Source organism: Amaranthus tricolor, chromosome 15 (genome assembly GCF_026212465.1).
Source record: "Amaranthus tricolor cultivar Red isolate AtriRed21 chromosome 15, ASM2621246v1, whole genome shotgun sequence".
Lineage (NCBI taxonomy): Eukaryota > Viridiplantae > Streptophyta > Magnoliopsida > Caryophyllales > Amaranthaceae > Amaranthus > Amaranthus tricolor.
In genome coordinates, this window is record NC_080061.1 from 7246944 (window position 1) to 7361759 (window position 114816).

Here is a 114816-nt window from a genome sequence, read left to right on the forward strand (position 1 = left end):
AATAATTTGTGATGAGGTATAAATTAACTCATCAAAGCTTTTGTGTAATTTTATAGAATATGTTATTAATTATTATTTGTTTTTCAAAAAAAGTCAGCATAAACTTGAATATCTTACTATCTCGAATTAACACTTTGTCTATTTTGCAATTTTCTGTGTAAAACTTCTAACAATCTGTTATAATATTATCTACTATTGAGATCGTAAATGTGAAAGATTTTGCTTACAATTTCGTCAAGTTAGAGAAATTTGTTGGAATAAATTTTCGCAGGGGGCAAAAGAAGAAGATAATTTTCTCAATATGTTCGCATGTATTCTATGTAAAATAACATATTTAGATTTTTTAAATAAATAATGATAAATTAGTCATTTTACATCTATTTCAATTCTCACCCACCTATTACAAGCCCCACCTTGGTATTGTTTTCTTGGGAATCAAGGTTCTAATCCCATTCTCACTCCAACATTTATTCCCATAGCTACTTACCAAATATGAGAAGTATAATATTTGGGATAAAAATTCTCATTCCCACATACCGAACACCCCAAAAAAGGAAGAGATGAATCTCAATCAATCGTCTACGCATCTCCATATAGAGGCTAATCCAAATGCACCCACGGTAAACATGATTGAACATGGTAAGGAATACAACCTAAAAGAAAGAGTGATGCAAGTATTGGAAAATCGAAAGAAATGTGGTGTCCTAGGCTCTCATGTAGCTCTTGGTCTTCTGAAAAGCTTTTTCTTTGTTCATCGTTCTTTGCTTTGTTTGGCGACTATGCCGAAAACTAAATAAAATACCAAATTAAATTCAGAAAAATATAAAACTTACAAAGTTTCATGTTTATATACACATGTAGAACAACTTCATTATCATGAAATCAATATTGATTTGTCTCTAATTCCGGTCTCGCCTTTTCCGGTATGGTTTAGTCAAATTTGAATCATTTGAATAACACTCTGTTCAGTTCAAGTAAAATCCAGGATTCAGCAAGAAAAAAGCTTCACAAACTACATTACTTTGGAGAAATTCTATTAAAATGTACAAGTATCCAAAACCTGGAACTCTTGACAGACATAATTTACAGAACAGAAGCAAAATACTATTTTAGCTAATTCATGTGCAGTGCTAAACTCGATTATATTTGTCACCTTCTAAAATCTAGACCATGCTCAGCGTTTATGCAGAAAAGCCCGATTCCATGGCTTGTATGATCAACCTCGAATCAAATCTGAAATTTCTAAAGCTTTTACCAGGGCCTGTTTCAGCAACACGATTGTCACTGGGACCTGTGTCTGCAACAATGGGGTTGGATACAAGTTTAGTATGTTGGTTGTCAACCAAGGCTGAGCTGCTTCCCGAAGAGCTATTTTTCGACTTCCAAACACTAAAACCTGAGCAACATACATGAAGTTGTATCAACAAAGTTAGATAAATATTAATAAAATTGTACAGAAGTGAGTATCAACAAGAACAAATCACATAAAAGCTATCGGTTTGTTTTTTTAGAAAACCTTTACAACACAGTCGATGTGATCCAATGCGGCCTTGTTTTAGACTATGCATAGTGGACAAACAAGGGAGCATCACCGTTTGGGACAATCAAGGTTTTTGAGTTTACTGTGACCGAAATATAGGCGGTATTGACCGCAAAATCATTCACATTGACTCCGATATCCCTTTTGTGACCTTTATTGCGACCGTGTTTTTTCTCTATGGTCCAAAGATACGGCCTGCCAAGCACGCTGTATCCGGCTAAAGAGAAGGTAGAAAAATTAATGGATTGGTCAACAGCACGGCACAGCTCGCCACATTAGTCCGCAGACCCATGCGTTGCCAAGGGCCTGTCATGACAAGGCACGGCAAGGCTCATGCCTTCTCACACCCACTTAGACACGACCTGCAGCGGCTGGCACGACCCATGCTCGTGTTTAGATGAAGGGTTGACCCTTGGTAGCACACGTCATGTGAAACTTCATGTAAATAAGAAGTGTACATGATTTAATGAACCACTTTACTTTGGTCATTATAATCTAAAACCAAGAACTATAAAACTTTGGGCCATCGAAATAATGAATCAAAAATAAGTAACAGGTAACAGCTTTCGAAATAAGATGAAGAAAATAAGCCAAACCTAAGCTTGTGGTCATGCAAAAGAGAAGACAAAATGAGAAGACCACTCATAAAGATATAAACTCCCATGTAGCCCTTATATCCCCGCAACCTTGCGGTTTCATGATGTGATGCAATGCCTAATTGTAGTAGCCCTGCAGTTATTTATGTTGGCATGCAAGACAACAAAATCCAACACAAGCCAGCAAGAAGCATGGCACTGCATAAGGCCCTCTGATGGGGTTGTACTTTGCCCTTGTGCATAGACCATAATTAAATGGGAGCAAATGCACCTTTCAACAAGTGGGGGAAGATCAAAGGAAAACCATACTGAAAAGTGAAATTGGTGGATCCTTCCACTGCATGTATTCTTGATGTCCCCACTTTTTCTCTATAAATATCCCACACGCATATATAAGTTTCTCCTGTATTTTTTTCTAATGATAAGCCTCCAAGAATACTAACTTACTACTAAATGTTAGGGCGCTAATATGTAATCTGGGGGGGGGGGGGGGGGGGAAGAGGTGACCTAAAAGGGGGGTACATTTAAAATTTCTAATTAAAAAATGGGTACAATTTGCTGAAAAAAGTTGCTCTTTATTATCCGATTTTCAGTTTAGTAGTCTAATTCACACAAAATTATGCACGCGCACACACATTTTTGACATCCGAACTATAAAACCCTTCTCCACATCCGTTTTCTACAAATTGATCCATCAATTAGTTCCCCACATATTATAAATTTTGTACACCCAGATCCAAATAAACCCATCTAGGCTTCTAATATCCTTCTTCCAAGAGCTAGTCTAACAACCAATTTGTTACATACATACTCCTTCCGTTTCCATTTTAATTACTCCAAATGATATCTTGCTGTTTTTCAGGGTTAGGTTAGGTATTGGCTTGGAATATCAATTCAATAACAAATCAAAAAAGTTTCCCTTTACATTTTGACAATATTTTCTTATTAGGTTCAAATAGATTTATTTTTAGTTGGAGATAGATATGGTAATAAACATATTTGGGTTGGAAAGGATTAATTTAGGTTCAAATAATGTAAAATTTTCCTAATAAAGAAATGTAGCAACCAATTTAGGACAAACCAAAAAAGGAATATGAAGCAGCCAATTTGGGATGAACCAAAAAGGAATATCAAGCAACAAATTTGAGAGAGTATAAGTTATAACGCAAACATCCAGATTTTCTCAATCCGTTCTACGCATCCTTCAACCATATGCTGGTCCAAAAATTACTTGCCTACCTAATCCAGCTACCTATATGCATTTAAGATCCCTGTTGTCTCCTATGCATATGGATGATTAAAATAGCAATAAAAACCTAGAAAAAGAACCTCTGTGAAAAGCATCAGATTTTGATGCAACATGAGGTGCATGCTTTGAAATCCATGACTTCAACGACCTGAAAAGTATATAAATCCACTAGAATAAAAAAGCATACATGATAAACAGAGTGAACAAGGAAAGATAAGTTAAATAACTCACTTCAAAAACGGAGTAACCATATAAAGCTTAAGGCCAGTTACACTACGTGATATGACTTCATCACTTGCAGGTTGGAGATCATCCAGTCGGTGCCAAGCTATTTCCTGGAAACAGAAAATATGACAATAGTCAGAGGATTTCTGAATACTAAAATACATCAAAATTCATGAAACTAAAGTAATCCTTGTGTAAGACAATTGCGTATTTACAGGACATATCCTTAACAAATAAACTTAATATACAAGGGTGACTTCAAAGGATATAGGGAGGCTTATGCCAGCTAAGTAGGAGTACGTCACAGCCTAAAAATTTCTAATTATAGCCAACGAGAAAACAACACACTGTTCCCATTAATAACTACTACCATGCTACGGAAAAACAGATCCTATATAAGCTAAAAGAATGAGGCCAAGGTATTATAGACTACCAAAAATGTCTACTAACTATTAATATATGTAATATAGTATGAAAGGAAACATCCAAACAAAACATGTTCATGGGCAAAGGCTTATCAAATAGGATTGGATGGTAAGCTACTAAGCTCCTAGATGCAGGACCCTGTAACTACCATTAGCTTTCAGGCGATTAAAAGAGGAAAGGCCTAAGCTATATTGTCACCAGCTCACCATCAATATTGATCAAATACTTAAACCCAAAGAGACACGCGGAAAAAAAGAGGTATCACGTCAGCAACAACAGTAAACTATTTTCAGAGTTTAGTTGACTGCAAAGCAAGCATTTCCTGATTGAAATATCTACCATAATGTGTGAATACATGCATATTAGTGAATAATTTCTTTGAAGGTCACTATTCCACCTTGTGACAAATCTACTCCTGTGAACGTGAAATTTTCCCCTATTGATTGTTTCCACAAAAGTGAAAAATGAGGATACTTGAAAAAAGAGGACATCAATGAAATATGATTCTTATCTTTCAAGGGAAATTCTACATAGTAGCATCAAACTTTTATGAAACGCGAGTGGTAGCATTTTTGTAAGATTTTTCCATATGGTAGCATCCAATTATGCACTATTAAACTAACGTAGCATTATCAGTTAAATTCTTGCCTATTTCCGTTTATTCACCATTTTGACGTTTTATTCACCGTTTTGGTTATTACCATATTATATAGCATTTATTACGAAATTTATACATTATTTATTCTTACTAAGTCAACACTTGAAAGGACCCAAACTTTTCGTTTTCTTGCCTTCAAATTTATCATTTGCATTTTAAAAAAATTGTAAGTAAAATAATTTCTTTAATTGGTATAGCAACTATACATCTTTTAAATTGTAAGAATATTCTTTGTAAAATAATAAGCAATTTCACAATTAAAAAATATTTTAAAGCATTTCAAATATCTAAATTGGTTGATTGTTCAAGGTTTTTACTCTATATAAGTACAACAAACTCAATATTAAGGCTCTGACATTGTTGTTGTTGTATTTCAATTATTTTTTCATTCATATATAAATTAATTTATCACTTTTGTAGAAAAATCAAGTATAGAATGTTAATATATGCTTTTTTGATTATAAGTTTATATTTTATATTCATAGAACACCATGAGTTTGCTTTCACCACTACATAAAAGTGGTTTAGGGCAAACTATAAAGGCAACAACCAACACTTAGTAAGGGTAGAATTGTCAAAATGGTGAATTAAATGGAAATAGGCATGAATTTAAATGATAATGCTATGTCAGTTAGATGGTGCATAAACTGGATGCTACCATGTGGAAAAATCTTATAAAAATGCTACTACTCGTGTTTCATGAAAATCTGATGCTACCATGTAGAATTTCCCTTCAATAAAATATAACAATTCTTGATTGCCAATCTTTCAAAGGAAAAGTTTTAACTAAATCTTACAGTTAAATATGAAAGTTTCCAATATTCTAATGCTTCACAAAATTTCAGATGCAGATCACTTTCCACTATTAAAAAGCTAATATGCGGGTCATTAATACTTTAAACCAAAATAGAAACTTTGAGGTTGTATATATATACCCACTTACTATTGGTCTAACCTTATGATCTCATTATACTTTGATTTGTTTTGGTGATTATTATTTATTTTTACTATCAATCATTATTGTATTTTATTGTTTCATGTTCACCTTTTCATTCTGTTCGAGTTTGAGTCCTTATTAATCTGATTTGGCTATCCCTATAATGTTCCCTTAATATGCTTACATACTAGTCTCGTGACAATTTTGGTGTAAATGCATGAGGCTTTTCTTTTATTTGAATCTGAGGTGAATATTTGATATTCAAGTATGGTGGCAGCATGCTAACTGTTGCTTGGCTTCTACTGAATATTATAGTGAAGTTGACTTTTAAGTTGCTTATGTCTATTACCTGATCTTATGCAAGTTGGCGAATGTAGACTCTAGTTGACTTTGTAGGACTCATCTGCCTGCTTTATTTAATTATCATGCTAATTATGTTAAGTTACTATTTAAAATATTCTAGTTTAATATGGAGTTCTACAGAGTAAAGAAATAGTATTTGCACATGGCTTTTTGCGGTCTAGAGAAGGCATCTGACAAAGTAGCAAAGGGAGCACTTTGGAAGATGATGACAAAGAAAGGTATGCCATGTATATATATCAACATAGTCCCATGTAAATATTTTCAATTTCTAAAATGAATTATATATAAACACAAATAGAGAGAGAACGAGATTATCATTTAGAATTGGAATTTCCTATATTTACCCTGGAATGTGTGAAAGTTCAAGTTTACGATATCGAATTTCCCTTTATTCTCTAACTGTTCCAGATTGATTAAAATATTTTATTTTAAAAACACAACTTTCAAGTATCAATACCACTAATGACCTACCAATCAAGGCAAAGAACAGGGACAAGTATCCCCATAAAAGAAATCAAATCCTCAATCAAAATGATAAATAAATGAAATAGGGTTATGGGGGAGATAACCAAGTGCAAAAAAGGTAGGCATACCATTTTCAGGAGGGGGCAAGAGGGGTATTATGCTTCAAAATGCATGAAAAAAAATTAAATCCAATATAAAGGGAAAAAGAAGCCCATACACTAATCTCCTTTTTGGTAAGTGGAGCAAAAGAAGCACCGTCACTAACACCAGCAATAATATAGAGGCGCACCCGCTGCTTCCCAAACATCAATTCAATGTACGCATCTTTAGCAAGAAGTTTAGACACGTCGAATCCTGTTTCCTCCAAAACCTTTAGCCATGACAGAGAAAATGCACCACTAAATCACAATATTCACTTCACTCGCAGCATATTAAAACAGAAGAAAAAGAATAGCATACTCATCTCCACTTTTCCCATCAAAAAAGAAAAAACCCAACTTTCCCCTACAATATCAATAATACTGATTCCTCTTCTGATTTCCTTTTCTTTCTTTTCCCCACATTTCATAGAGCAAATGCAAGGCAAATATGAAACAATTAAATGAAAGCACCATATGAACAACATTCCATCACATAGTCATTTTCCCCAGTTCATGTAGAACAAGTGAAAATCCCAAACCTAAAAGACTTTTTCCTTGTTCATTATTGAAAAGTAAAAGATAGATAGAACCAAAGTGTCATATCTTCATAATGATTTAAAAAGTACCAAAACAAAATAAACTCTTGTAACGGACAATTTCCCAATTTTATTGTTTTAAATCCTAGTGATGCAACAAGGGTGTCATAAGCAATATTGGCAAGGCAAACAAATTAGCACAACACTTGGGCATTATGATGATTATCTTAGATGTATTAGAGCACTTGAAATTGATGAGCAGGCACACAGCTTTTCAGTGGCCAAGGTCAGCCATAGGCCACTGTAGCTCACATATTACTAATAGGTGTTATCCACACCTTATATATTTTGTTGAGATTCCCATAGTATTCCCCCTTCAAGGTTTCAACCCCCTAAAAAGCCAATAAAGTAGGGGGCTTATTCACAAGTTACCTATAAGGCTTTGAAAAATTCATGAGCAATCCCATATGGTTTGAAAAATGCATGAGGTACCCTGAAGAAAACTTTACCAAATAACCCTAATAGTAATAACTAATAACAGGTGTGGTCCTTTATAACTACAAGTCCCAAATGTTACATCTTGTTTACACTTGAGCCGTACAAACTCTCACGCCTATAAAACCTATGCTCTCATTCTCTTTTCCATTACTTAATCCACTCGTTACCTCTACTTGATAGCTACATAAGATCCAATACTCAGGTTGATATACTATTATAAAGGCTACATCAAACTGACACCAAATTTTTGTGACCCTATATGATCTCTTCTTTCTTCATGGGTGGAAATTTGGTTTAAGATCATGACTAGTGAGTTCAAGAGTTGTGTGAAAATTCTTCAAACCTCAAAGGTAGCTAGTGTACATGCAAAATTTTACAAGTGCCTTACGATTTGGAAAATATTGCATAATGGTAGCACATAAAAATCCCTAAAGTATAACTTATATCAACTACTTTCTAGAGAAAACAGAGCACTATCACTAAGAACTACAAAAAATATAAGTCCAAACTAACTCTTTTGGACAATTCTTGTCCAATGAAAAAGGAAAAGAAGGAAAGCAAAAAAGAAAAGTGTACCTCTCTGATGGCACACGTATGATCATCTTCATCCTTGTTCTTTTTTCCCCTTGGAAAACTCCAGCTGCTTCCTTTCCACCCTTTAACTAGTATGCACTACACAACCATTAATTACCTTGTCAGACTTGCATAAACCAATACAATATTTTATTACCCCAATGCCATTAAATTAAATGGCTCCCACAATCCCACCTATGGGAAGTTTGGGGGTTTGGATGTACGTAATCTTACCCTTGTTAGTGCTAACAAATAGGTTATTTAAGATTGACCCTTGGTAACAAACATCATATGCAACTTTACATAAGAAGTGCACATAATGTTATGAGCCATTATAGTATAGTCCATTACAATCCAAAACCAAAGAACTATAAATCTTTGACCCTATCAAAATAAGAGACGTAACTTGCGTAAACCAATAAATTATAAAAAATTCAATATCATCCCTGTGCATAAAAAAATATAGTGTTACAAAAATACAAGGCAAAATCGCAAAAGACAACAAATAAGCATGTTTTGACATTACTTATTGTTTTCAGTTTTAGCACATTGTTTATAGATTTTTGTCCAACCCTACCTTAAAAGTAGATTGGATTGATGCAGGAAAATCTTGTTTAAACATGTCATTTACACTGGTTTTCCATGAGCATGCTTACTCAGTGGCAAGCTCAGAAATATTTAACAAGTTTCCAGTGGAAATTATGTTTCTATTATTTGTAGAAATTTACACTGGTTCAAACATTTCATTTACACTGATTTTGCTTAGAAATTTGAACTTCTAAGGGAATTTGCACTTCCTATGCTTGGGCAAATTATGTAAACCAAACAACTACTAAAAAAAGAAATTCCTAGGAATTAGAAATCCAAGAGAATTACTTGCAACCAACATCCTCTAAAATCACTTGAACTGTCAAAAACTACCTTAACAGAAAAAAGTTGGCAAAAAGTACCTTAAAAGACAAATGCCTCCTTTAGAACACTACTTTTAGGCTAATTATGGGTCCAGTTGGACAAATAACTATCTCATGTAGAAATTAGGTAACACTTTCACTAATAACATCATCTTCCTCCTCTCATAATCTCTAAGCCATGGGAGTCCATAGTTTATAATAGCATCAGAACCACCCTAGGTCTCTAACGATGGTGAGCCAGGAGCTCACCAGAGTTTGAAGCATACCACTCTCGATTAAATTGAAATGAAGGATGGAAAAAGCCACTAAAAGGATAAAAAAAAGTTTTTCATAGATACCAACACCCCATCCAGCCTTCTTTTAGTTTTACAAAGCTTTACAGCTGTATTAAGGTAGAATAAATACTACAAATACCTTTTGGCTTTTCACCAATAAGCAGCTATTATCATCCTCCCTTGCGCCAAACAAATGCCAGAATATTAAAAGGATAAACAAAGGAGCACAAATATGGCATCCTTCAGCACATGGTAAAAGTAATTAATTTGAGTGAATGGCATGTGAAGGGTATTACCCTTTCATACGTTTGGTCCAAAATGATTGCGCCAGTGACAGGAACCTGAAACTTGTATGAAGTGAAGTCCTTGAATATATCATCGATGTGAGGAACATAGGGTTTCAAAACCTCACAGTTGTTAAACACTGGAAAGATTTAAGGAACAGACAACAGCAAAACTCAAAATAATGCAAGCGCCCACCACCGAGAAAAAATAAATAAAAAAAATTTAAAAAAAGAATCTAAACATTATTTTGAAAATAATATACAACATTACTATTGAAGTTTTCTCCATTACTTTAATCAGAGAAATGACAAAGACTACAACAAGCATCATAAGAAATAATGGAATATCATGATATTCATGCATGTACAAATCCTGAATTACGCCAATAGAAAGTCAGCAAATGACATTAACAAGAACATCGACATTAATACACCGAGCACCTACTCCATACTATTTAAGGATACTTAGAGTGGTGAATTCCTTCAAAGTCAATGATTTCAAAGATGGGTTCTTCTCAACTGTATTATCCTCATAGAACCAATGTGCATACTCAACCAAAAACAAGATTCTTTCAAATGTTTGTCGATCTTCCTTAGGAACATTTAGGACAAAGCGACTGCACAAGATAAAGATAATATGAAATGAAAAATAAGGCATTAGGGAAGCATAAAACTGCAATTAATTTCTATTTGAGGCTAAATTATCATCACACAGTCAGCATATGTATAAAAGGCAAACTACAAAACAAGCCTGAAATGTTCAATTTCACATGCACAGAAAAACCAAGATATTGTATTACACAAAGAAAAATGAGAAAAGTAGCACCCATATTATTGGAGAAGGTAAAAATAGTCTCTGAGGTGTCCCAAATAGAAGACTTAAACTCATATATGAGTAATCATATAAACCATAATTCTATCCAATTTCAGTAACCGTCTCCAGGGACCTGAGATGTTGAATCCTCACCCACATAATGCATTTCCTTATAACTTATGGCACATAGAAAACTTTAATACTTTCTTAAAAAAATTTGACACCTTATTTGCAATAATTAGCCACCAATATGACAAAATTACTAAATAACTAGAAGAAATACCTCAACAGACCACAGATAATGTTGCTCACCCCTCAAAATCTCACGTAAGTGATAGGTATAATAACAGCACCAAAGCCATAATCATGAAACAAAACAAATTAGCGTGAAAGATCGTTACAAACAAAGATTATACTTCATTTGACTCAATCAAATACTAAATATACAGCTAAGAAAATCAATTAAAATGATCATTCACACATAGTCTCTTCAATTCATTCATATCTATTGTCATATGTACTTGAGAAGCCATTTCTTAGCGTCATTGTTCACTCCTATTATCCAGGTGATATTCCCCTACCTCTTCTTCTTATAAACTCTACAAAAACTAACCTTCTGATTTTCTATCTTGTGCATGTTCAATCTTTTTTGCACATGACAAAGCCAAAGTAAAAGGTTTTCGATATTCTATACAAATGGCCAAGCCAAAGTAAATGGTTTTCTATCATCTTGTTTTAATACTTGTTTATCCAAAACTATCTATGGTATCTTCATGTTGAATTATACTTTGTCCATCCCACTAATACCTTTCTATTTTGGAACAGTTTACTAGCACCTTCCCCTTACTATTTTTAGCTACAATTTTTTACCATTTTAACCTTATAAATTTTAAAAATTACCCTACTTATTCTTACTTACCTAATAGCTCAGCCACATTAATTACTTAATCTTTAAAATTAAACATAATAACTATATCCCTTTTTTAAACCTTACTCCGTAAAATTAAACCCCTAAAACAACCCCAATTAAAGCCCTAGATCCACCCACCCTTTACCTACTTATTAATTAAATAACCTTCCCAATCTATTCTTCCTTCATCTTGTTCTTCGTTATTAATAAATCTATCCATCCCGACCCTTTCATTCTTCGTTCTTTGTTGTGTATCACTCGTTCTTTGCTCTGTTTTTTGCTTTGTCTCACTCGTATCAAACCCTAAATCTGATCCATAATGTTCAACCAAGAATTGCCCTAAAACTTCAGTTGATGAAAACAGAAATTTTGTTGTTTCTGATGAAGAAAATAAGGTGAAAAAATGAGTGGTTTGACTACTTTGCAAGCCTTGATGTAATTTTTAAGTGGCCTATTTTCTTATGTGTTCTACAGATGTGGTATTTGGTACTTTTTGCCAAAATGTCTGACTAATGATGATGTTAAATCTAAGGTGTATTGAATGAATTTTAATAGTTATGGTCTATAATTTAAAAAATGAGACCTTTTTTCAATTATTGATAGCTAGAACTAATTTGATGCATGTTTGGTTTCCAATTATTTTGAAGTCAATGAAAGGGATGAAATACATAGTGTCATGGCGAAAACTTAGTGTTCGTTTTAGGAAATGTTGTAATTTTGGTTTTTTCAGGCAAAAATTTTGTAATGAGGAAATAAAATTTAGGTGAAACCTAATTTGTTATTTAAAAGGGAGTTATTAAAGTTTAATTTAACTCGTTCAATTAATCTTCTAATAGAAAGCATATGGGTCACTTTTTAGTGGTCCCCATAATTTTCTTATAAATCATGCTTTTCTAAACCAGAAGAATGAGTTGGGATGGAGAGAGTATCTTTTAAGGTATGTCCACATATCTATCTAAGAATACACATCTCAGCTACCCTTATCTTTCTAAAATGATCTCTTTTGAAAGGCCAGAATTTTTCCTAACCCTATGGTATTGTTAGTCAAATAGCACTCTTGTATTTTTCCCTTAATTTAGTGGCACACTTATACTCATTTGAGATTTATGTGCTGAGATTGTCATGAAATAATACAAAACGGGCGTAATTAGTAAGTGAATCACTCATTAATTCTCAGAATTGGGTTTAATGGCGAAGAAGGAAAGAAAAAAAAAAGTGCTTGATTAATTACAATATGACCAATTCATCTTTAATGGCACAGAAGGGAAGAAAGATGTTTAAAAGTTTGTATGAGAACTTGAAGAAATAGTTATCGGGAATTGGGGAGACGTAATGAAAAACCAGAAAAAAAAAATTATTGTGTGCACTACTACAGATTGTACAATAATACAACCAAAAATATCAACGGTGTTCATAAAAAAAAAAATTCAATGAAATATGTATAGGCTCTCTTATAATTCGACCTCCCCTATTGGATCGCCTGTGAATGATCCACCACTATCATCATCATACACACTACATTAGAACATGAATATGTTACCTGACAAACACAAACGGTTCACAGATGAGTGTTGACAACAATAGGATGTTAGGTCAGGTAGACAAGGTTTGTGGGACAGTTTTCGAGCAACTATTAAGCTCCCAAGAGACTTCTCTTATTCTTCTTCAGCAACCCTCTCCATAAGGGATTACATGAGGTATTTATAAGATTTACATAAATGCATTTGACAAAATATACCGCTTAACAACAAAATGTAACTGCCTAACAAACTGTGTTATTATTTTGGAAAACAGCATAACTAACTCTTGTTAGCTAGCCTAACAAACATAACTAACTCTTATTTTCTTGAATAAATTTGTTACAGCTATTGTAGGTTGCCAACATGTCTCTGGTAGTAATGATTCATGACAGAGTCCTACAAAGTACATCACAATGTCCTCCCAGAATTGAGGCCGTATTGATAGCATGCAATTCCCGATGTCCTCACATTTTGACAAGTATGCCTTTCCTCATGCCCACTGCATAAGACCACTCACATGCAACCTATAAATTGGCAAGTCCAGTGAGGTGAATCACAATGTTTTTGCCGCAGAATTACTAACTAGAGCTAATGAAGATAGTTTGGAAATGACCATCCTCACCTTGTACATAAATAAACCTCCCTCCACTATGTACATTGTTGCTTTCAACAATCTTTTATAAGCTAAGATAAGAGAGAATCCACATCAACATGTCTTTGCAAGTCCTCCAAATTTACAATAAAAGTTGTCCTCAGAACTTCAACTTATTCAAAATTTATTGAGACACATCAATTGTGTTGTTTAAAATCCTCACTTTGTACTTGGTTTTGATGCCAAAATTTCTGATGAGTGAGCACAACAAAATATTGTGGTGATCTTGCTTGAGAACTTCCCCAAGCCCCCAACAAACCGTATGCATAAGCATCTTTTCGCAAGCTACATTGTTCATTAGATTCCTATCACGGTGGTGAAAATTAACACATCCTTAAGCCTCTCTGTAATTATATAGCACATAATATCAATAGAAATTATCCTCATCAAAGTTCAGTCAATGCGGTTGCTATTTGAACCATAGTATGAAAACAGGGTCGCGTCATATCGTATTAGTCGTGTTGCAAAGGTTTTCAAAATCATTTAACCAGTATTACTCACACTTTTAAGGTGTAAGAAAGGATTTTAAAGCAATTAAAGAGTATATCAAGATTTCGATTAATATTTGGCAGAACAATGACTACATCACTCCCATTATAGCACCACCATGTCGTTACCACAATCGTGACCGTTACCACATTTTTACAATAAGATTTGAGCGTAGTTTAACACAAAACGCCTAAATTAACAAGAAATCCCAAAAATCCACGTAACTCCTTTGTGGCTTGCACTTATTGCCAGTTTAGAATTGTCTCGGCTTTAACATCATACACCACTTACATAATGTATTCTAGGTAAGACACTATTGCCTTACCAATTTCACATACCTTACATCGAGAAAATGCCTTTTATGTTCCTCCTCACCCTTACATACTACGGTTCCAAATTGAATATGGTCTTCACCAGACAAATGTAATGCTCTATCTAGTAAACGTAAGTGTATATCATGATTCTTATGCCTATCAATAACTACATGCATTACGCGGTGGATGTGAAGAAGTAGACCATTGTCTCGACAATACCGAGTCAAGCTAGTATTTGCATTGAATATGTTCAGTCATAGTTACCTGGAACGCAATAGATTTAGAACGAGGGACGACTATGGGTACGCTTTTTAATTTTAAAATTTAAAAATTGAACTTAAAGGAGTTAAAAGATATTAAAAAAAAAAGTAAAAATGACAATATCTAAAATACAAGAATTTGTATTTTAAAATACTCTATTTAAGTGTTTAGTGTACTATTTAATACTTGGAATGAATGAATGACAAAGTAAGAAAAATATGAACAAGAAAAATGAAGGAAAAAAAGGAAAAGAAAATGGAAAAGATATAAAAACAAAAGGGTACAAGTAAGCAAGTGACAGATTATAATGAGTTTTTATGAAGGAAAATAATAGGCCAGGCCCACTAAAGAATATGTTTCAAACCCCAACTATATATAAGTAATATCACAGCACAAAAGAACCTACAAAACCCTACATGGTGATGGCTCCCTTGAATTTCAACGGCTACCTTAAGAAACATACCATGGCAGCACATGCACCTACTGACCTACATATCAAGAACTTCAAAGCATCACCTTTTTAGTTCATCTCTTTTTTTTCATTTATTCTATGTTCTCTTCATGAAAGCTACCAATGGTGGTGAAGGGTCACTCAATTTGACGATTTGGGACATGACCCATGGTGATTCGGTACGTTGTCAACCCACAATCTGGATCGGACGTTCCCGATCGAAAAAAAGTCCTATGTTCCAGGATCTGGGTAATATTGGTTTCATCGTGTGGCTGAGGAGTTTGATTCCCCTATAGTTCCGGCATGTTTAGACATCACCTTTGTTTTTACAAATGGGATGAGTGTGCTACCCCTCCATTCGTTCAGCATCTTAACTTTCTTGAGGATAAAATTGAAATAACTCCACACCTCAATAGGTATATTATCGAAAGTCGGGACCTATTGTCTTTCTTCTCCCTATTTTTTTTAATGCTTGTCTCACCTCGTCTCTTGTAATGTCCTTAATTTGCCCAGCTTTATGTTGTCCTTAAGGGTTTCAACCTTCGTTATTCCCCTATCCTCGTTGAAAAGTTAGGAGAAACAGTCCCACCACCTTGTTTTGATGTCCTTATGCTTCAACAAAATTTTCCCGTCTACATCCTTAATATATACTTCACTGACTTGAGGTCTCACCTCTTCCAAGCTCAGGCCTTTGCGATCTAAAATAAATAAGCTTCACCCTCTTTTGCGTCTAACTTCTTATAGAAATCGTCAAAAACTAAGTTCTTTGTCTCTGAATCTGCTTTCTTTGTTGCTCGTCTGGACATTTTGTAACTCTCCCTCTTGTTAACCTGGTCTACTTCATATGTGCAGTTCATACGCTCCTTAAAACTCTTAAGCTTTTCCTTAATTTTGACCTGCACTTCATCATGCCACCACCACGTAACGTTATGTGCTTTTGGCTTTCCCTTCGACTCCCTAAGGGTCTCTCTCGCAAACAAATAAGATTTTTTGCGTCAAATAAACCTACATTGGGTTAGCATCTTCTGACTGCCTAACAAACACCATCGAGGAAATCCTCTGTGTGAACGTTAAGTGCACTTCATCTCTTAGGTTACCCCATAAAATATGTTTCCTCAAAAGCTCTCCTCCTTTCAACAACTCTTTTCTGCATTCTTATAGCCAACACTAGTAGATGGTGGAGAAAATCTAGCTTTGCTCCCGGAACAACCTTACAGTCCACGTACATGGCACGATCCCCTCTAACACATAATCAATTTGTGTTGCACGGCCACCGCTTCAATATGTAATCAAGTGTTCGGCTTTCTTCCTAAAGTTAGAGTTTGTAATCACCTGCTTGTGAGTTAAAGCAAACTCAAGCAGGCGTTCACCCCTCTTGTTTCTTACCCCCATAGCCATATTCGTTGTACACCGTATCATACCGCCTGGTACCTATGTGACCATTGAAATCTCCTCCTAAAATAACTTTTTCATCATTCGAAATCGCCTCTAACAGATCATCTAAGTTGCCCCAAAATTAAAGTAACTACAACCTATTATTTCAAATTAAACAAATAGTAGTTACGTACAATCTCTTATGTTCGTAATAAAAGAACACAGCTCTGCGCAATTTAGGATTACTAAACAATTTTCTATGAAACACACACTGACACACACAATTGAAATCATAATAACACAAGTTTTGAACACTTAATTTGATTCAAAATAAAACAATAGGGATTATTAATTAGTATGATTAGCGTAAAGTCAATTCAATATAATGGTATAAGTCGAAGTAGGAATCATAGTGTAGAATCACGAGAAAGAAGAAGAAAGTGGGAGAAGATGAAACCTGCAGAGATCATCAAGAAGTTCTTGAGGAGGAAGAGCATTCTTCAATGGAGCGCTTGAAGATCTATGAAGCCCTGACATTAATCCGGGCTCAAAGAGAGTGGAGAATAAACGACAATGGAGGGTGCTCACACAAAAAGCTTGTATGCCGGGTTGTTACCTTTTCTTTTTTTATTTTGAAGCAACAAATTAACCGATTCTCAATCATTATTAATTTAACTTTTTCCAAAATAATGCAAACCATAAAAGTATTTCTCAATATATCTTAAAAGGGAAAAATATTTCCCTAAATACTATCCACGATAGGTGGGAAATTTTTTTTTCCTTTTTTTTTATAAAAACACTTCCTCAAACAGCGGTTTACTTAGGAATTCAAACAAAACCGTTAGATGAAATAGCGTTTTGCAATACATGGAAAAAAAATTATATCAGGTAAACCACTACTTGAAATGGAGGTTATGTTCGTGTACAAAACCTGCTGTTGCTGCTGCTGATGTTTTGTTATTTTACTTCCTCATTCGACTGTTTTTGTCTTAAAAAAAATAAAAAAAAAACATTTTCTACACTCCTCGATTGCTTCATATACACAATTCCTCTCACTCAACTAAATCAATCAATTACATTGACATCTTCTCCTTCATTACTTGTTCATTATCATCCGCATTTAAGGTATGAATATAATCCTAAATTCTTTCAATTTGCAAATTGATTTTTTTTGTTCATAATTGTTCTCATTTGAACATATATTGATTGTTTGTAACATTGTTTTGATTTCATGATTTAAGCTTACATTTTACACATTTGTAGTTGAATTTTATGATTTTTGTTGTATGTATATAAAGTGTTCGATGAAATGCTACAATGAAAGTTATTACGTTGTAGGGTTAGTTTATGGATTTAGTATATATTCATGGTGTTGTTAGTTTTATATTTGAATTGACCCTTCTAATAAGTGTTATAATACTTTAACATTACACATTCTTGTATACACATTTATACTTCACTTACTTAAAATCAACAATAAAGTGTATGTGATATCACATGAAAAACATGCTTGTGTGTGCAGAATATGGATCATTATCCTGTTATAGTGTATTAGAGTGGGGAAGTAAGTTATACGGGATCCGATGTTGTGTATAATGGAGGATTGAATGCATTGATGTTTATCCATCGTCAAAATACTACGTTTGAGGTGTTTCATAGCAAAGTGTATGACGTAATTGGTTGTGATCGCAACTCTTTTATATTAAAAATGGAGATGAAATATCTGGTGACTGGGAAAAATGTGTTAGTTCCGGTTATGAATGATGAAAGCATAAGTGCACTTGCTTATGCGACGTCCCAAGCCCTTGGAACGGCAATGGAGGTGTATGTTGAATTGATTCCAAAACTGGGTAATGCGAGGGAAGCCATGTGTAGCATGGAACTTCCAGAATCAGGTCCTAGTATACGCCATGATACATTCACAAACTTAACAAACCCAAATTACGTTAATAAGCATTTAGATGAGTTTACTTCTCCAACTCATTCACGTGCCATTGGTTGTGGTGCAATGAACACCTTCTCCACGACTCACTTGGTTAGGCGTAATGCTAACGAGGTTGACTCTTTAGATTAGGAGGATAAGCATATTGATTCTGATTCAGAGGAGGAGGATGTAAACAGAGAAGCTCTAGATGCAGCAATTAGAGATGGTGCTCCATCGCAAGACTGGCTTAGAATTGACGAGGTTGATCAAAGACTGACTGATGCATGGATGACCTAGAATAATGACAACTCCATAACTGAAAATGGTGACTTTAGGATAGGGCAAGAGTTTAACTCGTTAGACCACCTTAAGAAGAATGTTAAAGCATGGGCAATATCTAACAATAGAAACTTTCGTGTAATTGAGTCGGAGCCTTCAAGGTATGTTATAAAATGTATTAATACGGAGGAGAAAGGTTGTAAATGGAGGATGCGAGCTGTCATGACCGCCACTAGATCATTTAAGATTGTGCGATATAAGGGTCATAAACAAGATTTCTCAAGACATTACAGTGATGACCATCCCCTCCTTACTTTTGATTTTGTTGCTGATCTCATCGTGGATATGATAAGAGTTGATCCAGCTTTCAAGGTGAAGTCAATTGTTAATTTTGTTCACGATAAATATGGATTCGTTATAACATACAAGAGAGCTTGGTTGCCCACAAATAAGGCTATAACCAAAGTCTTTAGGGATTGGGATAAGTCTTTTGAGGAGCTTCCAAGGTACCTGCAGGCGTTAATACAATCTAATGGAGGAACAGTGGTGCATTGGGAAGTCCAACCAACAATGGATCCTATCGGAGTTATTTTTCAGAGGATTTTTTGGGCTTTCGGACCATCAACTAAGGGTTTTCCCTACTGTCGACCCCTTATCTCCATCAACATTCGGTGCTATGTCGCCATTTGTTCCTCCAGCTTCCATGACCACTCCTCCACATCCATCACCTCCGCATACGAACATTACATATCAGCGTGCTAGTCAAAGATGAGCTCCTGCTCTTAATGTCATTGCAGAGGCTGACGAGTCTACACAATCCTCATCCACCGGTGCACACAGCAAAAGGAGTCAGGGATTGTAGTTTAATACACTTTGTATCACTTTATACGGCTTGAACTTCTTGTATCACTTTTAATGATTGTAATATATCTCCGCATATATTTTCATAATTAATGTTTACAAATCAATCTGATTCTTAGTTGATTATCATGGAATAGATGGTATTGAATTACTTTAATGCAAGTTGTACTAACTATTTATGGGAATTGAAAGAACAAAATAAAACGTTGCAAGGGCTCATAGCAAACCGCCACATCAGATGGCAGTTTAACCACACGAGACCGCTACTTCATGTGGCGGTTTACCCAGAGAAAACCACTACTTCATTTGGTGGTTTAGTTTTGCAGATTTAAAAAAAAAAGCCATGCCACGTGGACGGTATATTGGGAAATGATTTTTCCTTTCATGCAAACTGGAAAATACTTTTACAATTAAAAATATTTAGGGAAAAGGTTCGTAACAATCATACACTTTAATAAAACAGACAGTAAAATTTCACGTGTCATTCTCATAATGATTGTCATATGGAATAATTTTTTACCTAAATTAACATTAACTTATTCCTTAATACTTTCTCCGTTCCATTATACTTGCTATATTTGACTTCTTCGCAATTAATGTGTTATTTTGTTCATTTATACATTAAATTATACACATCTAAAAATTATAAAAAGTTAATATTATGAAAGCATGCAATTAAACGATTCAAACAAGATCCAACTTGACTATACTTTTACTTTCATATTAGCCACAATATATAAAATAAGCTTGAACGATGAACAGTGCTCATACCCAAAACGTAGCAAGTATTTCAGAACGAAAAAAGAATATATAAGTAGTAGTATATCACAATTAGATATGTTATCTTAAATTTTCTTGGAATATAATAATTTTGATTTAAAAGATTTGTAAGATTTCCAATTAAATTTTCTTATCATATATATTTATTTTTTTATGTTGAAGTATTTACTAATTAATTGAGTTTATTCATTCAAATTTTAATTTCTAAAATATTTAATCAAGAAAAAAAAAGATACATAATTATCAAAAATTATTTTGCAAATGTCAAATAATCATTATAATAGCGTTGTTGAAAGATTACCTATATTTGCTTGAAAAAAGTATGAGAACTTTAATTAATGATTTTTTTTATTAAAAACACTATATATTCTAAAATTGTCTATCTATTTTAGAAGAAATATATTATAATTTTATACTGAAAATATGTAATTGCATCGCTATATAAAATTTATATTTTTATATTAACAACTTCGTGCATTGCATTAGTGTTTATACTAGTTTGTATTAATCATTTTGTTACCAAACAAAAAATTAAACCATTTTCCTAAATGCAATAATATTATTATTATATTTTTTTAATATTCAAATTAATCGTATTAATATAAAAAAAACCAATAATATTTGTGTATTTGACAAAACCTATTATTTTTTTATTTAGCAACAACATTATTAAGCTATATAATTAATCATACGAGATTAGAAGAATAAATAATAAGACAAATTCTTTGTTGAAGACGTCTCTGTGATACCTCAGATTTAACTTGAAAACATATTGATAGACTATTCATATCAACAAAGTGCATCTTTTTTCATGGAAGCTCATTTGCTTAGAACTCTACAGTTAAGCGTGCATGGTGGGGAGCAATCTTAGGATGGGTGACCTCTAGGAAGTTTTCCTAGGTGCGCACAAGTGAGGTCAAAGTGCGATGAAAAGACTTGTGTTGGTCTGTGAGCCAGTCTACAGTCTCCATGAGTAGTCACCGGTGGTCCGAGGGGCCGGGGTGTTACAAATGGTATCAGAACAACTCTATGACTGTGGCTGATTATGTGTTCAGTGCACCTAGCGGGGGAAAAAGATTCAGAAACTACGATCCAACGAGGGCGTTGTATTCCTAAGAGGGGGGTGAGTGTGATACCCCATATTTAGATTGAAAGACTACTCATATCAACAAGGTGCAACTTCTTTTCATGGGAGCCTATTTGCTAAGAACTCTACGATTAAGTGTACTTGGTGGGGAGCAATATTAGGATGGGTGACCTCTTAGAAGTTTTCCAAGGTGCGCACGAGTGATGCAAAATGCGCTGGAAAGACTTGTGTTGGTATGTGGGCATAATCTACAGTCTCCAAGAGTATGCAGATCAACGACGTCGACCTCTTGAATTTCAAGTTGGAGATAAAGTCTTTCTTCGAGTCTCACCAACTAGAGGTGTGATGAGGTTTGGGAAGAAGGGTAAGCTCAGTCCAAGATTCATTGGACCTTACGAGATCCTTGAACGCGTAGGCAAGGTAGCGTATCGACTTGCGTTACCTGCGTCTATTGATCGTGTGCATGATGTGTTTCACGTATCCCAGCTGAGACAGTACATCAGGGATGATTCACACGTTCTTCAGCCCGAACAGTTGACCTTGGATGATACCTTACAGTATGAGGAGACTCCCATTCAGATCCTAGATAGGAAGACGCGTGATACACGTCGGGGTAGTGTAGCGCTTGTGAAGGTGCTATGGTCTAATCACGTTACCGAAGAAGCCACATGGGAGGCAGAAGATGCCATGAGATGCGATTATCCCTGGTTATTTGCTCAGGTATTTCTATGTTTATCGCCTTATAGCTATTGCATCTCCTTAGTCTTAGAAAGTTAAGTTCGAGGACGAACTTCATTCTAAGTTGGGTAGAATCATAAGATTTCAGAATAATACTAAGTTTTAACTATGCTAGGCCTTTAAGTTTGATGGGTTCACATAGTTAGTACAGTGATATAGATTCTTTCAGTGCATAGAGTATGAGTAATTGGGTAACATAGCCTTATGATATGTATGATAGCTGGATATTTGAGTATGTGCTTGAGACTTAGTTTAACTTCGAGGACGAAGTTCATTTCAAGTTGGGTAGAATGTAACATTTGGGAATTAATATTTTAAGACGAGTGAGTTTAAGAGAATTATTTATGCGAGAACGATCTTAAATACACATGACATAAAATATTCTTAATTAAATTTTTCTCTTCTTTTCCTTTCTTTTAATTTGTTTATATATATATATATATATATATATATATATATATATATATATATATATATATATATATATATATATATATATAAACCCAAAAACCTCTTTCTTTTTCCTTACTCGTATGAACTCAAGGAATCAGGCACCATTTCTTCTCCTTCTCTCACGTCAACAACCCAGAAGCCAAGAACAGCTCCCCTTCCACGACATTCCTCTTTGAAACCTTCAAATCCGTATTTCTCTAAATTTCTTTGAAGAAAATGTCAATGGCTGCGAGGGCATGACCCGTTCTTCTTCCCTCTGAGCTTCGAAGGACCTGCATGCGAAATCAGTGAGTTCTTCTTCTTTCCTTCGTGATTTTCAAGGTAGATTATCTATACTTCTACATTCTTGATTGTTTTGTGTAAATTATGGCTAATTGATCTTTCTTGCTCATTTTCCTCTGAATTCGAACCACAATGAGTGTAGAATCATCTGAAAATTTCCCTCCTTGATCTGGATTCTGCCGAATTAGGGGAAATTCGAGTGAGTTTGGGCAGGTTGTGTAGACATTAAATTCAAGCCAAAAACAAGCATTGAATCTGTTCTTTCTCGTTTCTTCTTATTGCTAACAGAAGGTAATCCTTCTTGATCTCTTTCTTTTTCTTTTTCTTTAATAATCATGCTCTTATTCATATAGAGGTTAGTTTCATTGGCATACTTTTACTTGCTTAATCCTTAACCATGTAATAAGCCCTAAATATTGATGAATCTTGGAGTTTATATAAATTAATTAGATAAGTTCTTAAATTGAGAAATTTATGGGAAACCTCAAGTATAATTATATGTGTGTGTTTACTTTAAACTAAATGAATCTACTGATGATTGATATGTGATTATAAGAGATTGTGATTGAGGAGTTTTGGGGAAGAATTCTAAAATCAAATGTAATTTGCGTTTTATGATGTATAAATGGTAGATTGAGGAATATTGAAACAATTTGTTGGACTTATTAGTTGAATGGATAAACTAGCTGAATCTTTCTTTTGGATAGTTTGTTAAACTTGTTTAGTTTCTTGGTTTTGAGTTTAGATGAACATGAAAGTGTTTGAATTGGAATACAAGCTAGACTAAAGTAAGGTTAAGTATTTTGATGATATTGAGGGTTGGAGTTAGGACTTGCACAATCTCTGAAATGAGAAATATTAGAATAGAAGATGGAAGTAAGATGCATTCTTAGGATGAGATGCAATGAGCTATATGAGCCTAGTTGTAGTATCGTATGTTTTGTTGTGATGCTATATCTGTTATGCTTTAGGAGGCGACATTATCAAGGAGCCCTTCTAGTGATCGCGGAGTACCAGACTTAGCTTCTTGAAGCATTCTTTTGGTGAGTAGTAGCAGTCCCTTAAAGGTTCTGGCCAGACTACATTCTTGAAAATAAACTTTTTACTAAAGCTCTTTTGAAATTGGAAATTGTTGAGACAAATGCTGTTATGAATGCTTATGTTGATATATGATATGGTCAATAGATCGGGCTTGCGAGCTGGTCATTGACGGAGTTGTGGAACATTGTTCCCTGCTCCATGTTTTGAAGCGAGTTGTCATTCAGATATTGACTAGCTTCACCCGAGAGTGACATAGCCTTAGAGCTATGGATGTTCCTTTCAACTAGACTCCCTGTGCGCACATAGATCTAGGAAACTGATGTTGTTTTTAAACCTATGATTTGATTCACTGTGTTTTGTCGTTTTGGATTGTTACTTCTCATTTAGTTTAATTTGACCTTCTGTTGTTTCCATCTTTTAGTTTGATTACAGATCGAAACCAGTCGGGAACGATGGGTTAGCGGTGTTGGATAGCGTTCCAAGGATGTATATTGAGCTGAGCACGTAGGAATTTGTAGATTTGTATTAGGATTTTGGATAAATGTATATTATATTTGGTTGTGTTGGTTATATTCGACTTGTAGAGAATTGTATGATTATCTTGTGTTTTAGCTAGATGTTTGTTTGAGATTTAGTTGAGTTGGTCACGTTAAAGAGCTTGTGACCCCTTTGCTCAAGTTTTGGAAGTATGATTTCAGTTTCTTGGGAAATAATCCCCGTGATGACCCTGTTTACTCAGTCAACGGTAAGTCGGGTTGTTATAACAGTCTCATAGTGAGACGGTCTCATATAAGATGCGCTATATTAAAAATTAGGTTAAGGGTATATTTGGCAAATGGCCATTAGGTGGAGTTTGAATTTTTGGCTAATTTGACTAGTTAAAAATATCGGTTGAAAAGCTATCAGTTGTTTAATTCGGCAGTTGCGAATATGTTCAATAAAAATTTTATATCAGTTAGCTTAAAGGTTATTTATCAAATATTTTCTGCTCGACAAGTATTGAGCTAATCATTTAAGTATTGCTCATAAATGTTTTAAGCATTTAATAAATCTGCAAGCTAGTTTGTAGCACGTAGAAAGGTCAACTAGTTGAAAACATTGCAAGTGCTATACACTCTACAGGAATGACGCTCAAGAGGATTTGGGAACTAAGCTCCCCAATCAAGTGTCCGTTCACTTATTAGTCTCGAAAATTGGCGGATATTAATACTTCAAATTTTGAGAAGTATCAACTTTCAATGCTATTTTGGAATATTCTTTATTAAAAAGCCTTAATGCATGATATTTTAAACTAAAGTGACTTGAATCAGATAAGTATATTCAATTTATACTAATGTGTGTACTGTTTTGTCATTTTATGGCTAGTTACTTGGTGAGTGATAGTGACTGTTTGTAGATATGATGATTGATAAGTTCATTTTAAGATCGTGTCTTGTATTTGTGTTCATAGTATAATGCAAGTTCCTTTGTAATGTTGTGATTAACTATAGATTGTATTATGTTATAAACATTATTAATTTGAGACTTTCTAAAATTTAGGTTGTAATAAGACTAAAATTTTATCCTATTATTGGGTTTACTATGCTTTAAATGCTTTCTTGGGACAAATTTAGCACTAAATATTCCGCTGATATATGCTAAGCTTTCTCCTTAAGTAGGCCTTATAATATTCAAAGTATTTTATTATACTCCCTCCTATTCATCACAAGTGTCTCATTTGCTTTATGCACTTTATCCAATCCTTAATATCTCTAATTGTACATAATTAAACATTATGTAAAGTTAATATCAATAATTATTGCATTAAGACGAATCAAACAAGATCCCACTTGACTATATTTTAACTTATAGATTAATAAAAAAATAAAAATTAAGAGTAAGTGATGAACAGTGCCCAAAAAGCAAATGGGACAGTTGTGGAGAATAGGAGGGAATATAATATATTTGGATAACATTTTGCATTTCAACATTATAAGCGCCATTGGATGCGTTTTTATTTTTAAATTATTCATGATAATAACTGAAGAACCTGCAATATATGTACACGACTGAAATTAATGTGAGGTAATAACAATCTAACATATGAGCATGATAACACAAGGGAGATATTGACACCATATAAACAATAATATGAATCAAGTATAAAACTAAGTGAAAAATTTTCTAAATTCAAAATATATGTATAACAAATAAGACATGATTTAATGTAAAAAATATTCAAATTGACTAATAGTTCCCATTTGAGTTTAAGTTCGTTCACCAGTTAAGTCTGTCAGTAATGACTATGTTAGATAGGAGGTTGGTGATGACGGAGGAGGGATGAGTGACAGGCTGGTAAGTGTGGTGGTGCCCTGGAGTTTTTTTAAATTCTTTCTCATGTTTTTTAGTTTTAAAAATTATATAAAAAAAAATAAAAAATAGCTTGGTTAGCAGATTGTAGGCCACTTGGATCTTTAAAAGAAAATGGGGGTGTAAATATTGAATTTTTTCAAAAAATAAACAAAATATGAATTTTACAAGAAAATTACCCAAAGATAAAATTATTAAAAGTGACATTTCCTACTTTAAATTATAATTTATGCGTTTTTAAAATTACTATGTAAGATGCAAATATTTTAAAACTTGTCTTGTATGAGATCGTCTTATCATAAGACGAACTAATGTAATTAGTCAATTTCTGTAATTCATTACTTTCAAATTGTAAGTATTCACTTTAATATATTAAATGTACATGAGTCAATCCAATCTATCTATCTATAATCTATAATCTATAATCTATAATCTATAACCTATAACTAATACTAAAACAAAACACAACTGACATCATCACTATTTAAAATTGCTTACGTGTCACAACCTCAACAAAAAAGTTTTCCTCCAACACTCAATAATGATGTCATTGTTTTTATGACTACTTTTTTTTTATCTTTAACTTTATTACTTACATCATTTAATGTATTAGAAAATCATATATATTATTTTTTTTTCCAATTATTTATAAAATCTTTTTTATTTTATTTATTGAATGAGTATTATTTAGTGTATTTGATATTTTGAGATGGTTAAAACATAATATAATTTTATTAGGATTTTTTTTCATTATTTGGTTACTTAAATGCAATGCTTATTTCTAATATGATTCATGTTATGACTAGTTTTATGTAAGTCAATTATATTTTTCATGACAAAAACTATTTTTTTATTTAAACTTTTATAAAATAATTTTACATATTTTTATATTAAATTTCATTTTAAAATGTGTTATTAATAATTGTAATACTTTATATAATTAATGTAATTTATGTTGAAAAGTTTAATAAACCGTCTAGACAATCCCATGTGAGAATTTGTGTTCTTAATAACAGGAGTGCTTGTATTAACAACCCTAATATAGTCCTAACTTCCTAAACAAACAATCCCTGTCCTCCTTCACTCCCCACATTTACGCCAAGGCCATGAAGCGCCTCCTCTCCCGAAGTCGTCAACTCCGGCGGCTATCTTCCTCCGCCGCCGCAGTCGCATCCCCATCTCCTTCCCCTTTTCCATCCTCCGGACCTAACGCCATGGTCTACGACCATCTCGCCGAATCCGTCAAATCCAAGCTCGGACGCCTTGAAAACCCCGACCCCCGATTCCTCACCCACAACTCTCCTCACCCTACCTTAGCAGACCACACTTCCATCCTCACTGCACCCGCTACCAAAATAACTACTCTTCCCAATGGTCTCCGAGTCGCCACCGAGTCTCAACTCGCTTCTCGTACTGCCACTGTTGGGGTTTGGATCGATGCTGGTTCTCGATTCGAAAGTGAGGAGACTAATGGAACTGCTCATTTTTTGGAGCATATGATATTTAAAGGGACTGAGAGAAGATCTGCTAGACAACTAGAAGAGGAGATTGAGAATATGGGTGGTCATTTGAATGCTTATACTTCTCGAGAACAGACGACTTATTTTGCTAAGGTTATGGATTCGCATGTCAATAAGGCTTTGGATATTTTGTCTGATATTTTGCAGAATTCTACCTTTGAGGAATCACGAATTAATCGTGAGCGTGATGTTATTTTGCGTGAAATGGAGGAGGTTAGTCTTTTGGGTTCTTTCTATTAATTCGTTTTTGGGTTTAGCTTTATTTAATATTTTATCGTTTTCTAATTATATTATATTACTCGAGTTTGAATTTGATCATGGATAATCGGTATTTGTTTGACGGAATTGAATATGTATATTTTTTTTGCTACTAGAATTTCATCAGGAACTTGTAAATGCAGTCCGTTTTAGTTTTAGGGCTATGATGAGTGAATAAGACTGATTGCTTTCTGAGTTGATTGTTCAAGGGCCAGTAATTCATTTTTCATAGTTGCATTCTTGATACTTCTTACTTTTTTTGGATTTAATCCTATCGTTTAGTTTCTTTACGCAATGTTTTGGATGGAGGGAAATGGAGAGATTGTATTTCTTCGGTTGGATTCAAAGAAGATAGAGGACGGAACCGGAGGGAAGGGAATTGAGGGTAAAACTCCATGGCATTTGTAAAAGATAAGCTTTCCAACTTTAAAAGATTTGAAAGGTAAAACATCAATCATCCCTGCCCTTTCCCTTCTTTCTAAAATTTAATTCAAAAATAGAGTTTGATTGGAAAGTATTTACAAAGAATCTAAAGTGGCCTTCAAGATTTATAAGCTGCCAAGTTTTGTCATTGTTTTTTCTAAAGCCTTGCACTTTGTTTGAACAACAATATAAGAGGGAAAAGATAGGAAGGGAAGGGGAAGGGGAAGGAAGGGAGGGAACTAAAAGGAAGGAGAGAGAATAATAGGGAAGTATCCCTTGTTTGTTTAGAGGAAAATAAAGGGAGAAAAAGAGAAATAACATTTTTTTAAATCTTTTCACATTTGGAGATATTTAGTTATCAACTAAATAAGAGACTTAATCCCTCTGAATCTGTGCCTTTGAAATTCTCTCCTAAATTATTGGTATCTCAAACAAAGGAAATATATTCCTTTACCTTTCAATTCTCTCACTCCAAACAAAATGTTAATTTTAAAAGATATTGTGGAAGTGAAAAGGTTTGTGCCTTTTCCAGCCACCTAAGGCGACCCTTTGCAATCCCCTACTTGGGCTTCAGATTGGCAATGATGGCCAACGCTCATAGATGAACTTGTTGTCAAACTTAATTTAGGAGTCAATGAAGGTTTTACACCAAAATATTAAGAAATGCATTGTGGTTTATTCGGATTATTAACTATATCCTTTTTTTCTAGTTTTTCTTTTGTAAGAATTTCCAAGAGAAACTACATTATTTTTCAGAAGGAAGATGACAACATGCTCTAGGCTTGAAGTTGGTTTTTTCCTAAATAGTTTTTCTTTTGATTTCTGGTCTTTATTTGATTTGTTTCCATAAAAATAATGGCAGCTTTGGAGTCTGTGCTATCAGTCTCTAATGTGAGAACTTCGTCATGCAATTGTAGTATTGTACATTAAAGCATCAAATAATTGGTGAATATCTTTTTTTCTTGAAATTCAGCTGCAAAGAAGTTAAGTTTTGGTTAGTTGTTTTGAGTTTGGTTTGTGATACATGTGTCTTTTCGGTTGAAATTATCTTCACGTTTCATATAGGTTGAAGGTCAGACTGAGGAAGTGATATTTGATCATTTACATGCTACAGCTTTCCAGTATACTCCTTTGGGTAGGACCATTCTTGGACCTGCTGAGAATATAAAGACGATAACAAAATCTCATCTCCAGAACTATATAGCCACACACTATACAGCTCCAAGGATGGTATGTTGTCCAATACTCTTCAACTAAACCTACTTGTCATCCATGCCCAATAATTAAAATTAAAAGAAAATGTGGTTTGTTTTGTTGCTAAGGGAGGGTTTAAAAATTCCAGGTCATTGCTGCCTCTGGGGCTGTTAAACATGAGGAAATTGTAGAGCAAGTAAAAAAATATTTTACCAAGTTGTCAACTGATCCGACCTCTGCTGCTCAATTAGTTGCAAAGGAAACAGCTACTTTCACTGGTTCAGAGGTGTGAATACTTATAAATTTAAAATCTACTATTCTATGTAGTTTTCTGTTGTATGTAAACTCTTCTCCAACTTACTCAAGGCTTTTGGTGCACATGTGTTGAATTCTGGAATCAGGTTAGAATGATTGACGATGATATTCCATTGGCACAATTTTCTGTTGCCTTTAATGGAGTTTCATACACAGATCCAGATTCAATTGCTTTGATGGTTATGCAATCAATGTTAGGTTCCTGGAATAAACATTCTGGTGGTGGGAAGCATATGGGGTGAGTTTTGTTAATTAACTTGAAAGTCAAGCAAAGATTCTACAATGACTCTTCTCATATTCTTGCAACTTTTAATCAGATCCGAGCTTGCTCAACGGGTTGGGATTAATGAAATTGCTGAAAGCATGATGGCATTTAACACTAACTACAAGGATACTGGTTTATTTGGTGTCTATGCTGTAGCAAAGGTCAGAGCTTCAACTTTTGTTTTGACATTTTTTTTAATATTTGTGTTATGTCTCATCACCTGTGCTCCTTGGTCATCTTGATGTGTGATTTGCTGAAGAATTTTATGCCATATCTTTCCTTATTGGTGATATGTGCACCTTTGTTTTTGTTTGTTTTTAGTAGACATTGAAAAAGCTAATTACAATAAACGTGTGGTACTTTCATTGGACCAGGGTATGTCTTCAAGTGTACATGCACTTGTTTTTTCTTCAACTTTCATGATTTTGGTGCAATATGAAGAGTCGAACTATGGTAACAAAGTTGGAGGATTGAGTCAAGAGGAGTTGAGTTGCAATGAAGAGTGCAATAACATTGAGCATATTATTGATGAAATTGGGGTCTCAAGCAAGATTAATGGATGTTTGTGCCTCGTCTAGCTCTTTAATTTGCTTCTCGTAAACCTTTAGCTTTGTTTAAATTAGGTAGTCATACATTTTGATGTTGAAATCCGACTTGGTCTGAACTATTCGCAAACACTTCATCCTCTAGTGCCTACCAATTCAAGCGATGTGTTTGCAAACTTAGGGTGAACACAATCTGACTTGGTCTGATTTAACACTAAAATCCGACCAAAAACTAGAACTAGTTTGGAAAATTTCTAGACTTGACCAAACCGTTTTAAAACCAATTAGACCGAAGCAGATCATTCCTAAGCGGTTTTGTACGGTTCGGCCACAATTTTAGCTTTAAAATACATATATACCATAATTGATTATGCATTTGTGCTACCATATGTTGATTAAACATTAGTACAACCCTAGGACCTTTATTCTAATGCTTCCTTCATTATGACAATACTTTTGTAAAAGAAACAAAAAGTTGACGATAGGAAAAGTGGAGTATTACTCTCTCCGTCATATTCATTTGGCATTATTTGCTATTTTTGGTAAATTCCATTGATTTTGCATCATTTTTATTTTTGGACAATAGCCCAGCGTTTCCTTTTAATCTTATCCATACATCTTAACTCTCTTTTAGTTTTATCCTCACAATTTAATCTCTCTCTTTATTTTTGATCAAATATCTTCCTTTTCCTTATAAATACTCTATTTTCTCTTTGATGCTATTCAAATGCACAAAGTAGTAATTAACATCACAAAAGATAGTAATCTTAATTATTGTAATACATGAGGATAGTGGAGCAATTTTTCAAGGGGGCATATGAAGCAGACAACCTGTTTGGTCCCCTATTGATGTCTGCTTTGACAATTCAAAAAACTTAATTTTTCGTTACCACACCTAGATTTTTAGACCGTAGCTGGTTTGGTTTAAACTTTTTTCAGCCCTTTTGCCAAAACTAGGTGGAAATGAGCTCATCCTAATAAAGTGTATTTTCTTTCTTTTTAATTTAATGAAAAAAGGCTAAAAAACCAAGGTTGATTTGGGTTATATGTCAATACAAAGTGTATTTTCTTCACGAGAAAAAAAATATGTTTCAAGTACATACAATTATGATATACAACTTCAATAAGGTTTCATAAGTTTAAGTTCTTATCTTAGTTTTAAAAAGTGCAAGGTGTACCAAACAAGGCAACGGTGAAATTATGCTCTTTTAATAGGCAAGGTGCAAAGCTTTAGTACCTATTTAGATAATATGTTACTTTTGTTTAGATTTTATGGTAATAATTTTTACTGAACTTTGCATTTTTTAGATATAATGGTCTATTCTATTATTATAAAAAAACCCAAGCAAATAATTGAATAGGGATGATTAGGGAAGCAAATAATACACTTGTTAGCCGTAGTCAAAAAATTAGGGAAGTGAAGTAACTTCACAATATACCAAAACTCTCTATAAAGAGGAGAAAAGACATTATGACAAGCAAACATTTTTATCTATTAGCCATCTAAGGGATAAGGCTTATACCTCTTTATGTTTTTGAAGAGATTGAAAGGAATTAAGCGAGAAGATGGAGAAAAAGAAACATAGGAAAACATAAAATATAGTTTAGAGAGAGAGACACATATTCGTGATTGCCATCGCCATCGCCGCCACCAGATGTGATGGTATTATACATCACGAAAGATGTCTAGCCAAACTTTGTCGAGTTGGCCACCACCATTATTGCTCAATTTGCATATTAAGAATTCTATCTCATATGGGGTTTTTGTTTTAGAGTTGAAAACAAAGGTATTTATGCAAATATCTAAGGGGTTTTGTGTGAAAAGCATAAAATAGCCATTGTATTGAAGAATTTAGCGTCTTCCCTTTCAAAAAGCGCCAAACCTGCACTCTAGTAAAGCTAGCTTTGTGGGGATTTTGTATATCTCTATGCTTGCTTTATCTTGATATGCCTTATGCCAAACAAGCTTAAGTTTTTGTCGTTGAAGCTAACGTTCTTGTGAAAGCTAATAGCTTTTAATCAAGACTAATACTTTTCTTAATGTAAAAACAATATATATATATATATATATATATATATATATATATATATATATATATATATATATATATATATATATATATATATATATATATATATATATATATATAGCTATGAATCATATATGCTTCCAGTTATGAATCATTTTTCACATCTAATAATCTAATGATGACCCGACCTATGTGTTGCCTGGCTATTTCGGTTCCAAACGATACATGATTTGCTATTGTAGTTCACCTTATGATGTGATAAGTTTTTTTATAAAAAATTTGAATTGGGATGTGGCGAGTATCATAAGTTTCAAACCTATGTAGACAGTTTTGATTAAGAAATGGACATCATTTTGCTCCTTTTAAGGGCATGAGTTTCGAGAAGTCGGTGAAAATTAAGTACTTATACGTCTCCTTTCAAAATACTCATGTCTATTATATACTAGGTTTCATCTCAATCATATTTACAAAATTTCAGTCCCCTAAGGGTGCGTGATGTATGTTTAACGAAAACATTGTTTTGAGTGTTTGAATTGCCATAAAATTTCATCTCGAAATGTGGGCCACTTGCCACGTCACATTTCAAAGAAAACTTGCCACATTGTTATTTGTTCACAATTTTTCTAATTAGACGTTCGTACGATGAGACTATTTCTATCAGACTAACTAAATGTATACTTACAGTCTTAAAGTAATCACTTATAACTTTAAAGTGATCACTTACAATTTTAAAGTGATCACTTATACCTTTAAAGTGATCACTTATAACTTAAAGTGATCACGTAGATTTTTTAAATGATCTAAGTGATCAATTAGAGAAATGGACTTAGACTGATTGTATTGGCTTGTCTTATGGTGAGACAGTGACATGATGTTTGTTCCGACACATAGTTAGGGCCATTCTTGGATGATTGAAATTTTGTACCAAATTTGGAAGATGACACTTGTGGCCTTTTTTTGTGAATGTTTCCTTTTCAAAAATGTTTTGAAATGAGTAAAAAAAGAAGTTGAAGAGAAAGACCCATCATTTAATTTGTAAAGACTAGTTTTCTAGAGATATTTTGGTGTAATTTTATTTTCATTAGGCCAAAAAGGCAAAAATGAATCCTACATTCCTACTAGGCTAGTCAAGTTATTTTTTTTAATATTCTGTTGAAGTAAAATATAATAAGTATAATAATAATAAGGCGTAATATAGATATTAAGGTTGCAAATAACATGGTCATCGCGGATCAGTATCGGACGACATCCATAAAACTTGTCATTATTCCAAAATAATCTGAAGGTTGGATTATTTTTACTTTTAAGAAAAAAGTTCTAATGTGGGATTTTTGTTGCAACTTTTTTTCCTCGTTTCAATGATATGTTTACAACTTTTATTTTCTTATATGGTTCACTATCATATATATGAGTGCACAGTTTTGGGCTTTATTAATGAACATGTCTTTTTGTTTGTATTCACATGTATTTTTAAAATACGCGGTCTTCTACATTGAGCCTGAGCATGTCAAATTTGATACACGTTTGGTTTATTTGCAAACCCACAGAAGAAAAGAGTGTTGTTTTTTTATTGATTTAAATTTCAAGGAAAGCTGTCTATCTTTGCTTTATCTGGACATATCCAAATATATTTTAGTTTGAGCATCAGAGCATTTTTACTACCAAAAGTTTTCATAAGGAGAATCCTATGAGAGAATAGTTATCATCTTCATTTGTAGCAGGTCTATAATATTTATTATAGCCTTTGGATTTAATTCTGGTGGTTGCAATTGTTTCAGCCTGATTGTTTGGATGATTTGGCATGGGCAATTATGCATGAAATTAGCAAGTTGTGTTATCGTGTTTCAGAAGCTGATGTAACTCGTGCTTGTAATCAGGTACACTTCTCCCTTTTTGATTCTTAAATTTGTTTCCATGTTCTTTCCTACTGCCTCTCTTAAGTCTTGAGCATTCTCCTTTGGGGAGGGTAGCCGGTAGCTAAGCTCAGATAATCACTTCCAAGATTGTTCACCATCATTATTTTTCTTGTTGATTATCCATCTTAGCTAAGATAGAAAACAATTCACATAAAATGAGATTTAAGATTTTAAAGTTGAAGACGTATAATCTACCTGTAGACAATTTGTTTATCTTATTTAGTTCTGCTTTCCTCCTCTTTTCTTCCCTAATTTTTATTTGCTTAGGTCGATGTGTATAGTAAGCGACTATTTTGGTTTTGATTGCTCTGGATAATGACTTTAGAACATTCGTCATCAGACACAGACATTATTAGCATGTATCTGCTGATTTGGACAGGCTATGGAAATTGAAATCAAAGTTTATTTAGGTCTCTATATTTTGGTAATTTCTCAATGTTTTTATTGGTATATTGCGGGTTATTGAAATTAAGGCTTCAACATTGTTGTCTTATAGTCGGCCTTTGTTTACTGGATTATGAATTGCATGTTCTTAACTGCTTTTCTCTTGATATTGCAGTTGAAGTCATCACTGCTACTACACGTTGATGGAACAAGCCCAGTTGCTGAAGATATCGGACGCCAGGTATCTATTCTTCTTCCACCCAATTGTACGATTGTTCATGGATTACTACTGAGAATATCTAAAGACTAGAATGTATCTTAAATCTAAAATCAGGGAGAGGATGATGCTTGTTTTGGCTAGTGTAATATGCTTTTTTTCAGCTCTCCTTCGCACTCTAGCTATTTTGAACGTTATTGAACAAGTGTGCTCTCTTGATTTGTTCAATTGACTCTTTAATTGAAAGCTGTATGTTTATGTAGTTAATGCTTGAAAGATGTGGATATTTCACTTTTTTTCTACTTGTTAAAAAAGTGGATTTGTGAGGCATAGCTGGGTGATACAGAGTCTGTTTCCATATGCTGGATTAATGTAGGAGGCTGAGCTTGTTTTCGTACATATTTTAAGAAAATGGTGAGAACATTAAATTGTTTGGATAAGATTAAAAGGGAGAGAAATTAAGAGAAAATGTGTGGACAAAAATCAAAGAAAGTAGTGGGGGCATTATCCAAAACTAAAATGTTGCAAAGTAGAAAGGGTGGCATTAGTTATTAGAAGTGTTAGTTAAGATTATTAATGTGCTCGCAGTCCGTAGCTTAAATCGCTTTTGGCATTTGGAACAAAAATCAGAACAATGGTTTTGTAGGGTAAGGGAAAAGTTCGATGCTATTTTTTGAAGTGGGAGTGTGCCTGATGATATTCTTGTTTTATGGAAGAATGCTGAAAATGTGGGAACTTTGATGTGGGCATGTGCATTTCAATTTGTATCTCACCAGTACATGGAAGTTTTTGGGTGGTGGAATGCTTTGAGATTTTTTGGCTAGCTGTAGCTATAGACTGTCAAGGATTCAACTTGATTGAATAGATGTGTATAATATTGGTGTCGCAGCTGAACGAATGGAGTCATATAGCTCAACATCGTTTGAGTCTGCTGTCATTTGAAGAGTTGCCTGTGGTGCACATAATATGTTATAGACGAAGATAGTTGATGACCGATTTTTCGGTTCAAACCACACTTGAGGATTCAATAGCCTGTTAAGTGTTATATTCTCATAGGATTGGGTATTTTTTTGTTTGATATGTTGTTCTGTTGGTCTTCATCACAGCTGTTAGGGAAAAATTAAATTTATCTGTACATTATGGAGGCACGGCATGGTTATATATGATTAATTTATCAATTTTTCTAGGATAAAGTGATTGTTTTGAAGCTAGGTTATCTTAGAAATGTGAACATTATCTGGTGAATATGACAAAGTAGAACCAATTCCTTGATTCTACATACTTGGCTAGTCCTTAAAATGGATCATCAGAAAAATGTGTTTACACCAATGAGCCTGATGTCTTTGAAGGGTCCCAACCGGTAGATTGAAAGCATAGTAACTCTAGCTGTGAAAGTCTAGTTTCATTCTTTTGAAAAATTGTGGAACCTTATTAGAAAAATGCTTATGCTAAATTTGTAGTGTTTAGGATTTTACATCTTGAAACGTGCGATTAAGTTTTGATGGACTTTTCCAGTTCCTCACAAGGAAGCTGTAATAATGAAAATTGGCCTAGCAAAAAATTTAATCATAGAACGAACATTGTATCAGGTCGAAAGATTTCCTTGTTGAAAGTTGTATTGACCAACGATGTGAAAGAGGTCATACAAAAGTGTTAGATATTATTTACAACGATCATAGTTTCATTAATTTAGATTGATATTTGTTTTCAAATTTTATGTATTTGCTTGTGAATTTTGATGTAGATGTCCTATGGCTCTTTTATCAATGAATTAATCTTAATGTCAAAAACAATTTTAATTTTAGAATGAAAATTTTGAGCTGTATAGCATGAGTGGTTGTGATTGATAGCTCAATTTGGTTGGAAAGCTTTTTGGCTCTGAATTTTTCCTAGGTTGGTCAGGAAGATCCATTCTTGATCTCTTCCCATTCCGCAACTTAATTAAGCTACAATGTGGTCCTGTAAAAATTGCCTTCTTAATCATACTTTTGATCGAGCAAATGACTCGAGTCTCTAGTGCTACAAATACATACCAGTTTACAACTTGAGTTAACGTTTAATCTGGCTATTGGGCTATTCTTCTGATGATTTGCACCACATGCTTTGATACTGCTGTATTGTTTTTGCAGTTACTTACTTATGGCCGGAGGATCCCATTTGCGGAGTTTTTTGCTAGGATTGATGCTGTAGATGCAAACACCGTGAAACGTGTTGCTAATCGCATTATTTATGACAGGGTAACAAAATTTATTGTTGTGAGGCTGAAACATGCTAATTATGCTTGTTATAGTGGTAAGCTTGCTAAGTTGCCCTTTGTTTCCTTGAGTGCAGGATGTTGCTATTGCTGCCATGGGCCCTGTCAAGAAGTTGCCTGATTACAACTGGTTCAGACGCAGGACCTACTGGAACCGTTATTAGGTGGTTAGGCTTACCTTATTTTTTTGGTTTGTTTTCTTCCAAAGGGCGAGGTTCTGCAAGAAAGGTCTTGAAAAGCCGTCGCCATTCAACTCGTTCTGACCATTGCAGTTTTGTAGCGTTACTTCCAGTCGTTTTAAGGTTTTTTGTATCATTGTTTCCTGATTCAAATAAAGTGGTATTTATTTGTAGTGCCCTAGTGAGGTGCTATAATTTTAGCTGAGAAATCCATGAATGCCCATCCAAATTTAAAACTTGTATAATATTATCACTTATTAGATAGAAGTAAGTTTTAATGTTAATTTTGATGAGATTTGCTTCGTTATTTCCATGGTAATTGAGGTGTCATTTATGTTTGTTCTTTACACCTAATAATACCCTTCTCAGGTCGTAGTAGATGAGAACGAATTTTGTCAAGAAAATATCGAATCTTGTCAAGAAAAAAATACTTACAGTCGCACAAGTATGATCAAGCTTTTTATCAACTTAACTTTCTTGTAATTGCCTTGTCATTTTCATTATTTAATATCAACAAGACAACAACCAAATGAGACGTAAAAGGATTTATACCTTGAGTTCTTCTAGTAAACTAAAAATGTAATTTAAAATGTGGTCGTTGTATCTATACTTTAAAAATTAAAGACTTGATAAAAATTTCGTTATAAGAACTTGAATGTTGGAAACCTTCATATAATTAGCTGAATTACTATAAATTATTAGAAAATCCTTGTTAGTAAAACATATTTAAATAATTTTATGCGAATGGTCGAAAATTTTACTTCATAATGTATTTTAAAAAAAATTTCAGGAAAAAAAATTGTTCTGGACCCATATTCGAGTCCGAGTCCAATAAAAAAATTAGGATCTAGATCTGGGTCTTGTTGGATTTGACCCAGATGCCCATTCCTAATTGGACTATTCAATTTATGTATGAAATACATTTTACGGTGAAATCATCTCATACAATAATATATATGTAAATATCATTCGTATCGTATTTTGTATGTGATGCTAAAAATCTTTCGACTTTTTAATATTGTCCAATAATTGCATGCATTTTGAAATACTATACGAGTATTAGATATGATATTCTTTTATGTTCAAAATTGTTTCTTATGGAAAAAAAAAACATTTTCAAGGCTATAACTAAGAATTTGCAACTTAACATATTCATATATTTTCTTTGACTATTTCTTCACTTTTACCTTTACCTAAGTGGATCTTATCCTCAACAATCAAACATAACTAAAGTCCTCTTGGTAGTTGGTATCAAGCCAATCATAGTATAAGACTAGACTTAAGAATAAGCCTTTATCAAATATAAGACGGTCTCATATAAGATAAGCTATATTTTTTTTTGATTTTTTTAATACTTTATCTTTTTAATTTCTCTCTAAATTAAACTCTCTAAACTCAATTTCAACCGCTTATTTGTGTATCAAAGCCATATCAAAGATAAATTCATCATAGAAAATGTTGGGGTTGCTAATTTTTTTATGAAATTTAACATAAATTAATTAATAAAAAATTTAAAATTGCTTCTAGATCATTTACGAGAAATCATATTGAACAAATGTTGAATTTAATGAATTCGAAAAAATATATATAAAGCAGAGCAAATTATAAAATTTTATGAAAAAAGTGATAACATAACAAAAAGTTCTTTTTACTTGTTCATATAAATTGGTCATTCAATAGCTAACGAATTTTTAAATTAAATGTTTTCAAAGGGACACCCCCAAAAATGAATTTGTATACATTATTTATTAAGATTGTTTTACTACAAGACGATTTAATATGAAGCATAAATTTACTTTTAAATTAAATGTTTTTTAAATATAAATAATTTAGGCTAATTTAGACGGTTTCATACAAAACTTGTTATATATTTACTAGGAATCACCGTAAGACAGTCTTATACAAGACTTATTTATTTATCGGTTCAACAAATCATTGTTTGTGGACCATGTTCGCATAACGCCTCTCATGTTATAATCAAAACGCACTTTGCATTTTGTATGCATTTTGCCTCATTTAGGTACTCACACTTTAGTCTATCGGAAAAGTCAGGCTAACTCAAATTTATAAAGTTACACTGATTCTTAAATGAAATAAGTTTTACGGTCAGATCATTTTTATTTGGCTGGTTCAATATATTCTTTCTGTCTTAATTGATCAATTATAACATTAAAGCGATCACTTATAATGTTAAGAAAATCATCTTTTTATAGTTTTAGATTGATTATTTATAATCTTAAAACCATCAATTACGATCTTAAAGTAATCAATTAGAAAATGTGTGAATGTATGAACCAGTCTCATGATGAGACGGTCGCATAAAGGACGATCAGTTAACATCTCCCACACGACACTAACTTTGGACTATTTAATCTTTCAAAACTTTCAAAATTCTTGTAATTTTTTAAATTTGTTTACATTTTTTTTTTGTTGTAGTTCGGCATTCATTTAATTGAGTTCTTTATTCATAACTTGAATTTGATACATGTTTTGCTTTAAGAATAACTAGATAATAGTGCTATGCACAACTTATTATATTTTCTGACATATTTGTATAATAATTTAAGAAATTAAAATTTTAAGAAATAATTTTACATTATAGTTATATTATATATATATATATATATATATATATATATATATATATATATATATATATATATATATATATATATATACTTATATTTATTTTATTTTGAATAAAAGGGCAAATGGTTCGTATTTAGATAATACAATTCAAAATTATGAGTTTTTTTTAGATAACACACCAATTTTTGTTAACAAAAATAGATATTATATTAATTTATATAAAGTATTATAACTATTAATAACACACTTTAAAATCAAATATAAAAACATAAAAATATGTAAAATTATTTCATAAAAGTTAATACGAAATAGATAATTTATTATCATAAAAAGTATAAGTGATTTATATAAAAATAGTCACAACTTAAAATCATATTAAAATTAATCATCGTACTTAAGTGAAGTATTTAGTTTTTAACAACAAACTCTTTATTTCTCATTAATATCTCATTTTCCATGGTCATACATAATTTGTAGGAAATATCAACATAAATTGGATATATATTATCAAAAGGTGATATGGTCCAAAGCCTTGAAATATCATCAAAGACCATAGCATACCATATTGTTGTTGGTCATAATGGACGACCCACCATCAAATACTCCCTCCTACTTAGGAGTCCCATTTGACTTTTTACGGATTTTAAGGAGAGTCAAAAGTGAGATTCTAAGGGTAAGAAAGAGAGCGGTATTATGAGTTTTTAATGTAAGGGAGGAAAATTAGTATGAGTAATAAAGGATATAACTAAAAATAAGATAAAGCTACTAAGGGCATGAAAGTCAAAAATCCATACTAAAAATAAAAATAAGATAATTAAGATGACTTGATCATAAAAAGAAATGAGACATATAAGCTGAATAGAAGGGACTATCATATTCCTACTTCTATTCCATACACTATCAACAAAAATAGTCGTCATTATCCAATTGATTTTTCTCAAATCTAATTCTCATTTGTAATCACCTAAAAATTCCCCCAAATAAAATGGTGAGCCAATTCAACTACCCCATTTCCTCCACAACAACTCTCCCGAAAGATTATCTTGATTCTCAAATGGCCAACTTATTAGTATTTGATTAAAAAAGTCTTATATTTAATAATGGATCGATTTATTAGAGACGGTTTCTCTTATAATAATAAGTATATTTGCCTATATGTTAATAATTTGTATTAGTTGAGGACTTGAGGTATTCAACCCGTATTATAAATATATTTTACAAAGAGACAGAAATAAAAAATTGTAATAAAAAAAATTGAAAAAATTATAAATCCCTATGCTCATGAAGGAGATTTTTTTCCCTGTTATTTAAACCCACTTGATCTTCATTTGATTCTCTCACTTCATAACGAAACAGGAAGCGGCGCTTTGTATTACAGAAATACTTCGCTACTTCCTAGAATTCCCACCTACCCTTCTGTGTTTCTTTGTTTTTGATCCGCCATGGCTTTCGACAAGATCAAGGTTGCCAACCCCATTGTTGAGATGGATGGTATTTTTCTGTTCTATACGATCTATCTATTTTTCATGCTTATTTGTTGCTTTTTTTTCGAAATGAAATCTACGTTTCTGGGTTTTTTTAAATCTTTTAATGGGTTTGATATAGATCTATGAATTAGGGATGATATAGAATCGTACGGAGTTGTGTATTTCGATCGGATCATGCAGTTAACTAACAACGGCATTACATTGGTTTTGGGTTGGATGTATGCAACCGATCAACACTTATTAGCTAACATTATTTGCAATTTCACGTTAATAAATAGAAATTTCACGTAATTATATGAGTCATATTAATCTTTTGGCCCATGAAAATAAGGGATATGAATCTTACAATTCATCGTTAAATAATTTATACATGTTTACATGTTTATATGTTTATACATGTTTATAACGCTTGTTATGTGTGATTGAGTGCGGGGACGAAGCTAGAATTTTGAATTAGTGGCTAAATTGTTAATTAGTGGCTAAATTGTTAATATACTAGCAAAAGATTTATTATATAAAAATTACGAAATGATGTAGATTTAAATGAATTTGAATCAAGCCTTATATTTAACAAATAAAGTTAAAAACTTATCCTTTTGAAGTGTTTTTGACTCTATATATCTACATAATAAGTCTCTGAAAAAAACTAATGAAATTAAGATAGGATAAATATGAACAACGTTAAAAAGGATGAATGTGAAATTATAAAATATAATAGTCTATTGAAAAAATAATAGTAAATCATGGTTTGATCCCTTAGTCTTAGATTACAAATCTGTTACTCCAACCATTAAGCTCTAGTAAATTTTTCTATATTTTTGCACTCTTTAATATATATATATATATATATATATATATATATATATATATATATATATATATATATATATATTATTAGTATGAGGGCTACAGCCAAAAATGCAAAAGATCACATTTTCGTCAAGGGGGCCGGGGATGTTGCTTCGCCTATGATTCAATGCATGATAATTTGGAAGTGTTTGATGTTTCCTAGAATATGTGTACTACTGACTGAGTATTGAGTTGGGACAAGGATTAAGGTTTAAGAGTCTGTTAATTCAAGAAGAGGATATGAATTAGTTTAGTATTTAGATTTAGCTCTAGGACTGACTTCTCCAAGGATGATCAAAATTGTTGTGGGCTTTTCATGTCCTAGGAAGCTGTACTCTTTTTAGTTTTTATCATATAGTTTTCCATTGGAAGAAGCTATTACTGTTTCTCTTTTAGAAATCAAGTTTGAGTTTTCATATTAAATTGACCCATCTTGTTAGATTAACAAAGCTAATGGTCAAAATTTAGCATGTTCTAAAGTTGACGGAGTATATAGCATATCACGGGGCTTAGTGCTTCTAGTGAATAGTTAATACGCAGTAGTCATGTGATGGGGGTTCATGGGTTAGAATCTCATCCGCTGTAAATTATGTAGACTGTTGTAGCTTGTTCCTTATGATTGTTTAAACTTTTTGCAGGTGATGAGATGACTCGTGTTATCTGGCAGATGATCAAGGACAAGGTATTTCAATTTTCACATTTTTCTATAGTCCTTTATGATTCTGGTGTTGATAATTGATTTATTATGGCAGCTGATATTCCCATTTTTGGAGTTGGATATTAAGTACTTTGATCTTGGTCTTCCTCACCGTGACGCTACCGATGACAAAGTTACTGTTGAAAGTGCTGAGGCAACCATGAAGTAGGATATTTTTGGAGATTATTATGTTAAATTTCTAATTATTTTGCAAATTAGAACTAAAGAAACTATGTTATTTCCATGGCAGGTACAATGTGGCAATTAAATGTGCTACTATCACTCCAGGTGACTTGACAATACTTGTGTAGTAGGAGTATTACTTTTATATGAACTGCTCATTTCCCCTTCTAGTACTTGTTGATTAACGGTTTGTTCATTTTAACAGATGAAGCGCGTGTGCAAGAATTTAACTTGAAAAGTATGTGGAGAAGCCCAAATGGAACAATTAGAAATATTTTGAATGGTTAGTCAGTATGCTTTCCAATACTTTATTTTAAAGGAGTGATTTTCTACATGTTTTTTTTAGTTGGATTGTGTTTTAATTTCATCTGATTTTGCTGCAGGCACTGTCTTCAGAGAACCCATTTTATGTAAAAATGTTCCTAGGCTTGTTCCAGGCTGGACCAAGCCAATATGCATCGGAAGACATGCCTTTGGAGATCAGTACAGAGCAACTGATGCTGTTATTAAGGGACCTGGGAAACTCAAACTAGTATTTGGTTGGTCTTTCTTGTTGCTGATTGATTTGTTGTTTCTTATAACCTTAATCTGGAAAGTATATTATGTTTATGTATCTATTCAACTCTTAAAAGTTCGGAAAATGTCTAGATATAGAGTAAATTTGGTCTGTTTCTCTCTTTTACATTTGCCTGAACATATGTGGTGATGGATGCCGAATTCGTTGGTTTAATGTTTTGGGACTATCTTAATGTTTGATTTGTGCAAATTGCTTCAACAAGCATATTTATGATTCACATTGTTTCAATAGTGCCAGAAGGAAAAGATGAGAATACTGAAATGGAGGTTTATAACTTCACTGGAAATGGAGGAGTAGCTTTGGCAATGTACAACACTGATGAGGTTCAACTGTTATCTATTTTTTTTAATGATATAGGCTTCTTATATATTGACATATGTATTTAACCCTTTATAATCTTGCTTACTGATATTGCACTGCAGTCCATTTATTCCTTTGCGGAAGCTTCAATGAACTTGGCTTATGAGAAAAAGTGGCCACTTTACCTTAGCACGAAGAACACCATTCTTAAGAAATACGATGGGAGGTAAGAATAGTAGTTTCTTAATTTACCATAATATTTTTAATTTTGAAGTATCTGTTTTTAAACCTTTACAACCTCACATGCATTTCTTTCTTTTCCCGTTTCAAAGGTTCAAAGACATTTTCCAAGAGGTTTACGAAAGTAATTGGAAGACAAAGTTCGAGGAAGCTGGAATCTGGTATGTGGTGGAACTGGCCCCTTACCATAATGCCAACGTTTGCAGTCTTTCAATGAATTTTGCATAATTTTTGATAATATGCTTGATATGCTAGGTATGAGCATCGTCTCATTGATGATATGGTTGCTTATGCCCTCAAGAGTGAAGGAGGCTATGTGTGGGCTTGCAAGAATTATGATGGGGATGTACAGAGTGATTTCCTTGCCCAAGGTTAGTGTTTTCCGTTGGTGTTCTAGCAATTATTTGGTGACATTAACACTTTAAAGTTTCTGTCAAGATGCTTTGTCGTTTACTGGAATTTGAATTGCTTTTTCTTTGTTTTGATAATGTACTGGCTGGTTGCTAGCTTTTAACCATGAACCTGTTTCAAATTATTTCAGGATTTGGATCTTTAGGATTGATGACCTCTGTATTGGTATGTGTCAAGTCTTCATTATCTTTTTTCGCGATTTAGCTGTCTTGTAAATGTCAATTATTTAGAAGCATTGTTAGAACTACACGTGATAGGGTTTTCACTTGCAAAGCCTTCTCAAATGCATGTTTAGGCTCATGCACCCGAACCCTTGTAATGAAACTTGTGTAGCCCATTGGAGGCAATATTGCCATGTGATTGGTGGTTATATCTCCTTAGGCATACATAGTAATGATGACCTAAAAGCAAGTCATTATTTCTAGTTAGAGGTGCTCATTTGGATTGTCGGGTTGATTTTTGGTCATGTGTTTGGGGTCAATTCAAAATCAAGTCTTGTGTCCACTTGGTTTTTTACATAATTCTAAATTCATTTTGATGTCAGGTCAAAGTCGGGTTCAGTTACAAAATGTTGCGTCGTGGGGTCTATTTCGAGCACATCTATTTATGAGATCATGAGTATTATTTTTGTGCAACAGGGGTGGCATCAACAGACTGATGAATAGCATTTAGAATTGAATATAGATGGCGACAGATAGAAAGAGTGATTATGATGTATGCTAAACTGTAAACTCTCTTTCAGGTATGCCCTGATGGCAAGACTATCGAAGCTGAAGCTGCTCATGGAACAGTAACTCGCCACTTCAGAGTTCACCAGAAGGGTGGTGAAACCAGCACCAACAGCATTGCTTCAATATTTGCTTGGACGCGGGGGCTTGCTCACCGGTATGTAGACAAGCCTTTGTCATATAAGATCACCTTTCTTGTTTGGGTTTATGTGGCGTTGAAAAGCTTTATGACAATGTTCATTGGCCAATAGGGCTAAGTTGGACAACGATGAGAGACTCTTGGAATTCACTCAGAAATTGGAGGCAGCTTGTGTCGACACTGTCGAATCTGGAAAGATGACCAAAGATCTTGCCCTCATCATCCATGGATCCAAGTGAGTGCCTTTCTTAGGATTCTAACATTTCTAGATTTAAGTGCCTGTTACCTGACGTGATTTGACTGAAATCCAGGCTTTCAAGGGACCAATACCTGAACACAGAAGAGTTCATAGATGCTGTTGCTGCAGAGCTTCAAGCAAGACTCTAGACTTGATTGTGAGTTGATTTTTTTTTTCATGCACTTAAATTGACTTATCGTGTTTGATATAATGTGTCACAACTTGCAATCGCTTCTCTAGACTTGATTGTGAGTTGATTTTTTTATTCATGCATTTAAATTGACTTATCGTGTTTGATATAATGTGTCACAACTTGCAATCGCTTCCCTAAACAATTTGTGAACCTCTATATAATCCTGGCTCAACTGATGATTTCTGTTTTTCCCGATAATGTCAATCACGAGTGTAAATTCAATTTCGGTCATGGAGAGCCGTTTTTAATGGTATTAACTGAGATCTTATAGGATGTCAATTGTCAAAGATAATGTCTCTGAAGAAGAATAGATGTTTCATTGTTGTTCTTTACGTTTCTTCAAACGCAAAGGGATAAAAGAATTAAAAATGTAGTTTTTGTTCATTTCATCATGCAGTAATGATGTTAAATGCAATCACACGACTTAAATCTTAGTGTCTGGGCTTAGTGTGCTCTCTTGTAGGATCTTTAGTAAGTTGAGCAATTGTAATGGCTACATTTACTCGTTTACTCTTCCTGCATGGCAGTCCATTACTAAACTTGACCCATGGCCGTGCCGGATATCATAAATTTGGGCTTGTACACAAGGCTCATATAAGAGGATAGTTGACCGGGCACAAACCCGATGAGATTGCATTCTAAAACCAATTGGTATTAGGAGGAGTAGCCCATCAAGTATATATGTCAGTCAACTTCTCTTTAATTCTTCGATGTGAGCTCACATATGGGTTATTTTTCCATGACCTTCTGTGATGTTGGGGTCTCCACCCTGTTCCTTGGTGTTTATAGTGGTTATTACTTTTGGGTCCTTATTTATTACATGGAATGTTTCATAGAAGAAACAAAATTGTGTTATCTGTTTATTTGTTTTCAGGTTGACTATTACATTAATCCTACCACAAAAATAAATTTCTATTATTCTTTTTGCCTAAATGATTTTAGCCTTTTAGATAGTAATGTAGTTATATTAAGAAAACTAGAGACAGTAATGATATATATATTTCCTCAGTTACTTCCCATTCTTGTGGTTTCATGTCGATCTGTATGTTCATCATATGCTCTTTTCAAAATGTTTACCACTTTTCCCACGAGGAACCCGAGTATGATTTCCTCTTTTGCATTAGCCTACCCGGTAACGAATCTATTTTTTGAAAATGTTTCTTCTGCCATCTCTTCTCTTCTTTTCCCGCTCGCATAATGCTATGTTAATCGTAAACAATTACCACTCCATCATACAATTTAAAGTTGTCTTCGTTTTTGGTTTTCGAAAGATGAATGATTCTGCTTTGATCTTTGGTCAATTGATAGCTGCTGCTCTATTACTTGCAGGTGTTGCTCGTTAGTCGTTTCGATTTCATAAAGTGATCAAATATAAGGGATCCAAACAAGCCAGCCTACACAATTTTCCATTTTGAAGCCGTAACCTTTTGGATTTTCTTAGCCGAAAGCTCACATGGTTTCAGTTTAGTGGTCCTCTTTGATCTTGATTCATTGGCCTTGACGAACTTTCTGAAAATTTTTACTTATTTGCTATTTGGCTCTTATTATTGTTGTAGTGACAAGTTATTTGGTCGCTATATTGGAACTCTAGGTTGATTGATTTGCGAATCATAATACTACCCATGAATAATACAAGGATCAAAACATTTTCTGTGAGAATCATACTCAACTCATTACCTTACTTGCAAAAGTATTTTCTTTAATCAAGATAATTAATTAAATTCGAAGAACAATAGAAAATGATTCAACAATACACCAATATTATCATCCAAGATTGATTTGGGATAGCTATTGATGGAGGTCAAACACACTTTATACAATTAGTCTTCCTTCACAAATTGTTATGATAGATTGTCTCTCTGAGAGACGCATTAGATATATGGGTTAAATAGCCCAATTAATACAAATTAAAGAGAAAATTAGAATGTGGGCTTTTTGTTTTGAGGTTGTCTCTTTGGGAGACGGTCTCTCACAAGAGCAGTTGGTCTTTCTTATTCAAAGAAATATAGGTCTTTTCGAGGTTCTAAGTCAAGAAATTATTAATCGTTGGATGTATAGGTCTTTTTAAGGTCTTCTCAAAGTCTTATTATGCCTACAATCATCAAAACACTGCACGCATTAGTAAAAATGTGTTTATAGTTGTGTTTAATATATGTTTGATAAAGAAAAGTATTGGTATGATACGAACTTATCATTGTATTAAGAAAGTTATTTTCGACTATCCCTAGTGTAAATAGATGGGGTTTTTCCAAGGTTAACACACCCATCAAAAGTAATGTACATTCACTACTTAAGATGCAGAGCAAATACCACTTTTGCACAGGTGAATAGAAAAAGAAGAGAGAACAGAATTAAAAATTGTATGATTCTAAATGAATGAAACACAATTTATCTAACAATTCTATTTCAACCATAATAAATTACAGTAAAAAAATATTAATGTATTTTAATTTAATGAAATTAAAACACTCTATGATGAAAAAATAGTTGTTGAAGAAAGTTTTAAATGATCATTTATCTAACATTAACTGCTATCTACGGGTCACAAACAAGTCGAAATCACATTAACAAACGCTAAACTTTTCCTAAGCATGCTAATAGGTCATTAAGCCCTAATCCTAGAGACTATTAGGGTGTGTTTGGTATGCATTTTTTTTTGATCAAGTAAGGAAAAACGATAAGCAAATTCGTTACTTTGCGTTTGTTAAGATAATTCGGTAACCATTTTCGTTCCTTTTGGTAATTGATTCCTCCAATTTGTTTCCACTCTCAAAGCTCTGGTAACACTTTTTGTAAAAAAGTGTTTCCATTACATAATTATACCAAACAACTAACAACAATAACCCTTATCATTTTCCTTACCATCGAATAAAACAATAAAGGCATGGTTAAATAAGCACTAATTGAGATTAAAACTAATTAAGCACAATTAAGAACTAGATTGCCAATTTGTATAACTAATCATAAAAGCCTAAACTAAGCATGAATAACAATTCAAACTAGAATACTACAAGAAAATGGCAAAAGGCAAACATGAAAATCTATGTATGGCAAAGAAAACAAATCTATCATTCTGTGGTGGGTGAAGAATCCTTCTATGTCTAACAATTAAATTAAAAGCATAAAATCCTGAACTACACATGAATAACAATTTAAATCAAATTCTCTCAAATTTTTGCCTAAACTATTAAGCTAAGACTAAGGAAATATGAAGATGGGATTAAGGAGATAATAAGACAAAATTTGAAATAAGACGGATATAAATAGTGCCTAAATTCTCTCAAAACCCTAGTCAAGTAAAGGGCCAAAATTAAACCAAATTCTTCAAAGTTTGGAATATTTGAAACAAATAAGTAAAAAAATATAAAAGTCAAATAATAGCAAATTTTTAAAAATAATTCTCAAAGTAAGCAGTTTTTTTCCAAAGCTGTGGTTGAGGGATGTTCGCTGTTAATAACAGCGAACAAAGACTGGAGGTTAAAAGTAGTCAAAGAGTCTGTTCGCTGTTACTAACAGCGAACAAAGACTTTGACTATTTTTGACCTCCAGTCTTTGGTCGCTGTTACTAATAGCGAACAGATGCGAGCTGAAAACAGCTGATCCTCCTTCCTTCTTCATTTTTCCCCCAATTTAATTAAACCCTAAAAGCACACTCGACCCTTTCTCTCTCTTTTGCCTCCATTAAAACACGTTCAAACCTTCAATTAATCCCTCCCTCTTCCAATCCAACATTAGTAAAGTGGTGTAACATAATTTTGGAGTTGTCTAAGGTATAAATTTCTTTTTTTTTTTTTTTTTTGTTATTGTATACGAAAATTAGGGTTTTATGTAATCTTTTATATTTGTTTCAAATGCAGGGCATTACTTGTTAAATCACTACTTATTTAGTTCAATTTAAGCTGATTAAAGTAATGTATTAGTTATTTTTTACTTATTTGTTCATTTTTTGATTATGGTTCATTAACTTTAGTTTGTTGTTGTGGGAAATATATTTAATGTAATTGGTGATTTTTTTACTTAGTTATTTCATCACAACTTATTTGAATTAATAATTATGTACATAGTTACTTGGTGATTATATTGATTTAGTTTATCTAAATGCAGGTAGTCAATTATGTACGTTGATTTTGTTTTGTATATTGATTATATGTAATTAATATGTTTTGTATATTGAATATATTTATTTTATTTGAAATAGTTAATTAGTTTATGTAAATGTAGTTAAATAGTTATGTAAATGTAGTTAATTTATTATGTATATTCGTGAATGTACTTGGTGATGAAGTTGATTTTGTATGTATCATGTAGATATGACATCATTTCGTGTGACTATTGCATGTTTTTGGAATGGTTCCATTCGTACAAGTGGTAACAAGGTTATGTATGTTGGGGGTAAAAGTAAATTGTTTGCATGCAACTCGAACATAAATTTGAATGAGTTTAAGCTTCTTGTATGTTCTAAGATTGGAATTGACACTACACGAAGTACTATTAATTTAAGTTTTAAACACGACATGAGTGGTCACTTGTTAGCTTTTTCTATTGAGGATGATTATTCTATAGATGCTATATGGGAGCATTCAAAGGCTACATTGATTCCCTCTTAGAGTTGCACGTAGAAGTGGTACCCCTAGGCAATGTGAATGTTACTTCCAGTCCTTCTCCTACGCCTATGCCTATTTTTACCCAAGAAACTCAAAATCCCTTTGTTCCTTCCTCATCTTCTACTCCTTCCGAACCCCCTCAAACTCAAGTCCCAAATGATGCGACTGTTAATTTAGGAGAAAGTATCGAGTTGGTACCTTGGGATGATGGTAATGAGAGTAATGAGCTTGTTGATGATCCTTCTGAGGATGATGTGGATGTGGATGTGGATGAGAATGCCCTAGCTAATGACATGACCCTAGGCAATATTCCTACGATTGTTGCTCCTACACCTTATGCCCTATGTCCACCTCTGGATGAATATGTAGAGGACAACTCTTAGAGGACTTGGGTTTGTGATACCACCTACGAAGATGGGGAGTTTGAAAAGGGTATGATATTTGATAGTAAGGAAGCTTTATTGGAAGCTGTTAGAGTCTATCACATTCGTAGAAATATAGAGTATAGAACAGAGACTTCTAACCAAACTTCTTAATCATTGAAGTGTAAGAGGGGATGTTCTTGGAAACTAAGGGGTAGGCTAAATCCTTATTTAACCACATGGTTAATTTCAAAGTATAATGAAAAGCATGGGAATTGTGTTGGGTAGTGACACTGCGTCAGCTGGACATATTCACTCGATGTCCTCTGTGATTAACAATATGATTAGGAATTGTGTTTCCAAAGACCCTTCGATTAAGGTGTTCGTCGTTCGACAAATGGTGAAAGATCGATTTGGGATAAAGGTCACTTACAAGCTAGCATGGTGTGCTAAGCAATAAGCCCTATTGTCAATCTATTGTACATGGGAGGATTCACATTCTCTTCTTTCACGCTTTTTGAAAGCGTTGCAACAATCAAACCTGGGCACAGTAGGTTAGTGGTTCTTCAAGGAAGACAGTGACACAGGTGTGTATGTATGTCCTAATATTAGAACCTTTCAACGTGTCTTTTGGGCCTTTAGACCTAGCATAGAGGGCTTTAAGTTTTGTAAATATCTTATCGCCATTGACGGTATACACTTGTATGGTAATTACCGTCATACCTTTTGACTGCGATTGCGCTGGATGGTGATAAGGGTATCTTTCCACTTGGATTTGACTTGTTTGAGAAGGAATGCATAGCTGTGTGGTCTTGGTTTGTAGCATGTATTCGGAAGCATGTAACACAGAAGATGGGATTGTGTATTATCTCTAATAGATATGCGGGCATTTTAGCGACCATGGAGGAGACGAAATGGCAACCACCATACGCCTATCATAGGTTATGCTTACGGTATTTGCTTAGTAACTTTAACCGTGCTATGGGTAATGTTCAAATTAACAAGTTATTTGGTAGGACAGTTGAGTAAAGACAACACGCTAAGGTGGTTGAGGGCTTAAGGGCAATTGGGGCTGCGAAACGAGAGGCTCTTTTTTGGATTGATGAAGTAGGTGATATGTCTAAGTGGTCATTGTGTCATGATGTGGGGGTCATAGTTATGGTGTAACTACATGCCGTGGTTCCTCTCCATCACTCGGCGATGGATGACACCACGAGGTTTCATAGCTGCGTCCCAGAATGCTCCTGCCGCGCCAGTGATGACCCAATTCGTAAGTATCCTTTCATGTTTAATTGGTTACAACTACAACCTTCATAATATAATATTAACTTAAATAATATTTTATTGCAAGCACAAGGTGTGGCAACGGTGATCCAATCGAGCCATGAGCAACCCGTACGAGAGATTGCGCAGGGCATGCTCCTTGGCACGCAGTTCCAGCACTTCATACCGAAAGTGGCTGAAGAGGCTTCACCTGCTCCTAGTGAGGTCTAAGTCTCGTCTCCTCCTCAGGACATTCATTTGGAGGAGGTGGATTTGTCCTTCCCCCAACTATGTTCGGGGACCTCGCAGGCTGGGCCATCGCAATACCAATCACCTCCACTCCCCAAGCGACACACGAACGCCCCATACTATCGTAGGAGGTGTAAGAGGCCATCATAGTTGGAGCGGGTGCAGGAGGAGGATGAGGATTAGTGTAAATTTTGTAATACATTGAACATTTGTGTATATTAAACATTTGTAGGATTTTGACATTTTGACATTTGTACATAGTTTGTAATGTATATGTATATGTATATATGTTTATCGTTTTTATCATATTTTAAAAAAATATCAAAGTTGATAAGCCTCATTAGTACATAGTTTTATCCATGCTCGGACTTTTGGCGAACAATCATCCATGTTTGAACTTGTAATGGCTTGTGTTGATGACTTTATTGCAAATAGACGATGCCGATAATTCAACATAGTTTCATTAATAATTATTACAAATACATCATTCATTCATGAAATAAAACCATTACAACTTAAGAACGCTTATTAAACTTTTTCAATATCCTCTCGGTTTCTTCACTCCTACGCGCCTTTTCAATTGCTTCCCTTCTCTAGTTATGTATCCTATTTTTAAGCTCCTCATTCTCTTTATCGAGCTTAATAATAATGTCTTTTTTCCATTTGGTGCCCTTCGGATCAACCCACCTAAAGTAGGTGCATCTCAAACCTTCATCTTCGAATAGTGGACAGACAACATATTGACGTCCAAGATCAAAATTGCTCCAATTGCGACCGTATTCAACTTCATGACCACAATGACAATACTCTTCCATTGAATGATGCTTTAACATATATAACTAAATTTAAATAAAAACATTAACTTGAAATTAATAAATGACTTAATATAAAGATTATATATGAACATATCAAAATAAAAATAATTTACAAGAACATACCTCAACTTAACTTCTAAAGCAATAGATTGGATGAAATAGAACAAGGGTGATGTATTTATAGAGCATATCTCAACGGCTATATTTCAAAGCTACAACGTCTATATTTCAAAACTACAACGGCTATTTTGAACAAAAACAACCAAAAAAAAAAAAAAAAAAAAAAAAAAAAGAAGTCAAGAACCTGTTCGCTGTTACTAACAACGAACAAAGTAGACCTGGTCAAATAAGGTCAAAGCTTTGTTCGCTGTTACTAACAGCGAACAGAGCTTTGACCCTGTTTGACCAGGTTTTAGCTTTGTTCGCTGTTAGTAACAACGAACAGACTCTTTGCCTTTTTTGAATCCTCTGCCTTTGTTCGTTGTTACAGTGCGAACATCCCCAAACCTCAAGTCTAGGAAAAAACTGCTTACTTTGGGAATTATTTTCAAAAGTTTGCTATAATTTGACTTTTTTTACAATTTTTTGCTTATTTGTTTCATATTTTCTAAAGTTTCAAAGTAATATTCTATGTGGGCTCTGTAGGGAAAAAGGCCGAAATAGGAGAAAAGAGGGCATGTTAGAAGTAAACGTAAAAATAAATTCATAGGGGTAGGCGGATAAAATGAAGAAAGGGAGAAAACGATGTTATAGACTTTGTATAGAGCCGCCCGATTGGAAAACCATTCGTCCAAGCAGTCAGGCACTTTAGGCTCTAGGCAAACTCGTGTGTGGGATAGGACTATGGTTATGCTGTTGGGCTAGGCCGGCTTGGCTGCCCGATCAACAATGGCCTAAGGGATTGGGCTAGCGCACAAAACATTATATTCTCCTCGAGGGAACTTGTCGGACTGGGCTATTTAGCTTTTGACTTTTTTATTAGGTTTTCATCATCTTTGTCTTTTTCGCCTTATTGACAAAATTTTTGTGTTGTAACTCGAGAATTTTGTTGTTTTTGTTCAAATCAAAGCTAAGTACTAGAGATTTATTTTGATTTGTATACTTTGTAGTTAAATTTTGTTAAATTGTAATGTTTAAGCTTACACTTTCATTAATGTTTATTGTATATTTAGATCTTTTGTTAAAATTCCTACTATGATAAAAGGTTAGCCACCGACTCGGTTTAAATATATTTAACCATTACCTGCAAATACATCTATTGGTTCGCCTTAAATCGTCCTGACCCGTCCCATTAACCAAGTCTATTTGGAAGTAAAGCCATAAGCTGTTGAGCTCATGACCTATCAAAGCAATAGGGTTGAGATACAAGTCTAATTCTCTAAAATATAATGAATTCTCATGTATCTCTTGAGGAAGAAGTGATAAATGTTTAAGGACTTTTAAGTCGACTTAAGCTAAAAATGAAAAAGTTATTATGGACAACTTTTTCTATTGTGTTTAACTACTTGACGTTTCCAATAAACTGCTAACAATCAACAATGTAATTTGCAAACATCTCCATGAATATCAAACTTATATAGTTGACTTAACAACTAACCTACAAAATGTAATGTTCTCAGTTAGTCAAACAACCCAATTGAACCACGCCACAACCAAACATCTTCCATGGCGCCATAGATTTGAGCTTTACTAAATTAATTTCACCAACAAGCAATTCTAACATGTGAAAACATATATTGTGTCTCTTAAAATTTGCTACTTGATATTTAACACAAATATCAAAGAGCATTTTAATAGTTTGGAAAATAAGACAAAAAATTTAAATTACGTGAATGATAGTTAGATTAAAGAGATGTAAAATGTATGAATGATAATTAAAAGGAAAATGATATATACAACCCTTATGACAACAAATAAGCATTAACTTTATTTACAAATAAGAATTATCTTATAATTTTAATATAAATCACACAAAAAATAATATATAATTAATACTTATTTTTCACTAAATATTTCCATTTTTAGCTTCTTATATACCCTCACCGTCCCATCAAATTTGCTCCAAGGCATTAAAGATAAGCGAGTCAAAAGGTAAAACTTAATTTTAATGGAAAAGTGGAAGATGCGATGAAATATAATTAAATGTGAAGATGAGAATTAACGAAAAAATATAAGTCATGACTATAAATAAAAAAATCGAACATATTTAAAAGGATAAACTAAAATAAAAATTAGACAAATTTGATAGGGCAATGTACAAATTTGGTAGGGCAACAAATTTAAACTATGGGGTGGGATGAGGAGGATTAGGATTTTTTTTTTGGCAAATATAAGTATATTTATATACCAAAAAGGAGAAGTACAAAAAAAGCTTGGCTTGTTATGATTCCAATTTCCAAGCAAAGCATCCCTGCAAAGCAGACTAACCGACTACAACCAACAGAAAGCTACACAAAAGGCAAGCCCACCACAAACAAAATCCTCTCACCTAATAAGTAACTCTCGCATATGATTATAAACTTTTCTTTGAAATCAAAGGAGTATTCGAAGCAAACATAATCTGGTTGCGCTGAAGCAAATACCACTGATCATCTCATTCTAGCAAATCACAATCAGCTTCGCTTTATCTGTATTCTTACGATTAATTTTGTTTATCAATTTTATTTCTTCCTCAAAGGTATCCACTTCCCAAACTTTTTCTAAATAGCTAAACGCACCATCATAGATCTCTCTGCCATCTGGACACTTGAGCATCAGGTGATTCAAAGACTCAGATCCCCCATTACACAAGGCACAATCTGAATGACAATCTGTCATCCATCGGATTAGCCGATCTTTCGTAGCCAAGCAGTTTTGCATAGCAAGCCATACGCACTCGGGGTAGCACGGTTTCGGATCATGATATCCCCTAACTGACCTTAGGTTCACCCGCAATTAGGAACTCATAGGCGGCTCTGATTAAGAACTTGCCCCTTCTCAAAGTCGAATTTCACCCTCTCATTTTAGTCACTAGCTTTCTTTGTTTGAGAATCTTTTTTATTGTAGTTGAAAAAAAATAGAAATTCCCACTTTTCATTTTGGGAGATGTTTCATTTGTTGGTACCGTAAAGAATCTTTCAATTTAAATTATAAATTTTGAACAAAAATAACCTTACTCATTTTCATTTTGATATTTTAATAAAGCTTATATCCCCACATATCTTCTAGTAACTTTATTTCTACATTTTTATATTTCTTATGTTCCATTAACTTTATAAAAATATTTTTTTATTAGTTGTGGTGGTTACTATATTTTTTCCACTTTCTTTTAATATTTTTTAATATTTATGATTTATAATCCCCACCTTTATCACCATTAAATTTGTTATTCAATAAAATAATACCTCCATTATCTAAAAAATTTATTTTTCTCAATTTTCATGAACATTCCTTATAAAAATTTCACAGGGGAGTACTATTTATGTTAGGATTAATAAAAAGGCGTCGGATGAGTATTTTATTGTAGAAAAATTGATATAAATAATCTAACCTTTAAGTCATCTACTAGGAATAATCAGACCTTTGACTTATTGTTAAATAATCCAACCTTTTACGTTTTGTTGCTGCCAGCATACCCTACAACCTTAAACCGGCAATTGCAAATTACCGCTAGCCGCTACCTCTTCTACAACTCTTCTTCTTTATAAAAGAGCCCTTCTTCTTTATAAAACAACCTTCTTCCTCCTTAGAACACATGCATGGAAGTACCCCATTTTTAACCAAAAAATTTAGGTGAGAGAAAATCAATTAAACCCACTTCAAATTTTGTAAAATTCCTTCAAATTCATCAAAAATGAATTCCTTCAAGTACCCCTTTTCTTTCTCTAAAAGCTTTTGAATTTTAGGACATAATAACCCTGCCCATTTGTTTGCCTCTTCTCTCTTCGTCACCAACCTCTTTATTAATATAGTTCTTATTTCCTTGAGCATGTCAATCAAATGCTTCGACCTAGTTCGCATAATATAATTGTTGAAGGTCTCAACCATATTGCTAATTAACAACCACCACACTTACTTTCTTTTTTCAGATATGGTCTACAGAAAACCCTCACATCAAACTTCTTGAATTCCTCTGCTGCCAAGGGATTCACCTCCTCCATGTCCTTGATTGCGTCAAACAAGTCAGGCATGTTGTAAGCCTTAGCACACCTCCAAAAGAGTAATTTTAACTCCTCACCCTTAAATACTTTGTTCCAATTGGCATATAAATGCCTTGCACAATGTCTGTACTCCACTTCAAGTAACTCCAAATTCACTGCCCTCAATTTACTCTATTAAGAAAAACAAAAGTTTAATCAAGAAATAATAGTAGCATTAATACTTAACAAAAGTATAATCAACAAATAACAATAAATTAATACTAACCTGATGCTCATCTGAAATTATAGTTCATCCAGCTCCATCGGTGGCATCTGTAGCATATAACCCTTTTTTCAACTCAGCTATAAACCACTGCCAAGACTCATTGTTCTCACCCTCAACGATAGCCCATGCCAAAGGGAACATTTGCTCGTTTGCATCTCTACCAATAGCTGATAATAACATCCCACCCAAAAAAGTCTTAATGAAGCAACCATTTATGCATAAAACTTTCCTACACCCTTTCAACCACCCATCCTTTAACCCTTTAAATAACACAAAAAACCTTTGAAAAATAGCAGTGGATGAATCTGATATAGTGACCATAGAAAAATAACTCTCTGGACTAGCTCTTCTCAAAGCCTTTAAATAACTCATGACCTTGTTGTAGTGTTGCTTCACGGACCCATGAAGTCTCCTATGAACACAATTTTTAATTTTATAAGCAAAATCTTTGTTAATGATTACTCTGTAATTGTGTTTTACCATATCAATAATCTCAGAAGATGGCACATGTGGTCTAGATTTGAACACATATAGCATTTGCTCAGCAACCCATGAAGACTTCAACTGTCTTACCATCCATATTTCTTTGACAAGTATGCTGTGGAGTAACTAATTTCACAATGTATGCTGCTAACCCTTTATCCCAACTAGCATATAGCTTAAATGGACAACCACTAACACATACAACTCCAAGCCTTTGTTGCCTTTTTTTTGTCACTAACACATATCTTAACATTTCTACCTTAAACAAGTGCATAATTTTTCAATGCATCTCTAAAGGCTAAAGGGTTAGGGAAGCTTAACCCAACAAACCATTTGAATTTCTTAAACTCTGTGTGCTTAGTAACTTGACCCAACTCACCTTTACTGCCCTCATAATCTGACAATGGATCTACAACTTTATTATTTCTAACAGTATTCAGTGCTTGCCCATCAACCTCATTTTCAGATACAAATTCCTCTTCACTGACAATATAGCTCTCACTCTCACTATCATCAAGCTCACTGCTCACATTATATGATTCATCCTCACTATCATCACCTTTACTGTGATCATCATTTTCTTCATCCTCCCTGTCCTCACCTTCTTCTAATGCCCATTTTGAGAGGTTCTGGTTTTGAGAGGTTATATAAGGGTTATGTTTTTCAGAGGTTAAACTAGGGGTATGTTCAATTGTGTGATCTGGATTGTTTGAGGGACCACTTTTTCCCTTTTCCTTTTGTGCCCTCCTAGGTGTTAATTTTTTCTTTTCACCTTCAATTTTACCCCTAAATAAAGAAGCTAACTTTTTACTGACCTCCATGACCAAATCATCATCTTTGTTCACAATGTACACTACAACATCCCTCATTTTTGATCCAATTGATGCCATTTCCATAACGGAAGCATCGTCACTCATCCTACGTAAACCTTCTTCAAATGTAGAGTTGTTAGGCACCAAGTAGTACAAAGCATGACCATACTTAACACCAACATTATTCTCAGCTAAATCCTCCAAATCAAACCAAGAAATAATATCTGGGTCAATATTCAATGTTTTACACTTCCCACCCACATAACTCAAATCTACCCCTTTCTTTTTGAAATTACCCCCATACCAAAACTTCAAGGTGAATGAATCATAACTACTAGCCTAAACATGCAAATAATAATAGGATTAATACAAAATCAACCAAAAACATATGCAATAAAGGAAAAAGACTTACATTAGAGCAGACAAACCCTAATTATGCATTACTTGTGCGAATTATGCCATTTGGGAAAAAAGCTTGAAGAATTGTTGATGAGAATTTCTAATTTTGTTGAAGAACCCTAATCCATTGAATAAAATTGAGAGCAATTGAGTAGATTTTTAGAAATGGGTATGAAATGTTTCTAGAATAAAGTGTCGAAAATGGAGAACTATTTCTTGAAGAACTCTTTAAGCATAATAAGTAAAAAAAAAAAAAAAAAAAAGAAAAAAAAGAGCAATTGAGTAAGGGAAGTGTAAATGTGAATACAAGATTTTCTCATATTAAGGTATTAGAACACTCATTAGAACTTTCAATTCAAATATACAGCTAAAAATACCATGAATATATACTAAAACTATTAAACTAACCCAACAAAGTAATAAACTTTCATTGAAGCATTTCATCAAACACTTTATATGCATACAAACCAAATCATAAAATTCAACTACAAATGTGTAAAACGTAAGCTTAAATCATGAAATCAAGAGAATGTAACAAACAATCAATGTATTTATAACTTCAAATGACAACAATAATCAACAAAATATTCAATTTGCAAATTGAAATAAATTAGGGTTTACATTAATACCATAAATGATGATGAAAATGAACAAGTAAAGAAGGAGAAGATGAGAATGTAGTTGATTAATTTAGTTGAATGAGAGGAATTGTGAATATGAAGTAAATGAGGATTGAAGAATTTTTTTTTAAATAACAACCGGCAGCCACTTGAAAACGAAGCAAATGAAATGAAGTGAAAAGAACAGAAACTGGCGTTTTGTACAGGTATAAAACCGCCACTTCAAGTGGCGGTTTGCTTCAAATTAATTTTTTTTTAAAAATAAACTAAAATTCATCTAAATAGCCATTTCACCTAGCGATTTTGTTCAGATTCCTAAACAAAACCGCCATTTCATATGGCGGTTATATTAAAAAAGAATAATTAAAAACTCATCCTACATGGACGGTATTGTGGGAAATACTTTCTCATAATACCTAAAATGGGGATTAATTTTTTTAGGGCAATATTATGGTAAAAATTTTAATTATTTAAAAATAAGTCAAAAATTAGATTATTCACTACAAATGACTTAAAAGTTGAATTATTTATATCAATTTTTTCTTTATTGTAAGTTTGTAATAGTTATCTTACATTGATGAAAAAGAAAGGTAGGGTTGAGCCGTGTGCTCGTCTGATATGATCAATTTCATGGTCTCGTGGAGGTGGTGTTTTAATGGCGGACTGCAGTTGTAATAGGCAAGTAGTGTACATCGCTAAATTGCAGTAGTACATTAACATATCAATGCATCGGTTAACTTCTTTCAAGTTTCCCGCCAAGCCATCCAAATTGTTTTCTTTCTTCCTCGTAACCACCACAGCCACAGCTACCGGCGTTGCTGCTCTCACCTTTTCCGACGATGTCAATTCCTTTTCTTCTGAGATTTGTTCTCCATTCAGCTCACTTCGGCGCTCTTCTCACACCATCTTTACGGTCCCTTCCTCTCTCTCTTTTGTACTCTTTTCTGCAGTTTTCTACTTAAAATTTGGTCGGATTGGCTTAATCTTTAGTTTATGCTTTTCGTTGTTTTTGCAGATTGCTTTAACTGTTTTTGACTACAAGTATACCTTGCATGGGCTAGTAAAGGGTTCGGATGTATATCGGAATAGAATTTCTGAGGTATATCACTGAATTTCTGCTTTTTTTGCAATATCTGATTCATTTTGGGTTCAGTTCTGTTTAGATTATTTATTATTTTGTTTTCATGTCAGAGAATTGCTTCATACTGGCTAAATTGGATTTGTATTGATTGTGAAGATGATAGAGAGATTGCCTTGAGCAAATTGTGAGGTCCTATTAATACTCAATTAGTACAGACGGTGGAAGGTTTTTTGACTCTAGGCAGTTAGTTCATTCTCCCATAACCTAAATTGTCTCTGACCCTAGAGATGGTTATAAGGGTTCACCGACTCTTATTGAGAGATTATGTGTCCTCGTATTGGTGCTAGGGTTCTGTCCATTAGTGCATGACATATTTGATCTCAATGTTATCATATTGGTCTTTGAAACTCTGAAATGTCTCAGGAACAAAATTGAGAAGCTTGTCTTTTTCAATTGGTCATGAAAATAGTTCTCAAATTTTATAGAGCCTTCTTTTGAAGCAAATGATGTGAATTAACAGAGTTTATTCGAAACCTGTGAGAACTACAATTTTTTATAACTTAGAAGGTAAATGTGTGAGAAGTGTAATAGGTTTGTTAGTAATTTGTCATTCATACAAAAACAATGAGGCACATCAGTATATCAAGAGATTTTACAACAGTTATGTGTACTGCAGGTATTGGGATTCAGGTTAACTGTGATTGATGGTGTTATACAGCCTAATTGAGCTATATCTAGGGAGCCATTCATGTAGTCTAGGTGTGGAACACATGCTTGTGTTGATAATGTTGTAGGAATCTTGGAACTTCTATCTAAGAGTGTATTTGGATAAAGAAAGTAGGAAATGAAAGGAGAGAAAGGAAAGGGAGGCAAGGGAAGGAAAGAGAGAGGAGGAAAGAGAGATGGGTTTTCTTGTTAAATCTATTAGTCGTAGGAAATAATTGTTTCTCACATAACGTAAATGATGTCATCCCACCAATTTTCCTCACTTTATTTTTCTGTCCTTATTTTTTATCCAAATGGAGGAAAAACCATCCTCTATGTTCCTCCCTTGCCCTTCCCATATATCTTTTAACTCAAACCAAACTATAATAGATAAATGTATGAAATGGCCAATTGTGGGTTTACTCCTATACATTGAATAAACAATTAGCAAAGCTAATACGCCTGAAATAAGTCTGAATGAATGCTCCAATCATTTCATCAAATCTGGCACTATATTAGCGTTATTATAATTCTAGTCTAAGAATCCACTAAATGGCATTATCATATTTATTAAACCTTTCACCACACTAGGTTTCTAGCTAATTTGTTAATACAATATATCCTAATAATATTTAGTACTAAGTATGATTAGTTTGAACATTGTGATAGTCCCCATCAGAGTGTATTTTTTTGATTTTGGGTGAGAAAGAATCAAGTCCTATCAAATTCTGGTCTTGTGTTTACAATTGCAGTTGCATTATTGTAAAGCCAAATTTGAAGACCAATTAAAGTTGGATTTGGTCTATTTGCACATTTGTGCCAAGTGAGAAGTGAAGTTTTTAGTGAAACTGTTGAAGTGCTATGGAGATACTGTTCAACTTTTAATAATGAAGGCATTATATTGAATTCAAAATAATCCACTTGTAATGGAGTGATTTTGAATGTACCTTGGTTTTAAAAAGTTCCCTTAGTGGAAGGTTCCACCTAGACCCTAGAATTATGGCTTTTTTGAGTACAGGCAAAAGGTGTAGGGAGGTGCATAAGGTTCAACAGGAGTCATGCCTAGGCCAAGCTCACAGAAAAAAGTTGAAAAAGATTTGAAAAAACTACGAAACATCTTGCTTTGCATTTTTTTCTTAAAAGCGCATAAAGGTGAGCCTGCTCCCCTCACTGTTTTAAACTAAAAAATGTATCTGTTTCTCATATTTAAGGAAGTTGAGAGAAAGAACATCGTGGAATGTAAATATGCGATGCTAAAGTCTTTACAAGGGTAATAGACATGTGGGGCATCAAGAACAAGAAAAGGCCCAAGCATTTATTTTTTGACAGGTTTGTTTATACTATAAGCAGTGTCCTAACCTGTCGTGAAGAGAAGCTTGGAACCTTCTGCAAAGTGTAGGTTTCAGGTTGAATTTATTAGATTATTTTGTTCTTCAACAAGCAGAGATACCATTTCTTTGTACACGAAGCATTTTAATTTGGTTGGTTTCTTATATCGAATCTGAAATCATCTATCCTCTCCTAGTGCTTAATAGACGCGCGTCTTGACGCTTCTCCTTATAGTTGTAGAACACATGAACATTGAGAAAGCAACTGTAGGCCATGTAGTTTGGAGACTGAATATGCAGACAAAAAATAAAAACACTTTAGCTTGCCTTCTTTCTGAATTGCATACTTTGCATTGTTTAGTGAATATATGATGTGGTTGAGGCTTCTACATATAAATTTGCAGAGTAAAACAACAGTTTTTTTAGTGTCATGTGTTTTTCTAAGCAAATTGAGGGATTGGTTGTAGTTTCTTCGGTGATGATATAATTTTAAATTATTTATCCAATTATGTCACATTATCCCAAGTAACTGTTGCCAGGATGTTAATAAATGACACATTCACGAGTTTGGAGAGTAGGGTAGTTTTGTATTCCTATTGCAGATAAATTAAAGTTCACCCTTGGGAGTTTGTGTATTGTACCTTGTCACTAGATTTTGTATATGGCCTCCCGCCCTCCCCCACTCCAACCTAAAGAAACTCCATTATATAGGTTTTTTCCTTGCGTCTTTGTATGTTAAGACCGGAGTATGTGCACAAAGGACCATTAACATCATTCCAAAAGAATTCAGGTTGAGTGTTGGGCCTGGCCATATCGAAATTTAATTGTTTATTATATTTGTCATTTATTCATAATTTTTTTTCTTTGATGAATTTGTTAGGAAATCTGATAGTAGATTTATTTGAAATTTCATTATTATTTATAATGATATAACTCAAGCAGGAGACGCTTAGGATTGTGCTTTTGTTTCTGTATGCCCAATTCAGGTTCATCTGCGCTCAGCAAAGAGAATATTGAAACTGTGTGAAGACAACAGAGGTTTTTATGTGAAAGCTGGTCAGTTTGCAGCTTCCCTCCGACAACTCCCAAAGGAATATACGATGACTCTTTCTGTTTTGCAGGATCAGGTTTTAATTGAAATTTAAATTACCTTTTCAAAGATGATTTCCTTCTTTTGTTAATGAGATTTTGCGTATGTGCAGTATTCTACAATGCTTTGAATGCTATACTGTTTGTTGCTTTTTAGGCCGTTCCTTGTGATTTCGGGTTGATAAAAGAAGTAATCTGTAGAAATCTCAGAGCTGAATTTGCTGATATGTGAGTACATTCATGCAGCAATTCATGATAACTCAATTGTTGGCCACTCATTACATATTTTGGTTGATCTTACTCGATCAAAAGGAAACATGATGTTCTGACATTGCAAAAGATCTGATCTTGACCGTCATTGGTGATCCAAAATTATATTTTTTAAAGCATTCTTTCCATTGGTATATATACAATTTTCTGCCAAATAAGATATGGAATTTTTTTGATGCTAAATAGGATTATTGGACTTAATATTTATTTCTTACGTTAGTCCAACTTGGTTTTCTTGCCCAAAACGTTAAATTTTTGGCATTTCAATTAAATTCCACCCTTCCTCATTGGTTATTCTCTCACACGATTTCACTTTTGCGATCGTGGTAACATTTCAAAATGGCTTTCGTAAATACAAATGGTTTTGTTGCTCTCTCGTTTTTTCAGTTCGTGGGCTCAAAAGCCCTTACAATTTGGTCGTGATATGGTGATGTGCGCGGTATTTTGCACTATGACTTTGCTCCAAAATATTTCCTCCTCGCTCCTCCCAATTATACCCCAATTGCTTCTCAAACAAAACCGAGTTTGAAACTTTCTACTCCTTTCTCCCTCTCTTAATCTGACCTCTCATTTCTCATTCCTTTTGTGTTCCCTCTTGTTTTGAAGATACTACTGCCAAGAAGACTGCAAAAGCATGCATACCTAAGTTGGAAATTGAAATTAAGCAAAGCTTAATGGGTATTATTCTACGGCATAATAAATTTATAAAGTTAGTACTTTTTCAGAAATTTCATTTCCCCTAAAATATCCTAATTCATTTTTTTTCATGATTTGAAATAATTGACTTAAGAAAAAAAAAAATCAATTCATTTGTTCCATTTGCAAATTGAATTTGCAATCAGATCTTTTGAGTTCTAGATTAATTGCATATCTTAGAATCTTGGGGTTCAAAACATGGGAAGATTGAACAATCTCATATTGAAAGGGATCATATATATAAGAAAATTCATAGAGTATCAAGTTATTTTCACCAAATTCAATTGAGAAAAAAAAATGGAAGATAAGAAATGGAAGTTCATTGTTAGAATTAGTTGGGATATTAATTTATGTTAACCTTGAGTTTGCAAGTATAAACTAAGATTAATAAACTAAAGCACAAATATCGATACGGATCAAAATCTTCAAAATATTCTCTAAGGATTTTTTTGGTTCGAACAGATCCAGCCAAAATGCAAAGACTTATATGATTAAAGTGAATATCTCTGACTCTCATTGTGGTGTTGCAAATTGTTATTCCAAGGTAACTCTGATTCCTCACAACTTAAGTCTTGTGTTTGATTCCCAAACATTTTATGAAAACCAAGCAACTCTGCTTAAAAGTGTTATTATGGACTATCAGTCAATCATGTCTTTTCATTTACAACCTTAAACCTAATTTCTATAATTATAGAAAAGAATGTTCCGGAGAACTAATTTAACTAGGAAGTCTGCTTTTGGATTCCAAATCCTAATACTATTTTAAGAATAGTGGAAAATGCTTCTCTGAAAAGAGAAGAAACAATACTTTTAATTTACAATGGACTATGTTGATGAGCTTTACCTTGGGTTCATTATTCACCAAGTAGATGGATCATGGATGATTGGACATACTTTGAAGGATAAATTATAAAAGAATGCACAAGAAAAAGTTTGCGCTTTTGGATTCCAATCCTAATACTATTTAAGAATAGTGGAAAACGCTTCTCCTCACGTGAGAGGAAAATTAGTCCTAGTTTTACAGTACTTTTAATTTACAATGGACTATGTTGATGAGCTTTACCTTGGGTCTATCTCCAAATTTGGGGATATTCACCAAGCAGATGGTTTACGGATGGGTGGACATACTTTGAAGGATAAAATATGAAAGAATGCACAAGAAAAGGTTTAGACATTGCAAATGTTGAGGCTAAGATGAAAGGAAATTTTTTAATGTGTTTGGAGCATGTAACAACGGAGCTTTTGAGAATCGGTAAGAAAAATTGAAATTTAGGACTTAGGAGATTTAAAAGAGGGAGAGGAAGACCAAAGATAATTTGGAAGGCATGAGTTGAAAATGATTTGAAAAACCTAAATTTACAGGTTGAGATGGACAATGGTATATAATCAAAATAAATGGAGGAAGGGAATTAATGTGGAACGACCATTAGTACAAATTTATTTTTTTTGTAGCCAACCCTAATATTTTGGGATTAAGACATTGACATTATTGTTGTATGTTGTATCTTGAATGTTGATGAGCTTTTTCAACTCCAATTGTAATATCTAGCATCAAGAAATTCACCCTAATTTATACATGATCACTTTTTGCAATTGATTTCCATGCATTTGGCTTTTGAGAACTCCCTTATGTCTTATTAAACTTAACGGCTTCAATGTCTGCATTTGTGCATCCAATGACAGTAGCTCTGCTCCTTAAACATGTATTGTTTCCCAAGTGTGTAGCCTAGATTGACATAACAAAGGAGGGTGATTACAGGATTAAACTGTACTCATTGTATCTTAGCCAACATCATGAACCATAATTTTTAATCCGGAAGGGCTTTTATGCTCGAAGATATTTTTCTACTGCTAATTAAGATTATTTCACTTGTTGAATTCACCAAATTGCTTATATGGTCTGTAGATTTCTCTGCTTTGACGAGAAACCACTCGCCGCAGCTTCAATTGCTCAAGTTCATCGTGCTGTCCTGAAAAATATGGAAGAAGTTGCTGTGAAGGCAAGTCTTACAGATTAGCAAGATATATATTGTAAAGATCTTCATTTTGGGAGCTTAGTTCTTTCTCTACTTATGAAAGGGCAAGCTGGCTCAATATTGCTATTGGTGTTGAGCATTTTATGTTTAAATTATTGTTCAATGCCACCAGTGGCTTGAGGATTTAAAATTTGGGGTAATATCAATATTATAATGTAAGGGACTTCACGAGTCATAAAATTAAGCTTTTAAACTTGCGGATGCCATGGATACACATGCTAAACCATAAAAGATGAGTAAGGAGGTTTTATATAAGAATGTAAAAAAGGTATTTAAAATCCAGTCATATTTAAAAGGTAGTATGGTCTAAAAACTTCAAATCTTTTTTGCCTTCCCTTGTAAAATCTACCGGAAAATTCGAACATGAATCTCCATCAAATTTGTAGTAGATCATTGTTAATATGTCACTTCTTTGCCAATTAAACTGCTTGTGCAGCCATATATTCCTTCATTTCATGGTCTTTCATTACACTAATTCCAATCCTATCCTAATGTGCCTGCTAAAACGTTCTTTTCTTTGTTTGGGTCAATGGGGGCATGACTAACACCGCCAAACTTCTCACAATGAATTAGGTCTCTTACTCTGTTGTTACCATCTCCACCTCAAACTTTAAGGTGTAAGGTCATTTTGAATCTTAGTCCTCCATTGACTATGGTAGCCTACAAGATATGATACGTATCTGGTCCTTTCCCTACTCTAGTGTGATTAATGCTTTTTTTGCCATCCAAAAGGTAAGGAAACTCTTTTCTCTTAATAAATGCAGTGGGTTTTATGCTTTGATTTTACCTTACCTGCTATCGTGTTGAATTTAGTGAGCTTTTGTGAATCCACTCTTTTTGAAACACTGCTGTGAACCATTAATATAATAATTTTCCGTGAACTGGAATATTAGTTTGAAGATTTTCAGGATAATATGTTTTTGATTGATGAATTGCTGAATTTAAAAAGTAGAAGGTTTGGCTCTTTCCTATAGTAGACTTTTCAAAAGTAAAGCATTAAAATCAAATTCTCCGAGATTCTCATCTCTCCTTAAATTCTCTTTTTATATACACTGATAACTTCTCTCAACATTCTCCTTAACGAACTCATGTTTTTCCTCAAGCCTGTCCTAATTTTTAATAGAATAATAATGCAATTCCTGAAGTTCCCTTCTCTTTTGATGCTTAGCATTTACTTTTAAAGTAGTTTTTTCATTTCCTAAAGTAGTTATGGCTTTGTTGATAAAAAGAAGAAATGAATCTTATATTACTTTGAGTAAAATGTTTATGGTGACGCTTTTGAATTTCTTTCACCCAACACTAACTCAAGTCATGTTGCAAATGGAAAAGAATCCTCTAGTTTTCTAACACCACCGCATGGAGGAAACTAGGGAAGATATTGGCTCAATATTTGAATTACTAAAAGATGTTTCCTCTTTTTTTTATCTTTTAGTAATATGTTTCTCTTATATGTCAACAGGTGCAGTATCCTGGCTTAGAACGACTGATGAAGATGGACATTACTACCATGTCTTTTGCCTCACAAGCTGTTGCCTGGGTATACGATAATTACATATTACTCCCTCCTTCCTGGATTAGCTTAACATTTTCCTTTTCTTCTGTGCCAAATTAGTTCTAACATGTCTTTATAGGCATGGACCCGCTGTTTTTTACAATTTATTACCTCGCTCTTGGAGCCACTCATTTCTAGATTACTCACTTTTGTGTCTTTTAGACAAATGAATATAAACCACTAAAGAACTACCCTACTGTTTCCTTTCTTATAAGAACAATTGATATCAACTCATCATCTTAAAGGGTAGACATAGTATTATTTTTGTGCAGCTCCAAAGTATAATCTTTGTAAGGGATGATCTCCACTTGTTTTGTTTTAGTTCATGTAGCCGACTCCATATTGTTGGGATTAAGGTTTTGGCATTATTGTTAGTCCTACAAGCTAAGGGGATTGCTTTGGCATTAAATGTAAATTTGAAGCTTCTTGTAATCAAAATCTTTGCCAAGATAATTATGTGTTGTTCTAATGTACACACACACACATATATATATATATGTATGTACATATATATATATATATATATATATATATATGTATGTATGTACATATATATATATATATATATATATATATATGTATGTATATATATATATATATATATATATATATATATATATATATATATATATATATATATATATTTAAAGCTAGAATTTGAGTATTACATCATAATAAGTTTGAGTAAAATAGAGTACCTTTGAGGGAAACAAGCATGTAGTGACATTAGATTGCAAACACTTACTCATAGTTGATTATAAAGAAAGATCATATTTAAAATATTGGTCTAGTGTAGCTGCATATTTGAGCTAAATTTGTTGGTAATTGGTATGCTTTTTGAGGATGAAGTTGGAATGAATATATTTGATAGTATTCTTGAGTTGCAATGACTAGATAAGAAAAAATCAATTGTGGTGGGGTGCGTATGTGAAAGTCAACTATCAGATGCACATGTAAGGAAAATCGAGACTTGGGAGTTGGGATTATATGGTTTAAAATTAGTTGAGGGCAGCCGGAAGGCAAAGATAACTTGGAGAAGGATGTTGATATGATGCTTGGAAAATGAGTTTGGAAGAGTTTGACACTGTACATTAGTGCATTGAGGAAGAACATATTTGTGGACAATCACAATTAAGAGTATGGCACTTGGTTATGTTAGGCTGACTGATCACCTTTCAATCTGTCAAAACTAGTCATAAACTTTCATGTTCAAAGGTGGTTTTGTTTCCTTTATAATACTCCCTTCAGTCTTTTTAAAAGATAATTTAAGATGTTTGTCCGACATTTCACTATTTGACTGCTTGTCTGATTTTCCTGTCTAGATATTCCCTGAATACAGATTCGGATGGATTCTTGCAGGATTTAAAGAGGCGATTTTTAAGGAACTTGGTCAGTAATTTATTTCTTGTTATGATTTCATTTGCATCAAAAATCAAATGTTCAAAATTTTTTGTAAAACTTTTTTTGTTCCCTTAATGTGAACGAAGATTGCCTAAAGCTCCTTGTGCATTGATTTGTAATACCTTTCTTTTTTAAATGCCTTTTTGATGTTAAGTTGTAAGTATAGAGTAAATAAAACCTTTGGTCTGTTTCTGCTCATTCAAAGAGAGAAATATACCTTAGTTGTCTTTTTTTTGAATATATGATGCTGAATATCTGTTTTAAGGGTTTCAGTTCATGTTTTTGTATCCGTTTCTTGGTTTAGATCTTCATTGTTTTTTGGTTTTCCAAAGATTTCATTCAGGAAGCAAGGAATTCTGAGAAGACTGCAAAAAATTTCAGGAACAACAAGAATGTCAAGATCCCACAAGTGTTTTGGGTGAGGATATGACCTTATTCTGTCATTGATGCTAATCTTTTCTTGAATTAATAGCTATAGACTTTATCAATGAACGTCATTATGAACATCAGAGTTTATAAATGAGCTAACTAAACAATTTCACAATTACAGGACTTCACAACTAGCCAGGTTTTGACCATGCAATTTTGTTTTGGACAAAAGGTAATATTTCAAAACATTTTTAACATTTTGAAAAGTAATGTTAGGTTAACTGATGATTTGGTCTATCTGGAGTTGGAATTGCCCCAAGTTTAAGTGGAATTCTGCTTCGTATTATCATTCTGTTATGTTATGCATGAGTCATGACACATGGCCTCCCATACTATACACTTACATGAATTCATCTAAACACTTCTAAGAGGACAAATAGTAACTGAAGTAAAAATATCATAGAAAATAATTTTTTCTGTTATAGTTTGTTATGGTAATTTGTAATAGCTAGGAATAGTTTCTTATCACCTTACTATTAGTTCATCGCAATGATACGTTTCATAGGGTCCTTATTGGTTGAGGTCAAGGACAGCATGTCGTATCACTTTTATATTTGTCTGCGTGAAAATTTATAGCTGCGCATATCTTATAGAAATATTATAGTGCTGTTCCATCTACATTTTGCTCCATTTTGTGAAATTTCTATTTGCAAACAAAACTAAGAGTGTTAAATTACAGGTTGATGACCTGGAATTTCTGGAAAATTCTGGAATAGATTCAAGAAAGGTATTTACCTGTCTCTTTTGTTCTGGCATCTACTTAACTGTAACTGAAAAGTTAACAAGTAGTCTCAAAACTTACAGAGAAAGCTTGATTAATAAGTGGATATTAGTCTTCACTGTAAATTGATGTAGTCCTTACTGCCTCACTCTAAATGAACAAACAAAAATTAAGATTATTTTTAGCAGTTACAAATGTAAGGAATATTTGCTGCATCAATATCTTTCTAGGTTGCGAAAACTCTGGTTGAAGTCTTTGCTGATATGATATTTATTCATGGCTTCGTGCACGGAGATCCACATCCTGGAAATATCTTAGTTCATCCAACTGGTCAGGAAGGCTTCACTTTGGGTATGTTGCTACTGTTTGCAGTATAGTAAACTAAATCATTTTGTGATGTATTCTCAAGCGTGGAATATTTCCAGTGCTTTTAGACCATGGAATGTACATGGAACTAGATGAAGGATTCAGAAGGAACTATTGTCGTCTATGGAAAGCATTGATTCTTCAGGATATGAACGAAGTATTGCATATTGGTGAATCTTTTGGTATCGGGAGCTATGCAAAATATTTGCCCATCATATTTACTGGAAAAACAATTAGCAGGTAAAAACAATGTTTTTTTGGTTTCCAATAAAGATAAGGATAGATGTTATTCCTTAATTTGGCAAACATCTTAATTTTGCATTACCCAAACTTTCTTGAAGTGGATAACTACAATTTTGGATCTGAATAATTATTTATCAGAGTAATTGTGCTAGACCTCAACATTTCGTGACATACACCATACTTAACTTGAAAAGAAATGTCTTACATGTGTAGAGCTTTTTTTTATTCTTTTCCTCAGTACGCTTGTTAATTTAGTGTCCATTATCTAAAGGAAGTAAAAATGTGTCATTATGTGAATTTTCAAGAAGCTGTAACCCCCTTTCCCCTCCAAATACAATATAAAAACATAAGAAAATAATAACAAAGGAGAAGTAAACAAATTACGTAACATGTGAAAGCTGATGTCCTTTACCATAGTTTTGGAAGGCAAGATAAGCCTTCGAGGTGGAGGTTGCTGTATAACCTAACTATTGAACTTTAGACAGTAAATTGATTAATATTAGACTGTAAACAAGAGTTTGTTGATATATATCATTTTTAATGAACCCAGAAAATCCTAGGAAATGTTTTCTGTTCTTTCGTTAGAGTTTGTTATGAGTTGTTAGTTTCTTATTTTTGCAAAGAAAAGCACCTTCATTTTTGTAAATGTAAAGAAAGGAAATAAAGGAAATCATTGTATTGACATTTAGTGTGTTTACACATTTGGGAGATTGGTGTATGCTCGAAATACTCTACTATCATATTATGTGATATATATCATTTTTCTTTACATTCTACTGCCGTAGTCCAGTTTACTACCACATTGTTAAATCACTTAAGTATTTGGTTGATTCTCTTAGTTAATTTAAAAACGTCTGAGAAATAAAGTATCTTTTATTTGTCTCTAAAATAATGTGTACTACTATGCTTACAGTATTTGACTACTTACATCAACTATTTGAAACTGCATTAATTTAACTTTATCTACCTTAGAAGCAATATTCCCAGTTAATGCTAGTAATACTTCTTAAGAAAGCAACTGCAAACTATAAATATTTCCAACCACCTTGTTTGTCATTGATCATAGTGAATTCTGAGAATACAGATAAGCAGCATAGTGAGTGGTAATCTCATATTGTCCCTATTTATTTCTGAAGGGATACAAGATCCAAAATAACCTGTTATGTATTATTCTCCCCTATTCTAATCAAATATCCCATTTCCTCTTTTAGTATATTCACATCAAATGTCCCATTTTCTTATTTGGCAACCTTTTCCCCTTACTTGTGCTCTAGTGGGGCTTAATTATTTACACAATAGCCATTAAATTATCACTTTTTTCCCTTATTCACTCCTCCGGTCCTCCCATGCGGTCCCTTCCTCCTTTTTCTTAAAATTGGTGTCGAATCATGGGACATTTGATTAGAATAGGAGGGAGTACTCACTAATACACCAACAATATTTTAGCAAAAGTTAAAAGTTTACTTAGAATGTGCCTGATGGCAATAATAATGGATATGAATTTTTTAGAATTTGAACCGACAAGAATACATAATTGGACTAATTTTGGAAAAGAAAAATAAATTGTATGTTACTCGGATTCTTTGACATGTCAACGACTCCACACTATACTTACCTAAATTGTGGAAAATATTTCAAAAAAATTGCAGAGTCCAACACTTGTCCTGTCTGTAGGTTTAAAAACAACTGAATTAAATGCATGAATAGTGAAATGTAGGAGTAAAAGTAGCTTGTTAAATCGAAGTAAACTGTTCTGAAAACAACTAAACTGAGTTTTTAACAGTTGGGGAGAATAGGCCCTTAGACACATGTCTGAGTCTACCCGAATCTGAGTAATATAGAATTCTGACAAGGTCTTACTCCAATGTATTCATATCAAATCCTATTGGCTCCTACCCAAAACTAACCAAACTCCTCTCTACTCTTTTCTCAACTTACCTTGTGGGAACAGGTTGGGGGAGAGGGGTAGGTTTGGGAGTGTGATACATATCAATTAGAACAATAACCATTTGTTGTGGGAATTTCCTATTAAAATTAACTTTGCTGCAGTACTTTAGGCTTTAGCTTTGACTCGTGACTCTTATTTACAGTTAGGTCACACCTGGATCAGTTGTAAAAGCCAAAAGGGGAGCAAAAAGTCTGGCATAAAAATTTTGGAGTTTTGTGAGCATGGATTACCAATAAATACTTACAAGAGTAATCTATTACTCCCAAACTAAGGGTAAATATTTACCTAGGGTATACTAGGTAAATTTTACCCCTGAAAAAAAATGTTGCTGTTCTTCTTTCATACCGTTCACTTGACAGTCACAGTCCTCCTCATCTTTGTGCCATCCTATTTCTGTGCAAATATCTATCATTCTACATCATCAAATTTGTTTTATTTATATTTCTCTCTTTGCTTTAAAATTATGGGTTTGTTTTGGAAGCTCTGAAGCAGAGAGGAGAGGAGGCGGATAACACAATAAAAATCCTACTTAATAAATATACCTGTAAAATTTTCTCCTTATTGAATCTTAAAAAAGTGAATTTCCTCCTAATTAATATAGCTGTAAAATTTACACCTTAAAAATATATCCCTTACTTTGTCGAGGAATCCAGGCATGCCTGTACGTACTTCATGAGCCGCAGTGAATTAATCTCCTACATTGCTGCTTGGAAGACCAAAGTACTTGAGCTATTAATGTCTCTGACTCTCATTGACAGGACACTTTAGCATTGATGTTGCAACTGCCAACTAGTTGCTTCACTCTCAAATGTCGAAAATATCATGACTCTTTACAGTTCTAATTTTTCCTTTTCCTTGGAATTCTTGATTTCTTTTCCTTAGTTTTTTGCATATCGATATCCTATTTTGATGTGTAACTATAAAAACAAGTTACGTTACCCATAACTCCTCAGTCTTTCCCATTTATGTATTGGCACAGTAAAGCGGGACTTGATAGAGAAATATCCAGAGAAGAGAGAAATAATATCAAGCAAGAGCTGAAGGCCCTTGCAATTGGAGACATTTCATTGTTCATGGAATCTCTTGCACCTGAATTTTTGACAATATTGCGTACAGAGTATGTACAAAACATAGTTTGTGGTCTCTTGTACTTGTGTAATGACGCTGCTGTAACATTTTTTGTTTCATCCCAGCGGGATGCTTAGATCAATACTCAGCAAATTGGGTACACCTCAAAGTGTTCGGATTCTAACCCATGCAAAAAGGGCTATATATGGTCTTTCTTTAACCAATGATTATGAACATAGTAAGATTTCCAGCTAGCATTCTATCCCTTTTTTGTTTATTGCTATATTGATTACTTTATTTTTCTCCCGTTTTTCAGGTTCAGCATTGAGTTATTTTATCTCAAGAATCAAGCATGAATATAATTTTCTTCAAATTAAATGCCTTCTTGGTATGCTTGCTTACCTGTAATGCTTCAATAAACAGTATCAGTTGAAATGAAATGAAAAATCTGAATTCTTTCATCCAGGCACTATGGAGTTGATTTCATGGCTGCACGATTACAAACAGGTGTTCGCTAATACCTTAAAGAGTTTGTTGGCTGTTGCAAGAAGTCTAATTTTATCTCAAACCAACTAAATGTTTCATCTTGTGTGATCTAAATATCAAGGTAGGCATTTATGGTTTGAATTTAAGAGTTGTTTCATCTTTACATGGATGCAGCCAGTGCAATAAACATGTGTTTCTGTCCCGTGTACATGAGTTTAATTTTGGTTAAGAATGGTTGATGAACTGTAGTTTAGTTGCAAATACTGCTTACAAAATAATATCTAAACATTTGAACAGAAAACCTACTGATTCTTTTAATGTATACACGTTGATGCAAGATCTAGATAAAATGTACATCATCATCATCATATCCGATGTCCCGCTCGGAAGCAGGGTCTGCATGAGGGAATGTGACGGACAATCCATACCGGTACTCCCTTCATAGGGAGGACTAGCTACAAGTTGGTAAATTTTTCCATGAAAAATAGCCTAACATATTAAAGGGTTACATATCTCGTTAAAGAGGTATATTTTTTCGTATTAAGTGTTTTTTGAGTTTTGGAACTTGATATTTATAAAAATGCCACCAAGCACATGTACACTGTTTCATAGTTATAGATATTTACACATATGCCATTGGGAATATGTATTCCAAAAGACTAATTATATACCTCCTTTTTCAGTTTTATCACTTTAAGTGGTTTTCACCACATTCTTTTTGTGTGTATATATACTCTATAAACGGTATAAATTTGAAGTTGTAAAAGATTATGAGTTTCTTTGGGTTAGTCTAGTGATTGAGGGTTTTTCTTTCATCCTTGTGATAGTATTTTGATTTTCACTACCTATAAGAAGAATTAATTCTCTATTTTCCCTTGCCTATAGGAATTCTATAGCCTATCCCGAAGTAAAAAAAACAAGGATCATTGAGTTTCGTTGGTGTCAAGTTTATTAAAATTCTAAATTGTAGTTGTAATAGTTCTTTTATTTACTAAATATGTCATTGGTTTAGACTGTTTAGAGGTCATAATATTTAGGTCCTTGGTTACCAAGACTCTGAAATACATATCTAACATGGGTACGTGTTCGATGTGGCCAAATTAAGGAAAAATACAATATTTTGGTCTTAAATAAAGTATTCAGTATTCGACCCATTTCTACGTGTCGAGGATCTGACACGTGTATTTGAAACAAACAAGAGTCCAAGTAACAAAGTTTAGGTCTACTCAGGTTGGCTTAGGTTTAGTTTAGAAGGATTATTTATGTGTACTTATTTTCTTCTTAATTTCTTTGCCCATTCTCTTTCATTTCCATCATATATTAGCCTTTTTGTGGCTAGCCATTGATTATGTGCGCTGACTACTTAGTAGGTCTTGTTCGTATGAAGGAAAATAAAGGAAAAAGAAAGAAAATAATTTGGAATGATGGAGATTTTCTTGTTTGGATAACAAAAAGAAAAAAAGAAGATTTAAAGGAATTAAGTCTCTTTATTTTGTTAACATCTAAATCTCTCCATAAAATAAAAAATTTGGAAGGAAAATGAAATTCTCTTTTTTTATCCTTCCTTTCCTTCCTTTACAAACAATAAAATCTTTTCCTTCTCTTTCTCTTCTTTCTTTTCCTTCCTTTTCTTTCCCTTTCCTCCCTTTCCTTTCTCTCCTAATAAATTATACAAACATAGTGTTAGTCCTTGTTTTTGAAGCTTGAGAATCGAGTATCCATTTCCCCCTTTTCCACATAATCAGTTTGATTAGCACAAGTAGCAAACCTATTTTTGAAGCTTGAGAATCGAGTATCCATTTCCCCCTTTTCCACATAATCAGTTTGATTAGCACAAGTAGCTTATAAGTTGCAGTATACTCCTTTGTTCTGTCGAGTATGCCACTGAAAGGAAAAATGTCACTTTCAGTTGCAGACTCAATGGCATGTCTTTGCTAAAATCTTATAGAAGTATCTTTTATGTCAGAGTAAAGGTGTGTCCTTTCCTGAAAATGGTAACTAAAAGTCAATTTCTTTGTGTATGTCCCAAGAATTATTGTACTTCTAGTTCTAGTTTGCACTTTGATGACTGTTTAACATGTTCAAGACCTCTCTAGTAGATGTTAATGCCAATAGAATAAGATTTTTACATCAAAATCAATGATTCCATCTACTTCCTTATCAATTTTTACTTCAATCTCCATTAAAGCCATTTTCCCTCACTGCCTTATACAATTATTCTTGCTTTCAACTATTCTGACTTACCATTGCCTCAAATTTGATCCTTTGAATTTCCTACAATGTTATGAGCTAAAGTGTATGTATCATTTTGGTACTGAGAGAATTATTTACCTTGAATGTCCCTATGAGATTATTACTCAATATATAAAGTAATTGCAAACTAATATATAGAGACTAACAAATAGGGAGAATAACAACTTTTCTAATAGCAAGATAATATTAACAAATAATTAGCTTCCTAAAAAGAATGTTAACAAAATAAAGACTACAAATAAATTATATTTTCATGGATGTTATTATATTCTAATACACGCCTTGCAGTTGAAATAAAAGGTCGGCGATGTTCAAGGTTGTTTGTTTGGGTAGAGAGTAAAAGTTGATAGCAAAAGCAACCCAATAGCTTTAAATGAGAATAAGAGAGTATTTTGTGGTAGAGAATTTGTTGAGGAGATTTGTAACCAAGAAGCTTAGTAGGGATAATGTTAGGAAGATAAGTGCCTACTTCTAGAGTGTGAGGCCAAAAAGAATGAGGTAGAGAAGCATGTACGGGCAATATTATTTATGGATTTTATTTTTCGTTTGGCTTCATTTCTAGAAAATATGTTTGGGGAAGAGAAACGAAATAATATGCCATTTTATGCATAAAGTTGGGTGAAGGAGCAATGTTTTTAGGTTCCATTATCACATTGAATGTTTTTGGGTTCTTTATGAAATTGTGGTTTGATAAGGGCTCGAAAACTACTTAATATGGTGAAGACTTTGGATTTATTTGTGATGGAAAAGGTCCATAAAAATTTCAAGAAATCACTCAAAATAAGCATAATATTTGTGGCAAGAGAAATTCATACTTCACTATCAGAAGGAAAATAAATAAAAAATATTTATTGATCGAGAAAACACAAAAGCTTGTATGCGACTGTTGCGCGCAATCGTACGAACGACCCAATAAAAGAAATTTAAACGCACCAACCTCAAGAGGACATAAAATGCAATTCCAGCACTTAAAACTTCTACTCTGAATTTATTTTCCTCCTTGTCTAGATGTTTATTTTATAACTACCTACTCTAACCTATAAAATACTTATTTCAAAGATTCAAAATATTGATTTCAATTCTTAAAACCCCTATTTAAAGTCTTTATCATCCTTCAAAGTCTTAATTTTTCTTTGCAACAAGTGGTAAAATATTAAATGTAGTGTTAATGTGTTATATTGTGAATTTTGAAAATAAAAAATTGTGTTACTAGAACTTGGGTGCTATCATGTTGAATATCATTTTGTTTCCATGGCAAAACATTGGATTCTATATCCATTTTAGTCCATTTTCAAAAGGTTAGTCTTACTTTCGGTCGATTAAAAGTGTAATTTGTTATAATCGACTGAGTTGCAAATCTTAGTTCAACTTGGTTTATAGACAATTCAAGGTTTAGTCAAAATAACTTAAATAAAATTAGATTTTAAATTGCCACAATTCGAGTTCATGTCAGCTATTAACATCAATTATCTTTCAATTGAAATTTCCATCCTTTCGGTCATCATTCGAGCCGATTGGATATCACATCGGTTTGAAGAGCTCGGCTTGATTGGTTTTTAAATTAATTCGTAGGTTACAAACAATCGAGTTACAAACTAAAATTCAAATCATGTCTATTCTGCACAACTTTTGTTATTAGTGACAAAAGCAATAAGTAAGAATAAAATTATAATAAAAAAAAACTTCATAAAAGACTTCAAAGTTTTATGCACTCATCCAACTATTTTTGAGAACCTTTCAAAAAAAAACTATTTTTGAGAAGAGGGATCATTTTATATGGCATAAGTTATCCAAGAATTATCCGTGGTTCCGTGCCTTGGCGGATCTACAAGAGCCAAAAGATTCAAATTCTCAATCTTTTGTTTGAAAAATGCTCCAAAACACTAAACTATATCTTTTATGGTAAAATAAATAACATCTTGGCTTTTAAAAATGACCAAATAAATTCCGGGAGGGCAAATAACTTTTGAGCTTTATAGAAGATTCTCCTCCAATTATCAATGCTCCTTTGTCCCATTGAGATTGCAATTGCCCCTTAATTGAGTTTTCAGGATTAAATACGACAATCTCTATGAAACAGAAAAAGTACAATTTAAAGTCGAGTAAAGAAGACTCTTCGGAATGAAAAGTTTGATTTCCGGCTAAAATTTGGTAATTTGGCTAATAGTAAGCCAAAAGATTAAGATAGACTTTCAAAAATCAGCAGCCACCAAATAAATAAGCTCAACACACATGAACATGATGATTGATGAATAATCTCGAGTGCAAATTGTTCACTAATGCAAAAGGCCAGCCTAGGCAATCAACAATGTCCTATAAAACATAAGGCAGATAGGCATTGTTTCGGAAGCAAACATCTGTTAGACTTTAACTACTAAACATAACATAAACTAGCCATACAGTGCACGCCATGGTTCTTGTGGTTTTGCTGTTTCTCTAAGACTCAACTTGATCTGGTTCTTCATGAAGCTCAAAGAAAATGCACTCGCCAAAATTTCTCCTATTTCATGGAGTACCTATTCAGAGACAAATTCCCGAAAGAAATGGGTTATCAAAACATATTTCAGGGCTACCCTATCATAGATACATCATGCATGTCTACACGAAAGGGGGAATGATTCAATTCGAGATTCATCCAACTACATATTTTTATTGGCTTGGGCTTAGTTTATTTAATTTCTTATCTAGTTTATTTGCTTCCAAGCCGCCCAATCATCTCTACAAGGGAGAATGATTATCTTCAAAATTCATCCAATTACATGTTTTATTTGCTTCATTTATTTGATTGCTTTAGTTTATTTGCTTTCAACTTGTTTAGAAGAATTAGGATCACAAAAATCCTCCTTACAATTTGAGTAATACGGAGTGTTTTAGTTGACGGACTGTTATTTTTTTATTACTTTTTTTAAAAATGATTACTGAATTTTAAGTATAGTCAAATATATAATTTTTTATGCTAGTTAAGGTGGTGAGCAAACAGGTGTCACATAAGTCAAAGTACATTACCTCGTGTTCTCCCTTTGTGCCTCTTTCACCAATAAGGACTGCAGTTGGAAATTTTAGGCAATTTACAAACTGAAGCAGGCAAGCCAATGGCTCATAGTTGATCTGCAAAGACAAAGGAGGTTTCTCAATAGCTTTCGTCATGTCTTCAGTGAACTTTGTTGCTGGCCCAATGTGGATACCATATACAGAAGATCTTTTGCCTTTAATTAGCTTCGCTGCTGGCAGAATGCATGGGACTGTCAGACACACAGTTGAAGACGAGCTGCTGTCTCTTATGGTTTTCAAGATCTCGTTCACCACACATGACAAAAGTGGAGGCTCAGAACAGTTCACAAGCAACAATGAAATCTGCAAAAAAAAAAAAAAAAAAAAAAAAGCCAGGATAACCCTCAATAATACCTTACTTTTCATCTAATGATCCAAAAGTTTAAACTACATGCTCTTAACAGTTAACTATTCTTAAAAAAGAATTAGTTATACATAATAATGAAGAGAGGAATTATTAATGTAAATTGCACATCAAATTTTGTTGACATGCTACAGATCACGTATTCATGCATTATTTCAATGAGGCCAAAGTTATTTAGTTTTTTGGTTTAAAATTAATAATGGACTAGTAAAATCATACATTACATCATATAGACTTTTCATTTATGTGAAGCTGCACATGGTATTTGCTACCAATGGTCAATTGGAATAACCTTTTTGATAGTTTTATCTCTAACAAAGGTAAGGTTGCGTATATCCGATCCTTCAAAACTCACCCTAGCTGAAGCGTTGGGGTATTGGAATGAATACTATAGATCACATCTCTGAATTACCTAGTCTTAGACAACTACCCAGCTGCGTCCCAGGATGTAGATGGTACATCTTTAATTTTAAGTTATTTGAGACAGGTTACAATACGAACATAGAGAGCCTCATCAAAGTAATCAAGTTATTTTATTATTCTTAAATAAAAGCATGGATTTCTATTTGAAAAAAAGTCAAAATCAGATATAGAATCACAATGGGGACAGATGACAGATTAGCAACAAAATAGTTGATCATATCTCCAATCTTTATCACCACCACCTTCAAATCATTGTCAAGTTATAATGAAACACAACAAGGAAATTCCATTTTTCGCAAAATTTAATTTTTTGGTGGAAATTATAGGTGGGGATAAGATGATGGCAGAAACATGATGACAATGCTTAGTGTGTGTTTGAATGGAAGCAAATTGAGGGAAGGAAGGGGAGGAATGAAAGATCCCTTGTTTGAATAACATAATGGGAGAGAAAGAATTTGGAGGGATTAGATGAATAATTTTTGTTAAGGTTTTAATCTCTCTAGAGTTGGAAGATTTAAAGGGAAAACTCTAATCTCCTTACTTTTCTTCCTTCCTTCCTAAACAAACAAAAGCTACTTTCCTTTCATTTCTCTTCCCTTCTTTTTTTTTTCTCTCCAAAATTGTCATTCAAACATAGAATTTAAGCCATTGAATATTTGAAATAAGATGCCCCATTCGCATTAATATGACAATGAACATTAAGAATTTTCAAAGGCCTCACAACTACTTACTGAGTATATTCTAGAGAATACCGAGGTAGGCCTAATGATAAGGAGAAGATGGAAATATTAACTATGAAACAAATATGCACATGATATCCTACTTACTGAAGCTCAATGAATGACATGAAAATTCTATACTAGTACTTACTTTCACTTGGGCGTGGAGTGTTTTTTTTGGACTTTGAAGAAGCAAGAATTAGTAGCTGAATCTATGACCTTGAGGACATTGAAGCCTTGGTAAACATCAATCAAGTCATGTGGCCGCACAGACATGACCCAGAACAAGAAGCTATTAAAGATCTGGTTGAATAAAAATTGGCAATTGATATCTTCAAAACGCAGTTTTAATTAGCAAGAAAAAGCACATAAAGGTCAAGTTCTTGCACTTTGAGAAGCTGAGCGAAAAAAGGCTAAGCATGGGTATCTCTCTGAGTTCCAGCTCACGGATATGTGAACCAAATGACAGAGTGAGTGCCAACGCTTCAAGGTTAGAGGTAAGACATAGTCTCAAGGAGGATAATTGAAAACTGAGACTTTGTTCTACCACATAAATCTGTCCCACCATTCATATACTTCAGGCTAAATAATTAATCATTGATCAATTTGATAAATCCACGCAGAGACTATTAACAACTCTCAAGTCTTTCTCATAAAAATTCCCAAATGTCTAGCAATTTTCAAAATTAGGTAATATTAACTGCAACGCTCTAGAGAGTAGAGACCAATCAAATGCGTAAAAGAATTCCTACTAGTGTATTCCAAATCAAGATGCATCTTACAAAAAAAAAACACTAGGAATTTAAAAAAATACGATGATGAGAGTGAGAATACTAGGTTTATATACCTGCAAAACACCATTGTCTTCACTGAAATAAGCGATTTTACCGCGTGCTTTATGTTCCGTAATCCCGTAATCCTCCAAGGAGAGTTGGAAATCTTCTTCACTGAATTGTAGCCATTGTTGATAATATATCAGGAATCAAGAAACAAACTCTACAAGATAGTAAGTTGAATAAGGAAGGATACATACGATCTATGAAGATGCGAGTCGGAGGTTGGCTGGAGAGCATCAAAAATGGCGTCACTGAAGCATTCTTGATCCTTGAACAGTAGTATCAACTTTGGTGCCGCCTTCATTCTGTATTCCTTCGCTCAAGTCTCCGGAGAGCATCGAAAATGACATTTGTCACTTTGGCTTAGGAAATAGATTTTGGGATTTCTATTTTGGATTTTTTTTTCGATCATTTTTATATTTGAAATTTAATCTTGCTATCTTTTCGGTTTTTCTATGCATTTTAGTACGTATTAATTTTAAAAGGTTTAAAAATAATATGTTTTTCAACTTAATATGTATGATCAATTACGATTATTGAGAAATATTTATTATTTTTAGATTAGTCAAAGTTTATAAGTGACTTCTGCATCTTTGTATTGATTTCATCCGTATAATTAAATAATTTTTTAATATAATTAATATTTTACACAATTCAATCGTTATCTCATTCAATTTTACATTTATTACACTAAAGAACAAAATATCATAACTACCTTTAAAATTCACATATTTTCTTTTTAATGCAATCATAGCAGGACAAAGGAGAATTCATCTTTCAATTGATGTGGTGGATATATGGCATGTTGAATGAGAAATGTGATATATATTAGGGAAATGGGAAATTGAATATCTTAATTTATGTTGATGTGAGTTTTAATCTTTAAATATTTGGTCGTTGAGTTGATTTTATTGACATATACTGTAACAATTAATAAAAAAAATTTTCTCTTGAGAGATCATCTTTTATAAAGACGGCTCTAAAGAGCCCAGTCCACATCCTATATTTAGTTAACTTCTTTCTAAATAAAAAAAAAAGTTGTCCTCTCTTAGGGTTAGGGATGGTCATGGGGCGGGTCTGGCGAAACCCGGACCCGGACCCTTTTATTTTTATAGATCCAGACCCGAATCTGAACCCTAAAGGTCCAAAATTTTCAGACCCAGACCCAGACCCAAACCCTCCGGATCTGACGGGTCTAAGGTCCTTAATGGGTCTTATACAAAGTCTCTTTGATTTGTCAAAATTGAACCTTTTGAGAGTCTTTTTGTATTTTTGTAAGCAATTATTATCGTATTACAAACACTTGTTCGAATCCATAAAATTCAAATACAAAATAATTACTAAAACGTAAAAACACTTGTCTAAATGCATAATTAAAAACCAAATATAAAAGACTAAAAGAGATACATAGTTTATATTCCATAACATTACAAATTACAATCAATTTTGATCAATCTTCAACTTCATCAAGATCCTCAAAGAAATATCAAACAATTATAAATTAGTTTTTCAATAAAGAAAAAGTAAATCAAAATAAAACCATTAAGTTAAAGCGTACTAGTTGAATCGCATCTATTTGTTGTTCTTCATCAACATTCGACTCATCAATTACTGTGGAGCAAGCATAAGCATCTTCCAAAGAACCTTAGAAAGAGATTTTAAAAACAAAAAAAATTAAGATCACCAACCAAAAACAAAACCAATACTAAATCAGTAAAAGTTAGACTTTTACCTTTTATGTCTTCCATCATCCAATTTTGTAAACACATTAATGCTTCCACAGTTTGTGAATCAAGTCTTGAACGATGAGGGCTAATAACTCTTCCTCTGGTACCAAAAGCATTTTCTAAAGCAACGGAAGAAATAGGGATGACAAGAATATCTCTCGAAATCTTTTGCAAAGTCGGATACTTCGTATTTACTTTCCACCAATAAAGGACATCCAAATCCTCATCATCTGATAATGGTTCTTCCTCTAAATAAAAATCCAATTCACACTTATTCACCTTTCTAACCTTAGTTCTCTTAGATTGAGCAAATTCATCTTTTGCACCATCTATAGAACTTGGTGCAGGTCGTTTCCTACTTTGCCCAACATCATTCACATTTTTCACAATATCACTTTTCCTTTGAAACTCCACAACCAAATTATCGAGACACCTACGAACTCTTGCTAATTACATATCAACCTCATTAACATAAAAAAACTTCCTAAAATAAAACTCCACAATCCATCTTATTTCTTAGATCTAAGATAGTAGCAATAGCCAAAATTTCACACATATGATCCCAATACATATCAAATTTTTCAAGCATATTTTATGTCATCAATCTAATAATTTCAACATCACTTTGTAACCACCTACCCATAGCAAGCTTAATCTCACAAACCCTTCGAAAAAAAAAGATTAATAGTGATAAACTTTCTTCCAGAAAAAACATCAGTTGTACTGTAAAAAATTTCTAACTTATCACAAACAAGCTCAGCTAATTCCCAATCCTTATCACGAGGAACAACAAAATTCATCTTTTTATTCAATCGCTTTTAGGTTGAATTCCATCTTGTTTTACAATCAAGACTAGGCCTTTTAATGTTAGCTAAGTCCAAAAAACGACAAGCCTCCTCAAAATTTTCAATTCTTTTAGGAGTTGACATCCAAAAAGACACACAATCATGAACTTTTTCAATTGTAGAACTAATAACCCCTAATCCATCTTGAACTATTAGGTTCAATATGTGAGCACTACAACGTAAATGCAAAAGATCACCCTCAACCATCAAAGACCTTTTCTCAAACTTATCCATTAAAATCTTCATCATTGCATCATTAGTAGTGGCATTATCAACAACAACAGCAGATATTTTATTTCTAAACAATATTGAGACAGACAATCCATCATTACCTTTGCAACAACACCTCCGGTGTGAGGACAAGGCACTTAGCAAAACCTATATAGAATAATATAATATATGTTTAGTCAAAGGATAAATGATAAAACTAAAAGTAACATGATTACATGAGTAAATAAGTAAGATTTATTTTACCTTAAGGTGCGATTTCGTAAGACCCATTGTTTATCAATAAAATGCGAAGTTATGACCATGTAACCCTTCTTTTGGTTGGTTGCAGTCCACATATCAGTGGTGATTGCAATTCTACTTTTATTATGCTCGAGTAATTTATGTAGAGAAAGTTTTTCTTCTTTAAACATCTTCATGATATCTCACTTTAATGTGGACCTAGAAATCATCTTAACATTGCAATTAAGGCTTTCAATAAACCTCCTAAACCCAATATGATCCACCATAGACAATGGATACTCGTGCATAATAACCATGAAAACTAATTCCCTTCTTGAAAAATCTTGGTCGAACTCTTTAAGTTTGCTTTTACCACTAAATTCCAGAGAACTTAACCCATCACATTCCTTCTTAACTCTTAAAGCTGTTTGACCACGTGCAAGATTCAAATGTCTTCCTGAGCAAACTTTCTTTGCATGTTTCAAGAGATGAGAAGTTCCACTATTACCATCAGTTACTAGACTAAAACCACAATGCTTACAAACAGCTCTAGTCACACCATTTACCTCCTCTCTTGCAAAATAATTTCATGCCTCAGAGGTTGTTTTCCTTCCCTTATCTTTTGTGCAATGACTTGGAGTACCATCATCATTAACAAACCCTTCTTCATCTACATCTAATGTATTTTTTGACTCCGTAACAGAATTATCTTGTGGTTGTGCCACTAATTTGGACGTACATTGTGATTGATTTTCATCCATTATCTATACGACTATACCAAGTAGAAAATGGTGTTGTTTTAAAACAGAATTATATATACAGGCTACAACTCTACAAGCCTACAACTTCTTCATCCATGACCAAACATAATTAAAACACACTGGATAAAGAAATACAATAACTTAAATTTGAATAAATAACTGGAATTAGAAATACGATAACTTAAATTCATCTTTCCACTCAGGAAGAACTTAGCTATCGAAATACAATAGTTCACACTAATGTCACTTAATCCACCAAAATTTAGGATATAAAACCACAAATTAAGAGCTAATTCATCATATATTAAGAGAAAAATTTACGCAACAATACAAAAATGAAGACAATCATGAAGACGATGATCATTCTTAACATCAATGTAGATATTGTATACAATTATGAATACAGTAATTTACGCAATACAAAAACTGGAATCACTAACAAATTAAAGAAAAATTAAAGAAAACTAAATCACTAACAAATTAAAGAAAAATTAAAGAAAACTGGAATCACTAACAAAATCACTAACAAATTAAAGAAAAATTAAAGAAAACTAAATCACTAAACAAAATCACTAACAAAAAAATGAAAAAAAATATTAAAGAAAACTAAATCACTAACAAACAAAGAAAATTGGAATCAGAATCACTAACAAAGAAAACAAAGAAAATTGAAAAAAACATTTAAGAAAACCAAAGAAATGAAAACAAAGAAAATGGAGTACCTTGAATGGCGCGAAGAATGGCGTGAAGAGGAGAGGAAGAAGAAACGACGCTGTTAGGTGCTAAGAAGAATTGAAAAACGAAGAAACTAATTGTCTTTACTGGAATGAGAAAATAATTAGGGTTAAGAAGGCTGTGAGTGTGACTTTGTGAGGGTGAGACAATGACAGTATTGCCAATATGGGAGTAATGGGACTATGGGCTATTGGGTTGTATGGCACTATATGTTCATATATTAATAATAAAAAAATAATATTAGAAATCAGAAATTCAGAATCAAAATATTGAATTGTATAGGGTCCGGGTCTAAGGGGCGGGTCTAGGGTTTGGGTCTCGAGATCAGGTTTGGGTTCAGGTCTGCACCTTGGGACTCGGACCCGGACCCGTCAGATATTTTTTTGATCCAGATCCGACCCGGATCTGATGGGTCTCAAAAATTAAGACCCAGACCCTTAAAAAAGGGGCGGATTCGGAGCGGGTCCAACAGGGTTCTAGACCAATGACCATTCCTACTTGGGGTTATTTTAAATTTGAAATATTGGCCAGCCAATATAGGAGAGGTTTTTTATAGAGACCGTCTCAACTAATAATTTGTGCTAATAAAAAAGGTTCAAAACTTTGTGTCAATGTGAAGTTCACTTATGTTTTATTTGATGAATATAGAACTAAATATTCTCCTCGGCATTTTCGACCTTTGCAAACTAGTGATGATACCTCTATTCCAATCCATTTGAGTGAAATTTGTGGCATGTTGTTGAGTAATTAATAGCAAACCATTAGGGAGAGAGTAGAAAGGTAGGAATAGTTGGATTCAATGAAAGCTTTCAAGAATTTTTAGGTTAACACTTGTGAGAGACGGGTTTTTTGAGAGACAATCTTTAATTGAACCGGCCCATAAAGAAAAATATAGAGTAAGAATAGGTATTAAGCTTTAATGGGCTTGGCTTTATAGACATCTTTTAGAGAGACGGTCTCTCAGGAGACCGGCTGGTATGTTAAATGCATAGAGGGAACAAACTAATGGGTAGAGAAAGTAGATAAGAATGCGGTTCACGAGGCCCTTGTGGCCGAGTTTCTGACCAAGTCTATGCTTGGCAGTGAGGTGCGACCTTTGGCTTCTTGGACTTTTTAGACGTTATGATCTTTATTTATTTGTTTTTGAGGCAGGAATGATTTTCAATACATATTCACAAATATGATTACACAAATTTTGGTGTAAACCATAAAACCAATCAGAACAAATCGTAATTTAATTGTTTTGTCTAGTATACGAATCCAAATATCCGCTCCTTCGTTTTAAAAGTGCTTAATATTTCAGTTTGATTCAATTTTTAAATTTATTTACAATAGGCTAAACTATAAATGGTATTTTTATTTTAGTTTACATATTACTCGTAGCTCCTTCCAATGCTTTTATCACATTACCTTGCAAACTATGAATGTGCGTTCTATAAATGTTAGCACCCGATTCATGTATCACAATTCACAATCAACTCCAATACATATAATTTTGAAAAATTGTTGAAAATAATCCCTACTTTTTACATTTTTCTGTGAATAACCTTTACTTTTGATTATTCATGAATAATCCAAACTTTTCATCTTATTTGCTCACAACACCCCCTTCGAAAATATGACCGACTACAGCAGGTGATAGGGTCATTTCTAACCTGTTCTCTTCCTTCTAATTGCTACCACCTTCTTCCTCCTTCTTACTCCATTTCTCTATTGTTAAACCCAAATTTAGGAGACATCCCTTTAATTTGTTTTTTTTCTCTTTTTTTTTTGCAAAAATGAATCCTCATTCGAATTATGATGAACCCAAATTTGAAAATAATGATGAAGAACAGTAGCATACACAAGGCTAAAAGAACAATACCATTTCTTAATTATGATGAAGAACAACATAAATTCGAAAAATTTGGGGATAACATTCGAAAATTAAACAGAAATTCGCACATTTAACAAAAAATTCGCAAATACTAATACCAAAACCTCCATGAGAATAGCAGCTTACCATTTTTATGAAGAACAACAACAAAAACAACCAGATTCAACCTTCCTTTTTTGAATTTGGGGGTGAAATGATGAACCCTAGAATTGGAAAAATGCAAATTGGGAGTTTTAGGATGAATTCTAGAATTTTGGGGTGAAATGAATTAGGATGTAATTCAAATTGGCATGGAATTGAATGTTGAAGAAGGTTATTTTGGTAAAGACATTAAACTCAGCTTTTCGACCTGCTGTAGCCGGGTCACAATTTCGATGGGGGTGCTATGAGCAACTAAGGTGAAAAGTTTAAATTTTTCATGAATAATCAAATATAAAAGTTATTCACAGGAAAATATAAAAAGTAGAAATTGTTCTCAATAACTTTTTTTGATTTTTATAAATATGTAAGATGACCTAAAACACAAAGCTCTAAATTTTTAAGGTCCCAAGTTGCATATAACAGGTACAACTTTGGTAAAAAAAAAAAAAAAGCTTAACTTGTGTAATTTTAATTATTGTGTTTGCTGATACCAACTTTAAAAGTAGTTTTCATGTAGGAGACTTTTTCTTGGTTACCTATTAAACGAGCTTTATAATGTCCTTTTGTTCGTTATATTTGCATAATTTAACTTTTTACGCAGTTTATTATACTATTTTGATCATTTATATATTGAATTATACACATTTAAAAATTATAAAAATTAATATAATAAAAGTATGGAATAAACGATTCATAAGATTTCACTTCACTATATTTTTTTATTACACATTAGTCATAATCATAATACATAAAGTAAGTCTTAACAATAGATAGTGTCCATAAATATAGCAAGTACTTCTATTTGAGTATGTAGAAAGTATGTTAAAAGGAGCTACACTAGATAAATAACCGTGATTTACATCAGCAATTGTAAATTATTAATATGTGTCATTATGTCATAGGTCCATCATTTTTATAATTTAGTTTTTCTTTTCTTATTTTGATTATTTTATTATTTTATCTTTATCTTTTTGTAATTATTGGTGGCTCAAACGACTTACTAGTATTTGATATCATTTTCATAAAAAACATCATTTCAAGTATAATTGCCTTAGAAAGAAAGGCATATGCATATCTTGAGATGCAAGGACATGACATGACTCATGAGGTTGAGTAACAAACTAACAATCATGCTTGCTTTCTGTGTAATCCTATATTCTCTTGTCTGTACTGTTTTTCATTTTAATTTATATTGTTAATTTTTATTTTTTTTAATGATTTCACTTTTATTCTTTTAATTTCAACTACAAATTTATACTTTTTTTATTTTTGTCGCTTATTTTTATCATCTACTTGTTTTTCACCTTATTTTTCATATCAATTTCTATTTCCACTAAATTTCGACAAAAAAACTATCGAGTTACCTTGATGTAATAATCAAGCAAGCTCTACAACAACCTCCTACACATTCTTTTATTTCTTATACTTCCAATTTTTTTTCTTTGTAATTGTCCTCCAAATTAAAGACTCTTTCTCTTTTTGAAGCTCAAATATGATGATCATTATTTGTGTTTATGTTATTCTAATGCATCATTGTATGGGCAATGAGCAAGATCCAACATCAATAGGAGTAATTGTTAATAGACCTAACCAATGCAATATTTTTGAAGGGACTTGGGAGTATGATGATGCTAATATACCTTATTATGACTCCTCTACATGTCCCTTCATTAGCAAAGAGTTCGACTGCCTGTCTAATGGTCGTCCAGATCAATTCTACCTTCATTATAGGTGGAAACCTCACCATTGCGATTTGCCAAGGTATTTTTTATATATGTTTTCCAAATTCTATATGCAAAGATGATCCGATAATATATCAACTAAACTAAAAGGTTAAACTTATGCATGGTTGAAGCCCTATAATATCTTATATATTTTGACAGACTCTCCTCATACTAGGTGCGAAATATTCCACTTGAATTTGAGGAGTGATTGAGATTTGGACCTGTTACCTTTTGTTATGTTTCTTCAATACTATGTCAAGGAATCAACTCAACAAAAAGTTTAAGATTATGGTTGAATCCCCATAATATCTTATATACTTTAACAGACAATACATTATCCTAAAAATAGGTTGCATTATTTTAAATTAAATTCGGTATAACTCAACCAACATATTAAGTTGATAGTCATTGGTCAAAGTTACAATATTAATGCATGCATACACTATCATATGACTAATTAATTAAACTATTTATGTGAAATTGCATATAATGCTAGATACACTATCATGGTAAGGTTGCATACATTTAACGAGTTAGGAGGTTTCACGTACACTTGACTCTTAAAATTTGCATAGGTCATAGGTTACTAGTTTGGTGGGGATCAATCTATCCGCTACCTTTCTCTCTTAGACTCTAACTTTATGCGAGATGCTAGGCTGATGACCATGATTATGACCATGACTACTTAACAAAATCGTTTAATGACATTAGAATAATGAAAAAATCCACTAAACACGAAAAATGTATTTAATTTTACTAATTATTTGTTATGGTGATTTATTTTTTATTAATTAGATTTGACGGGCAAGCATTTGTAAATAAGTTGAAGGGAAAGAAGATGATGTTTGTTGGAGACTCCTTAAGTCTTGATCAATGGCAGTCATTAACTTGCATGTTGCAGGCATCTCTTCCATATTCTAGTCACAAGCTTAAAGTAAAAGGCCCCCTCTCTACTTATTCCATTAAGGTAATTAACTTTTAATTTTTTCTTCAAATTTAAATCATGTAAAATACACTTAATAATTAAATTACGTACAACTCACTCTGTTTCATAAATTTGCAACAATTTAAATAATGAGTCACTCAAAAATTTGAAACAATTTAAATATTGCGTCATTTATTTTATTTAAATATCGTGTCATTCGTTTTATTTTTCTATAATTTTATTTTTGATAATATTTAACATTTTCTACTCTACTCGTACTAATTATATTATTTTCTCTTTTTATCTCAATTACTTATTTCATCCATCAACTTATTTATTTTATGTCTATTACTCCTATTGGTCTTTAGAGTTTACACCCTAGCTAAGACTCAAAAGTTCTCACATATTTGATTTTTAAGGTGCAAATTCAAAGAGATAGATGTAATATTTTATTATTATACTATAAAGCGGTCTCACCGTGAAACCATCCCATTCCATACGTATGTTAATTAGCTTAACTAATACCAAAAAATTTGATGGTTAATAAAACTAAATAAATTGTTGCATAATGAAAGAACTAAGAGTACATTAAATTAGAGAGTCGAGTCTTATATTAGTTGAAGGAAATATCTTTTTAGATAAAGTCTTGAAATTGAATTTCACATGATCTTTCCTTTTCCTTTTCCTTAACTCACCTTGCAATCCAAGAAAAAGTACAATAAATAAAATAATTGAATCTCACCTAATCCTTCCCTTTTCTCAATTCACTCAAAATCCAAGAAAATATACAGTAAACAAGATAATTAAATCTCACCTAGTCCTCTCCTCCCTCAATTTACCTTGTAATCTAAGAAAAAATACACTAAACAAGATAATTAAATCTTACCTAGTCCTCCTTTCCCTCGACCCATCATATAATCCAAAAAAATACATTAAATAAAATAATTAATGTACTATAATCATATATATTTCTATATATAGGTCAAAGATTAGTTTATTCGATTGATGATAATGATACATGATGATGATGATGATTTGATTTGATTTGATTTAATTTGGATATTGAAATATAGGAATACAATTTTTCAGTGATGCTATATCGTACCCCATACTTGGTAGATGTTGTAAGTGAGAAGATAGGAAAGGTACTAAACCTTGACTCCATAAAGAATGGAAATGCTTGGAAAGGGGTGGACTTCCTCATCTTCAACACTTGGCATTGGTGGGTCCATACAGGGAACCACACAGGGTAACACTCTAATAAACACCTCTTTAAATAAATAATAATTAGAAGATTAAAAGATGGACATAGTCGGTTAACATATCGAAGAATTTAGAAATAAGAGAAAATATAAAAAGTAAAAGTGCTTAGATCATATTACGCAAAAATAAAAATGTGGTAAAGTTATTAGAAAAGACGAAAATAAAAAAATAAGGCAAATTCATAGGATGAAGAAAAAACTTTAATCATGTCACATGACACTAAAATTATAATTAAAAAATGTCAATTATATTAATTCAAAATCTTTAAAATATTTGATGATATCTAGGGTTAATCCTTAAAAGTAGGTGTTTTTTTGTTATTTTATTGCTAGTTTGACAATATAAAATCCATATAGTCAATGGAAGTTTTAAAAAATAACAATATGAAATTTGATAATCAAATTATAAGGTTGTAAATTGAGATGAATTTAATAAAATTTTATTGATAAAGTTTTATAATCAGTAAAAAAAAGTTAATATAGTACAAGTTAAAATAAATGAAGATAATACAATTTATATAAATAGTTATATGAGACAATTTTATCAAGAGACATGTTACATAAATAGGATAAATAGTACCTCTCATATATATTTTGAGAATATAAGCTTCTTATTTGTGGTGGTCTCGCCTTGTTTACAAGAACAGCTATAGTATACAATTTACTATGTTTCATTGTTGCATATACCAGATGGGATTACATCCGAAAAGGTGGCAGGGTATATAAGGACATGGATCGCATGGTTGCTTATAAATACGGATTGACAACATGGTCTAAATGGGTGGATAAATATGCCAATAAAAAAAACACTCAAGTTTTCTTTCAAGGCATTTCACCTACTCACTACAGGTAAAATTTATCCAGCTAAGTCTTGTTGACAAATGTCTTATTGTCTCATTATAAGACAGATCTCATAAAATATTAATTTTTAATAAGTGATCCATTTAATTATACTTTAATTGAATTACCTTTTACTACCTTCATTTTTTATTAATTGCTATATTTCACTAAAAATGCTACATAAAAGGGTGAAGTGCAGAGGCAGAGCAAAAATTTTGAAGACACTCACTACAACATAATTTGCTTTTAGTAGAATATATTTAGCGACATTTAATTTAAATGTCGCTATTTCAAATTTATATAAAGGCTTTATTCACATTTATTAGACCCTTTAGCAGCATAATAAAAAATCACACTAAAACTTTTTGCAACATAGGATCTAGTGACATTTCTCACAATACACTATAGTAACGATTACATATGCCACTAAAGACCAAACAAAGTGTCACCAAAATTACTTTATAGTGGAACTTAAAATAAAAATCAATAATTATTATACTAAAAGTATAAATCAGTGGCATTTATTTAATGCCACTAAACCTAATATTGCAAAAAGTTAAATTTGTTATAATGAGTGATAAAGCATAGCTATTAATAAAAAAGGAAGGTGGTATAGCATAAAAATTAAAATTTATCACCAAAGCACACATCAAAATATATTTTGTTATTTTCATCTTTTATTATTTTTTTAATTTAATCTTTCATATATATTATTATTAACTTTATTTACAAAACACAATCAAAAGCGTTCTATAGCATTTGCCTTCACATATATGGGAATCCATCAAAATCACAACCACTTCACAAAAATATCAACTCACAATGTGTAGATCTCAAGAGTGGAATGCAACATCAGGAAATTGTAAAGGAGAAACAAGACCTATTATGGGACCCACATATCCAAGCTTACCACCAGCAGTTGAAGTAGTAAAGGAAATATTGGGTAATATGTCAACAAAGGTTAATTTGTTAGACATAACAAGCCTATCCCAATTAAGAAAGGATGGACACCCTTCTATTTATGGAATGGATGGTAACCAAGGCAATGATTGCTCACATTGGTGTCTTCCTGGTGTTCCCGATACTTGGAATGAACTCTTATTTGCTATACTTCTATCTCAAGTTCAACATAACCCACCTTTTTTCAATTACTTGTGATCTCTATTACTTGGACTCGCGTACGAATGTGGGATACTGGTATGTGTCTAAGTGTCAGATACGTCTAAATATTTAATTTTACATCTAAATTGAAGTGTCTAATTAGTGCCATACTAATGTCCGAGCATGATCGGACACGAATACGTGAGCAAAATGAAGAGTCTAAGTAACATAGCTTATGATTTGATTCACTAAAATGTGTTACATATTGTAAAATTTCATACATCTTACTACTAATCATGAATGTAATATGTAATAGTTCATTGCTAACTACCCACAATAAAGCAACATTAATTTGCTAGTGCTCCGATTACCACGTTTCAAAATACTTGCAACCGATAGTAACATGTTGTGTGGGCCGAAAAAATGTCATTATCAGTTGCAGGTATAATAAAATTTGAACTATCATATATTCGTAAACTGACTTTTCATATAGAATACTACCTCTGTTATATTGTTTATTATTCAAACTTTTAAAATTTTTAAGTTATTCGACTAAAGATTTTTTTAGAAGTATGGAGGGAGGGTAGTTAGGAAAATGAATGAATTAGGGTAGTTATAATCATACAAGTCAAAGGTGATAGGGAAGATTCAAAGCTTTTAGAAGGTTAAATAAGTCATCAACGAGCTAAATTACCAGAATTCGACAAAGTGGCAACGATACTTACATATTTTAATGCTGATGGCAATAATTTATGAAAAAAATGAGGTTGTAATGTGTAAAAATCCCTAATTTTAAGAAATTTATAAGTTTTACACCAAAATATAATAATTCAAATAAAAAAGTATACTATTCAACCCAAAAAGAGTATTTTTAAAACCATTGTGACATGACATTACATTCCCTTATTGATCATAATTTTCAAAAATGCATAAAATAATGGAAAACAACTTAAATTACTCCTATTACAAAATGGAGAGAGTATTGTCTTTTTTTTTTTTTAAATAAATTTTGCTATATTGATATGTTTGACAAATGACTTTTAATTGTCTTGGTGAATCATTTCTGTAACTACAATTCAACATAAGTGTATATATACCATATATATTCTATTCCCTGTTGATTTTGCCATACAATTTTGAATATTCAAAGGGTCGATTTTTTTTTTTTGATGATAGTCTATAAATGAAAGCAGACGAATAGCTTATTAAGATTCAAGTTATTCTTTATCGATTCTAATTTTTGTATTTCAATTTTGAAATGAATTTGAAAATTCATAGCTCTACTAAACTAAAAAGAGAAATAGAATTTCATATAATTTCTAAATCTATTTGTTCTAGACACAAAATAAAATATACATAGAGAGAAATAAACTAAATTCAATATTTTTATTTTTTTATTTCAAATAGTTATTTGAAATTCATATCATAAAAGAATAAAAATGAATAAGCCTAAAATAAAATATAGTTTATTTAATTCCAGTGCATGTAGAATTTATGTGCACTTGCTTTGTTTGACTAATTTGAAGAACTAACTGTTTTTTTAGCTTTTAAGATAACTGAAAAACGGGCTATAATTATAGAGATACTTAGTAAATTAGGTATCAATTGTTTGTAATTTATTAGAAAAAAATAGGCAAACAACAAATAAAAGTCAAATAGTAAAATGCTCAAATTAGTTTTATTTCATTTTGACTTAAAGTTAGCTTTTCACATGACTTTAAAGTCATTAGCTAAATATATTTTTTTAACCAATAAGTCAAAGTTCAAAAGCATCTAAAATAAAAAACTAGAGGGATACATTTATGTGTTCAAACGGATTTCTGATATAATAAGACGAGTTAGGTTAATTTTAGTTCTTGTGTGTATGTAAATATTTTGACAATATGATTTGAATTTTATATGCAGTTTATTTCAAGTCTAATAAAACTAATTTCGGGCTACTCTATAAAACATTTACGAATCTACTCTTTCCATCTAAACTTAGTCCATTCCGTTAATTGTCATATCATCTCTTTTGATCATTACTCAACCTACAATAATAAAACCTACAATTTATTAGTCTCTATTAGATTAAAATCTATAATCATTAGACATAATCTCATCCATAATACCCTATTAAAATGTCCGGATTTTTCCCTTATACAAAATTTTGTGCAAATCTCTTGAGTAGCATATAGATAGTTTTAAATAAAATTTTTTGTGAGAAGATAATGCAACAAATTAAAAGATGAATAAAAAGAATAATTTGCATATTACGGTCTTAAAGTTTAACGCTTTTTTGAATCACAATTTTTAATATTTTTTTGCTAGTTACACCTACCAAAGTATCAAAATCTACGACGTTTAAGCCTAATCACAGAATTCCAACTACTAAAATAGTCAAATTCTGTAATCTTTCTTCAAAAATATAAACTTTAATATTTTAATGGTTAAAATTTACAAAAAATAAAAATTAAAATTAAAATTTGTAAAATACTAAACTTTTTGAGATTTGGAAATAATTGAATAAAAAATCAATTGTCGGAGTCAATAGTTAGTGGTCACCGACTTCAGTGGTACTGTCAGTCTCTACTCGTCTCTTGTGGTTCATTGAAGTAGAAGTGTACAACAACAAGCCCCCTATAAGCCTACAACCCACTATTTTCTGTTTTGGTTTGCTTTGTTCTTCACTCCATTTTCTCTAATTTCTACAATCAACCTGTTTTTGCAGGAATTCTTTCTGATTTCGGTGAGTACTTTCCTTTTTTCTCACTTCAACCTCTATTTTTCCATTTTTAATCATGGGTTAATTACATTATTCCATTATTAGTATGATTCTTTGGACCATTTGCTTTTGTTAGGTCACTTTTCAATTATTTACACTCTAATTCATCATCTTTTTGAGTAGATCTATTGGGTAATTATAGATTACCCATCATAACTTTAGTTTCTGGAAATGCAAGCTGTATTTTTTGCTTTCATATCACTTACTGTTCTTCAACTGTAGACTGGTGTGTTCTATTGTCTAGCTGGCTGTTTGAGATTTTGATTGGTTTTCTCTTTTCTTGTACTTTTTTATTTGGTGGGTGTTTTTTATTTTCCTGAAAAAATTACTTCTTCTGAGATATTCCATGTTTTTTTGTACTTTGAGTAACACCATGTTTGGAAAACATTGAAGGAAAGGGAAGGAAAGGGTAGGGAAGGGGAGGGGAGGGGAATTGATGTGTTTTCCCTACAAATTTTTCCAATGTTGGAAGGATTTGTTTGTTTATAATGTGAAGGATTACTTCTTTTCAATACCCTTCCTTCCATTTCCCTCCCCTTCCCCTATTGGTATCCAAATGAGGGGAATGCAATTCCTCCGTTTCCCTTGCTTCCTGTCCCTCCATTTCCTCTTATCCAGTGTAAGACAGTAACGACCTGTTTGGTAATCGGTACTAAATGATGGGAATGGTAATGGAAAGTTAGTGTAATTTTGGAAGGAATATCTCTTGAAAAAATAATGGCAATGCTTATTCTCCTTCAACAATCTCAATTTTCTGCTCGAAGTTCATTTCAATGCATTATCATTTTAAAATCTGGTATTAGATGGTAATGAAAAATTATGAAAAAAACTTTTTAATGACCAACTTTCATTACCACAGTGACATGATACATATCATTAAAATTTACGCAACAAATCATTTTCATTACCACCTATTAGTACCGTCAACCAAATGGGCCGTAAGTGTTAAGTTGCTGATATTGTTATTGTAGATGTTTTCATGTATTTACCTACAAATGGTTTCCTAACTGGGTTTATTGTGTATCTTGTTATACTTTGTTATTACTAAACTAAAGGACATTTTAACTTTGATCTTTGCCTAAACCAGTTGGTTGAGATTTTGGTGCAATAGTTAGCATTGCCTGGCAATGGTTTTAGGTCTCAGGAACAAGACTAGGAGAGGGCCTAGTATTCAGGTGGATTACTTGATTCATGTTCAAGATATTAAGCCTTGGCCTCCTACACAATCACTAAAAAATGTACGTTCTGTCTTGATCCAATGGGAAAACGGTGAACGTAATTCTGGGTCTACCAGTTCTGTGGCTCCTTCCATTGAGGACGGAAAGATTGTGTTCAATGAATCTTTTAGACTTTCTGCTACTCTGTCTAGGGATATGTCTGTCAAAACCGGAGGTGATGTAGATATATTTCACAAGAACTTGTTAGAATTGAACTTGTATGAACCTCGTAGAGACAAGACGGTGAAAGGGCAGTTGTTAGGGACTGCAATCGTGGATTTGGCAGACTATGGCGTTGTTCGAGAAGTAACGAGTGTAAGTGCTCCAATGAATTGTACCAGGAGCTTTAGGAACACAATGCAACCGATTTTGAACCTTAGAATACAAGCTTATGATAAGGTTCGATCAAGTTCAGGTGTATCGTTGAGGGGTAGATTAGCCAAAGAAGCATCGCTTGACAAGAATGACGCAGAATCAGTTTCCGCGTTAATGAGTGAGGAATATGCTGATGAAGCTGAGGTTGCTTCCTTCACCGATGATGATGTTTCATCACATTCCTCACTCAATGCTTCATCAGTTCTTGAGTCAAATGGAGCTTCACCTTCACAAAATAAGGAGGTATCCCTGCATTTATCTGATTTTTATTGTAATTTTTTGCTTCCTTATTAATCTCTGGCTAGATATTTGTCTCCCTGCTTTCGCCTTTGTTGATTGTTTATAATACTTGAGCAAATTCGAACTCCGACTTGGCTCAACTTTGATTGATTTGATTTTACGGATTAAAAGGGTTTTTGCAAAATAGTTCGTTGGACAATTTTAGCTTATTTATTATAAAAACATCTAATGCTAGTATTTGGTAAATTTTGAAACAACTTGTTAATATGATTTTGGCGACGTGATCAAATCAACTTATCCATTTGCGAGATATCCCCTTAATCGACCTCAAGGTTGTCTTGAAGTTGACTAGCTTGTTCAAGCTTATTAATAATTCTTTGTTTTTGTAATTAAAATTACACCTATCTTTCTAAAAAAAACCTAAAATGTCTTCGATAGATGTTAAATCTCGCTAAAAAATGTTAAACATTATTTTTCTTAAATTAAATATGAACTCATTGTGCCTACATACACAACAACGGTGCCAAACCCTTAATCCCAAAAGATTGGGTCAGCCAAATGAACTAAAAGTTCATATTTAGTATTCATTCACATAGATTCTTCTTTTCCGATCATTCTGGTTTTCTACCATCTTAGCCTGTAAGTCTAAAACCTTCATATCCTTTTCCACTCCTACCTTACAGATCATCTTTGGTCTTTCTCGCCATCTTTAGTCCCTCGAAATATCCCGTCTTTGTACACGCTCAAACTATCTTAAACGATTCTCTTTCATCTTTTCCTCGATATTTAAGCATACTGAAAAATGTTTTTTCACAAAACTCATGTAGTTCCAAACTATCATATCAAATTCAACTTGTCTCATTTACGCTGAGCCAATCTTTAAGATTATCCAAATTCAGATTTTTAAATTGTTCGTCAAATATCATCTTTTCTGCGGTTCCCAATCCAATATGCTACGTGTTCTTTCTATCTAAAAACTGATAGTTGTGATATGAAATGCTATTAACTTAGATTTGTATGATCCTAGGCGAAGGATAGAGGGATGCTAGGAGGGTTTGAGGGTAAGGATGGAGGGATGCTATGTGCGTGGCTTTTAGTTGTGTTTGTAAGATGAACTTTTCTCATTCTTAGTGGAAAATATTTATCGGTTTCACGACTTTTTGCAGAATGGCTCAAGTAGGGGAAAGCGGCATGCAGGTTAGTGTTAAATACTGGATAATCATACCTCTCTAGCAGAAGCTGTCCCATGTATAATCATTTGGTAGATTATTGATTAAATGGAAGTGTTGAATGTTAGTTTATTCTAAATCTCACCCTATGTTTTCAGAGTTTTCGTCTAACAAGGGGAAGCCAAATGATAGATCGCATTCTTTTTCCGATTCCTCTGAGTTAGACTCGGAATCGAACTTGGAAAACGAGTCTTCTACATCAGGACAAGCTCATGAAAGTAGTCGACAAGTCTTAGACGAAGTTGCTAGTTTAAAAGATCAAGGACTTACTATTTCGATGTCAAATGAAGATCCGTCAATCGCTAAAGCTAAAGGAAGTTCAAAGGAAGCACCCGGTGAACATAACTTTGAAAATGATATTTTAGTTCAATCCACAAGGGGGAGTGAGAAAAATTCCGATGATGTGGAGATCAAAGATGGGGACATGCACAAAAACAATGATCGGAAAATCCCGGTAGTGGAAGAACACATAGTTGGAAATCCACCATGTGATATTCTTCCACCGGATGTAAACGCAAACCATGTTTTGTCCGAAAGTGATTCACATATCATGAGGGATAGAGTTAGGCATGTGAAATCTGTTCGATCCATGATGGATTCTTCTAGAAGCAACAGTCCTTCCGGAGGTTTCTCTGGAAGCACTTTAAAGCAGGAAATGAAAACCTCGGGAAACAGAAGTTACTCTTCTGATGGTAAAACCCTCGGATTAGAACAAAAGATAAAGATATTGGAGAGGGAGTTGAGAGAAGCCGCTGCTCTTGAGGTTTCTCTATATTCCGTGGCTGCGGAGCATGGAAGTTCCACTAATAAGGTTCATGCGCCTGCAAGGCGCCTTTCTAGGTTATGTCTTCGAGCTGAAGAAGGAATGAAGAGATCAAGCGCCGCACAAAGCGCAATCTCAGGACTAATTATTGTGGCAAAAGCTTGCGGAAATGATGTTCCTAGGTAAGTTTCTGCTGCTTTTCTCTTTTATTCGTTGAAATCAATGCTTGGGAAAATTTTTTGACTCGGTGATTGCTATGCAGCACGTTTATTATATGGTCAAAATTATTGGCAACGGCAATAAAATTATATATTATTCTTCGTAAATAATAATTTCTCTCTCTATCGCCTTTTAAATATGGTAAGGTAAATTTATGAAGCAAAATGGAAACTTGTAGACGATGTTCATGGGACTCCTTACAAAATTTTATATAGTATTATTACTAAATAGGCTAATACTACGCATAAATTGCAGTTTGAAACTGCTATATTTGGTTGTCTTATGTGCTTTTATTCTCTTCTGAGTGGCTAACTATCTTGTGACGAGGAAAATCAAGTTGTAAAAGAATCACCATGTTGGTTGATACTTGAAAATATTTCTAACTTTTCACCGACCTTGTTGGATATAAACATATTGTAGAATAGGCACCAAAGGATAATGTCAACCCAATTTCATCGTTCGTAAAAAATCACGTGTGAGCTTTTTGTCTTTGGATTATAGCAGACTATATGTCCTTTGTTTTTTATTGAGTAATAAACTAGTTGAATCAATTGATTTCCAATTATGGATTTTTAATCAACCACCCAACCCTCCTAACTAGCTATAGTTTTCTTTCTCAATTGGTCATTTTACAACTGCATGAATAGTATTTTTTGTAAGTGTAAGTCTTAATACAAGGGATAGTTGTAGTATGTAACATAATTCGCCAGTTAATTCGTTTTTTGAATTCGCGATTCGCAAGGAGATTAGTGAATCTTGTGACAGTGAGCTGTACGGATGATATGATGTGGAACATTCAAATACTGACCAGCAGTTTAAAGCTGTTCATCTAGACTTTTTATCGTCGTATGTGAAACACATTGTACTACCTTTGAATATAGTAAATTTATCATTAAGGTGTTTTGTATAATGGGATTTGTGCTGAAAGGGCTTGTTGTGTCACTTAGTTAACTTTTCTTGTTTTCTGGGATATAACTTGTTCACGTGATGTACCCTTATCAATCATCCCCTGGAAGCTTTGGAGATCATTTTCTTCGTTTTACTTTCCCATATTTTCTCGGAAACTCTCTTTACACACTTTATTGCAGATTGACCTTTTGGTTGTCAAACTGTGTTGTGCTCCGGGCAATTGTCAGTGAGGCCTTTACAGAGGAGCAGTTGCCTGTATCCGCTAGCTCGTCAACAGAAAGGACTAGAGTTGGAAAGGGAGTAAATCAGAAATCCTCTGTACTAAAGTGGAAACTTTCCTCCGATACACAAGCTAATAAAAATTCTATAAAAGGAAGTTTTCAAGATTTTGATGATCCACACGCATTTGTGTCTGCATTACAAAAAGTCGAATCTTGGATTTTTTCACGAATCGTAGAATCTATTTGGTGGCAGGTCCTTTGCTTATCTCTTTTTCCCGGTCTCTTCAAATACCCGTGATTAGTTTATTTGAATATGAGTGACCGATTCGAGTTTTTCTTGCCAGACTTTGACTCCGCACATGCAGCCCGCAGCTGCTCAGATGATTGATAAATTAGTCGATTCGGGCATCTCTAAAAAGAATAGGAGGTCATCCTCTTCGGGTGACCATGAGCAGGTCAACTTTTCGTTAGAGCTCTGGAAGAAGGCATTCAAGGAAGCTTGTGAGAGGCTTTGTCCCCTCCGAGCTGGTGGTCATGAGTGTGGCTGTTTGCCGGTGCTAGCTAAATTGGTTAGTTATCTAATTTCTTCATACTTTCCGATGAGATAATAAAATAAGCTAGGAAAATTCACGAACGATTACATGATATATATTTTGTATACCTTCTTGTTTCACAAAGCTTTCAACCAAACATTTGGCACATAAATTAAGGAGGAGAAAGAAAAGAGGGGCATTTGAATTACTCACTTGTATATACACACATACACGCATACATATATACACACATATATAGATAAACATGTACATGTACATATACATACACATACTAATTCACACACATATACACTTATACATACGCACACATCCACCCTTACATATATACACATTGTTGGAATGGTGCCTTGAGTCTCAAGGTAACAAAAAGGATCGTGTGAAGATTTTGGTGGGTCAAGATGTGGGTGCCTTGGAAAACAAGTATACGCGGTATATGGAGTAGGATTTCTATTCATTTTAGAATTCTATTTGAGACGGATTTCTGATGTTTTTAGAATTTTATTTGGTGTTGTAAATCTTCAAGATTCCTATCAAACTTTTTCTGATTTCATTTTTTTTTGACCGATCCCATATGTAGCGATTAAGGCCTTGGCATTGTTATATTTCATTAATATCTTCGTCTGTTTGGACTTCGGATGATTGCACGCTCTAACGGTGACTAATTGAGTAATTCATTGCCATAATCGATGTAGATAATGGAGCAATGTGTGGCAAGATTAGATGTAGCAATGTTCAATGCTATTCTCCGAGAATCTGTCGATGATATTCCAACTGATCCTGTTTCTGACCCTATTAGTGATGCCAAGGTTCTCCCAGTTCCAGCCGGGAAATCAAGCTTCGGTTCTGGCGCACAGCTTAAAAACGCAGTATGAAGTCTCTAATTCCACACCTATAATATTGTTTCTTCGATGTCATGATTTGATTTTCCCTGTCACTTTATGAGTGATTCGCAGATCGGAAACTGGTCTAGATGGTTAACCGACCTATTTGGAATCGATGATGATGATCCACTCGAAGAAGAAAGGGAGGATGATGAAGATGACAGTAAGGGCGTTAAATGTGATACCTTCACATCTTTCCATCTTCTTAAATCACTAAGTGACCTCATGATGCTCCCAAAGGACTTGTTACTTAGTGAGTCAATCAGACGAGAGGTTTCGACTTTTTACCCTTCTTAGTTCCATCTTGCGATTTATGAGTAAACTCTCACATTCTTGCAGTTAATCTTGGTTAATTTTGTATTTGCAGGTATGCCCTACATTTGGTACCCAACTAATTAAAAGAGTTCTCGAAAATTTTGTTCCTGATGAGTTCTGCTCAGACCCGATCCCAGATGCTGTCTTTGAAGCACTCGATACTGAGGTTCGTTGGTGAAATCAGATATGAATCTTATTTTTCTTTAATGTACAAAATTCAAAACTATCAAGGAACCAACTCAACCAAAAGCTTAAGCTGATGGTTGAAGCTCTTTGAACTATAAGTGTGGATGCAGCACAAGCCCTTCTCATACTTGGCGCTAAATATTCCAATTTAAATAAGGGTTGGTTGAGATTCGAACCCGTAACCTCTTGTCATGCTGGCTTCTGATACCATGTCAAGGAACCAATTCAACCAAAAGTTTAAGCTGATGGTTGAGGCCTCGGGATATGTAATGTACTCTAACATGCCCTCTCACACGAGAGCATTTGGGCTAAAAGTGTGGATACAGCACAAAAAACATCAAACTTTAAACGCAACAAAATGGCGCTAAGATTTTTCGTACTCTATGCAGAATATCAATAATACCGAAGATGAAGGATTAATCATTAACTGTCCATGCACAGCACCTGCGGTATTCTACTCCCCACCACTACCATCCTCACTCGCCAGTGCGATTGGCATTAACTCAGGCACACAAAGTCCATCTCAGTTACGAAGGAGTGGATCGGTGCTTCGAAGGTCAAACACTAGCGATGATGAATTAGATGAACTAGATTCACCACTCCACGCAATTCTAAGCGAGGATCCGTATGTATTGCCTGAATGGAAACAAAAATGGAAAGTGGTGCAAAATAAACAGAAATTTGCCAGTAGATATCAACTCCTTCGAGAAGTTTGGGATGCCGAATCGTGAATAGGATTGTGCATTAGGAGAATTGTATAGATGTATGAACTGTAATGTAGCAACTAGCAAGATCCTTTTCCACTAAATTCTGTAAATAAAATTATGTTGTGAGTTGTGACTGTTTGAATAACACCACATGCTATATTACCCAAACATCGTAAAATGACTCTAATGTAAGTGAGGTTTGGAGGAGTCAGATGTACGCAATTATATCTTTGTCGGTGATAATAAAAGGTTAATGATATCACTAATAGTCGAGGCCTATTTTTTTCATTAGGTATCAAATAATTTTATCTTTAAACTCTAATAAAGATTTAAATTTGTAAGAACTTTTGAACAAAATAAGGGTATGACATACTAATTCCCAAAGAGAGACCTCACTTAATTTAACCAGTTTTCCTTTGTTTTCTATTAGTAACACCTAACAAGAGGTTGATTGATTGATTTTGACCTGAGTATGTACTAATTGAGAAATGCAATTTCTAGGATTCGGTTAAACTAAATTGATAGCTAACATTTTATGGCTTGTTGAAACTTCGTACTTAATAGTGGCATTGTATTACCTAAGGAAGATTTAATATCATTTTTACTTAGGGCATGCTTGGATTAGGTGTATATATTTAAACTATAATATCATTTTGCATTAGAGACATTAGAATAAGTAATATTACAAGTTAATGTATGTTTCAAGAGGAATGATTCATCGCCAAAACTCCGAACATTCGTAAGTCAAAGCTTGGAGGCTAAGATAAAGTAAATAAACATATATATACAACTAAATATATACAAATATATGAAATATACAACTAAATAAACATATATATATATATATATATATATATATATATATATATATATATATATATATATATGTACAACTAATCAATCCAAATACACAAAATCGAAACCCTAACGCTCATGACCCTCATCTACCCTATCCAACTGAGTTGGTCTCCTACGCCTCCTACGGTAGTAAGAGGCGTTCGTGTGTCGCTCTGGCAGAAGAGGGGACTGGTACTGTGATGGCTGCGATGGCCCAGCCTGCAAGGTCCCCGCAACGTTAACGGGGTATGAAAGGTCCATCTCCTCCAAATGATAGTCATAAGCAGGAGATGAGACATGCGTATCGGCGGTAGCCGGTGAGGACTCTGCAGCGACTTCCGGTATGAAGTGTTGGAACTGCGTGCCTACGAGCATGCTTTGGGCAATCTCCCTCACCGGCTCTTCGTGGTTGTACCGCATCACAGCTGCCGCAACTTGTGCGTGGAATTAATATTTAGTTAATGTAATATTATATTATGTAATCAGCAACTTAATCATTTAAATGCAAATGAAGACTTACAAATTAGGTCATCGTAGGCGTAGCAGGAGCATAATGTGATGTTGCGATGATGCCACGTGGTGTCATCCATTGGCGAGTGATGAAGAGGAACTACGGCATGTAGTCCGGTGTAGTAGGTGCGCCATGAACATCGATCGGCGCACCTTGGGCTAGCAGCTCAAGTCTACGATCCCAACGAGCGATGTGGCGCCAGTTGATCTTCATCCAGTTCACCGTACCCTGATTCTTGCTTGAAATCAGGTGCAACTCGAGTTCAGTGTTGCAAGGCAGTGGAATGCCCTGTACCAACCCATATTGGCGCAGTATGCGCTCTGGTAGATGTACTTCGACTATGTCGAAGCATATGAGTGGCACAGAAGCTCTCCACGCACTTGACTGAATCCCCAAGTGCTCGGGAACAGCTGCGTAGGCTTCGGCAGGGTACGAGTCCCAAAAAAACTATAATATATGTTTTGAAAATGTAAATGATGTGTTTATTAAATTGCAGTAATGTTAATGAGTACTGAAATATGTACTTGGTTGGGTCGCAGCAGGTCTAACTGATCTCGAAAGAATCCTAGACCGGTCCCGGTGTGCTTGCGCGTCCGGCGTGCAAAATTCTACCGTGAACCATACGCAACATCTGGTGGGGGTTGTTGCGGAGGAGCAGCATCTCCACGACCAACGCTTTTGTAAGGTTGGCCGATAAGAATATGCTCCCACGCCCACAGCTAAAGATTACAAATGTAATTAGTATGTAATTCACCAAATGTGGATTAGAATTAAATGTTATTGTTATTACCTGTAATATGACTAGTGGTCCTGCAATATCCTTGACGTTCTTATGGGCAGCACCATAGCTTCATGTACAAGTATCCTAGGGCTGCGGAGCCCCAGCTATAGTCGTCGATGCGCTCCCAGGGGGCTTTAAGTAAAGTCAAGTATAGGAGCTATATTTGGTTGCTTGTTTTATCGGCATACAAGACAGCTCCTATGCGTACCTCGCAATGGTGCCCTCATCAGCACTTTCGGGGAGATGCGAGAAGGTCTGAACCAACCATGTGCACCGCAAACCTCTCCCCCTAATGACTTCCGTTGGAGGGCGCTCTCCCAATATGAGGTGAACCATGTCACGCCAACTTGATAGCTGGCGTCCGACGGTAGACACGGCACGTCCCTCGATGGAAAACAAGGCTTGTTGCTTAGCACACCACGCTCGCTTATAATTTACTTCTACAGCAAAACAATCTTTAACTATCCGCCGTACGACAGATACCTTAATGGATGGGTCTTTTGCAACACAATTTCTAATGACATTGTTAATGACAGAAGATGTCAAGTGAATATGTACAGCCAAAACAATGTCACTTTCCAAAACACAAGACCCATGCTTACCCTTATACGTAACAATACGCCATGAAGATAAATATGAATCGAGCGTAACCCTATGTCTTCATGAACAGCCCCGCTTACACTTCAAGGTAAGGACAGTTTAGTTTGAGGTCTCTTTTCTATACTCCACATTTCTACGAATATGATACACTCTGATAGCTTCCAACAACGCTTCCTTACTATCAAACATCATACCCTTCTCCAACTCCCCTTCTTCGGTGTAAGTGGTATCACAAGCCCAAGTCCTCCAGGAGTTGTCCTCCTCATACTCATCTAGAGGTGGACATAGGGTATAAGGTGTAGGAGGAATGATTGTAGGAATGTTTCCTAGGGTCATGTCATTTGTTAGCGCATCCTCATCGACATCCACATCATCCTCAGAAGGTTCGTCAATGAGCTCATTACTCTCACTTCCATCATCCCAAGGTCCCATCTCATCACTTTCTCCTAAGTTAACCATTGAATCAATTGGAACTTCATTCGTAGGGGGTTGAGAAAAAGTACAAGATGCGGAAGGAACGAAAGGATTGACAGTTTCCTGAGTTGATATAGGCATAGGGGTAGGAGTAGGATTAGAAGCAACTACATTTCCTAAGGGTACTTCTTCTACGTATAACTCCAAAGAGGGAATTTGGGTGGACTTTGAATGTTCCCACATAGCATCTATAGCCTCATCATCCTCAACAGGAAAGGCTAGCAATTCTCCACTCATGTCATATTTAAAGCTTATATTTATGGTACTTCTAGTGGGGTCCAATCCAATCTTAGAACATATAAAACGTTTAAACTGATTCAAATCCATGTTCGAGTTGCATGCAAACAACCTACGTCTTCCCCCAACATAATGAACTTTGCCACTACTTTCTCAAATACAACCATTCCAAAAACATACTATAGTGATGCGAAATGATGCCATTTCTACATGAATACAAACAAAATCAACATCATCATCAACTTCATACCCATAAAAGTACATTATATTCATTTGACATATAATCTTTTTGGTCTACAAATTAATAAAGTCCAAAATGTAACTAACTTCATACATATGTAATACACATAAAATTCAAATAATAAATCAATTAATAAGTTCATAAATGATATTTCTAATACCAACATCAAAATTTCTGATAATATATAATGTACATCAAATTCAACTAATTCAATATGCTCATCAACAACAATACTTCAAAAAACAACATAAAGCTATGAAAACAATTAAACATTACCTTGAATAGTTATGGATGATTAAGAAGAGTGTTGATTTAAGAACTAGTAACCTACATTTAAGAAAATAACGAAACTTCATCAAAACCCTAAAAAACAATACATATACTCAAAAAAAACGCATAAAGTTTACCTTTGTACAAGCTAGAGTATCCCAGGCTAATTTTGAAGTGCCAAATTGAAATAGGAATGCAAGAATTGATGGATTGAAGCTAGTCTAATATTGATTTTGTAAGAAGAAAGTCGAGTAGTATAAGATAGGGTTTTGAGAATTAGGGAAAATGAGAACGAAGGGAGCTGCTGTGCGTATTTGTGGAGCTAGCTGTTCGCAGTTACTAACTGCGAACAGGTCAAAAAAAAGTCAAAGTTGTTCGCAGTTAGTAACTGCAAATAGCTATTGTGTTTTTTTTGACCTGTGACTGCGAACAGCCCCAAACCACAGGTTTGGGAATTTCACGCTTACTTTTGGAAATAAGATGAAAGTTATCTTATTTGGTTCATTTTATTGATAATTTGTCTTAATCATTTCAATTTTCCACAAATGATTAGTGAAGTATGTGTTGAACTTGAGCCTTTTATTCTAATTAAGCAATATGCAGTCTTAATGCAATAGTATTAAACGACACACCAAGGGGTTATTTGTTTTGCATATAAAATAGAGATTTCACAAATGATTTTGCAGTACACACAAAACGTAAAATCTATAAATTACGAATAATTTAAATTTAATTGCAATTAATTTAATCACTTGAACTTACTAATGACTATTAAATAGGATTTCTTGAGGAACAACATGCATACCACACGGCCCCACAACTAGTTATATAAAAATTATTAAATATATTAAGTTTAGTAATTAGTTGAGTTTTGAAAATTTATAGTAAATGTCTGATTTGGTTGCCATAATTCTGCAATCATCATCATTATTCTATATACTAAAACAAAGATCACCTAATGACTCTGGTAAAAAAAAATTCCGCTCAAATTAGCTTTATACATACACTTTATTATAACTTTATTGTAGCTTTCACGATAAGATTACTATACATTAATGTATACAATAGCAATACGTTTGACTATTGATTTTCCCTATTTAAGATTAAGAGATTTATATTTTTATATGCGTTGGAATATTATATGTGATTTTTGTAAGATTGAAAACAAATTTTCTTCCCTTCATATGCGTTGGAATATTATTATATGTGATTTTAGTAAAATTACAAATAAATTTTGTATTTAAGATTTATCTTCTATATATTAATACAAATTATTGTGACCTTTTCTACCTCTAAATTGAGCATGCCTCTTTATTTATATTGTATATTATTAGTCATTATTCCATATACTAAAATGTTTACTAAATGAGGTTGATAAATAACTTAATCAAGTAAGTGGTTAATTGCAAAAATAGTTGTATGACAAAAGAGGTCAAACAAAAATAAATAAAACTTATTATTATTAATAATAAAATGGGTAACTCAAAGACTTAAAGCTATTCAAATGAGGTGAACAGTAAAGTGATGGTGTATAAAATGTCGTCATTTGCAAGATTATGAGTTTCATACACCATTCCTATTTATCAGCATCCGGAAATAAATGTTGCGTTCAAAAGAAAAGTTTTTCTAGAAAAGAGAAAGACATATGAGATAAAATTGTAATTTGATAATATTGCTATGGTTGAAATTCTTCTTTACATTTATAAATATTACTATGTGGATATTCATTAAAATACATGAACAATTTAAGTTAATTATATTTCGCCAGATATATTGAAAAAGCGTCATTTAAAATTAAGGGGTCTTTCTTTAGTATATTGTATGATATGATATGATGACTTCACTATCTTTGTCTCACTTGGTTTGTGCACATTTTCAAATATATTAATTGATGTCCTAATGCATCTTATTGTGCATGATAAAAATTATAAAAATTTGATATTAATAAATTGCATTATAACGAATTGATTAATATTACAATTGACTATGATTTAATTTATATATTTGGAATGATTCATATTAAGAGTGTTATGAGTAATGTTAAAAACTAAATTGAGTAAATGAAGGGAGTATGTTTTATGTATAGTTGAATTTGAAGAATTAGAAGTGTTAAAAACTAAATTGTATAGAAGTTTAAGGTTATCTAAATGAGAGGTTTTATTAAAAGATAAGTAAGCAATTGGTGAGAAATTGATTTTATGTTCAAACGTCCAAAGGAGAGAGGAGCTTTGTGTTTTGGGCTCTTTAAGAATATATTTTCCTTATCTTACAAGTACTTTTTATTTTCATTTTGTATAAGTTATTTGATCTGCAAAGCAAAAAAAGTGTGTATCTTGTGTATCTACTCCATTACATACGTAGGAGTATTTATAGCCTATTAAATTTTGATAAAATAAATTTTTGTATATCGTGTTAACACGGGTTATCAATTATTATTACATACATACATTTAACATATAGGGATTATTAAATAGTTCATGTTGAGCACGAGTAATCAACAATTATGTTCTAGTGATGTGTAAATGTTGTTATTTATTATTCAATTTTCGTTGGTGTGATTTTGTAAAAACTACTATTTATAATTGTCTTTTTTAACTTTTATTTAATCTGTTTGCAACGATTATATTATTCATGCATAATAATTTCTAAATATCTGGTGTGGGTGATCACCTAGTATTCACTAGTACACTACCCATAACTTTAAAATATGATTACAAAAGTATCCACCAACTATTTTAACAGCAAAGTCATGAACTACTCAAATATATCATTGAATCCTATTATTGGATAAAAAGAATGTAAAATATCAAACAATAACAAACAATCAATTCAATAAATCAACTTGTTTTGTATCACTTACTATTATATATAATCAAAGATGATTATGGGCTTTCTAAGCGGTAACAAAAAACTAACAGCTAGTTTTTCAACTGACGAGTTCAGCCCATTAAAAATTAATACCTACTTATCGTATTGTTAATGTTTACTAGCATTATTCTTGATGCATATTTACTGTATTTTTAATGCTTACTTTCAATATCTTAAATGTCTACTTATATCATTCTTAGTACTCACTTATAATATTTTTAAAAATATGTAATAGATCAGTTCAATTAAAAATGGTCTCTCAAAAGAGACCGTCTCTCAAAAGAGATCGTCTCTCAGAAGAATTTATGAAAAACTAATGTTATAGTATCACTTATATACTCGGATACGCAAGACGCACAAATCAAATACAATGAGCTGCAATTTTATTATCGTGCAAAATATGTACAATTTAATCACTATTCCTACTACAATTCATCACTATTACAATTTACAACACAAATTTTTTGAGATGGGGTTTTTTGTCGACTCATTATATATTTTTTTTGAATTATTGTAAGTAGTTATTAAAAATGATATAAGTAGACATTTAAAATATTGTGAGTACACATTAATAGATATTAAAGATAATGTAAATAAACATTAAGTTTTAATGGGTTGAATCTGAAAGACGTGTCTAAAAAATCAATCAAGAGGTTAGTTGTACAACACAAATATTACTATTAAGATAATATTTATCATTTCAAGACATTCATTTTCATTCTAACGCCTACAAATAAAAATGCTCTTTTCAAATTATTGTACACCTAAAAAGTTCAAACCATAAAATTACCATGTAGAAATTCTCATAGTTCAATCACCTTTTACACTAGTCTAGATGTAATTTTGAGTTGTGTAGGGTATATAATTTTTTATTAATAGACCCTTTGTGAGTTATTATTTTGCCCTCCATTAAAGATAAATCTCCGAGGTGGTCCCATCTTTTATTATACTATAATAATGTACTAGACAAAATTAATAAATACTAAAAAAAATATTTTTGCTCGTCATAATGATTCACGATAATTAAGATAATGTTTATATTGAAAGTAAATATTTATTAGAAAAATAAAAGTCAAACTAAGAAAATAAGGTTATTTCTTATTAAAGTAGAAAATTAAGATAATATTGTTATTGTTAAAGTAAAGAAATAGTTGTAAACTAATGTTGAAGAAGAAATAGAAGAATTAGTCAATTATTATGAGTTAAATCTTTACCCTAGTGGAATTGAGGAGAAATGTTTCTTTTTTCTTTCCTAAAATAAGGTTAATTATCTTCCTTTTCCTTTTCTTCCTCTTACAATTATATTCTTTATTTTCTATCTTTCCTCTTAAAATCACCTTTATTTATCTTTATTTGTATAATTTCACTTTTATTTTCTCTTGGATGTTTATCCTCTACACAAGCATGCACAAACACTCCTCTTCAATCGACCTACATTATAATTGTGAATTTGATCATCTTGATAGCAAGAAAGAAATATTTCTTGTTTTCGAATCGATTCTAATTTTAGTTGAACCAAAATATCACTTTTCTCATGTAAAATTATGAGTTTGATTATCACTAAATGC

General features: G+C 33.1%; 9 protein-coding genes and 1 long non-coding RNA gene across 13 annotated transcripts; 6 read left to right on the forward strand and 4 right to left on the reverse strand.

The window, feature by feature from the left end:
* Positions 1–892: 892 nt before the first annotated feature.
* Positions 893–17127, reverse strand: LOC130801634 (mRNA-decapping enzyme subunit 2-like). 2 transcript variants are annotated; one of them, XM_057665514.1, is made up of 9 exons: positions 16919–17127; positions 10142–10293; positions 9689–9816; positions 8210–8305; positions 6677–6829; positions 3617–3720; positions 3466–3533; positions 1154–1396; positions 893–961 (listed from the first exon to the last, which is right to left on the reverse strand). In XM_057665514.1, the coding sequence occupies exons 1-8, from the start codon at positions 16996–16998 to the stop codon at positions 1182–1184; spliced, it is 996 nt and encodes a 331-aa protein (XP_057521497.1). In that variant the 5' UTR covers positions 16999–17127; the 3' UTR covers positions 893–961; positions 1154–1181. The 2 variants fall into 2 exon arrangements, with proteins under 2 accessions (XP_057521497.1, XP_057521496.1); XM_057665513.1 differs by having other exon boundaries at positions 893–1396.
* Positions 17128–22660: 5533 nt separating this feature from the next.
* On the forward strand, positions 22661–24965 carry LOC130801391 (uncharacterized). Its single transcript, XR_009039581.1, has 4 exons — positions 22661–22870; positions 23008–23156; positions 23837–23908; positions 24328–24965. It is a non-coding gene; the product is annotated as an uncharacterized LOC130801391 (long non-coding RNA).
* Positions 24966–27279: 2314 nt separating this feature from the next.
* On the forward strand, positions 27280–38062 carry LOC130801264 (probable mitochondrial-processing peptidase subunit beta, mitochondrial). The gene is made up of 9 exons (XM_057665068.1): positions 27280–27988; positions 29522–29686; positions 29799–29936; positions 30052–30203; positions 30283–30391; positions 34584–34682; positions 35281–35346; positions 37452–37559; positions 37654–38062. The coding sequence occupies exons 1-9, from the start codon at positions 27362–27364 to the stop codon at positions 37738–37740; spliced, it is 1551 nt and encodes a 516-aa protein (XP_057521051.1). The 5' UTR covers positions 27280–27361; the 3' UTR covers positions 37741–38062.
* Positions 38063–41606: 3544 nt separating this feature from the next.
* Positions 41607–48045, forward strand: LOC130801266 (isocitrate dehydrogenase [NADP]). The gene is made up of 15 exons (XM_057665070.1): positions 41607–41835; positions 43319–43362; positions 43433–43542; positions 43628–43665; positions 43766–43843; positions 43944–44099; positions 44369–44460; positions 44560–44663; positions 44770–44838; positions 44933–45048; positions 45219–45253; positions 45831–45973; positions 46068–46190; positions 46267–46350; positions 47716–48045. The coding sequence occupies exons 1-14, from the start codon at positions 41787–41789 to the stop codon at positions 46340–46342; spliced, it is 1233 nt and encodes a 410-aa protein (XP_057521053.1). The 5' UTR covers positions 41607–41786; the 3' UTR covers positions 46343–46350; positions 47716–48045.
* Positions 48046–54128: 6083 nt separating this feature from the next.
* Positions 54129–60828, reverse strand: LOC130801653 (uncharacterized). 2 transcript variants are annotated; one of them, XM_057665535.1, is made up of 3 exons: positions 59791–60828; positions 58084–59717; positions 54129–57989 (listed from the first exon to the last, which is right to left on the reverse strand). In XM_057665535.1, the coding sequence occupies exon 2, from the start codon at positions 59481–59483 to the stop codon at positions 58827–58829; it is 657 nt and encodes a 218-aa protein (XP_057521518.1). In that variant the 5' UTR covers positions 59484–59717; positions 59791–60828; the 3' UTR covers positions 54129–57989; positions 58084–58826. The 2 variants fall into 2 exon arrangements, with proteins under 2 accessions (XP_057521518.1, XP_057521517.1); XM_057665534.1 differs by having other exon boundaries at positions 58084–60828.
* LOC130800983 (uncharacterized) lies at positions 55252–57705 on the reverse strand. The gene is made up of 4 exons (XM_057664728.1): positions 57476–57705; positions 56290–56596; positions 56027–56109; positions 55252–55276 (listed from the first exon to the last, which is right to left on the reverse strand). Exons 1-4 carry the CDS (start codon positions 57703–57705, stop codon positions 55252–55254), a joined length of 645 nt encoding a protein of 214 aa, XP_057520711.1.
* Positions 60829–60959: 131 nt separating the features above from the next.
* Positions 60960–76631, forward strand: LOC130801651 (uncharacterized). 2 transcript variants are annotated; one of them, XM_057665531.1, is made up of 17 exons: positions 60960–61310; positions 61413–61496; positions 64498–64638; positions 64758–64828; positions 67473–67566; positions 69062–69139; positions 70477–70543; positions 70888–70973; positions 71106–71156; positions 71664–71711; positions 71936–72056; positions 72131–72311; positions 75242–75379; positions 75456–75568; positions 75647–75718; positions 75797–75937; positions 76155–76631. In XM_057665531.1, exons 1-16 carry the CDS (start codon positions 61122–61124, stop codon positions 75904–75906), a joined length of 1644 nt encoding a protein of 547 aa, XP_057521514.1. In that variant the 5' UTR covers positions 60960–61121; the 3' UTR covers positions 75907–75937; positions 76155–76631. The 2 variants fall into 2 exon arrangements, with proteins under 2 accessions (XP_057521514.1, XP_057521515.1); XM_057665532.1 differs by having other exon boundaries at positions 60966–61310; positions 76161–76631.
* Positions 76632–80287: 3656 nt separating this feature from the next.
* Positions 80288–83889, reverse strand: LOC130801652 (uncharacterized). The gene is made up of 4 exons (XM_057665533.1): positions 83660–83889; positions 83474–83573; positions 81076–81423; positions 80288–80585 (listed from the first exon to the last, which is right to left on the reverse strand). Exons 1-4 carry the CDS (start codon positions 83764–83766, stop codon positions 80460–80462), a joined length of 681 nt encoding a protein of 226 aa, XP_057521516.1. The 5' UTR covers positions 83767–83889; the 3' UTR covers positions 80288–80459.
* Positions 83890–91309: 7420 nt separating this feature from the next.
* On the forward strand, positions 91310–96207 carry LOC130801703 (protein trichome birefringence-like 37). Its single transcript, XM_057665584.1, has 5 exons — positions 91310–91758; positions 92517–92688; positions 93720–93895; positions 94599–94757; positions 95579–96207. Exons 1-5 carry the CDS (start codon positions 91490–91492, stop codon positions 95904–95906), a joined length of 1104 nt encoding a protein of 367 aa, XP_057521567.1. The 5' UTR covers positions 91310–91489; the 3' UTR covers positions 95907–96207.
* Positions 96208–98294: 2087 nt separating this feature from the next.
* LOC130801299 (uncharacterized) lies at positions 98295–106695 on the forward strand. Its single transcript, XM_057665115.1, has 10 exons — positions 98295–98577; positions 99701–100448; positions 101612–101642; positions 101773–102619; positions 103745–104039; positions 104131–104355; positions 105033–105206; positions 105294–105494; positions 105589–105702; positions 106112–106695. Exons 2-10 carry the CDS (start codon positions 99741–99743, stop codon positions 106451–106453), a joined length of 2937 nt encoding a protein of 978 aa, XP_057521098.1. The 5' UTR covers positions 98295–98577; positions 99701–99740; the 3' UTR covers positions 106454–106695.
* Positions 106696–114816: the final 8121 nt, after the last annotated feature.

Excerpts from the sequence above, each read along its gene's own strand:
- LOC130801653 (XM_057665535.1), bottom strand. The coding sequence starts at position 59,483 with ATGAGTGACGATGCTTCCGTTATGGAAATGGCATCAATTGGATCAAAA.
- LOC130801299 (XM_057665115.1), top strand. The coding sequence starts at position 99,741 with ATGGTTTTAGGTCTCAGGAACAAGACTAGGAGAGGGCCTAGTATTCAG. Across the intron at positions 104,040-104,130 it reads TAGAATCTATTTGGTGGCAG|ACTTTGACTCCGCACATGCA; the intron begins GTCCTTTGCTTA and ends TTTTCTTGCCAG. Across the intron at positions 105,207-105,293 it reads GCGCACAGCTTAAAAACGCA|ATCGGAAACTGGTCTAGATG; the intron begins GTATGAAGTCTC and ends AGTGATTCGCAG.
- LOC130801264 (XM_057665068.1), top strand. The coding sequence starts at position 27,362 with ATGAAGCGCCTCCTCTCCCGAAGTCGTCAACTCCGGCGGCTATCTTCC. Across the intron at positions 27,989-29,521 it reads TTTTGCGTGAAATGGAGGAG|GTTGAAGGTCAGACTGAGGA; the intron begins GTTAGTCTTTTG and ends CGTTTCATATAG. Across the intron at positions 30,392-34,583 it reads GTGTCTATGCTGTAGCAAAG|CCTGATTGTTTGGATGATTT; the intron begins GTCAGAGCTTCA and ends CAATTGTTTCAG.
- LOC130800983 (XM_057664728.1), bottom strand. The coding sequence starts at position 57,705 with ATGGTTGAGACCTTCAACAATTATATTATGCGAACTAGGTCGAAGCAT. Across the intron at positions 56,597-57,475 it reads GGAATTTTACAAAATTTGAA|GTCAGTTAGGGGATATCATG; the intron begins GTGGGTTTAATT and ends GGTGAACCTAAG. Across the intron at positions 56,110-56,289 it reads CAGATAAAGCGAAGCTGATT|TCGGTTAGTCTGCTTTGCAG; the intron begins GTGATTTGCTAG and ends TGTTGGTTGTAG.
- LOC130801652 (XM_057665533.1), bottom strand. The coding sequence starts at position 83,766 with ATGAAGGCGGCACCAAAGTTGATACTACTGTTCAAGGATCAAGAATGC. Across the intron at positions 83,574-83,659 it reads GACTCGCATCTTCATAGATC|TGAAGAAGATTTCCAACTCT; the intron begins GTATGTATCCTT and ends GCTACAATTCAG. Across the intron at positions 81,424-83,473 it reads AAGACAATGGTGTTTTGCAG|ATTTCATTGTTGCTTGTGAA; the intron begins GTATATAAACCT and ends TTTTTTTTGCAG.
- LOC130801266 (XM_057665070.1), top strand. The coding sequence starts at position 41,787 with ATGGCTTTCGACAAGATCAAGGTTGCCAACCCCATTGTTGAGATGGAT. Across the intron at positions 43,666-43,765 it reads ATGTGCTACTATCACTCCAG|ATGAAGCGCGTGTGCAAGAA; the intron begins GTGACTTGACAA and ends TCATTTTAACAG. Across the intron at positions 44,461-44,559 it reads CAATGTACAACACTGATGAG|TCCATTTATTCCTTTGCGGA; the intron begins GTTCAACTGTTA and ends ATTGCACTGCAG.
- LOC130801703 (XM_057665584.1), top strand. The coding sequence starts at position 91,490 with ATGATGATCATTATTTGTGTTTATGTTATTCTAATGCATCATTGTATG. Across the intron at positions 91,759-92,516 it reads CACCATTGCGATTTGCCAAG|ATTTGACGGGCAAGCATTTG; the intron begins GTATTTTTTATA and ends TTTATTAATTAG. Across the intron at positions 93,896-94,598 it reads CATACAGGGAACCACACAGG|ATGGGATTACATCCGAAAAG; the intron begins GTAACACTCTAA and ends TGCATATACCAG.
- LOC130801634 (XM_057665514.1), bottom strand. The coding sequence starts at position 16,998 with ATGTCAGGGCTTCATAGATCTTCAAGCGCTCCATTGAAGAATGCTCTT. Across the intron at positions 9,817-10,141 it reads GAAGGAATTCACCACTCTAA|TGTTTAACAACTGTGAGGTT; the intron begins GTATCCTTAAAT and ends AAATCTTTCCAG. Across the intron at positions 3,721-6,676 it reads TTACCAAAAAGGAGATTAGT|GAAATAGCTTGGCACCGACT; the intron begins GTATGGGCTTCT and ends TTCTGTTTCCAG.
- LOC130801651 (XM_057665531.1), top strand. The coding sequence starts at position 61,122 with ATGCATCGGTTAACTTCTTTCAAGTTTCCCGCCAAGCCATCCAAATTG. Across the intron at positions 72,312-75,241 it reads ACTGGAAAAACAATTAGCAG|TAAAGCGGGACTTGATAGAG; the intron begins GTAAAAACAATG and ends GTATTGGCACAG. Across the intron at positions 75,569-75,646 it reads AACCAATGATTATGAACATA|GTTCAGCATTGAGTTATTTT; the intron begins GTAAGATTTCCA and ends CCCGTTTTTCAG.